The 144,179-nt window shown below is 44.6% G+C and overlaps 2 protein-coding genes and 1 pseudogene across 2 annotated transcripts; 2 read left to right on the forward strand and 1 right to left on the reverse strand.

The window, feature by feature from the left end:
• Positions 1–1,150: 1,150 nt before the first annotated feature.
• LOC147894362 (Haloacid dehalogenase-like hydrolase (HAD) superfamily protein) lies at positions 1,151–75,450 on the reverse strand. Its single transcript, XM_087384652.1, has 11 exons — positions 75,052–75,450; positions 48,307–48,356; positions 47,994–48,057; positions 47,827–47,875; positions 47,547–47,615; positions 45,984–46,045; positions 45,385–45,465; positions 25,201–25,355; positions 24,854–24,938; positions 24,532–24,675; positions 1,151–1,668 (listed from the first exon to the last, which is right to left on the reverse strand). The coding sequence occupies exons 1-11, from the start codon at positions 75,309–75,311 to the stop codon at positions 1,572–1,574; spliced, it is 1,116 nt and encodes a 371-aa protein (XP_087240778.1). The 5' UTR covers positions 75,312–75,450; the 3' UTR covers positions 1,151–1,571.
• LOC147894363 (uncharacterized) lies at positions 3,869–5,763 on the forward strand (annotated as a pseudogene).
• Positions 75,451–97,015: 21,565 nt separating the features above from the next.
• CAD1 (MAC/Perforin domain-containing protein) lies at positions 97,016–111,486 on the forward strand. Its single transcript, XM_087384768.1, has 7 exons — positions 97,016–97,760; positions 100,495–100,730; positions 102,537–102,720; positions 102,919–103,005; positions 103,174–103,357; positions 110,332–110,492; positions 110,586–111,486. The coding sequence occupies exons 1-7, from the start codon at positions 97,479–97,481 to the stop codon at positions 111,201–111,203; spliced, it is 1,752 nt and encodes a 583-aa protein (XP_087240894.1). The 5' UTR covers positions 97,016–97,478; the 3' UTR covers positions 111,204–111,486.
• Positions 111,487–144,179: the final 32,693 nt, after the last annotated feature.

The raw sequence follows: 144,179 nt of genomic DNA on the forward strand, positions 1-144,179 counted from the left end.
GAAATTGCCAAAAGAAAAGCATTTAAATTCCTCTTAACACGACATTCGTGGTGATTTTACTAGCTTTCGACTACAATTACGACTATTGACATTCAGATAATATGACGTCTTATCCATTCGCGATGCTTATTCTCGACGCTAATATTATTAACGTTCATATTCTCGACGTCATCTCGACACTCAAGGAAAGACCCGTTCCCTCGAATTATAACTCTTTGTAAAAAGCGTGCCGCCTCCCCCTCCACACTATATGTGATTAGTATAATTATATATTATATATTATCATATAAATATTTTTCAATGACTCGTCCATTCAAAATTTCTTGTTTTCAATCTAAATTCTTATAACATTCCTCTCATTTAATGCATGTTATCAATGCGAGGAAGCAAGGGAGTCCAAGATGAATGCAAGACTAAAGCATGACTACATCTTTTATTCACATGGTCGTAGTCCATGTGACAGTGTGTACAATGAAAATCAGTTATTGTATTGCCTTATTCATGTATTTGTTGGACTTCAACTTCCAAAATATGGACATCACAAAATCAATAATAAATTGCCACCCCTAACATTTGTAGGGAGGATCGGGTCCTCACAAACCCTGTGTCGCGTCTCATGTCCACTATTTTACTCATTTGTCTTTTTTCCTTTAAAATTTGATAAAATAGTACTTCAATTTTGAGTTAGTAGTTACATGCTCCACGATGGAAAGGCTGCCTATCGCAAATCGAGTTAAGTACAATTCTTATATTTTCAAGCTAAATTTATAGAAACTTTGTAAAATGCACAACAAATTTTAAAAATAAATAACATCCATATCCATCATTGGGAACTTAAAGAACAATTAGTGAATCATTTGTCTTGTAAGATAAATGCCTTTGCAATAAGTGAACATTGTTAACCAAAAAAATGTGAACAATGTTAACCAATCAAGTTATGGACTAGAAAATTTAGTATGAGTAGGCACATGAGAAAAGGAAAGCCTAAGAGAGAACATAAATTTAATGCGATAGCGCATTATTTTCAAGGAGCATACGAGATCATAATCAATGACATAGTTTGCCTCTTTATGACATATTGTATACTACTCAAACTCCATTCTTTTGTCAAACTTGCATCCATCTCCAGCATTCGGTATAGACAAATTGTGTAGATAGTAGCATTTAGATTATTTACAAATGTGCTTTTAACAATATTACACACACCAATATTACATAGAATCATTTAGAATCCTCTCTAGAGAGTATTGGAATGCAACCTTAAGTATGTTAAGAAACTTACCATCACATACAACCCCCAAGGGTTTGGCTTAGTACAAATGTACTCGTCTCTAGATTTGTGTTATTAGATTTAAAAAATAAGGGACTATGGGTGGAACTCCCACTCTCAAAATAGGCTGGATTGTCCTTGGAGGAGCTACACCGTGTGCATGATTGTTGTTGGTGAGTTGGAAGAAGATGGAGAATACCTTATCCTAGTAAATTGCAAAGATTGTCCTTGTTACTGTCTTTACACTGTTTACACTTTAGAATATTATCAAGAATGGTCCATATAAATCACTTCGGAGCTGTTATACTAGTCTCCTCAAACGCGGTAGTGTTAAGGAGCCTGCACCAAATCCATCCAAGACCACTGTTGCAGCTGGAAACTCGGCTCTGGCTGTTAAGCTGCAAATTTCCACAAAACAGGCACAGTGTTTCACAAACAGTACTTTTTGAGCTTGAATTGTTTAGCAATGAAAGAAAACAAAGGCTTTTGTTATTAATTCACAACCGAAATTTTGAGTTGTGAAGGTTAATGTCAAAATGCCAAGAGGTAATACGAGGGAGTCAGGCAAAATCTGTGGAAAATCTTGGAGCTACTTAAGCAAAGAGCACGATCAGAAGCACCAAAAAACACACACGGACAAGTTCCACCATAGTGAAGAGATCATTACACTAGACCTGAATTAAGACAAAATTAGGGAATAAAGGGCGCTTACTGGAATGGGTTACATGCAGACCCACCCCTTAACCAATATTATTTAATGATTTGGCAAGACAATTTCATCATTCACAGCTAGGAGTTTCAAAAATTGCAGACAAGCAGCCAAGTTTTGCAGGCGTGGCACAACATGACGAACTCTATTTACAAATGTTTCAAAATCTCAAGGAGTATGATAGCAATGGAACTTTTACAATGTTTCGAATTGCGTCCATGGAAACTTTAGAATCTTTAAATGCAATTCCTTGAAATGTTTTCCAAAGTCACTCACAGATTTCACCAGATTTCACATATTGAGGGAGGACGGAAGAGAAGACCACAGTAGTCGAGCGGCGGCAGCTAGCCAGTGGGAGAGTGGAGGCAGGACAGAGACAGCGCCCTTCAGATTTATAGAAGCCAGAGGCGGTCCAAAGCTTCCAGAAGGACGAAGCTTCGAGAAAGGGCTGTCAATTTGGCACAAAACCTTGTAATTTTTTGCACACCGACCTACACTAATACTAATGCGAATTTTCGAACATCAGGACCTATTCACCCCAACAATTTTATTTTATTTTTTACATAAAAGATTTACATACCAAAAAAGTGGCCGAATCGAAGTCCATAGCTGGCATTGTGACCAAGCGACTCAGAGTGGCATGTACAAGGTTCTATGATAACTAAAACCTATTGAACCTCCATATAAAACTTCACGATATTAGCATCATCAATACTGAGTAATACGCGTGGTCTTCAATTCACGACTCCTATGGGTCGTGCATCCAGTCTAGTGAGCATGGAAGGAAGGTCTCCTAGCGTGATCTGTGCCTCTGTACACTAAAGAGTTCGTGACTCTAGCTCGGGTCCTCGTAGCCACCGCCTCCATGAGTCTTGCTGGTCAGTACCACCGGGCTAGAAAAACTCAGTGATCATGCTCTGAGTGGAGTCTAGCTGTGTGTCATGATCTCCCTAAACGGCTGGCTGAAATGTTTCAGCCAGCCTGAAACGCGTTTCAGGTTGCTGAAACGCCGCGTTTCAAACAACAAATGTTGCCAGGTCTCCAATGTCTTGCGAGATGCGCCGCCAGCCCCGTTTTCTTCCTTTCTGCCTCCAATTTTTGCCTCCTTCCACTCCTTCAGCCTCATAGTTCATACTCTCTCTAGAGTCCATCCATCCTCAAGGTTTAGGGGCCCTCCTTCAGCCCCATTCACTCCTTTCCTCTCCTTTCTCTCTTGCAGCCTGCTTCAGCCCTCCATCATCATCTTCTCCCCTCCAGCCCTCCTTCAGCCCTCCTTCAGCCCCCTCTTTCAGCCCTCTCTTTCAGCCTTCTGTTCCCTCCTCTTTCAGGCCCCACTTTCAAGTTTCAGGCTTCAGCCCTCTCTTTCAAGTTTCAACCCTTGGCTCTCTTTGCAGTTTCAGCCCCCCTTTCAAGCAACAAGCTTCCAAAGTTCCATGGCTTCAAGACACCCTACCCCTGAGTCTCATTTGGAGGTAGAATTCACCCAATCAGATTTTTGGTGGAGTCAAGTCGATCTCCTGGGTGGCTACGACTCCAAGAAAGGAGGCACTCGCAAGTTCATGTGCAGGCGTTGTGGATTGAAAAGAGGTGGGATTCCTGATAGGGTGAAGGCCCATCTTCTTGGCATCAAGGGAGAGGGGATTACAATATGCACTGAAATATCCGAGGAAGAGAAAGCAAGGTTGGCACGAGAGGTCGAGGCATTTCCTTCCGCGAAGAAAGCTAGGACTATTGCTCATATGGCTACTGCAAAAAGGAGTCCTCTTCCCTCTGCTGCTGCTACTACAATTTCATCTTCTGGGAGTGCACATGTTCTTGGAGCTACAAGTTCTACTCCTATTGCATCTCCTTCACCTCTCCCACCTACACGAAGGCAAAGCACTCTTTATACTGCATGGCATCCACAAAGGAAGGCACAGGTAGATGCAGCCGTGGCCCGTTTCTTTTACTCGAATGGGATTAGTTTCAATGTGGCACGGTCTGCTTATTTCAAGGAGATGGTGACTGAAATTACAGCCTTTGGGCCCACATACACCCCTCCCACTTTTGATGCATTGAGGGGAAAGCTTCTAGAGGATGAGGTGAAGGCAGTTAATGAGGCCATTCAGCCTGTTAAGGAGAAATGGCATTAAGTATGGGGTCACTTTGGTAGCAGATGGCTGGAGTGATGTACGTAGTCGATCACTAGAGGGTATTTTGGCATATTGCAGAGGATCTTCTTTGTACATACACTCCATAGAGTGCGGAGTACAACCAAAAACAGCAAATGTTTTGATGCAGATGTGGGCAGATGCAGTGGAGTATGTGGGCCCGTCTAATGTTGTGCAGTTGGTTTCAGATGGTGAAAATACCAATAGGGCTGCAGGTGCATTATTGGAACAAAGGTACCCCCATATTCAATGGAGTTCTTGTGTTGCCCATTGTTTGAATAATTTGTTGAAAGACATTGGCAAATTACCTTGGGTAAAAATTGTAATTGATAATGCAAGAGAGATAGTTGGGTTCATTACACGCCATCATTTTTCTCTCTCTTTGTATCGCACCTATGCAAGGAAGGAGCTTTTGAAGTATGCAGAGACAAGGTTTGCATACAATTATGTGATGCTTCGCAGACTCATTGAAATGAGACCTGCTCTTAAGCAGGTTGTGGCAAGCCCACAGTGGGATGCATGGCCCACTTCAAAGCAAGCTCTTGGGATATTGGTGTACGATTTGTGCATAGGCAGCGATGACTTTTGGGCTGATGCATCACACTTGTATGACTTGTGTAAGCCGATTGTCTTGTTGCTAAAAAAGGTTGATGGAGACATGCCTTTTATTGGCAAGGTATATGAGGGGATGGATCGCATGATAGAAAATATCAGAGTGTTAGAGAAAGATCCCCACAGGTTGAAAGAGCTGGAGGAGTTGGCTGTGACTAGGTGGAATCAGTACTACTCCCATTCATGCGGCTGCATTTGTGTTGGACCCAGAGTTTCAACACAAGGCAACTGCACAACAAAGTGATGCAGAGGTGGTCCGTGGTTGGAACCTCACTCTTCAGAAGATGGTGCAAATGCCAGAGGCTCGCCGGACAGTGAAGGACCAGCTCGCCAATTACCGCAATAAGGAGGGCATATTTGGATGGCCAGATGCCCAGCATGACAGGTAATTCAACTCATTTAAATTCTTAAATTTTACTATTTAATGATTCATAATTTTCAGATTTCATGAGCTTTGCCATATATCTGAATTTTATGATCTTTCAAATTTCAGATTTCGAGTTGGGTCTGTTACATGGTGGGAGGATTATGGAGCTGATTCCCCACAGCTGCAAGCGCTTGCCATTCGGATTCTCAGCCAGGGTTGTAGATCCTCCTCTTGTGAGCGCATGTGGAGCAGCTTTGCCCACATCCATACAAAGAAGAGGAACCGTCTCAAAGCACACAAGGCGAACGATCTTGTCTTTGTTAATGCAAACTTGCGTTTGCTTAACAGGATGAGACAAGAGTACACTCATGACAAGTTCATTGGTTTTCATAAGCCTGATGACACCCTCACTGATGATGATGAGGAGGGGGAGGATGATGACGACGACGACGACGATGAGGAGATGGCAGTGGAGGAGGAGGAGGAGGAGGACTCTTGAGCAGCTGAGCTATCTAGATTCGAGAATCTACATTATGGATTTTGATCATATCATCAGTGATGTAGCGGTTGGCCTTAAGGCTTAGAGCCTAGGCTTTTGGGAATCTGAATTTTGTACTTTTGACTCTTGAGTCTTGAGTCTTGACTCTTGACAATGAGACATAATAATATATGAATCATATATTATATTGCCTTTGGCATTTTGTAACTTGTCAATCTTCAACTTTTCTCATTGATTTCAGATTTGTCATTTATATTTGTAATATGTATTGCTCACTGCTAAGTTAACTTCTAAGCTCCAAGTTCTAAGTTATAATTTGTAACTTGTTCTAACTTCTAACTTCTAAGTTCTAAGTGACATTGTGCCATGTGGTAAGTATTATGCACTATATTTTAAGTTACAGGTAGGCTATAGGCTGTAGCATTCTAAATGTGTGTGTTCTCATCTCCAAACTCCCTTTTGTAAACCTCCCTTGCTGACGTGGCGTTTCCCCGTTTCAGCCCTCCCAGAAATCCCGAAACGTTTCCGTTTCCGTTCCCCGTTTCCCCGTTTCCGTTTCCCCTAACTATGCTTGGAAGTCGAAGAGGAGAAACTTGGTCTGAGGCTCCTGAGAATGAAAGCATTGTCACTCAATTCTAGCCAACTCAATGTACCCCCTACTCAGCCGAGCATGCAGTGCTGGTCGCATCGTAAAAATCAGGCCGGAGAACAGAACCCCCAGGTGTGTGTAGGATGCAACTACCTCCACTAGCAACCCATCCAAGGTAAAGTGCTCCCTATGCATGGCCACCCGAGATCTGTTGAAGATCATGACCTGGGTTTTACCAAGGTTGACCTTCAATTCATGTGTCTCACAAGTATGAAGTGTATCTAGGTGTCATTGTAGTCCCTCTGCTGAGCAAGATAGCAAGACCACATCATTTGCATATAGAAGTATCTGAAGCAAGGATCAGGCTAGAGAGCAATCAGTCCCTCCTATGGTCCCAATAAAGCTCATCTATGTAAAGGCCGAACAAAGTTGTTTGTATTAGAGGTCAACATCTCCTGATGTCACCTAGAGAGAGAGCGGGCCTTGCTTGTGGGTGTGCGCGCCCAGTGAGTGAGGCTAGGGTAGATGAGTGAGGACCTATGTCGTGGGTATGCCTGCCCCCTGTGAGAGTAGGTGTGGTCTAGAGCCTCATGTGGTGCCACATAGGCCATGGAGGTTCCCAAGTGGGGTGTAGGGCTGTGTGACCAAGTGTGTCTCACGTTGCTGCCCTTAGGCGCCTCCTATGGGCCCCTTTTTGTGGGCTGCAGAGCAGTGGGGGCCGACCTGAAGGTCGGCCACCCTGGCTGGATATAGCCCCTATTTGGGGGGGGGGGGGGGCTACTCTTAGGACCTGGACAGCCCTATATGAGGGGCTGTAGGGATCGCCCCCTAGGGCTGAGAGTCGGCCCTCATGAGCAGGCTGGTTGGCTCTGCCCTATGCTAGCCGACTAGGATAGGCCCCCCCCACATGTGCTTTCATTAGTTCATTCCAGTGTCTGGCAGAGGAGCAGAGCCAGCCCAGTGTAGCATCTGAGGAGCAGGGTAGTGGAGCAGTTCCTCCACTCCCTTGTGCTCCCATTCTCGTGGTTGTTGAGCTTCTGTCTGAGCTCTCAAGCAGCCTGTTAGTTCCGAGGTTTTCCCCCAGTTGTAGCGGCCAGAGATCACTTGCAGTTCTCATGTGCCTCTCACTCCTTTCTCTCCTTCTCAGTGTGGTGTGCGTTGTGAGGTGTGCTCTCTCTCTCTCTCCCATTCATTTCTGGTATCAGAGCCACGGTTGGCTTGAGACCTGAGGAGCGGAGGGAGTGTTGAGCCAGAACACAGAGAGGAGTTTTAGGGTGCTGTTCAGAAGTGTCTTTGAGGAGAAGCGTGTGCGAAGAGTGGACTGTTCGGGTGACCATCAAAGGGTGACTTTGAAGGGTGTTTTCAGATCAGAGAGGAGGTGTTACCGAGGGACGGATAGCGAGGTGTGAAGGTACATTGGGCTGTCAGCCCCTTCATCCTCTTCTCCAACCCTCTCCTTTCTTCAACCTTCAGTTCCCTTCCATCCCATCCACCACCTCTTTCAGTTCATCGTCCTCTGCACTCCGACATGGCGACTATGACCGAGATGGCAGAGAACAAGACTAGAATTCCAATGTGCCCATGTCTCCGGTTGATCGGCAGTTGGATGGGCTCAATTATAGCGTCTAGCGGGTGATGATGGGAGTTTGTGTTAGAGTCATATGACCTGGCAGATTTCATCTTGATAGGTGTTGCCCGACCAAATCCCTTGGCGAAGGACCTTGGCATCCTAGAGCAGAAGGAGGCCGAGACCCTGTCTCAGCTCTAGGACCGTGTCGATGCCAGGGTAAGATCATTGATATTTCTTATACTCCTCTGATAATTAATCACATGAAGCACATGACAGTGTCTACAAAGTATATGGGAGCATTTGGCACCCATGTATAATCGAACCTCTCCCATGAAGAGGGTTTCACTGGAGGTCCAGAGGCGGTTGTTGGATCCCAAGAAGTCTTCATTGATGCAGGACCACATCAACTAGTTACAAGAACTTCAGCAGAAGATCCTCCAGGCAGGGAATCAGATTTCATCAGAGGACATGGCCATATCTCTTATGTCCCAGTTATCCTCTCAGTACGAGGCCTTCTATTCATCCTAGATCACTAGTGGTAGGGTGAATGAGTTGACTTGGGAGCAATTGGTCCCCATGGTGCTTGACCAAGAGGAGCGCTTCGTCACCCGTACCTATGACAGTCAACCCAAGGCTTTGAAAGCTGATTAAAAAGGCAGAAAGCAGTTGATAGCTGAGGAACAAGAAGCTCTCAAGGCATCCCGTACGTGTAACCGATGTGACCAGAAAGGTCATTATTGGCATCAATGTCCCCAAAGAAACTTTGAGGGTTCCAGTGACCAATTGGCCAATAGTGTTACTGCAGCGACCACGTATACTCCAGCCTTCTAGTAGCACGAGGCAAGCGTTGCCAACAGGCTTTCCAGATCCAAATGGAGGATTGCTTGCTTGTTTGTGGTAGTAGGACCTACCGATCAGGTGCACCAAGCAGGGAGTCATTTATCGAGGCACGCTTTCAAACAAGACCTCGAGCCACAAGGAGTTGTTCCCGTTGACTCAGATGGCAGTATGTTACCAATTTCAATTATGTTTGGACGTTATGACCTAGCAGATCCAGAGGGGGTCTCCTAGTGTTCTACTGTACCTATTGTCTGATGCTGCTGGAGATCCGAATGGGTCAATAGATTGCCAATGCGGGAAGCACTCAAGTTCATCGATCTAGCGACAGTGTACTAGTTTGGCCCTAGTGTTCTACTGTACCTATTGTCTGATGCTGCTGGAGATCCGAATGGGTCAATAGATTGCCAATGCGGGAAGCACTCAAGTTCATCGATCTAGCGACAGTGTACCAGTTTGGCCTTGAGAGGGGGCTTCAGAGGGGTCTATCTAGCTCGAAGATACAAGTGCCCAAGTAGTTGGACTGTTGTTCCAAATCACCCAGTATATCATTACCAAACCACGAGTGTTCCTAGCCCTAGTGGCCTGGGAGCAACAGTTCCAGGTTTCTAGTGATCGTGCTGAGGCGGTATTCGTGCCATGTGGGGACTTCTTTGACAATACCTGTGGCGGTCTTCAGTGGTGGAGCATCACACGATGGATTCCTACAGTTGTTCCACCAGCACACCTAGCTCGTTGGCGTCTATTCCATCCAGGAGCTCAGAGGGGGTGTTAGAGGTCAACATCTCTAATGTCACCTAGAGAGAGAAAAGGGCCCTGCTTGTGGGTGTGCCGCCCATTAGGGTAGATGAGTGAGGACCTATGTTGTGGGTGTGCCCGCCCCCGTGAGAGTAGGTGTGGTTTCCAATGCCTCATGTGGTGCCACACAGGCCATGGAGGTTCCCAGGTGGGGTGCAGGATTGTGCGAGCAGGGGTGTCTCACTTTGCTGCCCTTAGGTGCCTCCTATGGGCCCCTTTTTGTGGGCTGCATAGCAGTGGGTGGGCCGAACTGCAAGTCGGCCACCTTGTCTGGATATAGCCCCTTTTTTTTTCCTTTTCTTGAGGGGGGGGGGGGGGGGCGGTTTGCCTTCTCTTAGGGCCTGGACAGCCCTATATTGGGGGCTGTAGGGGTCGGCCCTCATGAGCAGGCTGGTCAGCCCTGCCCTATGCTAGCCGACTAGGAGGCTAGGGGGCTATATATAGGTCCCCCCACACATGTGCTTTCATTAGTTCATTCCGGTGTCTGGCAAAGGAGCACAGCCAGCCCAGTGTAGCATCTGAGGAGCAGGGTAGTGAAGCAGTTCTTCCAATCCCTTGTGCTCCCATTCTCGTGGTTGTTGAGCTGTCTGTCTGAGCTCTCGAGCAGCCTGTTGGTTCCAAGGTTTTCCCCCAGTTGTAGCCGGGTTTTTCTCGAGAGATCACTTGCAGTTCTCCTGTGCCTTTCTCTTCTTTCTCTCCTTCTCAATGTGGTGTGCGTGTGTGAGGCGCTCTCTCTCTCTCTCTCTCTCTCTCTCTCTCTCTCTCTCTCTCTCTCTCTCTCTCTCCCCCCTGTTCATTTCCACTGCACTTCTCACATGGTATCAGAGCCATGGTTGGCTTGAGAACAAAGGAGCAGAGGGAGTGTTGAGCCAGAACACAGAGAGGAGTTTTAGGGTGCTGTTCGGAGGTGTCTTTAAGGAGGAGCGTGTGCGAGGAGTGGACTGTTCAGATGACCAGCAAAGGGTGATTTTGAAGGGTGACAGCCCTTTATGGGATTCGGCCCCTAGGGCTGAGGGTCAGCCCTCATGAGCAGGCTGGTTGGCCCTGCCCTATGCTAGCCAACTAGGAGGCTGGGAGCCCTATATGTGCAGGATGATGTCGAGTCACTGGAGCGAGTGAGACTGTCCCTAGAGATTTTTTGCCTTGTGGCTGGAGCGAAAATCAACTGGCATAAGTCAGTTGGTTTTCTTACGGATCCGAGAGCCAGCTAACAGTGGGGTATTTTCCTGGGGTTTCGCTGGATCCCTAAAGGACAGACGACACGTTACCTGGGATTCCAGGTAGGCCTGGACATCACACCGGCTCAGCAGTTCTTGCCGGTCCTAGCCTCCATACGACGAAAGCATGCTTTCTGGAGCACGGCTCGGCTTTCCTTGGCACACAGGGCCCTTGTGGTCAACCAGGTCCTTCTTGCCACTGCTTGGTATGTGGCCTCTTGCTGGTGTTTCTCGAGGTCTTGCATAGCCCAGCTGAGGAGACTGGTGCGGAACTTCCTATGGTCTGGTTCAGACAGTTCCGGCACCACCAGAGCTAGGGTCGCCTGGCAGACGGTCATTCTCCCCCAGGCAGAGGGCGGCCTCGGCATCATAGATCCAGAACTGCAGAGTCAGGCACTTCTTGGCAAGCTAGTCATCCGCGGTCTGACCCCAGGAGGGCAGACGTGGAAGCTCTTGCTACAGGATGGTCTCAGTGCGTGTACTCCCCAGAGAGGGGGTGTTTGGCAGCCTTCCATCCGATGGATCTTCACTTCAGCTCCTTTGACTCAGCCCCGTTCCCCCTTCCTCCGTAGCCTCATCTCGGTCTGGAGGAAGTTGCAACACAGCCTTTCCCAGGTTCCCCCTAGCTGCCGAGAGGAGATAGACAAACAGCCCCTGATCTGGAGCAGCCAAGTGACAGATGATACAGGTCGTCAGCTTGGAGAGAGATCCCATATCCCTTGGCCGCTCTGGGCGCGTGGGCCCGCGCGCTCGCTCCGGGTTTGGAGGGACGTCTACAGTCAGTTGAGCCCAGGCGAGCTGGCAGCAACAGTAGGTACGGCACGTGGGATCCAGGCTCGGCACGCGGAGATTGACGCTGCCATCCCTGCAGGTTGGAGGATTCCCGTAGTCACCGGACAGCTCTTCCCGAGAGATGAGAGGTGGCTAAGACAGTTCACTCCACGAGGCATTCCTTTGGTGGTGGCAGGCCTCTTCTCGGACTCCTCGGTACACTTCTCCATCAATGATGACAGTCGCCTACAGAGCAGAGAGGCCGTGATCGACCCCCAGCTTCCCTGGCAGCGCCTTCGCATTGTAGGGCTGCAAGGGAATTCCCATATAGACCCCCTGATATGGGAGGGCCGTTCCTTGTCAGAGGTGGAGTGGGACCCGGGGGAGTGGCGTTGGCCACCATCGGAGACCTCAGAGAACCCTACCCCCTTCTTTTCTTACAGTGCACGCACGGGTCGGCGTGCTCTTGGGGCTCTCCAGCGTGGGCTACCCACACAGGCACATAGGTGGTATGCCCAGGGGATATCCTTGGTCTTTCTTTGCACTTTCTGGAAGACTCTTTGGGCTAGCTGGCGTCCGAGGAAGATCTCCTACTTCCTTTGGATGGTGGCACACAAGGGGCTTCCAGTTGGCAGCTGGCTGAGACAGATGGGGCAGGAGGGGCATTGCCAGATGTGTTTTCAAGAGGAGGAGTCCCTGAAGCATTGCCTTTGGAGCTGCTCGCATGCGCAGACGGTTTGGAAGGGAATCATGGGGATCTTAGCGAGGGCTACACCCGAGCTAGGACCGATCACTTGGGGAGCCGTTTGCTGGTGCAGCACTGAGCCGGGACATCACTTGGCCTATGAGTTCTCTAGACAGGATCCCGTCTTTTTCATCACGCAGGCCACCTGGGCATACGTGGACAGCTTCCCTTGGCATCTGACAGAGACAGATGCAGGAGCGATGCCTCGGCACCTAGTTTGGGAGATCACAGGGAGCATCGCAGGCTGGCATATCTGGACTTCCAGATGCGCGCAGACTGTAGGAGCTCAGACTACTTCTACTACCTAGACCCTAGCAGATATCTGGAGCACGATCATTCACACTCTCAAGGGTCAGTGGGATCAGATTCAGGGAGAGTCCCGGGCAGGGAAGGAAAAGAGACGACATTTCCTTCGCGACTGGGACCACCGGGAGTTGTTCTTCCAGCACTCCACTCAGAGTCTTCAGTGGCATTACGCCCCTCCACCGTGGCTGTTTGTCCACTCTCCGATGATTATGCCCTAAGGGGCTTGTATTTAGCATTTTGACTCCTCGGGCTGAATCCGTTTTGTGATTACAGCCCGCTGACCTTTAGGCCTTCTTGTATTCTCGCTTTCAAGTAATATAACTAGCACTACTTTTTGCGCACAAAAAAAAAACTAGGAGGCTGGGGAGCTATATCTAGGCCCCCCCCACATGTGCTCCCCATTTAGTTCATTCCGGTGTCTGCAGAGGAGCAGAGCCAGCCCACTGTAGCATCTGAGGAGCAGGGTAGTGGAGCAGTTCTTCAGCTCCCTTGTGCTCCCGTCCTCGTGGTCGTTGAGCTGCATGTCTGAGCTCTCGAGCAGCCTGTTGGTTCCGAGGTTTCCCCCCAGTTGTAGCAGGGTTCTTCTCCAAATCACTTGCAGTTCTCCTATGCCTTTCTCTCCTTCTCAGTGTGGTGTGTGTGTGTGAGGCGTGCTCTTTCTCTCTCTCTCCTGTTCATTTCCGCTACACTTCTCACAGTTTGACCCCAATAGTGCTCATGATCTCCTCTGTCCACCCTGCACCAGTCACGATCCTACCAAAAACTCTTGCATAAGTGCCATGACTGCCCAAAGGATCTCCTAATGGTATCCCAATTCCTATATGTGTTTTATGAGTCAGGCTCTCGGCACTGTGTCAAAAGCCTTGCGGAAATACACAAAGCAATGATACACCCTCTGTCTCCGTACCTTGGCCTCCTCGATGATCCCCCTGAGTGTGAGTATATGGTCCATGGTCCCATGCACTACCGGGAAGCCTGCCTGTCCCTTGGCTCTAAATCGTTGAAGCTCTACGACTAGGCTAACCTCGTCGTCGAGTACTGATGCATAAATCTTGGACATAAGATGTCCAATCATAATGGTCTTGTAGTTTTCAGGACTCATGGGATCTCCATGCCTTGTGTATGGGTGCGATGGTGTTAAGGGTCCAAGTGTGTGGGAAGCCTGTGCAAACCGCTTCATTGAAGAGCTTTGTGAAGATCAGCACCAAGGTATCTATCCCGTATACAATGAACTCAATGCGTAGTCCCTCATGATGATCTTGTGTAACCTCATCCAACAATGTGGAATCTATGAGATGATATCCAAAGCTAGCCCATGACCATCCAAACTGCATGTAAGGTGAACCTACAAGTAGACCGGTGGTTTAAATTTGAGTGAACCCATCCTTAGTAAGATGCAGTGTTCTTTGTAAAATGCCATCTAGGTGGCATGGAGTTGCATCAGGGACACCCATGTCTGCTGATTATATACCTGCCATAAGACGTCCCTAATTATGCAATGGGTCTCCTACAATGTCACACATAGGGTAGGTACATCAAAAGAGTATTGATATGAAGGGAGGTGATCAATGGGCGCACCTCATGTATGAAACCATCTGGTGGCACATGAAAATAGACATCAAAGCCCCTCCTAAGCTGTAACCCCTGTTTGCACACCTCATTCACACCATAGTCCCTTCCTATCTGGGTATGAGATGATCTAGAATGACATATGTGTGTGCAAGGGACTGGCTGCAAACTCTCCCAGAATGACATCACATGGTGTGTACCTCTTCCCTTATATGGGAGAGCATATGACTTACGACCTCTCGAATCCAGCCTAATTATGCAATGGGTCTCCTACAATGTCATGCATAGGGTGATATGAAGGGAGGTGATCAATGGACGCACCTCATGTATGAAACCATCTAGTGGCACATGAAAATCAACATCAAAGCCCCTCCTAAGCCGTAACCCTTGTCTGCACACCTCATTCATACCATACTCCCTTACCCTATCCGGGTATGAGATGATCTAGAATGACATATGTGTGTGCAAGGGACGCACTGCAAACTCTCGCTGCTACCCCCTCGCTACCCACTCCCTACCCCCCCCGCTACCCCTCGCTGAATCCCTCTGCTACCCCCTCGCTGAATCCCCTCCGCTACCCCCTCGCTACCCCCCCGCTACCCCCCCTGCTACCCCTCACTCAGCCCCCCCCCCTCGCTCAGCTTTTTCTTTTCTTTTTTTTTTGGGAGGGGCCCCCCGCTTGCAACTTTTTTTTTTTTCCGTGTGTGCAGCTCCGACCTCCTACAATCCCTTCTTTGCCCACTGCTGCCTCCCCCATAATGAAGGGAATAGGGGGATGAGGACAGGAGACTAGGCGGGAGACGCTTCAGTCCAAATTTACATACGCGTGGGGATGGGGAAGGGGAACGGTGACAAGGGGAAAACACAAAAGCAACTCAGTCTGGAGGACTTCCAACAAACGCAGCAACCGGAGCGGTTTGACAGTGGACAGCACCGCGGCCCAAAAGAAAGGGGCCCACCCAAAGCCCATGCCGCTCACCACATCCTCGACCTCTATGGTTACCACCACCATCATCTGCCTCATCATCTACGCCACCTCTCTCCTCCCCTCCTTCTACATCATCATCACAGGTCTCCTCTCAAGTAGCCTCACCACTGGCCCCACCGGCCACGGCTCCACGGTACTTTCCCCTCGTATCACCTCTACCTCTCAGTCAACCACCCTTCATCACCTCGTCTGGCCTCGCTACTCCTACATACCACTCCCCCGCCCAAATCATGCTGTCCCCACCCGAGAGCATGGCATAGAGGGAGCATGGCGTGTTGGGAGAGACCCCAACCGAGAGCAGCCCCTAGTCATTCGCTTCAAAGATTCACATGCTCAACTAGTGACACTCCAACGCCGAGCCACTCTACGAGAGCATCCCACCCTGTCCATGGACGAGGATTTGACACCACTACAGATTGAGAAGCGACAAGTTCTTCTGCTGCAGCGGGATGTTGCCCGCAAGGAAGAAAAATGGACCGTGGTCCGAGATGGTAGGTTGTTGACTCGCACCCGTCGGGCTCCCACCCGTATCCCCTAGGGGGACGGGGCCTATGAGACTCACGTTTCCGAGACCCTAGCTTGCACCATTTGGAACTGTAATGGTGCCTTATGGTCAGACCCAGGAAATTTCTCGGAGTCTTATACAGAACGAGACATAGTCTTTTACACGGAGACAAACCAGAGCCCAGAGCGTCCACTACCGATAGTCAGTGGCTACACATGGGAGTCAGCCTTCAGGGATGAGACGAGGGATACAGGAGGAGTCCGAGGATCAGGCAGGGTCGCAGTATTGTACAGGTCTTCCCTCGCTGGAGCCATCTCCATTGAGAGGAAGGACGCACACTCCCGATCCATGTGGATCCGGATCCGACGCACAGACACCTGTGACCTTTTCATAGCAATATGCTACTTCTCGCCAGACACATCCCACTTCGCCAGAGTGGCACGAGAGGAGGGTGAGACATCGCCATATGCACCCTTACATCAGGATATCCCAAACCTTTCAGCCCACGGGTAAGTTCTCCTTGTTGGGGACTTCAACGTCAGGACAAGCACGCGCCAGGCACCACTCCTGGACTTCCGAGACGACTCTATCATGCTACCAGACATGGACCTAGACGGAGCAGGTATGACCAGGAACCTCATCGGACCGACACGGGCCTATTACACCATATGGACACGCACTACTTGATCTAGGCTGGATGCATGATCTCATCATCTACAACGGGCTTGACCTATGGCCCTCCTCAAGTGGTTTTACTTGCTTCCCACACGGGGGGGGCACTAGTGTAGTAGATTACATCATGGGATCCCCTACCTTCACTTCATGTATCACCGACTTCACCGTAGCACCACTCCCTCCAGGAGCTGATCACACATACAAATTCTTCACTATCGCCACCCACGCTTAGCCACACCACACACCGCATAGGAAGCACAACACCTACCACAACATACACTTTGATCACAGCCTCTCACCGGCCTACTCTGGACGCCTAAACATACTCCTAACCTACATCGATCACATACCACTCATAGAGGACCGTGCTACTCTGATTAGTCGCACACTCCACGAGGCTGTCCTCCAAATCTTTCCCCACACCACACGGTCCACTAGACCACCACCTCTTGGTTCTCTACCCTGCAACAACTGGTACGATGTGGAGTGCAAGGCTTATCGCCGACAGCTCCAACTTGAAACCAGATGTCACCTCTTGAACACACCAGACACGGTACGCAAGTACCGACATCTCGTACAGTCGAAAGAAGCAGGCATTTCTTCGTCGAAATGAGGAGGAGCTGCTGCACATCTTGTACAGCAGCAACTCTAAGGATTTTTGGCGGAGATTCCTTGAGTGTAGGTCTCCATCACCCCTCACCGACACGAGAGTCTGACACACGTATGCACACTATCTTTATGATGTCGCACACCAGCCCACTCCAGATCTCATACACACACCTCGCCCCACCACTTGCATGTTGCTCACCAGAGGGGGAGTCAAGGACGCAACATTGAAACTGCACAATGGCCGAGCTAAGGATCACGAGGGGCTATGCTTGAGTTTATCGCATATGGGATCGACACGTTAGCCACAATCCTTGCAAAGCTATTCAATGGCGCTGTTTGCCTTGGCTTCCCCCGCACTTAGACACTCAACACCATCACCCCCATCCACAAGGCAGGGGATCCCATGGACCCGAGTAACTACAAGACTATCATGATTGGGCATGTGATGTCCAAGATCTATGCAGCTGTATTGGATGCGTCGGTCAGCCTATTCGCAGAGATGAGAGGGCTCACAACAGAGGGTAAGGCCGGCTTTCAGGCGAGACCATGGGACTATGGATCACATACTCACACTCACGAGTGTCATTGAGGAGGCCAAATCACGGAAGGAGAGGGTATATTGCTGCTTTGTGGATTTCCGCAAAGCCTTTAACACAGTACCTCGAGCTCGTCTCATCACACGCCTACATGTAGGATCGAATGAAAGAGAGAGTGCAGGTAGCAAAGAGTCGCACGAGTCTCAGCCGTCACGTCAACTAGGATAGGTGAAAAAAGGAGTACAAGGTACTTGTACCTAGACCTAGTACTAAGTGTCCTATGTGGCCTAAAAGGCACTAACACTACAAGTGCCTATATTTATGCCTACAAGGCACATACCATGGCCTATAGGGCATCACTAGAACCACCAAGAGATGGCCTACATTACAGACACTGGGATTTGATCAGGAGATCATCTGGGCAGTCATGGCACTTTATGAGAAAGTCTCAGGCTGAGTTCGAACAGGTGCAAGTTGGACAGATGAGATCTTCAGTACCATAGGGATCAAACAGGGTTGTCCCTTATCACCAACCCTATTTGGCTTCTACATCGATGAGCTTGAGACTTTCATGGGGGCGTTCCGAGGGACCGGTTGCTCACTTACCAGGATCATCATCAGGATTCTTCTTTATGCAGATGACATGGCACTCTTGTCGTCCACACCCCAAGGCGCTCCAACGACACTTGGATGCACTGTAGGCTTTTTGTTTATCCCATGATTTAGAGGTCAACCTTCGCAAGACCAAGGTCATGATCTTTAACACCTCTCGAGCAGACATGCAACGGAAGCAGTTCACTTTCGGTGGGTCACCAATTGAGATCGTATCCTCATACACTTACTTGGGGGTCATCTTCTCCGGCCCGACCTTCACGATGAGACCAGCGATGCAGGCCAGACTGAGTAGGGGATACGCCTCACTGGCTCAGCTAGAGAGACAATGCTTCCACTCCCGCTTCTAGGACCCTCGGACCAAGGCTCTTCTCTTCGACTCCTTAGTCCGACCAGCCGGTATGTATGGCAACCGTTGTTGGGGGCCTGACATGTCAGAGATAGAGTGGACACGGGTGAAGCGCTTGCAGATCCTCATGCTCTCACAGATGATCCGGGGGAAACCGTCTATACCACGTCACATCATTCAGGCCGAGTTTGGTGCTTCTCCACTCCAGCTAGATGCAGCCTTTCAAACCATCACATATCTACACCGGGTTAGATCATATGGGGACTGCACATCAAGGAGAGAGAGGTTGCCATGGTTGGCTCTCGATTCCTCCATGAGGTTGGCAGCAGAGGGAGACGAGCAATGTTGGTATGCACGGACTCACAGATGGTTTGTGAGACTAGAGTTTCACATCGATAGGATACCTCCTTTTCAGTACAGTTTAGATGCCCCTCTAGTACTCCCACCCACCATCCCGATCGGGCCACACACCAACCAAGTCATTCGAGAGGATCTCATGCAGCTATGCACCTTTAGGACCTGGTTGGAGCCGAGGGAGCTTCCAGTGAAGCTGAGTTTCTACAGAGATTACTGTCTTCGTATCTCAAAGGAGGGATTCATCACACCACCGGGGTACACTGAGCTTCATATGCCTCCCTCACTGCGGATCTCCATGGGACAGTTTCGGGTATCATCACACCGCCTCCGCATAGAGAACGCCAGAGCAGAGGGGATTCCTAGGGAGCATCGCTTATGCATATTGTGCGACTGTCAGGAGGTTGAGTCGGAGGAGCATTTTATTTTCAAGTGCCCAATGTACTACGAGATCCGAGGTCGCTACCACTGCCTCTTCAGAGACGGTGATAGGATAAAATCTGTATATATTTTTCTCCACATAGATTGTGCATGAGGGTAGACACTGAACACATGATAGTGTTAAATTGTGGGTTGTGTGTGAATAAGCCAATGTAACTGGCTGCACATGTAAAAGACACTTTTATTTTGAACTTGAAAGACTAAAAGTTTTTTGCAGGGACTTATCAGGGAGATGATGAAATGCAATGTGGTTGTATCAGACTTCCAGAGCAAGGGTATCCAGTGTGTGCTCAAGTGAAATGTTTTAGGCGTCATGAAAGTCAAGTCATGACGGGTTTTCTTTTTTAAATTTCCTAAGTCACTGTGGTTTTGCATGTTACGGGAATTTGATGTGTTTTGGTGCCCATGTCAAGGGGCTTTTCATATGTGTATATGGGGAAGCATGCAAGCTTTAACGTGCATGCTAATGTGTGTGGGAATTGTGTGACTAAAGGTCCAAAATGTGCATTTAATGTGATTTGGGGGGAAATGTCATGAGTGGTAAAATGTCACTAGTGAGGTGGCAGATTAGGCTGAGGTGGCTGGACAGATTGAGAAGGCATCGTGCTCATACATGTGGCTACGTAATAGAAGAGGGAAGCTTCTGGTTGATGAGCGAGCATGGTACGTGGAGTCGGGGAGCTTGCTAATAAAGGAGAAGAGGAGGAGTCGATGAGGGACAGACGAGCTGTACGAAAAGCTGTGTGCATAGACGAAGGCCTGAGCGCCTATGAAAATATGGGCTACTACGTGATGAGAAGGGAGCTTTGAGAACAAGGGGCAGCCTTGCATCGGGTGATGGGCGTGGGTTGAGGGCTGGAAAGAACCGTACGGGTGGTACGGAATCTGAAGTGCAGGTTTTGTACGGGCTACAGTACGAGATTGTACGGAGGTGTTTTCGTCGATCAGTACGGACTGGTAGTATGGTGCCTTGATCGCACGCTGAACAGGCACGTACGGGTCATTGAAGATGGCTTCTACGAGCTGTACGGAAGATGGTCGTCATTAAATGCAGACTGTGCGGATTTCTGTGTAGTTGTACGGGCCTGCTGTCGTACATATAATTGTACGGCTGTTTGTACGGTGAATATACCTGCAGGTTTTCAGATGATGGTAACTGCCAGTTCTTCTTTTGAACAGCTTGTGGCCTTGGGAGTCGTGCTGGCCATTGAGCAGTGGGCTGTGTGTTCATAGTGTTTTGAGGTTGACTGCTTTCTGAGTTTTTTTTTTGGGGAAAAGTGCAGTTCTAAGTTCAGTTTGTTTCGGGCTGTGTAGTCTCTCCCCTCTTTCAAAGAGTCTGGGTGTGTTCTAGTCGGATTATGTGGGAGGTCGACTTGTTACTTGTGTGCTCTGGATACCCGCTCTGAAAGTCGGTGCATAGGCTCTACCTTAAGAGCTACCATATTACAATACTGATCCCGAAGAAGTCCTGAAAATACGACTTTGCCTTTAGAGTTGGATTCTGAAGAAGTGGATATGATTGTATGGGGGTCAGCGATGAAGTATTGAGTCATTTTGTGTTTGTCTGAGGATAGTCTTGTGTTTTTTTTTTTTTCCACATCATTGTGTTGGCGATCCTGTTGGGGACGGTCTTTGTTTTGGTGAGTGATAGTCCACCCAAGTCAAAGAGTGCTCAAAGAGAGTGAAGATGGCTTAAGATTTTGCAAGATTTTATGGTCTACCCAATAAAGATCCTGAGAAGTTTATTGAGAGCATGGAATTTACTGCTCTTATTAAAGACAGGAATGCACCTGAAGTGTTGTTGCAAATCTTGACTTATTGCTTGGTAGGGGAAGCTCGTACATGGTTGCAGGAATTTCAGGCCAATTTTCAAAATGAGCAAGGAGAACGCAGGAATCTCACTTATGGAGAGGTAAGAAGTGGTTTTTTAACACGGTTTGCATGTACCAGGGATGCAGATGGAGTATGGAGGGAGTTATATGCTTTGTATCAAAGGAAAGACCAAACTGTGGATGATTATGTGAGTAGATTTATGGTCATGTGGAATAAATGGCAGGCAATTCTTTTGCCAGAAGTACCACCTCGTGTCATAAAGAAGGATAGATTTATTGCAGGATTAAAGCCTGAGATACGGGTGAAGGTTGAGGTGAAAGACCTGCCAACTTTTGAGGAGGCCCTAAGAGTGGCTAAGGAGAAAGAGAGGAAGCAAAGAAGGATGATTCAGTTGGAGTATGGCGTGCCCGTTGTTCCTTCTGTTACGGAGATGCCTGTGCAGAATGTAATTGAGCCAGTGAGGCCAGAAGAAAAGAAAGAGGGATCAATGAAGGATGAAATTCATGAAATGGCTGAATTAATGAAGAATCTCACCTTAAACCTTATGGCAGGAAGAGGACGAGGTCGCACTCCAGGTGGTAGAGGAGCAAGTAATGCATCCAATTCAAGTGTTCAAGCACCTTTGCAAGGCAGGAGAGGACAAGGAGTGTACGCTCCGTATGTGCAATGCTTCAATTGTCTAGATTGGGGACATTATAGTACTCAATGTGATAAGCCTCCCAGAGTTGGCGGTGATGTGTACCCACTTCCTTCAAATTTAAATGATAGGTCAACTGATCATGGAGTGGAGATAAAAGAGCCTGGACCTTCAAGTAGTAACGGAGTAAAGAAGGTTCCCTTTGAAGATAAGGGTAAAGGCCAGTTTGTCAGCGTGCTTGGATTGGAAGAGAGTGATTTGGATGTTTTGCCTCTTGGGAAGAGAGACAGGGATGAAGAAGGAGAGCCAAGTGTTAAAAAGAGTAAGCAGGTTGAAGATGTTGTTACTTACCAGAGGAAAAAGATGAGGAAGCCCAGACAGAAATACAAAACAGCTGATTATCCCTTGGGGAAGGAGCAGGCTGAATATGACTTGATTGCTGATCTGTCTAACAGAAAGGTGGATATTACTTTTGCACAGATGGTTGGGCTTTGTCCAAGGCTGAAGAGAGAATGGAGGAAAGCTGTAAATCCACGTAAGAAGAGAGTTGTGCATAAAGCAGCAAAAAATATTATGTCTATTTCGGAGCTTCCAGATATTTGCCCTTCGGTGGAGGCATGGCATAAAGAATATGAGCTTGGAGAGGCATACATTGATGGAGGTGCCCAGATATGTGTGATGACTCAATCTTGTGTTGAGAGGTTGGGTTTGGAGGTTACTGATCCTTCTCACTTCCGAATAAGAATGGCCAACCACGCCAGAGTGAAGAGTTTGGGGGTAGTGAAGGATTTGGATGTGGAAGTCTTCAATGTGCATTGCAGAATAGATTGTTATGTTATGCCGGCAGGTATGGGCGCTTACCCTCTCATTTTAGGCAGACCTTGGTTGAGGAAAGTGGGAGCTATTCAAAATTGGGGGAAAGGAATAATCTCAATATATACATCTAATGGTAAAAAGTTCAGTTTTGATATGGTAAGTCATGCTGAGATATCAAGCCCAATCGAAGAAGAAGAAAAGCAGAGTGAGACCACGAGTGAAGAAGAAAGTAGTATTACTTCTGACAATGATGAAGCCCAGGTTGCTTTTATTGAGGGAGTGAACTTTCTGGATACAAGTGAGCAGGCTGAAACTGTACATCAGTTAGAAGAGGACAGATTTGAAACAATGGAGGAGTTTATGCAATCTAAAGAGGCACCTGTCCCAACACAGGAATTAGTACAGCAAATGATTAATCCAGATCTTACTCTGAAAGAAAAGGAAGAGTATTCAGCCATGTTGCGCAGGTATCCCCATTTATTTATCACATCGTATGAAGAGATTAGAGGGTTTAAAGGGAAGCCTTTGAAGATTGAATTAAAAGAAGATGCAAGGCCGGTATTTCAGAAAATGAAAAGATTGAGTCCTGAGCAAGTGAGAGTACTTCGAGAGGAGGTGGTCAAGTTGCTTAAGGCTGATATAATTTTCCCCATTGTACACTCTGACTGGGCCAGCCCGGTGGTTATCGTACCCAAGAAAGATGGACGATGGAGAGTATGTGTTAATTACAAACCGTTGAATGCTATGACGAAGAGTAATCACTATCCTCTCCCACATGTGGATGACATACTGGATAAGATAGCCGGTCATGAGATGTATAGTTTATGTGATGGGTATTCGGGCTATTTTCAGATTGCAATTGCTCCTGAAGACCAGACAAAGACAACTTTTATTACTCCCTGGGGCTGCTTTTCTTATAAGAAGATGCCTCTTGGTTTGAAGAATGCTCCCTCGCATTATCAGAAGAACACAAATGAGGTACTTGCCCCTTTTCTTGATAAATTCTGCAAGGCTTTTATTGATGATAGAAGGATCATTGTTCCAAACTGGATCAAGTACTTGGGAGAATTGATGATAGTGGAGGATAGCTTAATCCCAAAAAATGTAAGCTGGCACGGCCAAGTATTAAAGTATTGGGTCATGTTGTTTCTGAAAATGGAATAGAGCCAGACCCTGAGAAGATCAAAGCACTGGTTACTCTAGCACCTCCAACAGAGACAAGACAGTTGCATACTTTCTTGCAAAAGGTGAAGTATCTTTCCAGATTCATTTCTATGCTTTCTCGAGTTTTTTCTTTCAGTCTCATAGACCCATCGGTCTTCCGAAGACTCTAATAAAATTTCTTTCTTTCTTTCTTTCTCCCAGAATGACATCACGTGGTGTGGTGTCAGACCATTACATTATAGTCCCTCACCAATAGCAGCTACCACGGAGGTTGGCGCAACAAGGAGGTAGGCTGCCTAGCTCCCTCTACCGAGAAAAGGAGGTCAAGGAACTCATCTCCCAGACCTTAGAGGGCCCTTAAATCAGAAGGGGGACAACTCTACCATCTGCAAGATGACAAGGGCCAGATGCACACAGACCCTCTGGGGGTCCTCCATACAGCCTCCTTATATAGCTAGTTGTTTCAGGCAAAGGCCTCCCTGACCTAGATGGAGGCAGCTTGACAGGAGTTTTGAACCCACATCCCCTCAGAGCATTTCCAAGAGATGATAGGCTGTTTGGAGGTATGTTTCACAAACATGGAGCTGCTCCAAGCCTTGAACGCCTTACTAGGAAGACATGCACAAACTTACCCTCAACTTCTTTTAACAATCCTAATACATTGTATCCACTCCACTCCAACACTGATTCCAGGATTTAATCAGGTTTAATTCTCCTTCTATCAAGGCTGGATCTGCCTACAAATCAACCTCTTGGGACCAGTCTACAAGATCTTAGCCAGGGCCTTGAGTCTAAGATGGGGCCTCTTCTCCTTAATCTTATCAATAACACATGACACATTATTCTTCGGTAGTACATCATTGGACATCTTCACTTTTTGGCATGGACACACTATTCAATAAGAAATTAGAAATACAATATTTTCCTTGAAAGACAATGACATCCAACTATAATAAAATCACAGCTTGGAATGAAAGAGTTAAGATGCCATTCAGTAGCTTACCTGCTTCTCACAGCAACACAAGGCATGCCAATGCGCTGAGCTGCCTGAACCCCAGTATGCCCCCCCGCCAACAGTATACAATGTTGTGCTTTGACTCCAGCAACCTCAGCTCCAGCCCGCAAGGCAGCTATAGCTTTTCGGGACCTAGTTGGGGCACGAAATAGATAGTTCAGAACCAAAAAATTTTGACAGGATGAAACAGATAAATTTAGTGTGCATTAGCATATATAGTTTTGAAATCGTTTATCCTCCTGCAAATGTTCATTTTCTTTCACTTCAAGGAGCAGATTGGATACATCAGAAGAACCCCTGGGTTACTGACATTTTCACAAAGCTGGTGTCAACTTCAACGCTCAATTTCAGTATCGAGGCGACCTCTTCTGCCATTCGTTGCTTCTCGGCAGCAACTGCACAGAGCAAGCAAGTTTAAAATTATAAAAGCTAGCCAATGTCATGCCCGTGAGATTCCCAAGGGGCTACAAGCCCAACTAACAAGATCTTGTTGAAAAATGTTCCATGATCTTCTTCTTTCATATTGCTTGCGATTGATAAAACTTACATGCTGTCCTCAACAAAGTGAGGAACATGCTAGGGCACATACTGTACTTAATGTTAATCAAGTTCAGTAGTGTAATCACCAAGTTAGAGAAAGCTTCCACTGGGACTAACCAGCCTTTGATGCCTCCATTGCTAACTCTTCATCGGGACCTGCCATGGATCCAGCACCAAGGACCACTTGCCCATAGGCACTCTCCTCCACTTCTCTTTTACCAACAAAAGCAATCCCGCTAGCGCGTGCTGTCCCAAGCTTTTGAATTAGAGATCTGTCTCACGAAAAAAAACCCAAAGTAAGCATACAGTAGCTACACAATAGCAATACCTTTTCTTGATATGAAGCCCTAAATTCATGTATGCATGTGTATAAATGTAGGTATGCCTAGTGGAGGACCTACTGAACAGTAGCCCTATGCAGCGAAATGTATTCAAACTCTCACTGACCTTTCTAACAAAGTAAGTCCACATACACACTGAAAACCTGACCTAGAAAAGTACAGCAAAGAAAAGAAAGAAGAACTCAGTTCATTTATAAGCGTCGAAAAACAGCTCAGAGATGATCCAAAACCGAGATTCAATTTAGCTCCTAGTCTGCTCCAGTCGCTCCCTATCCTCGAAGGTAAACACACACAAATAAGCATGGATTTCATCACCAGCCTAAAACTCACCTAGAGTGTCGCCGCTTTCCCGCACAACTCCTCCACCTCAGCCTTGGCATTCCTTCTGCATTCAGGTCTGCTCGAGGTCTTGGGTCTTGCCTCTCTCACAGCTCTCTCAGCCTTTACTCAGCCCTTGAAGTTCTAACCTGATCCCAAGCCACTGTCGGACAAGCTCCTCTTGTCTCTCCTCAGTCATCCAGTTGTGCTAGTCCCACAGACAGCATACACAGGTCCAGCCACTCAGATGGACGGCGGGTGACCAATTGGTAGACCACCAGGGGATTCTCCTTGGTGTGTTTTTTTCTTGGGTTTCCCTCGCAGATGAATTACTTTTTTTCTCATCACAGACATCAGCCTTGGGTAGGGGTGCCTGTTTAGTGGCCAAACCCTTAGCTTTCATTGTATATGGGCTTTTAGTCTCATAGACCCTTTGGTCTTTCATAGACATTAATAAACTTTCTTTCTTTCTTTCTTTCTTTCTTTCTTTCTTTCTCAGCCAACACTCATCCCTCTCTCAGCTCTTGCCCTCTCTCAACTCTTCTGCTCTCTGAATGCTTCTCAGAGCTCTCTCATCCTCTTTTTTGATGGGATTATCAGGGTCACCTCGCACCTGTGCGCAGCCAAATGAGGAGGACATGGGGAGGTGTACCAGCAGAAAGAAAAGGATCTGAGAGATGCCGCATGGGCAGAGACAGAGACTGCAACGGGGGCAGATCTGAGTTGGAGTGCAGGGCTGCCACATGGGCAGCATGCAGGCTGCCATGTAAGCCCTAGATGGTGGGCAGAAGGGCCCACAGATTGTGCACATACCAGGCACGCCAGCACCAAGCAGGCCTTGTAGGCCCTGCAAACAAGACTGCAGCAGCAGCAGAAGATGCCTATGCAGGAATAAGGACAGGTGACTGGAGCAGATAGAAGGTCCTGCAGAGTGCAGCAAGGCTGTACAGGTGCATGACAGCACCTGGAGCACATATACAGACAGCAGCAGACTGGCTGGGTCATTGCAGATAGTCGGGCTGCTACAGCAGGTCAACATGGGACCAGAACAGAGCGTACATCTGTATGGCTGCCATGTGGCAGCCAGGCACCTGTTGTGGGGCCATTCGCATCTGCAGGCCAGTCTATGGACTGGGTCCGCCTGTTTTGGGAACTCCAGCCCTATAAAGAGGGCCCAAGCCCTGGTCATAATCATTCACTCACTGAGCCTCACAGTAGGCTACCTTGGAGAGCACCAGGGAGGCCAGCAACCACTGTTTGTGAGCGACATATTGCGCATCAGTCTGGAGCAGCAGAGGAGGCCACGCAACAGGATTCCAGCCTGCAGATCATCCACAGGGTAAGAGGGTCAGGGGAATCAAGGAATTGGAGCAAAGAGTGCTCACCATTGGCTGTCTAACGGAGCAGCAAGGAGGTCTATTTGCAGGGCATCATTATGCAGCCCACTGAATCTCTAGGAGAGCATGCAGGCTGACGCAGATTGAAATGTGTCAGCAGGAGATGGATGACAGTTTTGGGTGGTCAGGTGTCCACATCTAGGCAGAAGCCTATCTGCTAGATGGTGGCACACTAGAGACTTTCTTTTATATCAGGTTGCTTGGGACATTCTATGACACATGATCTACCGTTCTATTCTACTGTTGTGATCTTCAAAAATTCAAGTCTGTATGCATATCTCTATGCACTTGTGTACACTTTAAGGAGTGAGCAAGCAACCTTCACCTCTGTTTTCTAACATTTTCCCCTCTCTCAGCCCTCCCTCTCACACAGCTCTAAGCCCCCTATCACCCCCTTTGTCTCTCAGCCCTCCTTCATTCTGATACGTCCTTCTCAGCCCTCTACACTCTCCCATCCTCTTTGTGTTATGTTCCAGTTGGGATGTAGTAGGGCTTTGGATGAAACAGTGACAAAAAGTCCCTAGAGAGACCGATGGTAATGTATATAAATGTAAATACTTGGTTGTTGTGTTGCGTTGAAATGGTTCGGTCAAGGATTTGTCTGTCAAGGTCTTTGATGACGGGTCCCAAGATGACTAGAAGGTTATAAGAACCTCCATGCATGTTAATGTAGGTGTATTTGTTAACCATGTACCTAGGAGCAAGAGCCTATGTTGGTTAAAAAATTAGTTAGAGACCCAAAGGGACTAAAATTAATAAATGCATGGAAAGGGCAGGGAGGGAACTAGGACCTAGCAAGCAGCTAGGAAAAGAACAGAGCCTTCTAGAGATTTGAAGACGTCTGGAACATGTTGCGAAGAAAGAAATAGAGAATTATCACGATTTGACGTGTGAGAAACCCAAGCTGGGTTGATGCAGCAAGTGTGTTGTGCAGGGCGTGTGGCTGTATGACTGGTCTTGAATGCTAGGGGATTGGGCTTTGACGATTTAAGTGAAGACCTTGGGAAATGGAGTGCTGATTTGGTAGAGTGTTAGCTGCAGGTGTATCTGTGGTAAGGCATCGGCAGAAGCGTCAAGGAGGATGCAACATGAAGCGCAGCAAGCTGGCTGATTCTGTGAGTTCTGGGATTTGAACAACCAACACTAGAAAAGTCAAAACCCTGTAGATACTAAAGGGAATGACCACCTGGAAATGGAAATAGAAGATGGCAATTCACGTGTGAACCTCATAGTATCGGGAGTTCGGCCAATTCAGAAGGTATCACGTCCAATGGCACACAAACCATGTTCATTGAATGTCAAGATTGGGAATTTAGAGAATGGTTGTTGGCTCAGCACCTACAAGCCAAAGAGGAACAGGAGTACAGATATCAATTTCAACAGATAGACCCTCTAGAGAAGATAAAAGGAAATGGATAACGGAACCCTTTCCATTATTCATGCAGTATGGCTGATAGGAACTCGGATGTCATCGAGGGATGGCTTCACAAATGGGACCATTACCTTCAGATTCAGCTAGCAAGACCTTTTCACAAATTAGAAACTACATAATTGTGTGCTTCTGATTTTAAAAAACTTAAGAATGCACCTGACAATATTTAATCAAAACCCGCTGCAATGGGCATTGGGATTTTGTCGGAATTGAATTAATAAAAAGGAAGGGGCAAGTTGCTGAGCGTACTATCGTCGTGTTGACTCCGTGTAAATGCACAATGTAGTTTAAAAATTTGAAGAGCCCATTTGACTACTCCGATACAATTGATGGCAGATGGGAGTCCAACTAAGGTATGGGACCACATGGTCACACAGTTGCTGCCGTGCATCCGAGACTACATGGATTTTGAAATCACAAGGCTTGCTCACAAAGATGTAGCACTTGGAATGGCATGGCACTCCAAGAAAGATCCTGAGGTAAATTGGCAGAAGCACATCTACACAATTTATTGGACGGTCTGTTGTATAGTCTTCGAGGCAAGAAGGATCTTCCTCAGGGTCCTCTGCTCTCGACAATGGATGTTCAAAAGTCTCCAAGTGAGTTTTTGTTGCTCTGTATTGTATCTGCTTGAGTCGTGCGTGCAGATTCTTTGGCTATTCCAAGATGGGGAGATGGCCTTCTTAGTGTTAGAAAATACCCAACAGAGGGTACACGCAGCGGAAGACTTATAGTAATGCCCAGAAGCTCACACAGTGTGGTGTGGGTGTGGAATCACAAACTTATTTACTTATGTGCATTCAATAGATGTGCAGACTCATCAATAGACAATGAACCAACCAGATAGAGAAACCACCAAAATATATATATTTCCGTCCAAAACTATGGACACAATACAAGAGAGACAGATCCAGTGTCCCACCAATGCTGTAGTCCTCTGATCTTACCACAAGGTCCTTCTCCTATCAGCTGGCTATCTCTAGACTCGAGCCCGCGTGCTCCACCTAGAGCTTCTGTAGACTTTCCGTCCTTTGACCTCAGCTCCTTGCTGCCCTAGAAGACAGCCAAGGTCTCAGCCTTACACTGAGCTAAGTCTGCAGCAACACTGGTACTCCTTCAGCTTCTGGATGTAGGCCCCAAGGGTTGTGCTCTGCTGCTCCTTTCTGCTCTGCTGGAAGCTGTACTGCTGGATGATGAAATGAGGCCTGAGGCCTCTCCTTTTATAGGGCTCAAGGCCCCCTTCAACCAACCGACCAGCCAGCCCTAAATGGGCCGACTGGCTGGTCTGTAGCAGCCCCAACCAACCAACCAGTTGGTTGGCTGGTTGGCTGCCTATCCAGCCCTATTTAGGACCCTTTGCTGGCCCTTTGTTCCATACAGGGTCCAGCCCCTTTGCTGCTGCTGTCCTGCCACCGGCCAGCCCTGCTTGCAGGCCATAGACCTGCCCATATACTTTGCCAAGGACCCCATCATGCAAGCGCCTCTGCCAGGCCCTTCCAGCCACGTGTCCTGCGCCGTACTGCCCCGTACATCCTGCTGTCCTGACCCGCCTGTACCGCGCCATCATCAGGGTCTGTTGCAGGCCCTTCACCTGCCCACTACCCTCGCCATGCTGACGCCATCTGCAGGTCGCAATCCTGTGAGGTGCTGCCCATGTGGCAGCCCCCTCTCTTTATTCTCTCTTGGGCACATCCTGCCCTGGGTCTCCCTCCCCCACGCACTCCTCATTTGGGGGCTTACAGATGGGGAGGTGACCTTTCCAACACCCCCTCTCACCGACACATCTCGGCCCAATGCCAACACGTCGATGACGATGCTCCAGTAACTCCCTGGTCGTAGTCCTCTGGAACCTTTCGGTGTCAAAATCTTTTCCTTGGCTTTTCATCCAGTGGCTCCTGCTCCACCAGGTCCGGTTCCGCTTCTGCACACCATCCTGGTGCACAAGTCCATCTTTGGTAGCACCTCCTGGTACCACCTCCTTTAGTCACGTTCGCGCCTTCGAACTCGAGCAATCCAGCCGTCATGATCTTCCAGTTGTCCCCCTCATAATGAGTAAACAACCTGGAGTCTTCCAGGCACCATGCTCTGAGGGTCTGTTTCAACCCGTCCTTCCAATGGCAAGGTCTGCAACCAATGAATATTTCCAGATAACCTGGACCATGAACTCTCGCTGAGTTCTCAAGCAGGTACTCTTCTGGCTTCAGTACTCTTTGTCCATCACCTTCTAGCAATCTGTGTCCGAGATTTGAAGAAGCACCAATACTTCCCCTTCTGCCTTCGAAGAAGGCCAATTCCTTCCCGCTTCTGGATGTAGGCCCCAAGGGTTGTGCTCTGCTGCTCCTTTCTGCTCTGCTGGAAGCTGTACTGCTGGATGATGAAATGAGGCCTGAGGCCTCTCCTTTTATAGGGCTAAAGGCCCCCTTCAACCAACCGACCAGCCAGCCCTAAATGGGCCGACTGGCTGGTCTGTAGCAGCCCTAACCAACCGACCAGTTGGTTGGCTGGTTGGCTGCCTATCCAGCCCTATTTAGGGCCCTTTGCTGGCCCTTTGTTCCATACAGGGTCCAGCCCCTTTGCTGCTGCTGTCCTGCCACCTGCCAGCCCTGCTTGCAGGCCATAGACCTGCCCATATACTTTGCCAAGGACCCCGTCATGCAAGCGCCTCTGCCAGGCCCTTCCAGCCGCATGTCCTGCGCCGTACTGCCCCGTACATCCTGCTGTCCTGACCCGCCTGTACCACGCCATCATCAGGGTCTGTTGCAGGCCCTTCACCTGCCCACTACCCTCGCCATGCTGACGCCATCTGCGGGTCGCAATTCTGTGAGGTGCTGCCCATGTGGCAGCCCCCTCTCTTTCTTCTCTCTTGGGCACATCCTGCCCTGGGTCTCCCTCCCCCACGCACTCCTCATTTGGGGGCTTACAGATGGGGAGGTGACCTTTCCAACACTTAGCCGATCAGATTAGTTGTGAGAATTCTCTGTGAGTTTTTTGATTGTTTTAAAAATGAGTAACCTTTCGGGGTTACCATTACAAAGACATGTCCAATATAAAATTGAAATTATTCCACTAGCAAAACCTGTGAATAGACCCGCCTTATAGGCTGATCTTTACAGAAGAAGCTGAGGGGTGTAGGCAACTACAAGGATATATCAAATTGGGATAAAGTTAACCCACTCTCTCACCTTTTACTTCATACCAGTAGTATTGAAGAAAAAGTAATACGGTACCTTTCAGTTGTGTATCCACTATCGGAGGTTGAACAATATTACTATTAAGCACCGATATCCGAATCTCAACTTGCAGGAATTGATGATCTGCTCGATGTGTTACATGGTGCTTTAATTTTGACAGATCTGAAAAGCAGCTACCATCAGATCAGATTCCATGCTCAGGATGTGCACAATAGCACTTTCAAAAGCAGTCGTCCAGTTTTCGTAATGCCATTTGGACTACATTCCTCGCATTGATGAATGATTTACTACACCAGTACATCGGAAAGTTTGAAAGAGAACATTTGAGAAAAGTGTAGAGTACCATGAGACAAGCCAATCTCTACATGAATCAGAAGAAGACTGAGCTGTGCATGGTTAAGCTCTCTTGCTTCATTATAACTCCTGATGGGCTTGAAATGGATCCAAAGAAGGGATTCTGCAATGGCAAGCAATGATTTGCTTTGAAAGCGTTCGGCTTAGGACAAGCTTGATGGGACCAACTATCCCATGTGGTCGTACAAGGTACGCCACTTGGTTTGCCATGCAGAAATCATTTGCCATGTCAGATATGGGCGAGTTGAATTCTTATCTTGGCATCTAGTTTGCTCATTTGAGAGGGGCATACTGATGAGCCAATCCAAGTACATTAGATAGCTTTTACATCGCTTCCAGTTCAAGGATTGTAAGCCGGTTTTGATGCCATATGGAGCCTGGCTTCCATTTCTCCTCTCAGGATGGGAGTGATCCATTTGATGCCACTCTTTACCAGCAGGCTGTTAGAAATCACTGTCCCCACTTGTGAGCCCCCGATTTGAGGGGACAAGGGGGCAGAAGACGAGAAGGGGCAGGGGAGGGACACTCAGCACATACATGGCATCAAGAGGGTGACAACCAGCAGTATCTCACAGAATCTGATGCGCCATTTCGGACAGTAGCAGGGCCCAGCAGGTGGGCCTGCAGAGCTGAACATAGGCCTCACAGCAGCAGCTCATGTGCCCAGAACATGGGCCTTTTATAGGCCAGTCAAAGCCAGGCAGGGTTGGCCCAAAATCGGCCCAAATAGCCAACCTGGCAGTCTGCTAGGAGGCAGCCCAGAAGTCGGTGCAGTAAGGGGCAAAGTCGGCCCCCCCTAGTCAGTTATTTTGGCCCTGGCAGCTCTAGGTTATCACAAGGAGTTCTTCCACACAAAGGCGACTTTGAGAGGTCAATACATTTACCACAAACATGGTTGTTAAGGCATTTGTATCTTTTGATAAGACACTTAAGACACATGTCCTACCTAAGACACCTTTAGACACTCATGTTTCTTCTTTTTGTGAGAGCGGTGTGACAACAAACATTGAGTTTGACTTAATCATGCTATCATTGATGGTGACTTTGGATCCAACAGTGGCAATGACCTCACAGATTCAGATTAGGATGACCTCGCAGATTCGGATTAGGATGAATCCTGAGAGATTCGACTCTTGACAATCAAAAGTTTCCTTTCAATATATGTATCGAGATGCAGATTTCATTCATGTCACATGTGACTGACATGTCGTGTCTGAAGCGTGTCTAACATGTCATGTCTTAACGTGTCTTATAACCATGACTACAAGTAATATTTTCACTTTTGCTCTGTATTATTACACAAGCGTTGATGAAAGACCGGGGGACGTACTAGACAGCAAGGGAAGATTACTATTGCCGATAGAGGCGGATGACCTCATAGCATGGGAGGTTAAGGATGCCGAGGCCCTAGCCATGCTGATAGGGACAACGGCAGATGCAGTAATTAGATGTCGGAGACCTCTATAGAGGCGTGGGCCATATTGAAGGATTTGTATGAGATAGACAATACGTCTCGGTGATGGAAATGGGGAGAAGGTGAGAGACACATGACTGGAGACGAGCTAAGGCACGAACTGATGTGGATTGATTGATTATCACAGCAAGTACATAGCCTCTTTTATAGGCTGGGCAAGCCTTACAGACACCTCATAGATGAGGTCACACACAAGAGAATCTAGATCCTATAATCTAGGTGAGGAATCACATCTACCACATGAGGTGGCACAAGTGGCCTCAAGACTCTTCACACTCACACAACTGTAGGACACTCCTAAGACTCTAGGACCACACTCACTAGGACCACACACACTAGGACTCCGATTCCAACAAACCCCGCCTCGGAGCTAGGGTGAGAGACTATGACATCATCCAGACTGTGCATCCCAGGCAATCTCAGAGGCTAACAGCTGAGCATAATTCAGAGGTTGAACCAAGCACTCTCATGGCTTAGGTGTCAACGTGATCAGAGACTCAAATCTGAGCATGGATGCATGACCAACTCATAGGTCGAGGGAGTACACCAACATCCTGGAACTCGGCCAGGCCTGATAAAGGAAAGACATAACAACCCCCCCTTGTCTCCTAACTGGTTACATGGAAGTAAGTGGAGCCTTTTATAGGACAAGGCACACAAAATGACAAATTATTACATCATTTTAGGGGGACTACCCAAGGCAGAGTACCTAACACACATGACTCTAGAAAGCCCACTCTTCATCTATCACCTCATGGAGGGATAGACCAGAAATAGCAGCAGTGCAGGCTTGTTCCTCTTTAAGAGTTTCTGACAGTAATTACATTTAAGAGGTTTTCCGTTCTTCTTGGGCTTATTCTTGAGAAAGAATGCTTTGCTAGATTCGAATGAAGATTATGCTTTCTCTATAAGCCTACAGTCCTCATCGATGAGATGAGCTACCATATCCTTAAAGCTCATATTGCGGCTGACTCTTAGGACAGCAAGGATCTCATTGTACTTGGAAATGTCTTCAATAATGGAGAGAAGTACAGCAACTTGATCATCATCTTCAACAATGGCTCAGATGGCAGATAATTGTTGGAGAATTGACCCAAGATTGCTCAAGTGTTCATTGAGGGTTTCAGTTTCCTTCATCTTGAGCTTGAAGAGTTTTTGTTTGAGAAATACTTTGGAATTATTGATCTTATTTCCAAACAAATTCTCTAACTTTTCCCAAACGTCGTTTGCTGTCTTATCAAAATCCACATGGTGGATAAGGTTGTTAGCTAAAGCTAGGCCAATGATAGCCATTACTTTATCATTTTGGTTCTGCCACCAACTGATTCTAGCATCATCACTTTGGGGTTTTGGCTCCTTGCCATTGGTGATATTCCATATCCCTTCTCGCATAAGAAGAAGCCGGAGTTTTGTCTGCCAAGTTGGGAAATTGCTCCCTAAGAATTTCTCGATGAGCAAGGAGTTTTTTATGCTATCCATTGGTGGCTGTTACTACAGCCAGTGTCAATGTTTACTCAGATTTCAAAAAAGGTCCAAATTTTACATGGTAGAAGCTTCAATTATGCCAAAGGAAGACACAGAACAGAAAAGCCCTAAATTTTAGGGTTAGGGTTGCTGCAAAAATTAGGGTTTGCAGAAAATTGGGGCTTTTCTAAATTTCTGACATAAGAGTTCTCGTTCAACGGTTGGGAACCCTCACATCATGAAATCACCCAAGAATTCGAGAAATTGAGCATAAATTGTAAAGGGGCGAAAATTAGGCTTTCGGGCAGGAAATTGGTCACTGAATTGCTGCGAGCTTCGACACAAATAGAGCAGGGTTGCTACTGCATCAAGGCATCCTCAAGAGACAGGGAGGCAGCAAGGAATCAATGAGCCAAATCAAGTCATCGCCAAGTAATACCCTGCTGTCGACCCCAAGTCATCGCCTTGTTCATGGGAGAAGTTGTGTGGGCAACGGGCACTCAGCAGGCGGGAGCAGCAGGTTCGAATCCGGCAGATCGGACCAGCAGGTGTTCTGGCAGCAGCAGCAGAGGCTATATGGCACGCAGGAGCAACAGTGTGGGCAGAGAGGTGCAGCAGATGACGAGCAGAGAAGCGGGTAGAAGATCCGCAAGATGGCGCAGCAGAAGGAGCTCAGTTTGGCACAGATTTCAGACAGCAGCTCCACGAGTATGATGAGCAGGTCTCCATAGGAGAGGTTCGGGAAGGAGTTAGCGGGCAGAATGGCGCAGCGTAGAGCATAAGCGGGAGCAGCAGCGTGGAGATTTCGAGGCTGTTTGGTAGCCTGCTGTACGGCAAATCGTACGTCAGTACAGCAGATCGTACAGCAGTACGACAGATCATACAGCAGCTGCAGAGATCAAGTTGTACGGAAGATTGTATGCTGCAGGTACCGTCGTACGGCAGGCAAGCCGTACAGGCTGTACGGCTGATTTGCAGTGGGCTGTGCGATCTTCTTGTAGGTCGATGAAGGGGCTTCTGGGTTGACTAAAGGATTGGCCATTGGTGAGGCGGGAAGGAGGTAAGGCTCAGTCAGGGAAGACCCGCTCTGATACCATTTGATGGAAATGGGGAGAAGGTGAGAGACACATGACTGGAGACAAGCTGAGGCACGAACTGATGTGGATTGATTGATTATCACAGCAAGTACATAGCCTCTTTTATAGGCTGGGCAAGCCTTACAGACACCTCATAGATGAGGTCACACACAAGAGAATCTAGATCCTATAATCTAGGTGAGGAATCACATCTACCACATGAGGTGGCACAAGTGGCCTCAAGACTCTTCACACTCACACAACTGTAGGACACTCCTAAGACTCTAGGACCACACTCACTAGGAACACACACACTAGGACTCCGATTCCAACAAATCCTCACTCTCCAACATCAATTGTACAATCTTGGACATTAGTGAGGGAGACCATCTGACAAAGATCAAGGTGGTGAGGGACCAGCTCACTTCCGTTGGTTAGAAGGTAGACTTGAGTAAGCTGGCACTACTGACACTTCACAAGCTACCTAGGAGTTTCAAGAGCTTCGTGAAGACAGTCACTGCGGGACAGAGGACCAAGCCTCTCACATTCGAAGAGCTTCGCCCTTTACTGTTTTGTAGGAGGAGGCTCGAGAGAAACTGTTCAACTGAACGGACGAGAGAGCACTTGTGGCGAGGGACAAGCCTGGCAAAGGCAATTCCAAGACCAACAAGATCGAGGCCGCAGAGAGGAAGAAGAAGATAAAATGTTTCTACTACGAAAAGCTTGGTCATTCAGTCAAGGAATGCCGAATAAGGAGACCTAAAGTGGAAGAGGAAGTCCAAGAACAAGGAGGAGCCGAAGATTGACTCAACCAACGTCACTACCAGTGCACTTTTCTTGATTAGTGAGTATTGCTTAGCATATGCAGTGAGCAATCGTGGCTCGGCTCGTGGAGCCCGGATCCTTCGCCCTTTACTGTTTTGTAGGAGGAGGCTCGAGAGAAACTGTTCAACTGAACGGACGAGAGAGCACTTGTGGCGAGGGACAAGCCTGGCAAAGGCAATTCCAAGACCAACAAGATCGAGGCCGCAGAGAGGAAGAAGAAGATAAAATGTTTCTACTACGAAAAGCTTGGTCATTCAGTCAAGGAATGCCGAATAAGGAGACCTAAAGTGGAAGAGGAAGTCCAAGAACAAGGAGGAGCCGAAGATTGACTCAACCAACGTCACTACCAGTGCACTTTTCTTGATTAGTGAGTATTGCTTAGCATATGCAGTGAGCAATCGTGGCTCGGCTCGTGGAGCCCGGATCCTTCGAGGAGGCGAAGGATATCCTAGAATGGCAAGATGCTATGAAGGCAAAAATGGACGCCCTTCTGAAGAACCACACCTGGGATTTGGTAAACAAGCCTCTCAAGCGAAGGTGATTGGTACCAAATGGGTGTATAAGCTGAAGTTCAACTCTGACGGGAGCTTGGACACGTACAAAGCAAGATTGGTGGTGAAAGGTTACGCATAATCAAAGGGACTTGATTTTGACGAGACCTTCGCCCCCATAGCCAAGATGAAGCTTTTCGGCAAGCTTTACACTTGGTAATTTTGTCATGTGATTGTGCTCTCCGTGTACTATCATAGGTCACTGCGTCTGAAGAACCACACCTGGGATTTGGTAAACAAGCCTCTCAAGCGAAGGTGATTGGTACCAAATGGGTGTATAAGCTGAAGTTCAAGCAAGGCTGGTATGTCGATAGTGGAGCTTCAAATCACATGTCAAACAAGAAAGAATGATTCAAGACCATGGAAGGTACCCATCCTGACTCCAAGGTTACAGTGGGGGATAACCAGACATGCCCTGTGAAGGGTGTTGGTAGTATCCCATTCATCACGACTGCATAAGATGAGAAGCTGAAGCCTGATATCCAGTGTACTCTATGTACCAAACTTGTGCAAGAATCTTTTGTCTGTCAACCAAAAGGACATACACAACATGTCGGTACTGTTTGACAACGGCAAAGTCACTATCACATCCAAGGAGAATGGATAGGTTGTGGTTCATGGTGTCGAAGAGCATGGGCTATACTGGCTCAATGCTTTGTTGGTACATGGAGACCATGGAAGATCCAAATTATGGCATGAGTGGTTTGGTCACGTCAACTATGGCATTTTGGCCGAGATGCAGAAGTCCAAGATGGTGGATGGACTTCAACCGGTTGCAAGCAATGATTGTGTCTGTAGGACTTGCTTGAAGGGCAAGCAACACAAGGACAAGTTCCCACAAGAGGCCTCATCACGGGCCAACAAGCCGCTAGAGTTGATTCACACCGACATCTATGGCCCGTTGTCAACAAATTCATTCGTAGATTCATCCTATTCTCTGCTATTTGTTGATGATTTCAGTTGTATATTGCTTGGCCAAGAAATCTCAAGCTTATGAGAAATTCAAGGAATGGAAGGCCAAGATAGAAAGAGAGACCGAGGAGGCGGACAGAGGGGGGGAGTTCACTTCTACTGAATACGAAGCTTGATTCCAAAAGCAAAAGATGTATCTTTGCTGGGTACAGTGAAGAATCCAAGGCTTATTGCCTCTTCGAACCGGTGACGAAGCATATCCTAATCAACAGGGACGTGATCTTTAAAGAGAGAGAACCCAAGACTAAAGAGGAGGTTCACGAACTTCCGGCACTACCCCAACCCAGGGTGACCATCAGAGAGGTGGAGAAGACTGAAACACCCAAGGACGAGGAGGAGGAGCAGGAAGATCCAGTACCAGCTCCGCAGGCACCTCCAACAAAGAAGAAGCTGTCTCAGTGGTATTTGAAGACTTTAGAAGACTCACAAGTCACAGACATTCACAAAAGCAGTTCCTGAGTCCGGAGGTCTCAACGCAATGTGAAGACTCCCTCATGGGAGCTTGGACAAGTACAAAGCAAGATTGGTGATGAAAGGTTACGCATAATCAAAGGGACTTGATTTTGACGAGACCTTCGCCCCCATAGCCAAGATGAAGCTTTTCGACAAGCTTTACACTTGGTACTTTTTGTCATGTGATTGTGCTCTCCCTGTACTATCATAGGTCACTATACCCATCACAGATGAACATTGCAACCATGATTTGATTTCCAGGAATTCTCGAGATACCATGGAGGGGGGTTTGTTTCCACTTTAGCCCTAGATGCCCTTGTAGGCCAATTAGGACCCAATAAAAACATTTGATCCACTTGGGATACCTAAGACATCTAGGTAGGGCATTTGGTCCACCTAGGACATCGGGATGCACTTGGGTCTGTATAACCCCTGACTTGTATTTTCGCTCTATCCATTTGCAAGTACACTCATTTGCATCTCAACTTGTTTTCTTCCATTGCATTGCATCCGCATCCAACATGCTTGTTGTTGTGAATATTTAACATGGATGGTGGTATACAATCTATTAATAGTTTTCTTTTTAATAGGGAGAGCGTACAACTTTTTCACATGTAGCTTTGCAGTTCATACACTACAAGCTTAAGGGCCTTGTTCATATGGGCTTTAGTTCTAACGGAGGTTCCTTGGCTCAGGGTGATCATGGAGTACCCAGAGCCCTGCCAGAGCCTAGGACCAACTAACCAAATAAGTCGGCTTCCTTACAACAACTAAGCAGGTTCATTGATCTTAGACTAGGGGGCAGCTCTAGATCCAGTACCAGCTCCGCAGGCACCTCCAACAAGAAAGAAGCTGTCTCAGTGGTATTTGAAGACTTTAGAAGACTCACAAGTCACAGACATTCACAAAAGCAGTTCCTAAGTCCGGAGGTCTCAACGCAATGTGAAGACTCCCTCATGGGAGCTTGGACAAGTACAAAGCAAGATTGGTGATGAAAGGTTACACATAATCAAAGGGACTTGATTTTGACGAGACCTTCGCCCCCATAGCCAAGATGAAGCTTTTCGACAAGCTTTACACTTGGTACTTTTTGTCATGTGATTGTGCTCTCCCTGTACTATCATAGGTCACTATACCCATCACAGATGAACATTGCAACCATGATTTGATTTCCAGGAATTCTCGAGATACCATGGAGGGAGGTTTGTTTCCACTTTAGCGCTAGATGGCCTTGTAGGCCAATTAGGACCCAATAAAAACATTTGATCCACTTGGGATACCTAAGACATCTAGGTAGGGCATTTGGTCCACCTAGGACATCGGGATGCACTTGGGTCTGTATAACCCCTGACTTGTATTTTCGCTCTATCCATTTGCAAGTACACTCATTTGCATCTCAACTTATTTTCTTCCATTGCATTGCATCCGCATCCAACATGCTTGTTGTTGTGAATATTTAACATGGATGGTGGTATACAATATATTAATAGTTTTCTTTTTAATAGGGAGAGCGTACAACTTTTTCACATGTAGCTTTGCAGTTCATACACTACAAGCTTAAGGGCCTTGTTCATATGGGCTTTAGTTCTGACAGAGGTTCCTTGGCTCAGGGTGATCATGGAGTACCCAGAGCCCTGCCAGAGCCTAGGACCAACTAACCAAATAAGTCGGCTTCCTTACAACAACTGAGCAGGTTCATTGATCTTAGACTAGGGGGCAGCTCTAGGTTTTCGATGGATCCCCCGTGGTCAGAGTCCAAACTAAAGGTACTCGGGATGTCAGGTGAGCATTGGTATTTCCACGAAGCCGTAGATAGCCCCGATACTAGAAAGTGTGTGCTGCATGCTACTGTATTGGAGCTTGACCAAACTCTCTTTAGCATGGCGAGCCCTCTTAGCCACAGCATGGTAAATAGTCTCTTGTTTGTGCTTTCACAAAGGGTTCCTAAGGCAGCTCAAGAGCTTAGTGTGAAACTTATTGTGGCTTCCTTACAACAATTGAGCAGGTTCAATGATCTTAGACTAGGGGGCAGCTCTAGGTTTTCGATGGATCCCCCGTGGTCAGAGTCCATACTAAAGGTACTCGAGATGTCAAGTGAGCATTGGTATTTCCACGAAGCCGTAGATAGCCCCGATACTAGAAAGTGTGTGATGCATGCTACTGTATTGGAGCTCAACCAAACTCTCTTTAGCATGGCGGGCCCTCTTAGCCACAGCATGGTAAATAGTCTCTTGTTCATGCTTTCATAAAGGGTCCCTAAGACACCTCAAGAGCTTAGCGTGAAACTTATTGTGGACACAGAGAGAACATGGATGTCTCATCATGGTCGAGTTGATCCTTTAGCTATCCACTCTCTCTCTAGATAAAAATCCCATAGTGAAGGAAGAAGGGAAAACCACCAACAAATGGACGGGGACTGATGTGTATAAGGCCAATGGGAGACATTGTTGCCTGATGAAGAAGGGGGATAGGCTCCTCTAACAAGAGAAGGAAGATACCATTGCATCATGATTGGGAATGGAGTGGAGTAGACGGGATTGACTAAGGAGAGCATATTAGAGCTACGAGCTATTTCTTTACATGTTAAGCTAGTGGAAACCCTACTTCCATTGTGTGGACGCACCACTTGTCCTTTCTTAGGACTAATTCCCTGTGAAAGAGGTTCCTTCGTGTCTTGACCATGGCCTCATCTCATCTCCTTGTTGTAGCTCAGCTCTTCATATACACAAAGCATGTCCTTGCATGAGCAACCAAAGACAATGTTACCATTTCTACGAGTGTTGAATCTCCCCTTCAACAATCATGCATAAAAAGACTTGTGAGTGGGTGTGTGCATGCATGGGTGTGTGCAGCACACGTACTCACATATTTATATTTATACATATACATATTTATTTATGTATCTATTTGTGCTTTTACAATATGGCACCAGGTGTGCATGCTAGGCTTAGTAAATGCTTGTAAGGCTAGAGCGGCAAGAGCAGCAATGCTTTCAATCAAGTTTCACAATTCACAAACAAAGCCATTGTTGTTTGACTCTTTATCACACTAATCACCATCTACGGTGTTGCTGTTCAAGCACCTCATGGGAACAACTCACGACACCTACAGATCATGATGATATCTTTTCTCAGGTTATCACATATTTGTCAAGGCTTTAGGCTTGGACAACAATATACTACCTATATGAATATCAACGTATTCACGGGTCACGAGATGGTTCTCTACTATGAGTGTACGAATGGAAAAAATACCCTGATTCTAGTATCTAGCCAAGATGCCCCCACCGTGTGTCTATCGAGGCATGTACCAAATAGGATCATCATACTAGAGCTATTATAGTTATACCTCTCAAGGACTTGAATTGAGCCACATAACTTTCTACAAAGCTTAAGTTCTATTACAATCACTTTCTCTGAACAACTTAGGATGACTTCATTGAGAAATAATGCTATGTATACGAGCTCATATTTAGAGAGAAAGAAAGAAAACTTTATTTTCTTTATTAACTTTATTTACATCAATAAAGACCAATAGGTTCTATGAGACCCAAAAGGTGTATGAGTAGCATATAGGGTGCCATAGGAAAACATGACTCTTGATACAAAAGGTGTATGAGTAATTTATAGGGTGCCATAGGAAAAAACAAACTCTTGATACAAAAAAAAGAAAATAAACAAATGTACAATCCAATAAAGTAAGACCGTAAAATGCAACTCCATCTCTTTGTCTGTGTTTGATGGGACCACTATTATATGCAAGAGAATCTTGGGTGCTTGGTTGTCGCCCTTTTTCATGAATACCTCTAGGAAAATTCCCCTGGTTGGATGCAATAACACGATGAGGAGGAATGGTATCTCAACCAAGACTACCTGTATGGTGGACAACATGTGTAAGTTTTTTTTTTTGCAAGACTTCACACACCAGCCAATCATCTTCAACAAATCCAATGCATTGGTCATTAATTTTAGTGTCGTCAGTCTCAATGGTTAATCACCATGCATACCATCTCCATTATGGTTACATTACATCATCTTCAGTATGATCGCATCATCTTCAGTATGATCGCATCATCTTCAATATGTCTACATCATCTTCAATATGACTTCACCATCTTCAACGTCGTGGTAGCACCTTAGATGTGCAAAACACACACTCTTACAATGTCAGCCATCATAGGTGACAGAATGTTGGAAGCTAGTGCATGAGGTGAATTCCACAAGTGGAATTACAAGTCTTCCACCTATTGGTTACACCGAATCACCCTCTACCTCATCATATATTATTAGCATGCTGTATGAGAATGAGATGCGTCGCACATCCACTATCCACCAAAATTTCCAATACATATTAGTCTTAAATACCATGACTTGATTACCTAACACCTTTAGAATAGCCTTGGTGTTAGGCAATGATGCTTAGCCTCATGAGTACAAATTGATATCACTAGTTATAGACCGTGAGGTTATCTGTGGAACCAACTATCCTTTGAGCATATCCTGGTTTAGCTTTTTACTTTCTTAAAGCTATCTTTTCTTGCTTTCGTAGCTCTTTCCAACTTGGAACTTCTATTTGGTCAGTTCTTTATTCAGTCCATCTTTTTCCATCGACTGCAGTTTGCCAAAGCCCTCTCTCCTACTTCCACCTTGCTCTCGCTCACTCAAGGTGTATTTTGTAATGCCAAGCCTCCTTCAAGATGAATTTCGATTTCACCACAACTCCTTCGTTTGAAGGCCGTTTCCTTCACCTTTGCTTCAATGTGTTCCCCTCAAAATCCACTATCATCCCATATAAAAGTTGCTACTTGTTTTTGCCTTCTAAAATGAGGTCTAAGGTCATCTAGCTGTTCACTTGAGCCCTCTCAAACAGAATACATGTCTTTGTCATCGAGCTTCATTTCTCAATCCATCTGAGCTAATGTGTTTCTCCTACAATACTCTACCTACCACATCTGTTCTGTTCACCTTTCCAAGACGGAATCGGCCTGTTTTGCAGTGATTTCACAGCTTGCTAGTTTCAGGCTAAATCTTAGACATCACTGAAGAACAATCTTTCTCCAGCTTGGATTCACACACAACCCAAGGGAGATTCCTGCAGATTCTTTGCAGTTTCAGGGCACCAAGACATTACCAGAGCTATGCTTTTGACCCAAGAACTGTCCTTAATAAATTTGTTTTCACCAGGAGACCTTTACTTGATAGTTATTTGGCAAAAGCACTGCCAGGCTGCAACGATTTGACTAATTGGACAAATTCTAATCGATTGTTTTCCAGTTCTGGCAGTGTGATTGTTGATTCTTGCTCCCGCAATGATTTTGACTCTTTATCAAGATTATGGGATTTGTCGTAACTGATGTTGCACTGCATGTGGCAGAGATAGACTTGTGCCTGCTGTGTCATCATCTATATCTCAGCTATGCCACTTGGCTGAGATTTTGGTTCTGGCTTGAAGATTTTGGTAATTTTGGAGATATCCCTCTACCTTGTCATAGCCAAGGTGTTGGCAGAGCCATGTAAATTGTTACTCAGTTGTTGGCCTCCTATTTTCAAGGAGACATCATTGTATATCAGCAGTTATATATGTGATAGGGCTTCTAGCCTATTTGATTAGGTGTAAAATCTGGGATTGCATTGTAATCGCAAGCTATAGATCATTAGAATAAAGAAATAAACTGCAGTTCATCTTTGGTAGAGGATGGTACTCATTCACCATCCATAGGTTGTCATTGTTTCTTTATTCCATCTTCTTGTCGACCCTACCGAGATTCCCTACTCCCTCATGCCAGATTAAAGTTTTTGTTGTTTCAGTTATTTCAATTCATGTTTCTAAGCATTAATACGACCAATCGTTGGACATCATGCTTCTGCATTAGCACAACTCTGACAAAAGTGGAGCATGACTTGGTTTGCCTAGGCTGAAGCTAGTGTACCAGTCTCTGCTCAAGATCATGTCTCCCCTTTTGCAAGAAAGATGTGATCATACCTGGGTCAGAATCCAAATGCTATTGGCATGCAGTCAATGACCACATCAAGTGATCTCTACGCCTCCTCATCTCAAGGAAAAATAGCATTCAAGACACCTGTAGTGAATATACACATATGGAGTAAGCCATGGATCAAAATTTTGTCTCAAACAATACTTCGATCTCTAGAGTAGGATGGGTAGCAAAAATCTACGTTGTCCTTTATCTCCACCTCATGGATGCACACAATGAACATAGCTCTTGGTCAAGTGGGGTCATTCCTCCATCAAAGCAAGCTAACCCTTGTATGTCCAATTTTAGTCGCCTCTTGCTACAATTGAGAAGCTAATTTGAGCAATCAAATACGCATTACTAGGACCTTATGTTTACAATAAGAACTATAAAACAAAAAACAAAGCAGGTCCGGCTGCACCTAAATAAACACAAACGCTTCAAATGTACATTAGAGAGAACAATCCCAGTATGCGAACCTTGCAACATTTTCTCCACTCTTATTGTATGCGACAAGCACCACAAGAGGCACGCCTGCTTCAATGACTTCATCCACAAAGCTGCATACAATTTGCAACAAGACTCTTGTCAAATTTGTAAATATCCATAGTGAAAATTTTTGCACCCACAGTGCGACAAACGGATTAATAAACTCTAAAAAGGTCCTGCAATGCTCCAAGAAAGAGCCCTTTATTCAAGTATAAAAGTAGCCTCGCAAAATTACTTCCGTGCCAAAGTTTTAATTTTTCATTACAACCTAACATGCATAAATTGAGAAAGGAAGAAACAAATATTGAATTAACACCTTTATGGCGGGCTACTTCTTTCAATGTTTTTGCTCTTTCCCCCACATTACAAGAAGGCATTCCCGCGTGAAGGATTTCTACTCCCTATTTTTGTGGGGAGGCAAAGAATAGACTATTTCCAAGAAATGCACCTTCCTCATCAGCTGTAGAGGAGCTCCCTATATCCACGGCTAACATCGGGAATCTTGGTGAAGTTTCTCTCAAAAAGTGATTGGAGCAAGCACACTTAATACACGTAACTCAACATCCAAGGAACAAGTGAGAAAAATAACCTTTCGACTCCTGGACGAAGAGACAAGCTTCCCATTGTAACTCGATCTTGTAATGCAACTTGCTGATCAATGAAACAAATTCCAATGTCAATATGTAAACAAAGGTAAGTAGTAGTTATTAACCAAAATGCTTTACAAAAAATACATTTCAAAACCTTGTTTGTATTGTATATGTATGCATAACAATCAACTACATCCACACATGCACGTGTGTGCATGTGTGGACATACACATGTGTGGGGCTTTGTGTGCTTATATATTTATTTACCTTTATAAGACTAGAATAAGACCAATCATACAAATTTAGAATTTTTGTTGTTCTAAAGATCAAAAATCTACAAAGAAAATAAAAGAGAAAATGAAAGAGAAGAAAAAAGAGGTAAACAAAAACTTTTATGAAAAACAAAAGGAAGACATACTTAGCAAGCAAAGCAACACTTATGTCGTCATCAATGCCCAAGCATAAGCAGCTATACTGGGTTTCTAAAGACCCGTGGAGTCTCTTGGGCAAACCCAGTGCTTACTAAAATACGTCAAATAAACAACAGAGAATGAAAACAAGAAATAAAGAAGAAACGAAGCAGGTGACTTAAGCAAAAATAAACAAGCAAGTCAAGAAACAAAAACTTCCAAAAAACTAGAAACTCTCTCTCTCTCTCTCTCTCTCTCTCTCTCTCTCTCTCTTATTTAAAACATAAAAAGCTAAATGGCCCTTTACACTTATGTCTTATTTCTACAAAGCGGCAAAAATACATTTCTAACTTAGAAAGCACAAGTATACTTAAACAAACTCTCTTTTGAAACTTAAAGAAAAACGGGCTATTCAGCTCCCCGCTTTTTTCTTTCAGCTTATGTTAAATCATTCTAAACAAACCTAAGGCCGAAACACCATAGATAAAAGACTTCATATCTAAGAATGTGCGAACTTTTTTCATTATTTTCCTTGGATTATAGCTCTTGTGTAATAGTAAAGTGATCAAATTACTACATTGAGTGATAAAAGACTCCTTAGTTGTACAAAGACGGGAAAATCTATGGAATTGGGAAGAAATGACTCCATATTTTGCCAAATCAGAAATGTTTGAGTCAATGTGAGGCATTTTTATAATGTGTAAACCACTATATTCAGGTTGTTCACGTTTATCGTATATATCAACCTCTGATCCTATGGTAGATTGAGAAAGTCTAAGATCTAAGAAAACACAAGAATCCCCTCTTGAAGTGCAGTTCAATTCACAAGAATCACGAGGATAGATTCCTTCTCCAAAAGCTCTAGCTCTAGCTTATATATTTATAGATTGTTTATGATTTTGTGCTGAAATTCCAAAGCAGACTCTAAAGAAACACTATCAATTTTCAAGAAGGAATAAAGCAACCACTAGTCTTTTATAATCCCAAACAGACTAGAAAGGCAAGTAAAAGCTATCACTTATTTCTACTTCCATTTGAAGGCATTGCGAGAAAAAAACTTTGGAAGGTGTTCATGGTAAAGATATTTAGAAACCTTCAAGTAGAAATACACAGAGACACCTGAAGGAGAATTATCTGACAAAGTTACCTAACCTTTTCTTGGATAAGATTCTGAACAAATGCACCCTTTTGATCTGTAGGTAATGCCATCGGCCATCCAATCTATCCAGAAGAGCAAAAATTACAAATATAATAAACCTTCTGGAGTTTAAGACAAAGTAATATGCACCTTATAGCAAGATGCATTCAAATGGGGCAGTAATGCTGCGTCTAACTCTACATCAACTATTTTGAAAACCATAATGATAGTAGGCCCACAAACTCAAAATCTACCAATACTAGCTCAACAGAAAACCTGCAAGAAAGGCCTTACCCTTTCAAAGAACACCGATAACATTCTTTCTTCATCACCACCAGCTTGTCTACAGCATCAAAAAGTATCATAGCATCAATATAAATTAGTATCAGGTGATAGCTCTAGGGACCTTTATTATGTGACAAGCACACTAACTACCAAAGTTTTCCTCTCAAGGAATTGACCTTAGCAAGTCTACATAGACTGGTTCAGTCCAATTTGCACAGTCCAAACCCAGCTTCTGAAATGCTGCACATAAGATAAGAGGGACCACAAACAATTATAATAATTCTAGCATCTTATTTCAAGATTTTTCACCGTGTACGCATGACGGGCACAAAAAAAGAAAAGCCAATCCCAGAGGACTGATTATGGATGGTGCCCCAAGTTCGCTAGACTACTAACCCAGAAGCCAAAATCATCATATCCCTATTTCTTTTTTGATGAGCAGCTGTGAAAGCACAGGGCAAGGACTAAAGAGATTTGTGTAGAGCCCACCTACATTAAAAGCATGGCGATGACCAAAGCGGTGCATATCAGCCACAACCCTGCACATTTTAGAATCAGAAGTAAACATCCACTTTGCTGATTCATTGTATCGATGTCTTCTCACATGTCGATATTATTTCGTCGTGCAACAACTAAAATTACACATGCAAATGACATAGAAGGGAGAAGTAAACGCCGTATCCTAAATCCTCTGTCATAAAAATCAGCACATCCAAGCGTTTTCAATAAAGGGTGGTGATTATGTTTAAATGAAGCCACAAACACAAAACCAACGCAATATTGCTCTAGAAAAGTCCAGACACTGGACTTCTAATATTCAAATCCAGTTTGCACTAAGATACTACATGCTGAGATGCCCCCTCAGCATCGTCAGCAGCGATCAGAAAGAGTAAAATGGATCACATCAATTTACTTCAACTAGGAGGCCAAGCAATGTTGAAATTACCCCTGGGCATTCTCACAACCCAAAAAACCAAGGAGCCCACATTAGAGACCCCCTGTTTCAAGCCAGTTAACAACACGACCTCACATATAAGAGAGAGAAGAGAGTTTAGCATTCACCAAAAGCCTCTACAGTGAAGTCTTCCCCTCTATTTGCCTTCAAGATCTTTGCCCCCAATTTTCCAAGGATCTTAGAGCCCCGGAACAAACCATGTATTTAGAACTTGCTACTGAAAGAGAGAAAACTTGCTCTAGTGTCACCTTTCCACCACTATCGGAGTCCACTAACTCATGTGGGACATTGGCTAGCAATGTAGCCTCCATCAGAACAGGGCACCTTGTTCCCTGTCATCAAAGCTAGCAGGCCCATATCTAGCAGAACTCCATCCACCTCATCAATCTTCTGTAACTCTAAAGCATTGAGGTATCCAATGTACCTATGCCGCCTTAACCCCCAAGTGAGCATGTTCATGGTCTTCACCAAGGCTTAGTGATGATAGCCAATCCCATTAACAATGCAACTCCAGCTATCCCCCATGGTCACCATCAAACACAAAGGGCATCTTTCTTGGTGTACCATGACCCGGGTGTTGTTAAGCCAGGCAATCTCCAATTCTAGAGGACAGGATAATCAAAGGTCAAACTGGCGCAAAGGTCCGATCACTTACAGGTAAAAACACCACAGGTGACTCTCCGCCAGGACCCAAATCAACAATCAAAACCCGGACAAAATTCCACAACCAAAGCCCTGCCAAAGAGCCCCGGATCGGAGGCCACAAAAGGCCCCTTTCTGGCCGACCAAATCTGGCTGACCAGATTGACCTGGTCGGTCAATATCTGACCAGGTCGGTCAGATCTGGGCCAACCAGCTGACCGACCAGCTGGTTGACCGACTGGCCCCTCCCTATTTAAAGGGGGGGGGGCCTAGGTACTCCTTACTTCTTCAAGCTCCAGAGGTCCCTGCACTCCTCTGGTGCCTCCACTTCTGCCCCCTGGCTGCCTCCTCTGCTGCCTCCACTTCTGCCCCCTGGCTGCCTCCTCTGCTGCCTCCACTTCTGCCTCCTGGCTGCCTCCTCTGCTGCCTCCACTTCTGCCTCCACTGCTGCCTCCTGACTGCCTCCTCCGCTGACTCCAAATCTGTCTCCTTTTCTGCTCCAGATCTGCCCCAATTTCTGCTTCAGATCTGCCCCAATTTCTGCTCCAGATCTGCCCTAACTTCTGCTCCAGATCTGTCCCCAACTTCTGCTCCAGATTTGCCTCCAACTTCTGCTCAAGGTTCTTTCTATTCCAAATCTGCAGCAACTCTTGCATCAGTTTGCTGTCTCATATTTGGTTCAGTTCCAACTTGTGGAGCTAGTGCAAAAGTCCACTACAGTTGTCTTCCCTGGAGGATTGATGTTTGCTTCTTCCAGAGCTTCTCTCTCATATCTTCTCCTGTACTGAGTTCTGTTTGTGATATATCTATTTCATCTTCAGCTATCATTGGTCTTCAGTATTGTTTTATTTGTCTCCAAGTACTTTCTTTATATGGTAGCAAAGCCAGGTGTGCCAATCGACACCTGAGCCTTGATCTGGAAAGCTTGGAAGATAAATCATCACCTGAAGATGTCTTCTCCCTCTTCCCCGAAGCGATCTCAGCCTGAATCGACCTCTATTCAACCACCACCTTCGTCATATGTCGAGAGAGAGTCTGCAAGGATTGAAGGTGATGAATACCTCTCCAAACTCTTTAAAGAATTTGCTGAATTCCAGAAATGGAAGGAACTTGAAGCAGGTACCCGCACACCTCGTGCCTCTACCTCTCCACGGTTCTCTCCGATACGTCAACAAGGACCTCTATTCAACGCAGAAGAAGCTGAGCAACATCTCAAGTTCGGTGCCGACGAAGAACAAGTATACCCTGATGAAAGAGGATAGGCCGGCATGAGAACATTGGGTTATTCGACAGTGCCTATCCCACAAGAATCAGTGCAAGGTATGTTGCCCTATTCCCTTGGTGCAACTCCATCTGTTATGCAAGGCATAGGAACGAGTAATCACGAGGACACAGATCCATACATGCATGTGAACACGCGCAGATGAGAAAGGAGAAATGCGTCTGACAATGAGTTTGCTTTCGGTTCACATTCTTCCTTCCCTCCCATCCCTCTCATATCTTCCGCTGCCATCTTTCCTCCAGTGGCTTCTCATCCTCCTCCTTCTCCCATGCCACTGGACTCCTATAGTTTATTTCCCTCTATCTCTCCCGCTGCCTCTTTTTCCCCTCTCATGTCATATCCCGCCTCTCATGTTCATCCCTCCCCCTCAGGACCTTCTCCAAATTCTTTTATTCCTCCAATGGTGCTGCCTCTCTCTTCTTCTCACTCCGCTCCTGTTCTAAATTCTCTTATGCCTCCACCGGTTGCTTCTCCCTATCATTCTCTTTCTTCCTCTCATCCTGTCTCTGCAACAGCCAAACATGCTTTCACTGATATGACTCGCTTTAACGGGTCTAATTATACCACATGGTCAAATCTCATGTGCCATGTGCTTGATTCTCAAGACCTATGGGAACTCGTTCAAGGTACTGAATCGCCACCTGATCCTCATGTTTATCCTCATCAGGTAGTTCGCTCGTGGCGACATCGTAATGCCACTGCCATTGTCGAAATCATGCAAGGTCTTTTACCTGAATTTCACTCTCAATTACAGCATTTTGATCTTGCCTCTGAGCGATGGGCTCATCTCACTGACAGCTATGCAGCTCGAGATCGTACTCGTCGCATCAATCTTGATCATGATCTCCAACAATTCCAGATCCTTGCTAACGATGATCTCAAGGTTAAACTAGCTGATTACCGGCAGTTAGTTGCTGAATTTGCCACAACTGGTCCTCCCAAGTCCGAGGATGACCAAGTTACTTTCTTCTTAAACAAACTTCCGCCCAAGTATTTCAGTTTTATGCAACAAATCATTTCTCAACCATCTCTTCCTACTTTTTATGAGTTCGAATGTCAACTTTTGCATTATGCTCGCCTTTACTCTCAAGTCCACCAAAAACATAACGTTCCTGCTTCAGAGGGGGCTCTTCTCTCCGGGATTCAAAAAGATCAACCCAGCTCCGGGAAGCCCTCTCCTACTCCTAACTCCAATAACTCCTCTAGTAGTAAACCCGCCTGGCAAACCCTTCCCAAAAAGAATAGGTTTTGTCAGCATTGCCAGAGAGTTGGGCATATTGATGATGAATGTCGCTCCAAAGCCAAACGCATTCTTCCTCAGCCCTCTACCACAACTCCTCAGCCGCCCCGTTGGACTCCACAACCCCCTACCATGACTCCTCAACCACCTCGTTGGCACCCTAGGAGTGGTCCTCCTCCTCCGAACACTAGTCTTTGGAGACCACAGGGCCATGTCACTAATCATTTCACCCCATCTCCTCCTTTTCTCACTCCTGAAGGTCTATCTGACTGGTCCACTGGAGATTCTCTAGACTTCACTTCTCAAGCCTTGATCCATATCACTGAGATTGACTCCTCCCCTTCCTTATCTGGGTCAGCTTTTCATACTCTTCCATTGTTGGAATATGGAAGAAAGAACTAGAACTAGAAACTAGAAATGACAAGACTGAAAGATAAGAAATACCTTGAGAAGAGTGTAGACAAGACACAAGCTAGACTGATAGATTACAATGATGTGACCCATTGAATATATGGGCCAAAGTACAAGACATAAAGCAAGAGTGCTTATGGGATAATTGTAGAAGTGCCACATGGCACACACTAAAGACTAGACTTAGACTTAGACTTAGACAAATGTAGACTAGGAAATAGTACACTTAGTGTGCACTTATCTCCAACACCCTCCTTAAGTGGACACTAGGAGTAAGACAGAAAAACAAGACTAGAAGACAGACTGATAGACTGAGAGACGAGATAGAAAACATGACAGACAAATGATCCTGAGACACCCCTCCTCAAGTGATATCCTCATATGGGTTCACAAGGGTAAGGACAAGATGGATCTAAGACACAGTCAGATTTATAGACAAATAGACAGACAGACAAGACTAGATAGACAGAAGACTGACTGTAGACAAATAGAAAGACCAAGACACTAGAACCCCTTGACCTACATCATCGGTGGTCAAGGTGGTAAACAAGACAGAGGCAATCAGAAAGCCCACTTCTCATCATGTGAGGAAGGAACAGCGGGATCAGCTGATGGAGATGTTGCAGCAACATGGGCTGAGGTAGTTGCAGGAACTGATGTAGAGGTTTTGGAGTAGCAGTCCTTCTCCCGGTGATTATCACGGCCACAAATGGTGCATGGATGAGCCTTGAAACAGTCCTTCTCCACATGATTAGTTTTGCCACAATGGGTGCAAGGCTTTCTTACCTTAGAACTTCCTTTCTTTGCTAAAAATGCAGTGTCACTTACCTTTCGTTGTTGAGTTCTTTCTTCCTCTTGGAGAGCATTGATGATACCCTCAAGAGAAGGATTATTATGATACTTGAAGGTAGTGACAAGAGTATCATAGGAGTCAGGTAAGCTTTTGAGAAGCACAGCAATAGCAATATCTTCGGAGATGGGAGACTTGACTGATGCAAGCTGAACCATAAGACTGCGAAGATAATTGACATGAGAGGCTATAGTAGCTCCTTCCTGCATATGTAGATCAAAGAATGAGATCATAAGTGCAATCTTAGAGTTTTTAGATCGGGCTCCAAAAAGAGTATCCAAAGTGATCCATGCTTGGTGAGGAGCAGACTGTATGTCGGAGATGTGATGAATGTAATCATCTCCAAGGCCGAGCAATATGATAGCATAGGCTTTGTCATTCTTGGCAGCGACAACTTGCTCAGATGGACCTTCGGGAGCATCACGGTGAACAATGTCCCAAAGGCCTTCTTTCATAAGGTGGCACTTGATTTTGATATGCCAAGTATGAAAGTTGGACCCATTGAATTTGTCGATAGATATGAGAGAATGAGAGGAAGATGCCATGTGGGAAGGTCTTACCTCTTGCTAGGATGCAAGGGCAGTGTCTATTCCCTTACAATATTGCAGAAATAAATGAGAGGAAGAGATCCCGGAAGCCGGTTCTCTCACCACTTTGTCAGGGCCGTAGCATATGACAGCCCATCGAAGCAGGAGGAACCAGCAAAAAAGGAGAGACTGTTCAGCAAACTGAAAGAGGCAAAAGCTCAGTACCTTAATCCCGGGCAGAAGTAGAAGTGTAAAAAGGATGCATATCTCCGTGAAGATGGAGCTGGAGAAGTCGTCAACCTGTGCAGGTACGGATTCCGTACAGTCGTACGGACTGTACGGACATCGAGCAGAGTACGGAGTACGGCCGACGTACGGATGTCGTGCAGAGTACGGACGACGTACGGATGACGACCAGAACTGTACGGATCTGTCCAACGTACGGATGACGGCGCAGAGCTGTACGGATAGCAGGAACGGGTGCTAGATCTGTCGTGACAGCAGAGTGCTGCGCAGATCTGGCGCTCAGATCTGTGGCTGAGCTGCACAGATCTGAAGCGCAGATCTGGCGCAGAGACTTGGAGCACGCGGCGCAGGCGTATACGCAGCAGAATCGCGCAGATCTGGAGCGCAATGGCGGGGCAGAAAGAGGGCAGATCTCGGAGAAGAGGCGGCCAGCAGAAGCATAGAAGAGGGCGGTGCAGAGGTAGAGGTGCCACGAGAGGCTGAAGAGAGAGATGCCGGAGGGAGAGGTAAACTGAAAGGAGAAGACGAAGCTATGGCTACAGCAGAGTGAGAGGAGAGGAGAGGGGATCTACATGCTCTGATACCATGTTGGAATATGGAAGAAAGAACTAGAACTAGAAACTAGAAATGACAAGACTGAAAGATAAGAAATACCTTGAGAAGAGTGTAGACAAGACACAAGCTAGACTGATAGATTACAATGATGTGACCCATTGGATATATGGGCCAAAGTACAAGACATAAAGCAAGAGTGCTTATGGGATAATTGTAGAAGTGCCACATGGCACACACTAAAGACTAGACTTAGACTTAGACTTAGACAAATGTAGACTAGGAAATAGTACACTTAGTGTGCACTTATCTCCAACATCCATATGGCTCTAAATCATCTTGGATTGTGGATAGTGGAGCCACTCATCATATGACTCCTCATCATGATCTCTTCATTTCCCGCCAACCGGCAACAGGGGGAGTCCGTTGTGGCAATAACTCTGTTGCTACTATTCATGGTGTTGGTTCAATCACATTTGATACTGACAAAGGCCCCAACCTTACTCAATTGGATCAAGTGTTTTATGTCCCCCAATTAGGGATCAATCTTCTTTCCGTCCATCAACTTTGCCTTCTTGGTCGCACAGTGCTATTTACAAAGATGCATGTCGACATCATAGATGAGACCTCAGGACTCCTTTTAGCTAGAGGTGACGCCCAACCTCATGGTTTGTACTTCATAACTCAATTTCTTGAGACTCCCTCCCCTACCGGCTCTGAGTTTCATCGGCTTTATGGTATTGCTACCCTGAAAGATCCAACTGACACAGAACGATTATGGCATTATCGTCTAGGACATTTGTCCTATGACTCTTTATATGAAATGTCTCGGGATCATCTAGTTGATGGCCTACCTAAATTATCGCGAGCCAAAGATATTTGTCATCCATGCCAATTAGGCAAACAAAGTCGAACTCCTTTTTCTTCTCATTCCACTTCTCGAGCTAGTGAGATATTGCGTCTAATCCACCTCGATATTAGTGGCAAATCTCCTGTTCCTTCACTGAATGGCTCACAATATTTCTTCTTGATTGTGGATGATTACTTTCGATATCAATGGGTGTTCTTCATGAAAGAGAAATCTGACACTTTTTCTTTCTTTGCTACTTGGGCTCGCTTGGTTATGAACCAAACGGGAAAGTCTATTGGGATTGCTCGTAGTGATAATGGTGGTGAATTTATTTCCCATGAATTCACTCAATTCCTTCACGAGCATGGTATCCAACGCCATCTTACATCTCCAAATTCGCCTTCCCAAAATGCTCGTGTCAAACGGAGACAACGCACAGTCATGAACATGGCCCGTTCCATGCTTTTTGCAGCCGAGTTGCCTGAATGTCTCTAGCCAGAAGCTGTGAATACTTTTGTCTACATCCTTAATCAATGCCCTACTCAGCCCATCCCGAACATGACGCCTTTTCACGCCTTCTATGGCTACCGACCTTCTATTTCTCATATTCGCATCTTTGGATGCCGCGCGTACACTCATACTCCCAATGATACTCGCGGTAAACTAGAACCTCGTGCTGAACTTCTACTTCTAGTTGGCTACTCAGCAGAAGCCAAAGCTTATCGCTTATTTGATCCTCGCACAAACAAAGTTTTGGTTCGCCGAGATGTGGTCTTCGATGAAAGAGATGTTCTAAAAATTCCTCTATTCTCTCTGCTAATGACGTATCTACTCCTGTTCCCTCCGACAATTCTCCACCTGAAATTTCTTCCTCTCCTCCCGAAACTTCTCTCTTGCCACCCATTGCTTCTCCTCACGACCCGCTATCACGCTGGTATCGCCAAACTATGAAGGATTCCGGGATTATTCCCTTGAAACTTCCTCCTTCCGGTCCTCGATGCTCTACTCGAACAACTTCTTCCACTACCACCGCCTCCATTTTTACCACGGCCTATATCATACATTCCGAACCTGCCACTTGGCAGCAAGCAGTTCAAAATCCTGCGTGGCATCGTGCCATGGAACAGGAGCTTGAGAGCATTGATCGCAATCAGACCTGGATTTTGGTCAATCGACCCACTCACAAAAAGGTCATCGGAACCAAGTGGATCTTCCGAACAAAACTCAAAGCCGATGGAACACTGGACAAGTACACAAAAGATCATCAATGTAGAGTAAGATAAAGCAGACCCCCTCTGACGATTGATGGATATATAAATTTGGATCAAAAGGAGTGGAATGAAAGCCATTAGTTTTGAGGAAGGTGTCTATCCTGTGGAACCACGATCGAGGTGCTTGTTTAAGCCCATAAAGAGCTTTGCGGAGACGGAATACCTTATTTTCATGGCCAGGAGGAGAAAAACCAGGTGGGGGAGTCACATAGACTTCCTCATCAAGGTAGCCATTGAGAAAGGCACTCTTGACATCCATTTGATAGATAGACCAGCAGTGATGAGCAGCTAGGGCGAGAAGAAGGCGAAAGGAAGTTAATCGAGCAGTAGGGGCAAAGGTTTCCTCATAGTCGATACCATGTCTTTTAGGCTCTACTCCCACTACACTTTAATTCATTAAAACTCAACTCAGCACCACTTTTGAAATTACCGATCTCGGTCTTCTCTCCTATTTCTTAGGCATGGAAGTTGTTCAACATTCTGGTGGCATTTTTGTTTCTCAACAGAAATATGCTCTTCAACTCCTTGATCAGATCATTCCCCACGAGCCTAAGCTTGCTGCCACTCCCTTAGATCCCACAGTCAAGCTCTCAAAAGACTTGGAGTCTCCTCCCTTTGATGAACATCTCTATCGTCAGGTTGTTGGCAAACTCCTCTGGCTCCTTCACACTCGTCCGGATCTTGCTTACTCAGTTTCCATTCTCAGTCAGTACTTTAATGAACCCAAGCTCACTCATTGGCATGCATGTATTCGTATCTTGCGGTTCATACGTGGTACTTACTCTTATGGTTTACATTTCAGACCAGGACTAACACTACAGGGATACACTAATTCCGACTGGGCTGGCGACCCGGACAATCGTCGTTCTCATGGCGGCTATATTTTCTCGTTTGGCTCGGCACCCGTTTCTTGGTCTAGCCGTAAACAAGAAACTGTTGCTGGCTCTTCTACTGAGGCTGAATAATGGGCCTTGTATGATTGTACCACAGAGGCCATATATCTCATCTCCGACAGTTTCTGGCAGAGCTACACTTTCCTTGTACTGAACCAACGATCCTCTACGTCGACAACAAAACTGCCATTGCTCTCGCCGGCAATCCCATTTTTTCCAACCGCACCAAACATGTTGGTGTCCACTTTCATTTTACTCGCGAGCAAGTGGAATTAGGCACTATTCGATTGATCTATGTTCCAGCTGCCGATAACCATGCTGATATTCTTACCAAGCCAGTTAATCGCCCTACTCTTGAGCATCTCAGCCCACGGTTGGGGATTGGTATACCGCCTCCTTCTTCTTAGCAGTTTTTTGTATACTTAAGGAAGTGAACAAATCCCCTGCGAGGGCACTCCTTCAAGTACTTCTTTTTTGTACCATCATCTGGGCATTTAGTGAAGATGAAAACCTACTTTGTAGGCATCTTCATCTAAATGAAAACCCCTTTTTTTTTAAAAAAAATTAAAAAGAAGGCTGATGAAGAAGATAGATCACTCATGGAACACCTCTTTGCTTCTCCCGTCTACATTGGACATTGAGAGGGGGTGTTAAGCCAAGCAATCTCCAATTCTAGAGGACAGGATAATCAAAGGTCAAACTGGCGCAAAGGTCCAATCACTTACAAGTACTTTCTTTATAGGTGTCTGCTTAGGTCCATAAAGTGGCTTAGAAAGAATGCATTTCTTGTCTCTTGTTCCTTCTGGACAAAGCCAGCTGGCTGCTCCATCATCTTAGTCTTCACTGATTTGTTGACATCCATCTACCACAAGGGCCATGAGAAGCATGGTGCCATGGATAACCCTATTCACTTTGCAACTATTGCAACAGTCTCTGTAAAATCTACCCCCTCATCCTCAGACTACCCTTTAGCAACTTGCCTTGCCTTTATTTATCAGGGGATCCATCCACAGGAAGGTCAACACATTTCCAAATACTATGGCATCCCTTTCTTGTTTCATGGCATTCTTCCAATGCGTATGCTTGTTTGCCTAAGTAAAACTGGTGTTACATCCTGAACTGATACCAATTAGTTTATACCTAACCTTGGTGACGTATTGACCTATGTGTAATGGGAATTAGCCAAGGTGAAATAACCTTGTGGCTAAGGGTGTGGTCGCTAGCATCTAAGGGGAGGTTTAGGGTGATTAATTAAAGCTCTGTTACATATAGCTGTATGAGATATGTGGCTTAGCTCTCATTATTCAACTGATCAATCTTAGGCCTTCAACTTAGGCATGGTCCGGTGTATTCTAAGTTTATGGCTAGAGATCAGCCTAATGCTTAGTGACAATTTGTCATCTGTTGCCTATGTTGGAAAGGTCACCTCCCCATCTGTAAGCCCCCAAATGAGGGGAGCGTGGGGGAGGAAGACCTAGAGGATCCTCCTGAGTACCTCAACCAACCTTTTTTCCAGCCTTACCTGGATATTTTTCCACAAGAATTGCCAAAGCAGTTACCACCTCGACGACCAGTGGATCACCCAATCAAACTTATTCCCGACAGTAATCCACCGTTGAAACCTCCTTATCAGGTTTCTTACACTCAAAATGAAGAAATCCAAAGACAGGTGACCGAACTACTCGACAAAGGTCACATTCGGCCTAATCGCAGCCCTTTCGGATCTCCTGTACTACTTGTGGAAAAAAAGAATAAGTCAATGCGCCTCTCCATGGACTACTGAGCCCTCAACAAGCTCACTATCAAAAACAAGTATCCATTGCCTCGCATAATGACCTCTTCAATCAACTTCTGCACGCAACACAATTTTGAAAGATTGATCTTCGTTCAAGTTATCAGGCAAGATCTGCCCAGAGAAGAGAGAGAAAGAGGGGGCTGCCACATGGGCAGCACCTCACAGCAAACTGGAGCTTCAGAGGGCGCATCAAAGGAGCTGATGTGTAGGAAAGATGGCGGAGCATCAAGCCTTAGATCTGGCCTGGCACAAGGCGACGGAAGAGCAGCAGAGAAGCAAAGGCATAGGGCCTGGCAGCAGCACAAACAAAGGACCAGGTGTTGCAGGGAAGGGAGGGGCTGCAGTGGGCAGCACCCTGCCCTTATATAGGGCCAGGAGGATGAGCCGGTCAGCCATTCTGGTCGGCCACATAGGCCAGCCCACAGCCTCATGCATAGGGGGAAGTGGGGTAGCTGGCACACGCTACAAAGGGGGGCTGGACCCCCACTTAAAGGTAAGGGCACACAGCCCAACAAGAGCTGCCCACAACCCAATAAATAGGGCTTGGTGGGGGCAGTTTTGGGACAGACTGAGGCAGCCAGGAGGCCTGCTCCAGTCGGTCATTTCAGAAGGCCTTTGTCCCTATAAAAGGGAGGCCTAGTGCCTCATTCATATCATCCAGATTCCAGCACACCATCAGTTGTGGGAACAGCAGGAGCAGCAGTACACATATCTTCAGGTCTACTTGTAGGAGGCAGAAGAGTGCAATAGAGGCTGCAGACTGAGCTCTACTAGGGCTTGGACTTGTCTGTCTTCTAGGGCAGCAAGAAGCTGAGATCTCTGGACGAAGAAATCTACATACACTCGAGGTGGAGCACGCGGGCTCAAGTTCTAGAGATATCCAGCAGATTACTAGTATAAGTACATGGTGGTAAGATCAAAGGACCACGCTCTGGTGGGACTTTGGATCTATCTTTCTTTGTATTGTGCCCATAGTTTTGGACAGAAATATATTCTTTTTTGGTAGCTTCTATATCTAGCTGGATTATTGTCTATTGATGAGTCTGCACATCTATTTGAAGCACATAAGTTTAAGAAGTTTGTGATTCCACTCCCTACACACAGTGTGAGCTCATGGGCTATTCTATCAATCTTCCGCTGTGCGTACCCTCTGTTGGTTGATTTCTAAAATGGTATCAGAGCCCAAGTAGGACGCTCACAAGTGTGGGAGCCTGTATTAGAAAGGTCACCTCCCCATCTGTAAGCCCCAATATGAGGAAAGCATGGGGGCGGTGGACCTGGGAGAGACTAACACAAGGGCAGGGTTATTGTCTATTGATGAGTCTGCACATCTATTTGAAGCACATAAGTTTAAGAAGTTTGTGATTCCACTCCCTACACACACTGTGTGAGCTCATGGGCTATTCTATCAATCTTCCGCTGTGCGTACCCTCTGTTGGTTGATTTCTAAAATGGTATCAGAGCCCAAGTAGGACACTCACAAGTGTGGGAGCCTGTATTGGAAAGGTCACCTCCCCATCTGTAAGCCCCAATATGAGGAAAGCATGGGGCCGGTGGACCTGGGAGAGACTAACACAAGGGCAGGGTTATGTATGCCATGTGGGCAGGAATCAAAGAGTGGAGAAAAGTGAGGTACTTGGCAGAGGCATATTTGGAGCAGCACCAGATGGCAGGGTTAACCAGGAGCATAGGCGCCAATGTGGCAAGCTGTTTGGCGGGGTCTGTGGGCAAGTACACAACCTGCAAAAGGACCTAGAAATGGCGCAAGTTGGCAGGACAAACCAGCAGACAAGTAGCCTGATTAGTGGGCTGGTTGGGCTGGAAATAGCCAGCCAACCAGGCCTGGTTTTAGGCTGGGTACTAGGCGAGGCCATGAATGAAAGTGTAGGCCAAAGGCCCTACTAATGTGGGCCTTTCAGGGGCATTAGAGCAGATCAGATCAGGGCCTGGTCAGGCTGTTTGGGTCGGCCAGAAGCAGCCTGACTGGTCGGCTATTTTGACCAGGCCTTGGGGCCTATAAAAGGAGGCACTTGGGCCTCATAACATCCGTCCAGCAGGTTAGTGCACAGGGGAGCAGAAGGAGCAGCCAGACCCCCTTCCTTGGGCCTACATCCAGGAGGCAAAGGAAGAGCAAAGGTGCTGCAGACTTAGCTCCAACCATAGGTTGTCTACAAGGGCAGCAAAGAGCTCAGATCTGGACAAAGAGTCTACATACGCTCGAGGTCGAGCACACGGGCTCAAGTCTAGAGATATCTAGCAGATAGTAGAAGTATGTGGTGGTAAGATCAAAGGACCACACGCCTTAGTGGGACTTTGGATCTATCTCTCTTTTGTATTGGGACCATAGTTTTGGACGAAAATATATATTCTTTTGGTAGCTTCTATATCTGGCTGGATCATTGTCTATTGATGAGTCTGCACATCTATTTGATGCACATAAGTTTAAGAAGTTTGTGATTCCACACCCCACACACACTGTGTGAGGCTCCTCGGCTATTCTATCAGTCTTCAGCTGTGCATACCCTCTGTTGGTCGATTTCTAACATGGTATCAAAGCCCAAGTAGCAAGCTCACAAGTGTGGGAGCCTGAAGGCAAGAACTTTGCTGAAGAATGACCCTGATTCAGAGGCTCTTGGGAATCAACTCCCACGACTGGAGGACAGTGGCCTTGCGAGAAGGAGGGTGACTCAAATTCAGTTAGGTACGTACAAAGTTTTGGTCTACACAAGGTTGAGTTTGTTCGATTTTGCGGTGTGGTTTAGCAGCAAGATGCGATTTCAGAAGCCTCTTCATCCCCCTCTCTCCCTTCCTCCTCCTCCAGATTTCTTTCTTTCACCATCCCTAACTTTGGAGAGTCTGGGAAACTGGATGGGACAAATTACCTTACCTGGAAGGTGAAGATCCGAAGTCATTTAGTGGCTCGAAAACTGTGGAAACTGACAACGGGAACGAAGGCGAAGCCAGAGGATGTGGTAGATGGGAAGATAGAGATGCTCACGCCCTGGCATTGATCATAGGGACTACGGCAAACTCTGTGCTTCCTCACATCTAGATGACCGACACGTCAGTAGAGGCGTGGACCATTCTAAAGGATGTACGAGACAGATAACACATCCCGGATCTTGCTTCTTCAGCATCAGCTCTACAACTTGGATATGGATGAAGGAGATTCGGTACATGACCACTTGACGAAGGTCAAGGTGGTGAGGGATCAACTAGCATCGGTTGGTCAAAAGGTGGACTCGTGCCAGTTGGCCTTGATGGTACTAAGGAGGCTATCACGAAGTTTCAAAAGCTTTGTTGTGACTGTGACAGAAGGACAGAGGACCAAACCTCTAACTTTTGAGGAGTTGGGCCCATTAATGCTCCAGGAAGAAGCTAGGGAGAAGCTCTACAACAACGACAACGGGGGTGGCACTCCATGGTATCCACCCTCGTGTCAGTTTCATTTCTCGAGATGGTTCTTTTCTTGCAGACCTTGCCAAAGGAAGGACGGGTTGAAGCAAGCCCTTTAAGCATGGTGCCTGGTGTTGGAGATGTCATAGCCAAAGAGTGTGGTGACGTGATGTGTTAGTGTGAAGTACTAGGTGATCTAGAACTAGTCTATGTGAGTGAGTCTTGTGTGAGTGCCACGTGTCATCATGGGACTTATCCCATATGCACTAGGTGCTAGTGTGTGAGTGAGTAGCCTATATAAGGCTTGTACTTCACTTGTCTTGTTACACTTGATGAATGAATGAAAGCCTTTTGTCATGTCTTCATTTGAGCATCATTTTCTCACACCCTAACCTATCTTTCTCTCTCCCTCACACCATGTTTCTAACATGGTATCAGAGCCACCTTCCATAGCTGCCACGTCCTCATCTCCCTCACCCTAATTCGTTTCTAGCTGCCTCCTCCTTTCAGCTCCTCATACCTGATTAGGGTTTCTGCACACCCGCCTCGTTTCCGCCTCTAGTTGCCTCTCCTTGTAGTCATTTGCATTTGTTTCCATCTGTCCACAGCCTGCCGCCACCTCCTTCACAGCTGCTGCCTTCCTTCGGAATATTTCAGAGCACTAGGCAGTCTATTCCTTGCAGGTCAGCACAGTTTTCAAGGCCTACAGCACGTGTGAAGGTTTTTGTCACCAAAAATCAGCCTTTCTGAGTTGCTGCAGCAGAGCCGACCGCCTGTGCACATCGTTTGCAGAAGTTCGAGGTCATAGAAGGCACTTTTGAGCCATTCCGAGGCTGCTGCTGCTGCATAGCCGCCTCTGTTCGGGTCTGTTAGGAGCAGCACGTGTGGAAATTTGAGCCATTTCAGAGCATCTTCATCCCCTTTTTTAGGGTTTCCAGGCTGCTGTAGCAGAGCAGCCATCCACGTGCGCTGGTTGCAGATTTTCGAGCTGTTTGTGCCTAGAGAAGAGAGAGAAAGAGGGGGCTGCCACATGGGCAGCACCTCACAGCAAACTGAAGCTTCAGAGGGCGCATCAAAGGGGCTGATGTGCAGGGGAGATGGCAGGACATCAAGCCTTTGATCTGGCCTAGCAAGAGGCGATGGAAGAGCAGCGGAGAAGCAAAAGCATAGGGCCTGGCAGCAGTACAAACAAAGGACCAGGTGTTGCAGGGAAGGGAGGGGCTGCAGTGGGCAGCACCCTCCACTTATATAGGGCCAGGAGGATGAGCTGGTCGGCCACATAGGCCAGCCCACTTCCCCATGCATAAGGGAGAGTGGGGGGAGCTGGCACACACTACAAAGGGGGGCTGGACCCCCACTTAAAGGTACAAGGCACACAGCCCTGCCCACAACCCAACAAATAGGGCTTGGTGGGGGCGGTTTTGGGACAGACTGAGTCGGCCAGGAGGCCTGCTCCAGTTGGTCATTTCAGAAGGCCTTTGGGCCTATAAAAGGGAGTCCTAGTGCCTCATTCATATCATCCAGCACATCATCAGTTGTGGAAGCAGCAGCAGCAGCAGTGCACACATCATCAGGTCTACTTCCAGGAGGCAGAAGAGTGCAATAGAGGCTGCAGACTGAGCTCTACTAATGCTGGGACTTGGCTGTCTTCTAGGCAAGCAAGAAGCTGAGATCTCTGGATGGAGAAGTCTACATACGCTTCAGGTGGAGCACGCAAGCTCAAGTTCTAGAGATATCCGGCAGATAGTATAAGTACGTGGTGGTAAGATCAAAGGACCATGCTCTAGTGGGACTTTGGATCTATCTCTCTTTGTATTGTGTCCATAGTTTTGGATGGAAATATATTCTTTTGGTAGCTTCTATATCCGGCTGGATTATTGTCTATTGATGAGTTTGCACATCTATTTGAAGCACATAAGTTTAAGAAGTTTGTGATTCCACTCCCCACACGCACTATGTGAGCTCCTGGGCTATTCTATAAATCAGTATTCCACTGTGCGTACCCTCTGTTGGTTGATTTCTAACAGCCTAACCTACTATTCTTATAGCTAGAAGTCTATCGGAAGTGGTTTTTAGAGGGAACATAACATTGGTATCAGAGCCAGACATGTCACCTCTAATCAAAAGAAACAAAGTCCTATTTCAGGTAGATCATGGATTTGATCTCATCCCCTACAGATGGAAATCGTTACTAGCAGTCGGAACCCTGAATTGAACCTTCAATCTACAATGCCTTGAATTGGCCGAAACCTTGAATTGTAAGTGTGAAGGAATTTATGATTTGCAATTGTCCATCACCTATGTGTCAGTTTTTATTACAGGTTGACCATCGGCACTTGCTGGATGTCCTCTGAGGGCAATTCCTCCAATCGTGACCTTCTTGCCACATTGATTGCAAGTACGCTCCATCTTGAGTGCTTCCTTCTCTGCATCTGTCTTCTTGTCAAAAGAGGTCCTTATATCTTGGTTCCGTCCCCTATTTAGTGGGGCAGCCAAAGCCTCAAAACTCCCGTCTTGTGAAGGGCTCTAAAAGCGCTCCTCCCAAGTGAGTGTATTCATCCTCCCACTGGTGATCAAAGATGAATAAAACATTGAATAATAGGAAGAGAGATAGGACAAGTAATGGCCATGTCCTCATATGAAATCTCCTTTCCTGCTTGAAGAATCTCCTATTGAAGCTCCCAGAGCTTGTTAATGTGTTCATGCATGGTAGATGACTTTGCCGGATCCAACACTCTCATGGACCTCAAGAGAGACTCTCTGCATTAGAGAAGTTATGTTGTACAAGGACGCCAAGTGCTCCCAAATTCCTTTGGCTATTGTCAAGTGCTTAACATGATTGATGATCTGTGGAGTCAATTCAAGAAAATGAAAGAATGTACCCGTGCATTAAACCCGGTCCCAAAGCTGAGCCAGATTCTCAGCATCCTTCTGCTCCATGATTCCTAGGTTTGCTTCAAGAGGATCTGGCCTCAGAACCCCCACTAAGATGAAGTCTCATAGGACTGAAATACCGACTCCATCATGACTCTCCACACGCCGTAATTATAGCCAACCAGTTGCCGGTCCACAGGAAAGGTGGGTAACAATGAAATCTTGACCTTGTTCTCAGCCATCTCAGACAAGATAGCCATTTTGGAAGAAAGAAGAAGTAGACATGAAAAGGGAGGGTGAGTGGGAAAGAAAGTAGAGAAGGGATTGAGGGAAGAAGAGAGAGGAGGGGTTAAGATGATGAAGAGGCTTGCTGCCTACAACACCTTCACGTCCCAGCCCTGAAAACGCCTTCTCCTCAAGCTGAAAACTCCCTAAAACAGATCACCCCTTGCTGCTGTACACCCTGACAGTCCACGCCTCTTTGCACTCCTCTTCAAACAGCAGCCCAAATCTCCATGCAATTTGCTGGCTCCAAATGCCCTCCACGTCTCAGATCTCAGCCAACCTTTGGCTCTGAGAGTGCAGCGGAATATAAACAGAAAATGGAGAGCACACACCACAAGCAGAAAGAAAGAAAGAAAGAAATTTTATTAGAGTCTTCAGAAGACCGATGGGTCTCTGAGACAAAAAGAAAACCTGATACAAATCACAACAAGGGTGGAGCTACTGAAACGAGCATCATCACCCGTGCTGAATCCTAATTCTGATCATACATAATCAAATACATCTGGATGTAACAATGAAAAGAAAAGGACTGGAGCGGAGCGGAATCCTCCGTATGTCATGTCCCCCTGGCTGGTGCATAGCTAGTGATGGGACGCTGGTGCCCGTCAAGGGGTGCCGTGCGTCTCGGTCTCCTGGACGAGGCTCGATGCAAGACCAGAGCCACTGTGACTCCCGTGGGACGTATCCCGGGTCTAAACAATGACGGGAGGTCCCCCAGAGTGATCTATGCGTCCCCTCGATGTCTCGTGTGTCGTGCTGCGATCGTCAGGTCGGGGTCTCTATCACGTCGGCGGCTAGAGACTGGACGATCAATGTCACTCGGTGGGAAGAACTCTGAGAGGTGTCTGATGATGTGACCAAGCCCCATCGCCTGAGTAAGTACTCTCTATGTCGGATTCCCTCGTGAATGAAGACCGGAGGGGCATCTAAACTAAACTGAAAAGGAGGTATCCTATCGATGTGGAACCCTAGTCTCACAAACCATCTATGAGTCCGTACATACTAGCATCGCTTGTGTCCCTCTGCTGCCAACCTCATGGAGGAATCGAGAGCCAACCATGGCAACCTCTGTCTCCCTGATGTGCAGTCCCCATATGATCTAACCCGGTGTAGATATGTGATGGTCTGAAAGGCTGCATCGAGCTGGAGTGGAGAAGCACCAAACTCGGCCTGAATGATGTGATGTGGTACAGACGGTTTCCCCCGGATCATCCGTGAGAGCATGAGGATTTGCAAGCGCTCCACCCGTATCCACTCTATCTCTCACATGTCAGGCCCCCAACAAGGGCTGCCATACATACCGGCTGGTCGGACCAAGGAGTCGAAGAGAAGAGCCTTGGTCCGAGGGTCCTAGAAGTGGGAGTGAAAGCATTGTCTCTCTAGCAAAGCCAGTGAGGCGTATCCCCTGCTCAGTCTGGCCTGCATCACTGGTCTCATCGTGAAGATCGGGCCGGAGAAGATGACCCCCAAGTAAGTGTGAGGATACGATCTCAACTGGTGACCCACCCAAAGTAAAAGTAAACTGTTTCTGTTGCATGTTTGCTCGAGAGGTGTTAAAGATCATGACCTTGGTCTTGCCAAGGTTGACCTCCAAATCATGGGATAAACAAAAAGCTTGCAGTGCATCCAAGTGTCGCTGGAGCCCCTCAGGTGTGGACGACAAGAGTACCACGTCATCTGCATAAAGAAGAATTCTGATGATGATCCCGGCAAGTGAGCAACCGGTCCCTCCGAACGTCCCCATGAAAGTCTCAAGCTCGTCGATGTAGAGGCCAAACAGGGTCGGTGATAAGGGACAACCCTGTTTGACCCCTATGGTACTTAGGATCTCATATGTCCAACCTGCGCCTGTACGAACTCGGCCTGAGGCTCTCTCATACAATGCCATGACTGCCCAGATGATCTCCTGATCAAATCCCAGTGTCTGTAGGCGTGTGATAAGACGAGCTCGAGGTACTGTGTCACAGGCTTTGCGGAAATCCACAAAGCAACAGTATACCCTCTCCTTCCGTGATCTGGCTTCCTCAATGACACTCCTGAGTGTCAGTATGTGATCCATAGTCCCATGGTCTTGCATGAAACCGGCCTGACCCTCTGCTCTGAGCCCTCTCATCTCTGCGAACAGGCTGACCGATGCATCTAATACAGCTGCATAGATCTTGGACATCACATGTCCAATCATGATAGTCCTGTACTTACTCGGGTCCATGGGATCCCCTACCTTGTGGATGGGGGTGATGGTGTTGAGTGTCCAAGTGCGGGGGAAGCCAAGGCAAACAACGTCATTGAATAGCTTTGCTAGGATCAGGGCTAACGTGTCAATCCCATATGCAATAAACTCAGTGCATAGCCCCTCGTGATCCTTAGCTCGGCCATTGTGCGGTTTCCATGTCGCGTCCTTGACTCCCCCTCTAATGAACAACGTGCAAGTGGTGGGACGAGGTGTGTGTATGAGGTCTAGAGTGGGCTGGTGTGGGACATCATATAGATGGTGTGCATACATGTGCTAGACTCTCGTGTCGGTGAGGGGTGATGGGGACCTACGCTCAAGGAATCTCCGCCAAAAATCCTTAGAGTTGTTGCTGTACAAGATGTGCAGCAGCTCCTCCTCATTTTGACGAAGAAAAGCCTACTTCTTTCGACGTACGAGACGTCAGTACTTGTGTACCGTGTCTGGTGTGTTCAGGAGGTGACATCTGGTTTCAAGTCGGAGCTGTCGGCGATAAGCCTTGCACTCCGCATTGTACCAATTGTTGCAGGGTACAAAACCAAGAGGTGGTGGTCTAGTGGACCGTGTGGTGTGGGAAAAGATTTGGAGGGCAGCCTCGTGGAGTGTGCGACTAATCAAGGCAGCACGGTCCTCTATGAGTGGTATGTGATCGATGTAGGTTAGGAGTCTGTTTAGGCGTCCAGAGTAGGCCGGTGAGAGACTGTGATCAAAGTGTTTGTCGTGGTAGGCGTCGTGCTTCCTATGTGGTGTGTGTGGTGTGGCTAAGCATGGGGTGGCGATAGTGAAGAATAGGTATGTGTGATCAGCTCCTGGAGGGAGTGGTGCTACGGTGAAGTCGGTGATACATGAAGTGAAGGTAGGGGATCCCATGATGTAATCTACTACACTAGTGCCCCCCCCGTGTGGGAAGCAAGTAAAACCACCTGAGGAGGGCCATAGGTCGAGCCCGTTGTAGATGATGAGATCATGCATCCTGCCCAAATCAAGGAGCGCATGTCCATATGGTGTAACAGGCCCGTGTCGGTCCAATGAGGTCCTAGTCATACCTGCTCCGTCTAGGTCCATGTCTGGAAGCATGATAGAGTCGTCTCGGAAGTCCAGGAGTGGTGCCTATCGCGTACTCGTCCTGGCGTTGAAGTCCCCAACAAGGAGAACTTCCCCGCGGGCTGAAAGGTCTGGGATATCCTAATGTAAGGGTGTATATGGAGATGTCACCCTCTTCTCGTGCCACTCTGGCGAAGTGGGATGTGTCTGGCAGAAAGTAGCATATTGCTATGAAAAGGTCACGGGTGTCTGTGCGTTGGATCCGGATCCACATGAATCAGGAGTGTGCGTCCTTCCTCTCAATGGAGATGGCTCCAGCGAGGGAAGACCTGTACAATATTGCGACCCCGCCTAATCCTCGGACTCCTCCTGTATCCCTCGTCTCATCCCTGAAGGCTGACTCCCATGTGTAGCCACTGACTTTGCTCTAGGCTTTGGTGTGTCTCCGTGTAAAAGACTATGTCTTGTCCTGTATAAGACTCCGAGAAGTTTCCTGGTTCTTACCATAAGGTGCCATTACAGTTCCAAATGGTGCAGTCTAGGGTCTTGAAAACCTGAGTCTCCTTGTGTATGCGTTGTCAGCTTGCAGAGGAATCTAGTAAGCATTGTTTATGGAGCTGCCCCAGCTCTAGAGTGGTTTGGACACGTATCTTCAGGATGTTCTCATATGTCACATCCGAGTCCTTTTTGATGACATGGGGCGCTGCCCTTTGGGGGAGAGGATTTGGAGCCTTTGCCCTCTATGAGTCAGAGCCAGGAGACCACGGTTTCTCGATGCAGTGTCGCCAGAGACGGGGTCCCATAGATGTTAGCATCATGGAGCCGCAGGACTTACTTTTGGTACCAGTATCAGCTCAGGATTCCACGCCTACTTCACCTGCAGGGTCAGCCTGGGAGGTGATTTCTAGTATTACCCTATGGCGGATATGGTGTTCGCGATGTTCTTTTGTCCTTGGGGGCCATTTATGCACGGAGGCTAACACTCTTGCTTCCATTTGGGTGGAGATTATCTTCACTCTCAGGAGTCAGTGGGAGCGGTGTATAGGCACCTCTTTGGCAGCTCGTGGGAGACTTTTATCCTTCATGAGGACATGTGACTGCTCATTATTTTTTCATTTGACCCCTTTTGGGATGTCGTGGCATTTTAGACCACCTCCATGGCTTTTTTGCCACATTGTTGAGGCTAGGGATAGAGTACTTTCTCTCCCACCTGTTGTATGATTCGTTTTGAATGGAATATATCACTTTTTCACTTTAAAAAAAACCTGAGTCTCATAGGCCCCATCCCCCTAGGGGGTACGGGTGGGAGCCCGACGGGTGCCGGTCAACAACCTACCATCTCGGACCACGGCCCATTTCCCCTCCTTGCGGGCAACATCCCGCTGCAGAAGAACTCGTCGCTCCTCAATCTATAGTGGTGTCAAGTCCTCGTCCATGGACAGGGTGGGATGCTCTCGTAGAGAGGCTCAGCGTCGGAACTCAGAGAAATTGTGAAATGAGAGAGAGAGAGCCTGCACCAAAACTCAGTCAAAGGCCCTACTGCTAACAAAACCTCACATGCAAGATGATAGACAATGGGGGGACGAGCCCTGTATATAGCCCCCCCCCCCCAATGCCAACCTGGCCAACAAGCCAGGCTTGATCTAGCCGAGTAGGGTTGAGGGAAACCTGACCAACAGCTCAGGTCACCCGACGTGGTTGGAGGCCTGGTTGGCCTCCCAACCCAGGCACCCTCTTGGCGCCTATATGGTGCCTCCAATATGGGCTCGGGGGTGGGTGATGTAGCGGGATATACACTATCCTCACTCTCTCTCCTGCTCAACACTAACTGCAACTGCAAGATGATGCACTCAATACACAAAGTGATGCTGTGGATGTGAGTGAGAGAGTCATAGAGAGAGAATGTAGTGGATAGTCTATATCCTGCTACATTGGTATCAGAGCTTCAGTCTTCTTTCTGTAGATAGGGAGGATCAGTTTAGGGGAAGCTGTATTATTTTATGGTCCAGACAAGATCCCACAAGGACACCATGAGCACCAGTGAGCAGTGCAACACGGGGGGGTGAGGGTTCAGTGCGTCAACCGCCACCACCACCCCAACCACAGAATCCTGCAGGCAATTCCATGTCTGCCATGACAGTCGTGTCGCAGGCTATGATGCAAATGCAGCAGCAACAGTGCAAGGCTCTCTTCACCCGCATGACCCAGCTTCATGAGATGCGGGAAGCTCGTGAGCAAGCCACCAGAGAGCACGAAAGGCTAGCTTGGGAGGCAAAAGAACAACACGATCGACAGGCTCGGGAGAACTTCGGGACCGTGATGCTCAAGAGGCCAAGGAGCTCCGAGAACGTACCACTTGAGAAGATAAGGAAGAACATGACCGGCAGCTTCTCATTTCTCTACTCCGACCAACGTAGGGAGAAAAAGAGAGGCTTCCACCTCCAACCAATATACCTAGATGAATCCAGGAACATTCCCAAACTCATCCACCTCCAACCAAGCCCTCCTTCCAGGGGAAGCTCAACTTCACACGGTACGATGGTAAGCACGAACACTTAGTGTTGACTTCCACGGTCAATCAATTCAAAAGGCTCAATCAACCAAGCCCTCCTTCCAGGGGAAGCTCAACTTCACACGGTACGATGGCAAGCAGGAACACTTAGTGTTAACTTCAAGGCTCAGTCAATTCGAAAGTTATTTACGAAGGACAACGAGTAGTGCATCCTCATAGGCGAGGCGGTCACCTAGTGGCTCAAGTGGCAAAAGGATCACTGTGATGCATACAGGAGACACCTTTCTACAACTGGACAAAATTCATGAAAGATATTCGATCACGGTTCCTGCGAACGCAGTACCTAGACATGCTCCACAGTCAGTTCTATGAGCTACGCTAGGGAGACACCGAGACAATGGATCATTATGCCAATAAATTCACTCAGGTGTTTATACAGTTGCAGTTCGAGGACAGTCAAAAGCTGAGCAAATTTCTCCATGGGCTGCAAATAGACATCCCGTGGTAAGTCAAAAGTTTCAGGCCACGGGATTATGAGTGTGCATATGAGCTTGCTCAGATTTTTGAGCACATGCACAAGGGTCAAGGATCCAAGCAGGTCAACAGTAAAAAGTTCCAGATTTCCACACCAGGTGATGGTGGTCTCAAACCCAGTCTTCCTCCGTCCTTATCACCTATATGCACCAAGGAAACCCACATGGAGCATTATTTTGGAGCATTAACCCACAGCAAATATCTTACTAGAAGTTAGCACCAGATCCAGGCATTCAATACCTGCAGATCAAGATTCATGAGTTTAGCAACCATTTTCGGATTCATGAACCAGGCATTCAAATCAGGATTTATCATCCAGGTATACCACAGACAGCCACCTCCGTCAATCAGCACACAGTCAACAGACAGTCAACGCCACGTCATCGCAGGTCAAAAAACATAGAATTAACTTTTTGGACAAAAGTCAACGCATTGACTTTTTGACCGCCTTGGACAACGATTGGTATTGACCAAGTCGACCAGGCTGACCAAACAGCCTATAAAAGGACAGCCTTTGGCCCTCATTCTTCATCCCACAATTGGGCCTCTCCACAGCAGATCAGCAAGGTAGCCTCGGCCTCTTCAGGGATCTTGTGAGGATTCACCTCCTCTAGGTAGTCTAGTCTTTCCAGTTTTGCAATGAGGGTTTCAGCCCTTCATACAGTTGTATTCAGCCCTTCATTATTCAGTTGTATCTATTTTCCTCTTAGCAGGTCCACTACACTCTCTCCCTCTAATTCTCTGATGTCCTGCTGCTGATGATGATGATGATGTTGATGATGATGCTGAGATTGATATATAGTCGACCATCGACATGGCTATGTTGTACTTGGGACTTAGTACTGCCATTCTTTTGCATTGGTGTGGATGCTCGTGTAGTAGCTCCAATACCACAGCTCGGTTTGTACCAGGTTTTTCACAGTCTCATAGACCCATCGGTCTTCCGAAGACTTTAATAAACTTTCTTTCTTTCTCTCTCACTCGCATCCACAGCATCACTTTATGTATTGCATGCATCATCTTGCAGTTGCAGTTAGTATTGAGCAGGAGAGAGAGTGAGGATAGTCTATCTCCCACGACAGGTGAAAACTGTGTCGCAAACCCCTGCACAAAGCTGTGACCAGGATGCCACAATGGCGGGTCCAAACAGCCCTGAATCCACCGCCTATCTGTCAACACCTCACCACAACGCAGCCCTCACTCATAGATCAGGAGATGCTAACGTAACAATTACCGCATCGAGTAAGGCACTGTGTTTGGTTTGATCTGACTTGGCTCGAGGAGTTCGACAAATTTATGCAGCTGTACCGGAAAGAGCTAGAGATGCAGGTGCTGGGACCATTGTTTGGAGACAGCTCTAATTTGTTTCTGATAGCTTCTACACGGGTATCACATTGATCAGGTGGGTGTGGGCCCACAGTGAGTCGTTGAGAGAGGGTGTTGGGATAGATGGGTCAACTACTCACTTATGGACCCCCAAATGAGAAGCACAAGGCAGTGACACCTGTAGGCATATGGGGCAGAGCACTGCCACGTGGGCAGCATATGGAAACCCTTCAATGGATAGATCATCCACAAGGGACTGACATGGGACAGCAATGTATATGGGCCATCCACGACCCTCCACGAAGGCAGAAAAGCCAGCACATTAGCCTGAGATGGGATTTTATAGGCCCCCAGCAAGACCTGGTTGGCCATAAGCAGACCTCAGTTGGGTCCGATCCAAGGGAGGGTAGGCCATCTCACATCAGCCCCAACGTTGCAGTCGCAGGCCCTATATGGGTGCCCAATCAAAAAGCATATTGGAATCGATCAGGGCCAGCCAAGTAGGGCCTTGAGCCCTGTATAAGGAGGCCATCGGGGCCTCATTTAGAGCTCCGGCACATCAGCTCCAAGGCTGAATAGTTGAGCACCTTTTGGGCTCCTCCCAAAGCTACTAAAGCCCTCTACTGTGAGGTACGCAGCAGCAGGAGACAACAGCAGATGAGGCAGCTCCAAAGGCCTCTATTCTGACATCCGTGGAGTAGCATCCCAACTGTCCAGTTGTAGTACTTGAGACGTTACTTTTGTAATCCTTTTTGCGTCGTTACTTTTGTACTCAACTTTTGGTCGAGTTCTTCGGGCCTGTGTGGTTTGAATCATTGTTTGTGTGCACATGCAAAGTAGGTTCTAGAATATTGTGTGATCTCGTGGGTTAATAAATCTTCCACTGGCTATAAGGCTCAGCAAGCAACTTCCTTTTCTGGTTAATGTTTAAGATGGTATCAGACCAAGGTTTGGCACATGTCTAGAATCCAACACAAGCCCAGCTCCTTTGACGCTGCAAGTCCTTAGAGATCTCGAAGTTGGTTGCCTTCTAACCAATTGTTGGTGGGAGATCTACTTTGTGCCATGCAGTTTGGGCAAAGTGGGACCAAGTATAGGGAAGAATTCAAGCTTCTCAAGATAAATTATTTAGTGTTTGGAGGTAGGACGAAATGCCAAGTGTTAAGAGACAAATATATGTAAAGATGTATGTAGAAAAGTGCCACATAGCTCACCCTGCAAGTGGTACATACTTGCTTTTAATTCTTACTTTTCATCACCACGTGTATACTCCTAAAAGTCATATTCTAAGCATAACATAGGGTACATTTAACCAATGACTGCACACTCAGTCAGTGAGCTTCATGATTTGAATCTAGCTGATAGCGCACAGTTTCGGCCAAAGCCAAAGCTAGTTAAGTAGCACTAACATAGCTTGCCTTTAGGTAAAATTGCTTCAAGACGCGCTGCTCGTCTCTAGCCTACACTCATGTCGTATACTGCATATGATGGTTCAAAATAAGTAAGGCATTGAGTTTACCCTTCAACCTCCATAAGAATTGCAAGTTCCTTGGCCACGTCCGGGCTGGGCTGCGCACCCTGGGCAGGGAGGTCTGAACGGTTGCAGAGGGAAGTCCAGCGACAGCGGGAATGCGAAGGGGGGAGAGGGAGGGGGAGTGATGTGGGGGCGAGGGAGTGAGGAATGCGGAATGGGGAGGTGAAGGCAAAGGAAGGGGGAGAGTGGGAAGAGTGAGGGGAGCAACAAAACGCAGGCGATGGGCAAGCCAAGGAGACGTCCATGGGGAACAAGATCAAGTGCTCTGAAAACTATGACTATGGCTATGGCTATGGCGATGTCTATGGCTATCAGCTCTCCAGAGAAGAGCACTAGACTATGACTATGGCTTTGGCTTTGGCTATGACTATGGCTTTGGCTTTGGCTTTGGCTTTGGCTATGACTATGACTATGGCTTTGGCTTTGGCTATCACCTCTGCCAATGAGCACTTTCCTCTTTATTCGGAAAGTGCTCCTCGGTTCCCACCACCGCAAGCCATATTCCAGAGCACTTTTCGATCGGGAATTGCTCTCGAACTAACTCTTTTTTACCAAACATTGTGAGGGCTTTAGGTTGGGTTCACACCACCCGCCCGCCCCATGGAGGAGAAAATAGAATCAAGAGGAGTGTGCTCGTTCACACCACCTAACGGTCATCAGACTATTAATTTATGTCACCAGTGTGTGATCGGTGTAGCGGCCTTCATCAAACAGTGGAGATTCACCCTCCACCAATGCGATCCAAATGAGATCCTTGAATAGAGATCGCTAAATCTCACATTCTCACTTTTGAATCACACAGTAGAGACTAATCCTCCCTACCCAAAGACCTTTTCATATCAAAGATGACTCTTTTCTCAAGTATCGTCAGAAAAGTTTCTCACTACTTTCCAACAAAAAAAACTTGGCTGATAGGAACTTTACCAAGAGAGAGAACAAACAAGTTAGCTATTGAAAATGATCAGCATGATCGATGTGTTACTTTATGGTAGATAGATAAATTGACGTCTTTCATGCCACACCTAACCATGCCCAAACATGGAAACCTTATGAATTATATGGTTTGCCACATTAGGTCATTTTTTATTAACTAACTTAGTCCAAGTTTTCCCCCTGCCCCCTCCATGGACTTCCTCTCTAGCCTAGACTCTTCTCCTTAAGAGTAATTCCAACTCCCATGCAATTGCTCTCCCAAATCCACCTTATGCAGTAGAAGCCATGTAGCCCCAAACTGGAGGTAGCTATGAGATGCAAACAAAGGTGGCACATAGCTGAGGAGGTAGAGCTTGGAGCATTAGAAACTTTGGAGGTGCCTCACTCAAGCATCAATCCCAATTTCTACATATGTTTGATGCCATAGGAAATCTGGGCATCCCTCTCCTAATGTTTAATACATCAAAGGGTCACCATTGATTGTTGGAGGCATGTTTAGAATGGTTCACCAAGTAGATTGCAGACATAACTCAATGATGTAGGTCAAAATTGTGCCAAAGACAAAATGGCTTACTAGATTGTGACAAGACTTATTGCATCGGTAGAATGAGATATGCTTTGTTGAAAGTGGGAGCTCTGTTGGAACTATGCTGGGATGTAAAAGCTTTGATGGATTATGCTAAAGAACATGATAGAAGAAAGATTTGAGGGACTATGGTAAAAGCAATTGTCATGGTTGATAGATGTTGTAGGAGGTGCTAAATGGTCGCAAGTCTTTGATGATTGACCGCACCCACTGGATGTGCCAAATCCTAGATTCAAAGTGAAGGACTCCCAAAAACTTGAAATTCTTAGAGGACACCTTGGGATGGAGGTGGAATAGGTAAATTCCAATAACTTTGACAAGTATGTTGAAGGTGTGGACTAGATCGAATCATTTCTTTGATGCACTCTAACCTTATTGACACTATGATAAGAAGAAAAACTCAAAAAGCAGGTACACCTACTATATTGGCTTGATGTCAAGCTTTTCATGGGTGGTTGGCAAGGATTTCAATGGGACATCATGTGCTATAGATTTTGATTCTAGCTTTCATTCACCATGCTTGTGCTTGGATAAAGTTTATGATGGAGATGCATGCATGTGAGGACATGGAAACTATGTCCACCAAATGGAAATGCCGATGGAGGGCATGCGATAGAATAAATCATGTGCAGTTCAAGGTGCAATATGTGTTTTCAATACTATTGAGTTGGAGAAGCTACTTGGGTTGTAGGTTACTTGAGTTTTAAAAGTTTGCATAGCTCACTATTGCATTTTATAAACATGAGGAGTTGTAGAACATGCCAACTTAAAGTTGTAAATATGTGAGATAGTGTCAATGGAGTTTTTGAGCTTTGGCGATGACTCAAAAAACTATACGGAGTCCTTGAACCTTTGAATCTACTGATCAAGGTTTTGACCTAGGCCTTTATTAATGAAGACCAACTTGCAACTATAGGGATTACAGGATGAACTCACTCACTTTGAGAACCTTGAGTTAAGTGGTGACCGTGAGCAAGTTGAAGCATTGAAATTTGATGCTATGCACAAATAAGTGGAATGGCTTGAATGTAGAAGCATTGAAGCTCGTAAAGGAGTTGCATGTAATGTTTCTCATTAGCCTAAATTGGCTAAGGACTCAAGCTTGTAGGGGGAACTAAGCATCAACTTGACACATGAGTATAGTATGTAGCGAAGGCTATGTGGCAATGGATGGAGCTACCATAAAATTTTATATTCACTCTCTCACAAAGAGATTGTTGAACATTTCTATGAATGCAACTTATAAGCTCAATCAAGATGGAATGCTAGACAAAAAGGTGGGACCCTCCCCTACAAAACCTCCCATGAGTAGATTTATGACTTAAATCAAGAGGTTGTTGGACATCTTTATGGATGCGGCTTACAATGTCAATCAAGATGGGACTCTACAAAAATGTGACACTCTCACAAATATATTTGTGAGTTTCATAGTTGCCATGGCTAGAAACTCATAAGCAATAAAGTCCTTCACAACTCAACATCCCTTGAGTTTGCAAGGATGGAAAACATTAAAAAGAATCATTTTGGGGAAAAACATAGCAACAAAGGCTAAAGACAATGGCAATGCAACAATGGCTTGAAAAGGTTACAACACTCCTTGATTGTGCAAGTGCAGAGGAAACACACTCACGAGATGCATGATAGGCTCTAATACGATGTTGAGAGAAGTGGGAGAACATACGAGAGAGGAAAGAATGGAGGCATCCACTAGTCTAAGATACTATACATATATACATGTCTCTATTATGGAAGAATGATATAAAAGGTTATATATATAACCCACATGGGGTGATTTACACAAGTACTTTATATGAGGACATGGTCCACTCATGTATATAATGTATCACACATGCACTACCTCCAAAATGTGGTTGTAAATTCATACATTCACCATCAATAAGCTAGCTAGTGATGGAATTCAAACCTAAAGGGAATAAGAATAACATAAATAGACATTAGCATGGAGTTGATCTCCCTTAAAAAATTTAATGTTTACTGATAATAATAGAGTAGTGGTATTCAAAAGTTAGTTGCAATGTACTACACAACTAGCCAATGGGGCTTGTAGCAACTCGTTTTGTGACACAAATTTTCACAATTTGTAATTGCTATGGGCATCACCTTGGTTGTGTTATTGCCCTTGCAATACTGTAGGTGACTAGGGATTACAACAATAATCTCCTTATTGATATGGATTCCACAAGTGATGGATGTGATTATCTAGATGGAGAGTTTACATAAGGAGAGATGACAATTCTTCTCTTCACGTTGGAGAATGGTAGGGAGGTGTAGTGCTTGCTATTTATAGCTATTTAAATGATGGAATTTTTTATGACTCTGTCTCTTCTCTGTGGGATAAATTGAATCTTAGATGGGAGAATGCCTCTGTGTTTGTCACCTTAGTTTATGCTCATAATTCCACCCAAATAGAAGGTATACATGGGGAAACATGATTGATTATATAGAGATTTGTTGTTGTGGGTTATTTCAATGGTGAAGAAATATGATATTGCTTGTCTCTAGAAAATGAGTTTACTTCAAGTTGGAGCAACTTTTGGGATGGCTATTCACGCAACTATTATGTCTCCAAGAATATGACCAACAAGTTATTGTAGTATTAGACTCTTAGATCATAAAAATTTCCTTTTATTATAGGTAGTAGGGATTGAGAAGCAGCTAATTCTAGGCTAAAAGTTGATACAACTCTATTTAGCATCAAATGGTTTTTAAAAAGTTGAGCGAGATCTACGGAGGACTCTTTTGAGGATGACTCAAATGTCAAAGTGAAATTGGGCTATGAAAGATACATAGGCATTATGAAAAGAATATCAAAGATACATTGTTGAAGATGAGGAGAGTGTAAGATACTACTATAAGTACGAAAAAGGAAGGGTAATCTTTTCCATGAGAAGTTATGCAAGCTAAAGGAAATTTGTCAAGTAAGTAACTACTTCCTTGATGAAGGAATTTAGAAGGTTAGAAGTCAAATTAACATATATTCTAGTCTCAACAACTCACAAAATAATTTCAATGTTGGTAGAAAGAGAAGGTGGATTGACCATGCAAAGAGACCTTTGGACTGCTCAAAGGCAAACAAAGAGGAGATTATTCCCTTTGATAGAACGGGTGTGGCATGGTGGTTGGTGTGGCATGATGGTTGATGTGGATGAAAAAATATGGTACTTGAAGGGCTTTTTTTTTCTAGATTTTTTTGCTATAAAGGAGAAATCAATTGACACTGAATCATAAAATTCTTAAAATGGTTTCATATTCTCTACCATCCCTAGGATAGCCAAATGAATGAGATAAAGCATTTTCAAAACATGCCAACATGTAGTGATGATGGGCCCCCTATTAATTTTTACTAGAACCATTTAGGAGGATGTGTTTGTTTCTAGTCTAGAATATCTTATGACTCATAACACTTGGTGAAAAATGGTGTTTGTGGCGAGTTTGACATCCAAAGCATATCCGATGGGCACGATACTTTGCACACGCCTCATCATAGTTTGGATTCACATGTGTGTGAAGTATCATGTCCATCAAGTATGAGTGCATTCTTATGACACACCTCAGATAGTTTCTTTTGACGGTTGTGCATATTACTTGGTGAAAAATGCGGTTTGTAGCAACATTGACCATCCAAAGCATATCCGATGGGCATGATAATTTGCACATGTATTAAAATATGTTGGATTGATCCCTAAACATAGTATCATTCCCATTGGGTATGTGCACATTCGAATAACACACCTCAGAGCATGTTTTTTGGCAGTTGTGCATGACACTTGGGGTTTGTGGGAAGTTTGGCCATCCAAAGCATATCCGATGGGCATGATACTTTGCACAGGCCTCCTTATTCCTTAGCAATTCTAATTCTAGACTTAGAAAGTTATACATATATGCAAAAAAGAGTTGAGGAATCAAAGATGTCTTAGTATGCCTGACTTCTCATGCAAGACTTTTGCTCAATCATTAGCAATAAGGATATGAAATTTATATTTAGGGATAAGGACGAAGAAACTAAAAGTGTTTGAGAAACTTTTGGTGAAATTTGGGATGAGGTAACCATCTAAAATCCCAGTGATATGGGTGCAACTATCATGCAAAGGGTTTTGAATACAACCAACATAAATAAAAGAATATTGGAAGTTTTGAAGATTCAAGGGAGGAGATCATCATATGTATGGGTCCTGGTGGTGACTTGTGCACAAACCACATGAACTCTTTCATCCCCACATGAGATCAATCCATTCTGTTCTTCTTCGTCTAACCTATTTGGATTTTGCAAGTCACTCCTTGAGTGAATCTATCTCTTTGTTTGGTTCTTGCAATCGCTTCTAGGGTCTTGTTTCTCTCCCCTTATCTTTTTCATACCTCTTCTTCCATTTCTCTATCTAAACTTACAATGAACTAGATGTGGTTTCCATTTTCTACATGTCTGACTTCCATCAGGCTTAGTGTTAGAAAGCTTTGTGCCACATGTGCCATAATATCGATAGTCCTTTAAAACATTGTTCTACTCACTTTAAAGGTCTACTGCTATAGATCTTTGTGAACCAATTTAGGGGATTATCGGGATTCCACCTTCATTGTATCGTGTCCACATATCTACTTCAAGATATTCATATTCTTGAATTCATCTCAACTCCTCCTCAATGCTATCCTTGGCAAGCCCTTCCTTTGTTCTTGGCTTATTTCACTCTTTCTTTCCCTTTTTGGCTTTGTTCTAGTCTTTCTTTGGCAATTTTGTCTATCCTTGCTTTTCTTATGAATGTTTATTTTGAATCTCATTAAATTGGTTTGTATGGGGACTTATTGAACAATTTATCCAATGGATTGTTGATGTTGCTTTCTACACATATTCTCCATTGCCCACATGCATAAGTGTGCTCCAACCTTGCATGCATTCTACTTTCCAAACTACAAAATTTTCATTTGTCCTCATGAGCCTTGCTTAATAAAAACCTTTGTTCCTTTGCTGCAGATCCCAAGAGATGTTGAATATAAAAGAAGAAGATGCCCAAATCTATGTTGTCACTTCTCCATGTTATAGGCAGGGAGTGCAAGGATGGAGGGTTCCAAGACTTTTTGTCCACCATAGTTATATCATGTCATCATCAACATCGTAGCTTAGGATCTTGGGTTGTATTCTAGTAAGTGATGTAGGTTCAAGTGTGAAAAGAAAACGTTGCACATGCTTGCGTGAAGGGAACATTCATCAACATGAATGGGGGATTGAAGGCTTTGCCTCCATAGGGGGAAATGTTTAAAAGGAGTTTCAAGGCTTTGAAGGAGGTTCCAGGGTATAGAAGGAGGCTCTAGGTTTGAAGGAGGATCTAGGGTTGATCTAGGGTTCAGAATAGAGTACATGGTGGAGGACTCTCATAGATCATGGAGGTCAATGGTTGAGAAACTAATCTAGGAGGGTCATGGAGGTCAATGGTTGAGAAACTAATCTAGGAGAGGCATACGAGCGGGAGAGAAAGAAGGTATAAGACGAAAGGGGTTGAGGGAGAGAGAGGAGAAGGGAGGAGGAGATGGGGAAAGATTTGCAAGATTGGAGGAGGGGAGTAGGAGGCAAGGGTAGGACATGCTATTGGATGTGAGAGTGCAAGGAAGCATGGACACTTGGATACAATTGCATAAAACTCCAAAGTAGAATAAAAAATAATGCCCCAAACAGCAATCCATCATGAGATATTTATACAAGCTTGGAAATCTTCTCTCTCTGCATGTAGGAATCATAGGACTTTCTCTCTCTACATGTAGGGATTGCATCTAGGATGCGCATATAGGAATGGCATTTGTGCACATAGGAATGGCATGTAGAACTTGCATCTAGAAATTGCATGTAGGATGTATAACACCTCAGCATACTCCATAGGCCATAGAAGAGGATCAATGATGTGGGCTACAAATTAGAGCTCTCACTAAACTTCTATATCCATCAAGTATGTTGGCATCTCAATGGTGCTGGCATGATGTCGCATAAACTTGGGATGGGTTCTAAGGCATGGAGGTGCACTGAGGTATTCATTCAAGAAGGTCACATCATCAAAGAGCTTGGGTTATCTCAAGCCAGGTTGGGGATCCAATTTGCAAATCAAGGCTTTAGTAACCTAATGTTGGTGGATGTTGATGAGAAAGCTATTCAATGTCCATCCCCTACCGTGCAAGTTTTCATATCCGGGTATTTGTTTGAGAAGTCCTCGACGGGTGACTTAGAAGTGGGATTACATTGTAATCTTCCCCATTATTGTGTTGGAATACTGAAAGGAAAGAGTAGAGTGGACACAAAATCAGAATACTTGCTTATAGAATGAAGAAGAGTGAGGTCCTTAAGTAGGCACCTCATACATGCTCACTGACATCACTGATGACTTCAGAGCTCCACAATCATCTCCTCAATCTGCTCCTAGATTCTCTCAATCATCCTATGTGGCTCTCCACCACCTAACTGTGCTTGTGGGCACCTAACTGTGCCTCTAGCACTCACACATAGAAACATAAGGTGTGCCTGAGGCATACACCTTGAGATATCCCAACAAACCCCCCCTCAAGGAAATGCCTCAGGCTATGTCAAGGATACATCTAGTCTCATAGTTTCTCATGCCATCTCATGGTGGTCAAGGATAAATCTATGGCTAGGTTCTCATGCTAGCAAGGGTTCCCTTGGGTGTAAGGTAAACAAAAAGGGATACAAAAAGACCTTCCAATGGTTATCTCCCCTGCATGTACATGCACACAATGTCTGCAGGAGGTACCATGGAACAAAACATACACATGGCCTACATCATAAGGTGACCAGAGGTGTTTACAAAACACACAAAACACAATAGTTTATTTTCATTCATTTTGGAGGACTATCCAGGCTGAGTACCTTGACATAAAAAGAGAGATATGGAGCATACATAGAGATGTGTTTAAAATGCATAATCTTCAAAGGATGCCTCATCTTGTGGAGGCTCATTAACTGTAAGTAGATTTGCATTTTCTGTCTTTGCTTTGGCTCTGCAAAACTTCTCATGATGGTTGTTCTTGCCACAATGCTTGCATGGATTAACTTTGAAGCAGTCCTTTGAAAGGTGATTTGTCTTTCCACAGTGATTGCAAGGAGTATACTTGCCCTTCTTGACTTTTACAGCATAAGCAGTGTCATTGCCTTTCCTTAGCTCCATATGCCTTTCTTCTTCTTGGAGAGCAGAGATAATGCCTTCAAGGTTAGGATTGGGAAGATTCTTCAAAGTGCTAACAATGTGATCAAAACTTTTAGGCATACTCTTAAGTAACACTGCTATAGCATCATCAGGGGTGATAGGAGAGTTGATAGAAGCTAATTGAGTCATAAGACTCCACATATAGTTGACATGAGCAGCTAAAGTAGTATCACTTGCCATCTTTAATTCAAAGAAAGAGATTTTAAGTGATAGTTTAGAGATGTGAGAGCTTGCACCAAAAATCATGTCTAGCTTCTGCCAAGCTTCCGATGGAGACTCTAAGTCAGAGATATGGTGTATATAATCATCACCCAAAGCAAGAGCAATGATACCATATGCCTTTTCTTCTCTTGCTAGATCCCTTGCCGGTCGTGTCGGTGTTGAGGATTCTCCAGCATTGGAGGCTGTAGAAGAAGCGGTAGGAGTAGGTTTGACAAGTCCCCATAAGTTCTCCCGCATCAATGCAAATTTCACCTTCATTTGCCATGTATGGAAGCCCTTTCCATTGAACTTCTCAAGATTAAATATGGTAGCCATGAGAGGGTCTAACCTAGATATTGGGCAGTGCCTATCTCTCTTACAAGGCAAAAATAACTGAAAGACTTCCAAAATATGAGCACTTGATGTAGCAAAGAGTAGTGACTAGATTTCAAACAATGATGCTTCTTCTTACATGCTTCATAGAAGTGGGTGAAATAAACACTTTCCAATCAAAACCAGGCTAGCAAGTCAAAACAAAACTGAAGCAACACTTGTAGTGAAGTTATTGAAAACTTCAAAAGACCAGAAATGCTAGAGTAGCATTTTATGTAGCATCATTTTCAAAAGCTTGTCAAAACTGTCAAAACTAGAGAGCTGAACTTGGAGGGCTTATAGCACACTCTTCAAAGCAAAAGAAAGGGGGCTTTCTGAGGCAAAAGAAAGCTGGTATACCACAGTAGAACCTCTGGGAAGAAGAGGCGAAAAAACACGTCAGGTCGCCTTCTCCTTCTTCAACAAAGTCGACTAGTTTTTCTCTATTTTCTCCTTCAATATGTAGCCATTGCTGCTCAGATTTCAGCACAAGGTAGCTCTAGGTATGGAGAAGCTTGCCCTGAAAGGAATTAGAGAAAGAAGGAGCAGGCGCAGAGAAAACGCAGCAAGAAGAATCGACGAAATTCGTACAATGGCGACCAGCAGAGCTTGAAATTCTTCAATTCCTTGCAGCCCAAAATTTGCCCCAATAAGAGGGATCTCCAGCTGGAAGGGCGTGGGAAATGGGTGAGAATCGGAGGAGAACAAGCTCAAGCAAATTTTTGGAAGAAGAGGGAGAGATGGTGAAGAAGAAGAAGAGGAAGAAGATGATGATGTGGCAAAAATGGGCTCAAGGAAGATCAAATGGCTCTGATACCATGTTGGAATACTGAAAGGAAAGAGTAGAGTGGACACAAAATCAGAATACTTGCTTATAGAATGAAGAAGAGTGAGGTCCTTAAGTAGGCACCTCATACATGCTCACTGACATCACTGATGACTTCAGAGCTCCACAATCATCTCCTCAATCTGCTCCTAGATTCTCTCAATCATCCTATGTGGCTCTCCACCACCTAACTGTGCTTGTGGGCACCTAACTGTGCCTCTAGCACTCACACATAGAAACATAAGGTGTGCCTGAGGCATACACCTTGAGATATCCCAACATATTGGAATTTGGCATGGGAGTGTGACTAGGATCATCCGAATCAAAGATATCTAAAATCAAAGATCATGTCCATTGTTGCTAAAGGGATCTCAATTGGTGTCGAAGGTGATGGCGATGTATGGAGAGACTCTAGGGACATGGGTGAGCAATATAGGAGGGAGTTATTAGTGGGAGGGGTGGTGAGGACAAAGCAAATGTATTGAGCAAGGTGGTAATCCTCAATGGTGGGATTAGCAATAGAAGGGAATAAGTTAGCACAGTGAGTTGCTAGTAAGTTTAAGATTATTGGGTGAATTGGAAGTGGCAGTGAAGGGAATAGAGATATGACTATGGGAAAGGTTAAAAGAGTGGTAGTAGCAAGGGGGGGGGGACATGACCTACTCACTAAGATCGTATAATACATTGCACACTATCAAAAAGCTAAGGCAATTCTAAAACTGTGCTTGGGTCCTAAAATGGCCAATCTTTGTTAAAAGACCCAGCATCTGCAAGCCCAGCAACCTTGGTATTGGAAGTCGACTCATCGACCACAAAAGCACTCGTCTCCTACTTTGTCTTTTTGCTACTTAATACAAGATCATTCTATATGCCTAGGTTTACCACAATAGAAACAATTTTGTGAATTGTCTTTTGCTAGCGTAAGCATGCTCTCTAGTTGACATCAATGAATGCTCCCATTTTTCTGCACTTAACAAAAGTGCTACACAATCTTGAAAATATGCATCATCATCTAAACATAACATTTGAACAACGTCTGCATACACCAGCTGGGGGGCAAGCTCTTCAAGAGAATAGCCTTCTTGTCATCATCTTTTGTCTTGGAACCAAGCTCATGTAATTGTCATAGAAGAGCTTGCATTCTATTAAGGAAGAGACCTAGGCTCTCTGTCTCACCCATCTATAGATTAAACAATTCCTATCTTAGTCATGCTTTTGAGTGTTTCATTTTACTTTAAACAAAGTCTCAAGTGTCACCCAATTTTTTGTTGTAGCTATCTTCAAAGTATCCAATTGATGGAAGAATTCTGCTTTGAGGGCTGGACCCATCATACCAAGTACTCGTTCATTTTTTTGCTTCCATGCAGGGATCTTTTCTGCCTCTTGACCTCTACTATTAGGGTTTTTTTCTATCTCCTTGATACCACACTCTAGAGATTTTTATGGATAAACCATAGCTTGATCAACAATTTCCTATTGGAGGAATTTTGTTCGTTGAATTTTACAATGGCCACCTCAAATTTCTCTTTCTTCATAGGATCCATTGCACACGAAAATTTAGCAAGCTTACTTTTGACTATCAAGAACACGAGATCCTCACAACCTCTTTGCTCAAAACCAAACCAACTCTGACGAGCAATAGATCAAACCCCTTTAGAGTTGAGTCTCAAGACCATAGAGCTCTACTCTAATACAACTCAAAACTTTCCTCATGGAACTCTTCAAACTTGTCTCTGATACCAATATTAGGATTTTAGACATGCAATAGGTTCACACAGCTCCCTCTCTCAAACTTGAATTGAATATTCACTCGCACATGGAATACAAAAATTGAAGCTTTACATTATCATTTGAATGCTTGTACTGTGGAGAGATATTGCGACATAGAGAATGGACAAAACACTCTTCATTAAAATGGACTCAGAGACAAGAACTTGACTCTATATCCAGCTGATGCCTACAGGCCTTGTTGTTGGTTACAATGAAAGAAGGCTCGGTCATTACCTCTATTGCAAGCAGAGCTTGCTCAGCGATGCAAGCTATAGAGAAGCTATATGACTCAATTAAGGACCCTATTAATCGACTAAGGAGCAGCTGCTCAAAGAAATAGTGCGTGATGACTTAGAGAGACTTGAGGGCTTAGACAAAAGGAGAGAGCATTTTGCCATCACATGGGTTTATAGGGTTGTGGTATTGCCGCCTCAACCACTACCATGATCAATTATGAGTATCTTCCAAACTGCCTTGCAGCTATTGGCCAACCATCACACAGATCACTGGCAAGTGGTTGCCCATGCATTAATACATTGCATAGTCCAATAAATTACAAGCTCCATGACTATAAGCCAATCACAAGCCTCAATGAAACTATAGGGCAACATACATTTCCCCATGAGGATCATTCCAACACATATGCCACTGAGCACGTGTAACAATCTAGTGCTAAATAGGGCACTCCTATACTGCCACTCCTAGATTGGGGATGGTGAATTCTAATGGGACTAATGCCTCTAAACCATACACTAGTTGGAATGGCTTACAACCTTTGCTGACCTTAAAAGTAGTTCTATAGGCCCATAAGGTAGACTTTAGTTTTTTTGCTCGATCAGAGCGTTTGGGTTCCACTATCTTTGTGAGAAGAATGCATAGACTTTTATTAGTAGATTATACTTTTCCATTGCCTTGGGGATAGTAGCGTGTGCTCTTTTGGTGTACAACCATGAATCTTGAGTGAAGTTCTGAAATCACTTCATCGACAATGCATGTTCCTCGGTTAGAGACTGTTTCCAAGGGACAACCATACCATGTGATCACATTTTCATAAAGGAACTTGGCATTACTTCTGGTATCAGCTTTGTATATTGCTTTTGCCTCCACCTATTTAGTCAAATAACAAGTTGCTACAATTATTTAGTAGGCTTGTGTTCCTTTAGCCAGGATGTATGGGTCCTACAAAGTTAATTCCCCATTTTTCAAAGGGTTATTGCTCCATCACTGTGGTTAGGGGATTGAAGTATTTCTCTAGGGATTCGACAATTCTTTAACATACATCACAACTTTTGATGAGCTCATAGGCATCTTGCTGCAATAATTTTACGAGCAGTTCTCTAGCAAAGTGTCCTATAATGCCTTCATGTACTTCGTGGGGATGATGAGCAGGATTTCATGTGGCAAGATGCATCTATACAGGATCTAATTACATGTGGCATGACACATCTATGCAAGATCTGATCTACACCAATTTTGTATAATTGGCTCGTTATGAGCCAATATGGCACAAATTTGATTATGAGATTTTGGTCTTCCATTGGTTGCAACTCTAATGGGGGTTTCCCATCATTATCCAATGATGTCAATACACCATTCTAGGATAGCCTCAATTTGGAACAATGTGGCATCAGGCAAATCATCTTGGACTCTAGTGGGTAGATCTGACATGGGACAAGTGATCAGCAATGTAGTGTTGAGCACCTTTGCGGACCACTATTTTGAAGTTGAATTCTTGAAGCAAGAGAAGCAATCTAGTTATTATTTCTATCGTGCATGCACAATTCAAAAGATATAACAGTGCTTGATGGTCAATGTAGAATACACAATCATTTGCCAATAGTGCCAAAATTTCTTGACACGGTAAACCATTGCTAGTGCTTCTCTTTTTGTGGTTGTGTAGTTGAATTCTGCATCATTGAGTTGCCAACTAGCAAAGTAAATTGGGTAATCCTTCTTGTGATGACTAGGTTGGCAAAGTACACTTCCAATTGCATACTTGGAGCCATCAGTGTGGACATGAAACTAAATATCCCAATTAGGAGCTATTAGAATCGGTGCCTATTAGAATCGGTGCTATGACTAGGCATCATTTAAGAAGATCAAAGGCATGGTTGCACTCCTCCATCCAAAAGAATTCCACCAACTTGTATCGGGGGCATGCTATCATGGCATACCATGAGATGAATCTTTTGTAGTAGCTAGCATGTCCCATAAAGATGTGCACTCCTTTTGAATTTTGCAGAGTTGGTAATTCCTTGATGATTTTGATTTTGTCTATGTCATTTTTACAATTCCATGTTAAGAGATGATGTGTCCCAAAACAACTCCGTGTGTGACCATGAACTGGCATTTTGTTCGTTTTAGGGTACTATTTTTGTTAAGGGCAAGGGATAGTGATTCTTGATGGTGGCAGCATTCACATTTTTTAAGTTCACACATATCCATGCGTCTTGTTACATTTAGGCACAATCACAATGCTGCCCATCAAGGGCAAGTCTTATTATTTTGGTTTTGGTTGGTCCCTCATATACTAGAGTCTCAATAAAACTATCAATTTCTTGTACTTTTGACTCCCGCAGTGGTCTTGGCATTAGTATGGGGACATTGCCATTCTTGAAGAAATCTGGTACGTCATGAATATCCACCGCTGATTGTGTTGAACTAGTTGAACATGCAGCATCTTCATTGGGGGGATTAGTATCATTATCAATCCTTTTAATGCCTTGGGGATCAATCTTCATTTTCACATGTGGCTTGTATCTCTGACAATTTTTACGTTGGGAATCATGGGGTAACTTTTGCATTGGCAATGTAGTCCCAAAAGTAATAGTTCATCTATTTGCATACTCCTTCAAGACCATCTGGGGTCCATTCAGTTTGAGGGGGGTTGGACTGGCTTGGTGAATTTACAACTACACAATCCTATCTTCCACTCTTTCAAACTCGTTGTAGTGCTCAACCTTGGCTATGTCAATTTCCACCTTGTATTCAATTTCTTGGCTTGAAGTTGTAGTGGAATTGTTGTAGGAGGGGGATTTGGTGCTCTTGTGTATTGATGTGTATGTGCATTTCTCTCTTCTATTCAACAATACATGATATCCAGACTAGAACACGATTCAGCCTTGGAGCTGGCGGTGCTTTGGCAAACGCTAGTTGCTTTAATGTGGCAATGGGTGCTGGTTGATTTTGTTGAGGTTGCGAGCTAGGTTGTAATGCATGTTAACTATGCAATTGCTCTCATCATGCCCACTGATTGCACAAATATGACACCATAGTCTTGGATTTAATTGAGCATTGATTATGGAACTTAAGATGGGACACTCATTCGCCATATGGTTTGCCATGTAATGCAAACACAATACATTTTCTCACCTTGGAGATGTTGGAGGTTACAGTTGAGACATGCGAAGCTTTTGCTCCATTGCTTGCATCATTTTGTCTCTTAGCTTCATGGTCATGGTTGTGAAGCGAGCTTCATCAGATGTTTTTGCAATTGGCTTAGATTTTTCCTTTTTAGAGAATCTATCCTTGTTGTCATCACTGCTGGTGTATTCCATCCCTTATTATGTTACTACCCTCATCCAAAATCTAGGGCATAGGGGGACAAGGTCCATATATAATATGCATGGATTTTCTACAAAAGTTTCAAATATGCAAGGGAAAAATATGACAATCTCTACTCGTCCCTACCACAAAGCATAAGGTATACTTCACAAAATATGAAAGATTTTAGGATTTCTACATATTTTTCATAATATGTGAGACCTAAGGGGGGGGTTTCTTTTGGATGAGGGGGGTTAAAACAAAAAATAAACTAAAATTTTAAAAAACAGCTCCTTCCAAAGTCATGTAATTTTTTCATGTGTTACCCAAATTTCAAGGTGTAAAGACATATTTGAATATCTTTTAGTGTAGAATAGAATCATGCTGATTTGACTAACTGTTACTCATGGCATATTGTTAATTCATCTCATACTCAAAGTTTATATAGGTATTCTTACTAAAGTGAGTTGGCACCCCAGGATTCCATCCTCAATGTCCACCACTGCCCGCATAAGCAACACTGAATGTCTCGCAACTAATTGATTTTTTTCATCTCTTTGAGAATTTCCTTTTTCAGAACAGCAATGAACCAGGCCGTTTAGGTCATTTAGGCAAGCCTCGGATTTTGCAATTAGGTGCTTCATTTGGTTGCGTTTGGCGAGGCGACGATGATCATTAAGGGAGCAGGGGCACGGGAGGGGCAACTGGAGCATGGGCAGGAGGTGGTGGTGACGCATCTGACGCATGAGATGGCACAAGTATGTGTGGCGAATGGCAAGGGTAGGACATGCTATTGGAAGTGAGAGTGCAAGGCAGCATGGACACTTGGAGACAATTGCATAGAGCACCAAAGTAGAATTGAACACAATGCCCCAAAGAGTCTAGGCTTCATTCTATCATGAGATATTTATACAAATTTGGAGATCTTCTCTCTGTACATGTAGGAATTGTGGGACTTTCTCTCTCTACATATAGGAATTGCTTCTAGGATGTGCATATAGGAACGGCATGTAGAACTTGTATCTAGAACTTGCATGTAGGATGCACATGTAGAAGTTGCATCTAGAACATGCACGTAGGAATCACATGTAGGATGCACATATAGGATTCCTAAGAGAGATTTCGGAACAATTATTCCTAGTCTCATGTAAGTACAGGCGGAGCTTTGCTGCTACTCTACACACACATTCTATGTTGCTTGAATCCATGTTGACACGGAGTTAATAGTCTATGTCAAGGCATGACGAACATGCAAAAATGCCACAAGCTCCATACATTGCAACTTTCATTACTCATTTATTTACTTGTTCTAAGGGTTTGAATGAGGATGAGGTGAAAGAGATCCAATGATGCATATTGGACTATGAAGTCATTTTCAAGAAGGAAAGCAACAAGGATAGTTTGACGAACTTAGAAGAGAATTCAAGAAGAGAGAGAGATAGAGAAAGAGAGAGAGGGAGGGAGGGAGGGAGGGAGGGAGGGAGGATGAGGTGAAAGAGATCCAATGATGCATATTGGACTATGAAGTTGTTTTCAAGAAGGAAAGCAACAAGGATAGTTGGATGAACTTAGAAGAGAATTCAAGAAGAGAGAGAGAGAGAGAGAGAGAGAGAGAGAGAGAGAGAGAGGGAGGGAGGGAGGGAGGGAGGGAGGGAGGGAGGGAGGGAGAGAGAGAGAGAGAGAGAGAGAGAGAGAGAGAGAGAGAGAGAGAGAGAGAGAACTAACATGCAAAAATCTACTAGCATCCACATATAGAGTATCCACATCATCAGCTCTCATATATTGAGCACCGTGTTTGTCTACGGTTGAATAAATATGACACAAAAGACCTTTGTGAAGACATCGATTGTCTTGGTGGATAATGCCACCCACATGTGCATGGATCCTTGCAAAAGGAAGTTCTTACTCCTTGATTGTTTCTTCAAGTGGTTCATTCTATGTCATTTATGGAGCACAATTGAATTGATCCCTCGTGAAAATTTTGATTAATCATTCATAGCCATAGTCCCATTTGACAAAATATGTGTGCCTTAGGATCTATGGAGCGCTCTAAGGTGGATGGAACCTATGTAGAGACATGATGAAGAGAATGCTCATGACATGTACCTCAAGTCAATAAGGTTCCAAGATAGATTAGCTTGGACTCATAAACAAAATCTTGAGTGAATGTGCATTTCTCTATTCAACAATACATGATAGGCCTCTTATATAGAGAGTGCCCTTAGAATAGTCAACACCTTTGGGATCGTCTCATCCACATCTCTCCTTGTGGATATGCTTGATCGACATCTCCACATCATGTAGTCCACATCCTAGGGTGGCTACTTTAATTCTTTCCTATACCATACCTTGGCCTTTAATCTATGTGAACATGGCACCATGTATCAACACCTCCCCTTAGTGCCATGATTCATTGGCTACTGCAAGGTGGTCAGATGTGAGTTTACATTCCATCACCTCCCCTTAGTGCATACATTGCTACTTAACGTGGTTGAGTGTGGTTTTTACAAGATCAAATCCTCCTTTGGATGCTTACATGGCTACTCTTAGGTGGTCAGGCTTGATTTACAAATGTGTGGGCTGAAGGTGGCAAGGCTTTTGCTTCTCAATACATGTTGTTGATGACGTTTTCTTCTTTGCCTGATGTAGCTTGATGTATGATGCTTTGTTCTTCCATGTGCCTTAACGCTTTATGTGTGGATGCCATGTTTTGTGCTATGGTCATCTCATACACTTGTGCTTCTAGCATGCTTTTTGTGTTCATGCGTTGCTTTAGCATTTGTTGCAAAGGTCTTACCATGAGCTTCATTTTGCTTCAATGGCAGTGTCTAATTGCTAACAATAATACTGACTTGACAAGCGCGTAGAGCTCAAAAAGGCGATCAACCCAAGGTTAAACAAACTTAACTATGGTCACGTCCAATCTTGTCACGTGTCATGGATGATGTGGTAGCTGAGGGTGAGTTAACTAAACCAACACATAACCATGGTAAAATTTGCCACGTGTCAGTTAGTGGAAACCTTATCAAGAAGAACCTTTCTACAGAAAAAGAAACCAGAGATGATGGCGAGTGGAGCAACGATGTGAGGCTACGAATCTTCGAGAGACATCTTGCATCATTGCCGTTGTTGGAGAAGCTTCAGAGAGCGGCTAAAGCCATTGTTGGTCATGGAGTTGAAGACTGCCCGTCGGGAGGGTGTGGAGCTTTGCTTGCACGAGGCTGGTGGAGGTGTCATTTATGCAGAGATGTAGCATCTTGTGTGCATGCGCTGGAGCAGGGAGCTCGTCTGGAGTTCATTGCAGTTAACCAATTGGAGCACGTTTCTTGAAGGCGCTGGCTGTGTGGAGTGCTAGGCATTACGTTTGGAGAGGAGGCGGCGATGTTGGAGGTCACTGTAGCCCGATTGATGGAGTCGTGGTGAGTTGCACATTTGTGAACCTTGCAAATGGACTCCCCCATCTGCATTGATGGCAGTTGTGAAAGTTGAAGCGCTGGCGCTGGCCGTTGACGTGGCTGGTGCAGAGAAGGTCGTGGAGAAGGTCGTGGATGTCTGCTATATCGATGGAGGTTGGAGCCTTCATTTGCAAGGGAGCCGACTGCCCGGTTGAAGTTTGGTGAAGCGCTTCAGCGTCTTGTGTGTTGGTCACTATATTGTTGGAGAATTGCAGCCTTAGTCGCCTTGGAGATTTGCATGAACCACTTTAGATAGTGGTTGTAGATGCCTTTGTTAGACTTAGATAGAAGCTGTCTTTTGAATAAAGCAGAGCTTGCGCTTAGCAGGAAATCGGCTACTCACAGGTAGAATGTTGGAATTCAAACTCATAAGAGACCAAAGATCTCTCTCTCTCCCTAGAACTAATAGGTCTCTCTGAATGCAAAGAATACTTGTCTCTCACACTCGGAATGAATGAGCAACTTCTCTCACTCTCTCTCTCTCTCTCATGAATGGAAATTTTCTTGGAATAGATGGGAGTCTCTAACCGGAAGTGAACTCTCACGGAGAACACTCAAGAGAACTCACAATCACTCAATCTCTCTCACAATGATCTCAATGCCTCAGCGGAAGGCAAGGGAGCTCTGATACCATGACAAAATATGCATGCCTCAGGATCTATGGAGCGCTCTAAGGTGGATGGAACCTATGTGGAGACATGATGAAGAGAATGCTCATGACATGTACCTCAAGTCAATCAGGTTCCAAGATAGATTAGCTTGGACTCATAAACAAAATCTTGAGTGAATGTGCATTTCTCTATTCAACAATACATGATAGGCCTCTTATATAGAGAGTGCCCTTAGAATAGTCAGCACTTGTGGGATCCTCTCATCCACATCTCTCCTTGTGGATATCCTTGATCCACATCTCCACATCATGTAGTCCACATCCTAGGATGGCTACTTTAATTCTTTCCTATACCATACCTTAGCCTTTAATCTATGTGCACATGGCACCATATCTCAACACCATTTTGATTTGAAAGTCATCCATGATCGATTGTCTTGGTGGATAAAGCCACCCACATGTGTATGGATACTTGCAAAAGAAAGATCTTCCTCCGTGATTGTTTCTACAAGCCTTTAATTCAGTGTCATTTATGTAGCACAATTGAATATATCCCTCATGAAAATTTTGATTGGTCATTCATAGCTAGAGTCCCATCTTGATTTGAAAGTCATCCATGCTTTTTCCAAGGGCTTGTTCTAGAATATGTCATCTTGGATTGATTGTTTCCAAAAAAAATAAGCCCAACTAGTTTGCAAAAATTTATAGGTTTTGCATCTATTTGGTACATCAACAGCATAGCAACATCAAGGTAGGCTTTGAATTGATGAAGACTCTTCTCATTTGGGTAATCATTGGCAATCACATTGTCATATCTCCCCATTTCCTTGTTTTTTTCCCTCTCTACCTTCCATTTAGTTCTTCCTATCAAAATACAAGAAAGCCAAGGTTTGGTTCATCCAACATGAGTAAACTTTCCTCTATTCTCTTTTGAGCAAGATATTTGTAGACATAGTCACATTATTGCATCTTACTAGACTTGAATGGAAAACTTAATGGAAATGTTGAGGAAAAAAATGAGAAGCAACAACCCTTTATATCTTACACTCCTTCAAGATCTCCTTCCTCTATCCCCTATTGAGCTAGAGATATGCATATTAATGCATCTTACTAGACTTGAATTTACATATTTATCGGAAATCCATAACTATGAATCCTCAATAGTATGTTTAGGAGAGTGTGAACAACCATGATACTAGCATAGCTTGTAGCTCATATTCATGTTTAGGAGGATATCAACAACCATAATACTAGTGGAGGACATAGGTTGATGTAAAACATGAGTAAAAGAGTCAAGGCCATGCTTTGATGTAAGAGACTCAAGGTAGGGTCTTGCACGCTGGTGTCTAATGGCCATTTTTGGGTTGTGCTTTATAGGGTTTGGTATGGAAAATGTAGTCAAAGGTCAGTGTGGATGTGACCGGATGGAGAGTGGGTCAGAGATGTTTGATTGATGCAATAACACGAGGTTAGAAACTAGTGAGGGGATGACGAAGGCCGTGGTACGTGTTTGCATGGGAATGGGCTAGATAAATGACATCACGATTATTGAAGGATTGCAGTGTGGTTATTGTTAGCTTGCATACATGGAGTTCTGCTTCACAATGGTGGCATGTTCGGCATTCCTCAGATATTGCTTTCGTGCTCGAACTATAAAAAAGACGCACCTTATCTGGCAACTATGGTATGTTTTTACTTCGTTGATAGGACGATTGTCTTCTTAGGGTGTTTATACACTGGTGCTCGCCCATGAGAGAGAATGGGCATAAGTCGATGTGGCCTCAACATGCGTGAAAATTATTCAATTCGTGAAATGGGGGGTGCCCATGAGTGTGAGCAACCAAGACCCCCATGCAAGCCCTGCCCATTGTTGGAAAAGGGTCTGCACGTTGATAGGAAAGCGCCTGCCATTGCTAACAAAGACTTTGCGAATTTGGGCTCTAGCATAAAGGAACATACTTTTTTCGGATCGGAACAATAGGCAATGTCAGGCACTTATAGGCAGCCACTTGGTTGGATACCTTTTTCAAGGGGCAGTGCGCTAGCCACGTGTGCCCCTTGTTGGTTCAAAGTCTTGTTTTCATTGGGTGTCTGTCGAGTGTATTTCATTGCCCGGATATTTTCTTGCATGGGAAGGCAGTGTTGCATACGTGGACGAAGCTTTCCACTCCAGAGACGACAGTAACGGGTTTGCATGCCGATAGGAAGATGCAAGCTATAAGCGAACGAGTTCCGATCAAAGTTTTGTTTCATGGGGCATGTGATCAGCATGGAGGGGCAGCATGTGACATTGTAGAATGACTGACGGGAGGTCATGTAAGGTGAAGTGTGAGGGTAGGTTTGGGAAGGGGACAGAATGGTTTGACTGGGGGGGGGGGGGATGAGGAATGTGGTGCGAAAGGGCCTTTTAAGGAAGGACAAGTCAAGGTGTCAGTGGAAATGTAAGGCAAATTGGAAACACTGACCGCTCAGTCAAACCTCGTTGTAATTTACTCTCAAGCTCGACTATGGCGGACAATCCTGACCTTGTGTCCCTGCATTTGTGCAGAATTAGCTAAGTCGAGGACAAGGAACAGGAGGAGAGGAAGAGAGGAGCAAGTTGGGGCGCGCCATAGCCCAATAAGCTGGGGGAATTTTGCAGCATCTGCCCCCCTTCCTATTCCTTTTCGGAGGACGAAGAGTAGGAGAGGAACTGGGCGGGCGCCATAGCCTATCAGCTTGGAGAATTTGTGCCCATTTTGCTTTCGATGCTGTTGGCGTCGCTGGAGTAGCCCTGGAACGATTTTCACATCCCTGCAGGCCAACCCACCTTTTGAAACTTTTGAGAATCCTTTTTGGCCTTTCCAATCGATCTCACCTGCCCAAATTCGAGTTCTCATTCGGGCCTCCTTAGGTGATGGTTGCGCTTATGGCCGAAGACGATCCTTCTTTCAGAGGAGCCCACACTACTGCATTGAATGCCATTCAAGCGTTAGGCAGAGGCTTCGACGTCACCTGTGACATTCGGCTACTGTACTGCAAAGGTACTCCGGGCTCCCGGCTCGTTAACGCCGATGAAGATCATAAGATCGACCTGGTATTGCCAGGAAGGGTGCACATCCCAAACTTTCCCATAGACATCAAGTGCAAGCCTGGAACATGTGCCCGTCATTCATTGGGTGTATTAGACTTCGAAAAGGTACGCTATTCTTTCAATGGACACGCCATAACGGTGTATAATTTTGGGTAATTACCTCATCTATTTTATGTTTTTGGATGTTCACTGTATTAGTATACATTTTCCCGGCCCTGCTTTTCTAACTGGAATGTTCTAGGGCATTTCCAAGTTTTAGAGTGATTGTTGATCCTCTGCTTTTGTCTACTATTCTACCGTGCTTTAAATGTCATGTTGAGACACGCAGCAGCCCTTTTACGAACTAAGCCCATCTATCAAATGAATCAATCCCCCGTAAAAAGGAAGTAAGACTTAAAGGCAATCTAAACTTTCAGATTGCCATTCTGATTGTGGCTGCAAGTTTTTCCTGAAATTGGTAATGGAAAGGCCATCTCAGCTTCTCAATGTGGCTGCAGGAGGTATATTCACACCTTGGCATAGAGTTCAAGCACGTGCTGAATTACAACAGATAATGCTGCAAACTCAAGCTACCTTCCCTATCCTGGATGCTGTGTGAATCTCAAGGGTTCGCCCTCCCCTTGCTGTAGATTCCTATGATATGGTTGTATACACCTAGCGGGGCTCGACCACTCCCCAATTCTATATCTTTCTTTGATATGTGATGTTCAGCTGCAGGGTCTTAGTGTACCCTTTGGCAATCCCTGCTCCATCTCTTCTTGCCTCCTGCTGCTGGTCCTCATCTTAGCCACCTGCTCTCCCTATGGATCGGTCTTTGACTCAAACTTAGAGAAGTCTATGACATGCATTTGTGTTCGGTGGATCCCTGTCTCGTCTCCTCCTGCTGCCTGATCTGCCTCGGTAGAGTCTGTGTACCTCCGCAGCTCTATCATGTATAGGCTGTCACACACTGGACCAGGAAAATGAATCACCCTGGTCATTGGTCCAAAACCATCCCCCTCCTGAAAAAGGCAGTGATATTACCTCTGTATCTCAATAGTATACCAGTCTACATATAAATTGCTCCTCAGTCTCCACCTCCCCCAATTTGCATAGTCTGGATATCGTCTGCTCTCTAGGTATGCCTGCTGCCCTTACCCTCTCTGCCTGAACTTCCAATTGATGGGAGAACTGCCCAATGGCAATCCTCACTTCATGGTAGACATCTACATCCTCAAGTATCTGGGCCAAACATTCATTACACTTCTGACATCCTCAGAAAGTGATTGTGATATGATTGGAGCTTGGTGGGGAGCTCTTGACCACCCCCCCATCCCCCCCCCTCCCCAAAAGTCCGTGTCGTATGGGGCTAGAGTAGGTCCAACCGTATAATACTATTGATCTCATCCTGGGGGATTTGGGTAGAGGGAGCCTCTAGACTACTGAAAAGGCGAGAGTAGGTCTATCCTGACACACCCTGACTAGAGAACCATCGTGATACATGTGCATACCAAGCTGTACTAACTCCTCGTCCTCTGGTTACATTGATGACTTCAAAGCCAGACTGGGCTAGGCCTATACCATACCCAGTGCAAATATGTCACCGATTAAAAGATGGCCTCTGTCTGAAGTGGTGTATAGCAAACTGCCCCTGTACGAGTTGATGACGGGCTGAGGGCTCCATAATCACCTGTAGCCTCTCAAATCTCCTCCACTCAGCTGCCGAGAGATCACTCCCCTAGAAAGGCATCTCACTAGGGTATGAAACAGCCACCTGGCTGATACGGGTCCGGTAGAAACTGTCACTAAATAAGTGTATGCCTGTATAATCTCCACCTCCTCCCCATGGTATGCCAAACTATGTCTGCAGGGCTGCTGGCCATGAGGTTTTTAAAGATGATAGCCTTGGTCTTCCAAGATTGACAGTCAGGAGCCCCTCGCAAAACATCACCAGGGCCTCCAGGTGTCTCTGTACACCTGTTTGCCGAGGGGGATAGAGGGCAATATCATCTGCACATAAGAGTATCATGTCTGCCAACAGTGACCCCTCCCCTCCAAACCGGTCAATAAAGGTTGTGATCTTGTTGATGTAAAGCCCAAAAAGTGAGGGCATCCGTGCTTCACACCGATCATTCCCTCAACTCAGTCTGAAATACCGCCCAATGCTCGTACCATCCCTTTGATTGACTCATGTAATCTCACCACCCCCCAGCTCATGATTCCTGGATCGTTAATCATTCGTGCTCATGGAATCCTTAAAATATTTCAAAGTTTATGGTCAGATATCATTTGCAATGATTGTCATGTTTTTGAGGATTCTTATTAGTTGCTTTGTGTCGTATTGTCTCTTTATAGAAGGATCTTACCTGGAGAAACAAGGGCACACGTTGCTACTTTGTGGAATGTCTAAGGTTTTTCCTGCCATATGATTGTCACAAATGAGGTTCGAGTGAACACATTTTCTTTGTTATACTTGTTCCCAGCTTTGAATTCTTCCTTTTCAAGATCAGCTGTTCAACTATATCGAAATATCTTAAGCGGGTGCAGAAGCCCCAACAGCTAAAATTTTTCATATTTTGGATTTTAGATTAAAAAATCTGAATTTGTACAATTGGATGTATTCTAGTCTTACAAAGGTATATCTTCCTTTTCAATATCTTGGAGATGTTTGCTGTAAAGTTTAGGCTTTCAATTTGTGTGGTGAGCGAGGCTCAATTCCAAAATGTCTTTTGTTCTGGATTTCTAAGCTTTTCATGTTATCATTCACTTGGATAATGAACAGACTAAATGAAGAAGCAATTGAAAAGTAGGATATCCTATCAAACCTATGGGATCTTATTTATGGCCTTTCATTTTGCAGATGTCAGAATTATTCAACAAACAGTCATCTATTACAGGAAATACTCCATTAGGCATGTTCAATGCTATGTTTAGTTTCTCTGGCTCATGGCAAACAGATGCTTCCCTGACAAAGAGCCTTGCGGTTGATGGATGGGTTATCCCTCTGTACAGCCTGCACCTAAAAGCTCCTTTCATTTTGTGCGAGGAAGTAAAGAGAGCTGTTCCGTCCACATGGGATCCAGCAGCTCTAGCAAGGTCAGTGCTTGTCAGTGTGAATGTGCGATACAAGGAAACGGTTTACAATTGCACATACCACATGTGCATGCACGTGCATGGGGGTCTCTATTTATGTATGCTAGAACACCCACTCACGTACATAGATTTAGATGCTTGTTTGGGAGAGACTAAAATGAAATCGTTTAGACTTCACAAACAGTTGTAGCTTCAATGAAGAGATTTTGGACTACTTTTTGATTAGCCTTCTCCTTTAGTGCTAGCCTTCGTCATGGTTGAGTCTGCCCTTCACCTCCAGAATGCTGACAGAAACTCAGTACAAAGATTTTGTATAAATGGATGCTCAAGTATGTGTGGGCGTGTGGATTTGTATGCCTGAGAGCATATATTTATACTATGGTCTACACCCACTGTTGGGCGCTGATGACGTCAGTGGGGATGTTATAGTAGTAGTCCTTGCTATGCATGATGGAGTTTATGGTTTTCAACCTTATGAGTGACTATCATGAGATTGAAACTGCACTATGTTGTGTTTTTAGAGGGTGAGTTTGGGAATGTTCCTGGATCGTCTAGGTATGTCCACTCACGTACATAGATACATGCATGTATACATACATCTTTATGTCTGTATGTTTGTATGCTTGCATGTCTGTACGTCTGTCTGTATGTAGTGTGTTTGTGAGTACGTTGTAGTATGTATGTATCTTACACCCACACTTCCACACACATGTAGATGTACGTGTGTGTGTGTGTATGTACAGCGTGCATGTGTGGAGAGAGAGAGAAAGAGAGAGGTGACTGTGTGTTTGGGTATGTATGTATGTAAACTATGTATCTATGTGTGTGTGTAGATACATTTGCACATGCACTTGTGCACAGAGAGAGAGAGAGAGAGAGAGAGAGAGAGAGAGAGAGAGATTAACTTCCATGGGAGACCTCGTGGGCCTATGGGACAAAGTGCACAGAAAAGCGAACTCATACAAGCCTCAGTGGGCTGAAGCAAAGGGTACGCTAGGACCCTTGCTGAGTACTACTGAGTACTAGTCTATGCTAACATAATTATAATCATATTATATCAAGCAAACTGGGTGTGTCATATCATAATCATAATCATAATCATAATCATAATCAATCATATCATAGAGAGAGAGAGAGAGAGAGAGAGAGAGAGAGAGAGATGCATGGATCCTCAAGTATATCTGGGTGTGTGGATATGTATGTGTGAGAGCACCATATGGTAATTCTATGGTCTACGCACACTGTTGGGCGCTGATGACGCTGGTAAGGATGTCATAGTAGCTATTCCCTGCCATGCGTGATGGAGTTTATGTTTTTAAACCTGCTGCCTGTAATGAGATTGAAAAGCGCGCACGCACACACACACACAGATATGTATGGATCATCAGTATATCTGGGTGTGTGGATATGTGTGAGACCAGCATATGGTTATTCTATGGTTCACGCCCACTGTTGGGCGCTGATGATGCTGGTGGGGATGTCATAGTAGCTAGTCTGTGCCATGTGTGATGGAGTTTATGTTTTGTGACTGTCATGAGATTGAAAGTGCACTATGTGTTGTGTTTTTGGAGTTTATGTCTTGTGACTGTCATGAGATTGAAAGTGCACTATGTGTTGTGTTTTTAGAGGATGAGTTTGGGCATGTTCCTGGATTCATCTATGTGTGTGTGTGAAGGTACACATCTCACTCTCTGTCACACACACACACACGCGCGCATGCACGCAGACGTAAATGTTATATACTTGGTTGGTTGTCCTTGAAGAAGTACCTAATCTCATACAAAATTCGTGATGTGTGGTTTGTTGCAGTTTTATTGAAAAGTACGGTACTCATATAATTAAAAGTGTAGAGGTTGGGGGCAAAGATGTCATTTATGTGAAACAACACCAGTCTTCAACCCTGTCCAAGTCAGACATTGAAATGCATTTGAAGAAAGTAGTTGAAACCAGATTTCAAGATGCTGAGAACACTGTTTTAGATGCAAAGGACAAGGTAATTTTTATCTGGTGATTTTAAAATTTAAGTGTTTCATCTAAACCTCCCAGAAATCAATGTTATCACTTGGCCTGCTTAGAATTTATCTTGTCAGCTACCTAAACTTGTCAGGAATTGGGTCCTGACCTTTTTTCTGTGCATGCAGCTGAATCTAGATTAATAATCTCCTGAATTATGGCTTGTTTTTATGTTCAGGTTAAAGATCCAGCTATCTTCACTACTCAAAAGATTCTCTCCCAACCGTCCAATTCTGATGGTTCTTCCTCTCTCACAGGCAAAGAAGTAAACTTCAATTTTGTTACTGCTTTCAGTGTCTTTGGACACGTTTGAGTACATTTACATGTGCCATCGTTTGTATTATGTACATTTTTTGTGGCTGTTGTATATCTTAACTGAATTGATGTACTTTTTTGAAAGTTTTAGTTGTGATTCATTTGCTTGATCATGCAGGATATAACCGTGATCTATAGGAGGAGAGGAGGGGATGATCTGGTGCAAGACCATCATGAATGGAGGGATTCCGTTTCCTCCAATCCAGATGTCTTGTCAATGTCATTTGTTCCTATTGTATTTCTGCTGGATCCTGGCATTTGTGCAGACCATCTAGATCGCGCCATTGATGTCTACCTGAAGTGTAAGTGCTCAGTGACCGTTCCTCTGACAGCAAACAGCAGTCTGGATGGCTTAATGTGTGCATATTGCCGTGGATGCTTGCATAGAAGAATGGGCAATAAAATGAAGCATGAACCAATGCACATCATAAACCCAAAGGATAAAACACAAAAGAGATAAGATGTGGAGGAAAGTGGTGAACCACTTCAAATGAAATTGAGAATGTACAAAAGTCTGAATGGTTGAGTATTTATTCGAACTGAACTGAGGTCATTGATGATCAACACTACAGCTGAGTGTACGTGATGATTACAAAGGAGAATCACGCTGTCCGAGGGTAGTCCCTATAATCATGGACTGTTAACACCTTATAGTTCTTTTCCCCCATTTTTCCACAGCATCTGTTTTTTAAGGCTGAATGACTTTACCCAAGGCATTCCAAAGTATCCTTGGGCTTCATCTCAGTACCTGTGGTCACCTTCCAAATCTTGCTAGCCATTAGATGGCTCAGCATCCTGGCCTTCCAGATAGGATAATTAGTCCATCCAACTCGCCAGTCTCCCCAAAGTTAGGAATCGGCATGTGTGAAACCATACCCTTGAAGAAAGTAGAAAGACAGTACTAACTGGAAGTCAAAACGCATTCCAATCTCTACCACACAAGAGACACATCTGTCTGAATGTGAGTTCCTTTTCGCGAAGGTAGATCACTGAAGTAGGACTTTTGGCTCTGATACCGTGTCAGAAAATTTTTAGAGATGTGGCAACTTCTCAAAGCCTTACCTACACAGAGCAAATATAACCAGAATTAGTAACACTCAAGTTTATACTCATAGAAGACGTGTGTACAGAGGTATTACAACCATAAACACTCACAAGCCTAGAGAGATGTACTCAGCATGTAGGCAACAAGACAATCATATATGTAAAACTCCACAAATGTGGACAATAGCAAGCACAGATTGTCACAAAATGCCCCTCAGATGGTACCTTACATCTACAGACAAGTATGTGTACCCTGATGGGTGATTGTCTGCTCCAACTTCTGCTTTGCTGTGCACTCTATGCAGAGCTTCAGTTGCTGAATGGAGAGGCCCAAATTGTTACGTCACTTTCAGTAGCATGCTTTCCAAGTCAGTTCAAAGTATCCGTAAAGTGGTATAGGCTTAACCAAAGCCTAGGCCAGACTAACTTGGGATCTAGGATTAGATTCTAAGGTTAGAGCGTGATCTAACCTGAGGTTACGAAAAACCTAGGGTTATGACCAGAGCTAGCATAGGTGAGTCTAGATCCTGTGGATTGAGCTGGCCTGTTAAAGGCGTGGGCCGTGGCATGGCTGAGCTAAACTTGGCATAGCGTAGCCACAAAGTAAAGTTACTTTAGGCATGCATGCTAAAGTAAGAGGCTCACTGCTAAAGATAGCCGGGGTCTGACCTAAAAGTATAGGCCAGGGGCTCATTATTAGGGGGTTCGAGGAGCGCCCTCCTTAGGGCGTAGACCTGCTGGCCTGGGAGCAGCAGCTAGAGGAAACGGTATATGGTATGGGATGCATGTTTGGACTTCAAGGCTCTGGCTCTCTACAGTGGTCTAGACCTCAGGCTCGGGGGTGGCTCGATGTAGTGAGCCTATGGCTGGGGGGTGAGCTGCTAGCTCTAACCCTTATGGGTTGTTTGCGGATGCATCAAGTGGTTTGATTGGACTCTGGTTCGACGTCATACCTTACCAGGGTTTGGGGCTTACTAGACCTAGCTAGGGGATGTTTCACAAATGATGTGTTATCAGACTTCCAAATGCAGGCTTAGGTGAGGGATGCCGTCCCACCCCCTGTTTGAACCAGGCCGACCGGTCCCTAGAAAGGCCAAACAGTGGCCAGTCTGCTATGGGGCAGGCCAACCAGCTCAGTCACCTACCTGACCTGCTTTGTGTCCCCTTGCTGACTTTTTACTTCCATTGCCGACCAAGATGGGGCTAGCTTGTGATACAGCCCACATGGCTGTTCTTTGCTGCCCATGTAACAGCCTACACACTGCCGACATGACAGCCCATCTAGCATATTCATCTGCTCATGTGACACCATCATGATTTGTCCACATGGCACCATTCTCGCTCATGATTCTACACAGTTGAAAGCCTCAATACTCTGCTTATATGGGGGCTCGCAGATGGGCCATTGACCCTACTACCCCAGCAAGAAAGGGACCAACCTCTTCTCACATGGCTGACCTGTCCCTCCACTGACCTGTTGGTGGCTGTACTTGTCCCCTAATGAGGTATTCCTGCAGGTCTTCTAGCCTGCCATTGAAGGCCTCATATGCTTCAGCCCTATGGCTGGGTTTGTATTGTGCTCATGTGGCAGGCTTCCGTCTGCCAATATGGCGGCCCAATCAGAGCCCGAAGCTGGGCAGACTCTGCGGGTCTTTAGAAACTCAGTACAGCTGCTTATGCTTGGGCATTGATGACGACATAAATGTTGCTTTGCTTGCTAAGTATGTCTTCCTTTTGTTAAAAAAAAATAAAATTGTTACCTCTTTTTTCTTATCTTTCATTTTCTCTTTTATTTTCTGTGTAGATTTTTGGACTTTAGAACAACAACATTTCGAGATTCGTACGATTGGATATATTCTAGTCATACACAAAGGTATATATATATATATATATATATATATGGCAGTCTCATGTGGATTGCACGTGTCACAGACTTCTCCATCTCGAACCATGCCCTGATACCAAATGTTGGATGATTGGAAACAAATACTAGCACACACTGTCTATGTCACTCCCTCTCTCTCGAAATATATCAAAACAGTAACTGTTCGCAAACTATAGATTCGGTCAAGCGAAAACAAAACATACTATATTATCAAGTCGAAATTGAGCGCATCCCTATGGAGCTTGTTGCTCCATTACAAGAACGCTTTTGACACAACTTATTCTCTAAGCTAGACTCTTGATAACCTACTAACCATCTAGTAACACAGTTGTAGCAGCCGACTCACTAACAACACATTGTGGCTCCTACTCACAACTCTCATTGAGGACCCTAACATTTAAAATCCACACACAGAGCTGAGAAGACGAACTGCGCTGTGGTTCGACACAGTCTTACCTCTAAATCCAAAGCCTCCTCAATCTTATAACTCTGCCACGGCCTTGCATGTGCTTCTCACGGCCACGTCGCACTTGCATGGAACTCTACGCCTACCTTTGGTTCCATGATCCATCTAAACCTACCTTGATTCCCATACACGGGTTACATTCCTAACAAACCCCCCTTAAGCCAAGTAGGGGGATCAGATCATGTCAGTGCTGAGCTACCCACATAGCAAAGCCCTAACATCAACAATTGTAAAACTAAACTGTCCACACAGGACCAAAGAACAATAAAATCACCTGAGCTACCCACACAGGGCAAAGCTCCAAACAACAAAATCTGACCACCTACATAGGGCAAGGCCAGACAGTAAAAGTTTCTACCATGCGCACAGGGCAAGGCCGACTGCAAGATTCGACCATCCAGAAGCTTCCCAAGTGACCTTTTCCACCGTATTCACACACGAGTTTATTCTTGCTGTTCTTGTTCTTTGCCTTCTCTTCATGCTTTATTTTCACCTCCAGGAATTACTGCTTCAGCCTGACATTCTTCACTTAAAAGCATTGAAACGATGTCATTAAAATCCAAGCTCTCTGAACTTACCCGCAAGATTGTAAGCAAGTCTGCATTTTCGTGGGGGTAGATTTGAAAGTAAGATTGCTTTGGCATCTTGATCCACCACCCTCGAACCAAGTGCATGCAGCTGCTTCAGAATAGACTACATCTGATTAAGATGTGTGCCCAAACTCACTCCTTCAGCCATGGGTAACCCAAACAGTTCTTGCTTCAAAACAATCTTTGAGCTCTTCAATTTCGCTCCAAACAATGTCTCACGCATCTCCCATTTCTGTGTTGTTGTCTTCTAAACATTAACGTAGTAGTCGGGTCCCAAAGCTTTGCCAAGCATACCGATAGCCTTTTCGTTCCTCTGTTTCTAGCCTGATATCTTTTCAGCCCCTTGGTTGTTGCTCAGCTTTGTTTAAGGCCACACTCCAAAGACCTTTCTCCATGAAGAGGACTCGCAGGACATAAATTTTTTCCTATTAAACTTCGTGTGACGAATGGTTCATTTGTAACAGACTCCATCTTGAACCATGGTCTGATACCAAATATTGGAAAATTGGAAACAAATACTAACACACACTGTCTATGTCACTCCCTCTCTCTGGAAATATATCAAAATAGTAACTGTTTGCAATGTATAGACTCGGTCAAGTGAAAACAAAACACACTATATTATCAAGCCAAAATTGAGCGCATCCCTACGAGGCTTGTTGCTCCATTTTCGACACAGCTTATTCTCTAAGCTAGACTCTTGACAACCTATCAACCATCTAATAACACAGTTGCAGCAGCCGACTCGCAAACAACAGTTGCAGCTCCTACTCACGACTCTCATTGAAGACCCTAACATATAAACCCACACATAGAGCTGAGAAGACGGACTGCGCTGTGGCTTGACACCTCTTACCTATAAATCTGAAACCTCCTCAATCTTATCACTCTGCCACGGCCTTGCATGTGCTTCTCACGGCCACGTTGCACTTGCATGGCCAACTGTACGCCTACCATGGTTCCCATCTAAACCTACCTTGCATTCCTAATATGGACTGCATGCATTGCCTTTGGAGCCTTTGCATCAGTCCCGTGATTGCATCCAAGGAGGATGAACACCTGTTGCACTCCTCAGGGGGCTCATATGTGGGCCACTGACCGTTGTTTTCTGACACTCCCTCTTCCAGTTGCACTCCTCAGGGGGCTCATATGTGGGCCACTGACCGTTGTTTTCTGACACACCCTCTTCCAGTTACACTCTATGAAGACCGCACAAGAACAAATCAAAGGCGGGCATTGCCCCTTGTTTTCTGCCCCCCCTACATGCCTTTCCCCCCGTCTGCTAGGTCTTCAAGCTGCTGCCCTTGTTCCAAAGGGAGCATTCTCCTAGATGTGTGGGGTTGAAAAAGGATGTAGGATACATGCTTTTCAGGTATTTTATTGTGTTGGGATGGAATATATTGCTGCTTTGTTTATCAAACAAATATAATTCTGTTTCAAATAAGAGTTATTTTTTTTTTGGCAAAAAGAAGGACTAATTATATTACTTTCGAAACAAGGATTACAAGAGACTCAACAGCAATGCTGGAGCAGAGGGATAATTCCCGCGAAACTACAAGCCTCTCAGGGCTAAGCATCAAACTGTTGCATAATGCTGTCAAAACAAGAAGCCCTAGTCTGGGTCTTCTGAGAACCAGTAAACCGCAAAACCAAAAAAGCTACGGATCCTTGATGAAGTGAATCCTGGAGATACTCGTGATCCAAGCATGTATGGATCCCTCCTCCGCTGAGCTCCCGTCCATCGAGCCCACCCGAGGGTGCCAATAGGAAGAGACCCGCCTGCATGAGCAACCACCACTTGACGGGGGGCGAGTCCGCACTCCAGTAGCCCGCTCCACGCATCTGCAGGCCTCAACCCACTTGGGGAGCCTCCTGGTACGACAAGAAGAAGTAGAGCCAAAGGAGAAGGGATCCTGAGGATAGAGTCGAGAGCCGCTGCCCTGTGGGTAAAGAATCTTCGAGAAAAACTCTGAGTCTTGAGAAGCTTGGAGACCCAAGCAAGGAGGCCACCAGCTGACGCGACCCCTCTGGGTTGTTGTCCAAGGGCCAGGTCTTTCCAGCTCCAGTGCACCACTCGCGGCCAGGAGATGCTGTTGGGACGAGGGCAGCACAACCACCAGCACGGGGAGGCACGAACTGGACGGCTGGGGGATGGCCATGGCTGATGTCGCCAGGGAAAAGCTGCGAGGAGAACTCCAACTCCGGAAGAACAAGAGAGTGCAAGGCAAACCTCCTCCCGCCATAGAAATGCCACAGGGAAGGGAGAGACGCTTCCTGAAAGATGAACCTACTGCTGCTGTGAAGGTGCAAATGTGGAGGACTGCCAGGGCAAGGGAGACGGCTGAAGCCGAAGATACTCCCCTCCTAAGAAGTGCAAGGCCCCATGCCAAAAGTGGCTCGACACCTCCAAATGCTCGAACACCTCCAACCCAAACGCTTTCTACTCCACGGAGAGGGAGAAGGGTGCAAAAGACCAGCCTGGAAGACAACACTGCCACGGGAAGGAAGCCACCAACAAGCAGGCCACGGCTGGGGAAGCGCCATCCAGGAGAGGCTCACGGCAGATCCCAAGCAGGAGGGGCAGCCGGTCAGCAGGCTGGAGCGCTCAGCCATCGGAAGGGGCTTGCAGCAAGGCGAGCAGGGCGGCGACCAGGGTGCGAGGGGAGGGCGCGGGGAGAGAAGGGTGGGAGTGGCAGGGCGGAGCCTAGGCAGCGCGAGGGGCGGGGGCAGCAGCGGGCGGGGTGAAGGTCGCGTCGCTGATAACTTCAAATAAGAGTTATATCTGTCCTTCCTAAACGTTTTACTGGATGATATGTTCTTGAGAGCAACGTAATGCCTGCATTTTACCCCCTCTGCCTAGAAGGCACATGCTCCCCATCTTTCCCCCCTCTGTTTCCCTTGTTACTTTAGCAGGTTTTCAATGAACTGTTTCTGGTTCTGTCCAAGAAGAGCATTTTTCTAGTCACTTTTGTCTTGGTTAAGGATCTAACGTTTTTGTATTTCATTGCGTTGAGAAGGAATGTATCATTTCTTTGTTCATTGAATAAATATTCTTCTAATCCCAATCAAAAGCTTTCTTTCTCCATCTAATGTTTTCCGGGATTGTCTTGAGTGTTACGATTCTTCTGACTTCTTCTGTTACGATTCTTCTGTATCTGTTACGATTATTCTGACTTCTTCTGAGTGTTGCAGGCATGGTGCATTGCAGAGCTTTTCTTTTCTTGCTTTTGCAAGAACTGCTAGAAAATTTGTGGATAGTTATACTGAACATTCTGTACACGACCGTTGCAGATAAACCTCCATTAGAGGAACTACAGTATTTCTTGGAGTTTCAAGTACAAAGGGCCTGGGCACCAGTAGCCAATCTAGTGGGCCCCCCTAGGAAGGAACCTGTTTGTCCATCACTGCAGTTTAGTCTCATGGGACCCAAACTCTTCATCAGTACAGACCAGGTGAGAGCCACCGCACCATATGAGTGCCAGTTATTATAGCTCTGGCAATCCTTCTTGACAACTGGCATATTCTTCTGTTTCTGTCATCTGCAGGTTTCAGTTGGGCGGAAACCAGTGACGGGGCTTCGTTTATCCCTTGAAGGTAGCAAGATGAACCGGCTTGCTGTTCATGTTGAACACCTTACTGTTCTTCCCAAAATTCTGCAACCACACTGGGATGCTTATATTGCAATTGGGGCACCCAAATGGCATGGACCAGAAGAGCAAGACAGCAGATGGTTTGAGCCCGTTCAGTGGAAGAATTTCTCTCATGTTAGCACTGCCCCTGTTGAAATTAGTGAGACTTGGTTTGGGGATGCTTCTGGTGCTCACATTGTCACTGGAGCACAACTTGGGGTTTGGGATTTTGGGCTTAAAAGTGTCCTACATTTGAAGCTTCTATATTCAAAGGTTCCTGGATGTACAATCAGAAGGTCTGTATGGGATCACACACCTGCATCTTCAATCCAATCAAAAGCTAAGAGAGGGACAAGTGGCACTGTTTCTGCTACAACCGCTCAAACCCAGAAACTCTTGAAGTTTGTTGATACGACAGAGATGACTAGAGGTCCACAAGACATGCCAGGCCACTGGCTAGTGACTGGTGCAAAACTTGGTGTGGACAAGAGCTCCATTTTTGTCCGAGTAAAATATTCTCTGCTGAACTACTAGAGGTAAAATCGTTTTTCTGGATTCATTGAGATTGGTTTCATGAACTGTTGTGCCCTCCCAGAGTTTGTACATTAAAGAGGGGTTGGTGAGCAGTTAGATTTTGCCGCCCTCAGAAAAAAAACTACACAGGTCTGTAGAGATTCTTTGCCTCCGAGTTTTCATCATGCTCTTGTAGAGCAACTTGTGTGAGATTGTTGTATTTTTGTTCGTATTTAACTCTCGTTGTATTTTTAAAGTGAACATTACAAGTATATTCTGGGGTCTATTTTTGACATCAATGTCACTTGCATTATGATAAGCCTGTTTAAGAGAAACAAGTTAAAGACAACAGTTGGTCATTTGAAGCTCGACTGCTGCCTAAAATTCACTTCTACAGTATTTTCCAGGCAAATTTTTAGCTCCTGCAATTTGCTGCAGCTGCGGAAGGAAATCTCAAGTTCTGTCTCTGTCTCTCTCTGTGGACGCTTCGTGAGAAGAGGAGGCTCACGTCTCTATTGTTTGTCTAGGATAAATCAAATATAAAAACACATGTAGTCTCAGTTTTTCAACAATCGCTATCTTTAGCCACTTAACAAGATCTTGTAGTACATGAATTCAGTCTTGGAAGATCTAGAGATGCTTTTCTTTTCATTTCCCAAGGACTGACAAAGTGAAGCAGCTGTTGAGAGGAGCTTGAAATAGGCAATGACGATTTTATTGTTTTGGCTGTTTGACGTGATTATAGATCTTCCATAGATTGGTGATGGGGTATCCGTGTTTTTCTTCTCCTTCCCCTTAACGTACTTAATCACGGTTGGTAGAGTGTGATAGAGAGTATAGGCTTGATATATTCTTGAAGGGAATTATCATTCATTATACTTTCGATGAGATGCATTTCGCGTTTAGGTCAAACAATGATGTTTACAAAATACTTCGATCTCCAACTTTCATGAGTGTGGACTTCCGGCACCTTAGGTAGCTCCGACTCTATTGGTCATGGATAGTCCTGCGCTTCTATGATTGACATTTTGTAATTTTAGAAGACATCTTACTACATCTTAAAGAGACATGTCAATATCATATTTTATACACATTCTATTATTATCTTGGGATTAATGCAAATCTAGGTGCTACCTTCATGACTACATAGATGGCGATGAGGGATCGTGTCCATTACATATAGCGTGGGCGTAGTAACCCAGAAGTTTCAGCTATGGCTACAACTAGTGTGCTTGTCACTAAAGATGTGTTGGTTGATGTTAGGTATGAATTGTTGTGATGCTAACTTAATCTCTTGGACACACATTCGGCTTGCCTATTCTTGGGGTCTATGAAGGTAGCATATCTATTACTAAAAGGCTTAATGGAGGTGAAGGGTGGGTTCGTTCGTGCTCATAACCCCTCGTGCATATTGCTTACCAGTATGGATGATACAACAATGGACGCATGCGTATTCATGCATAATGCATAGATCGTACATTGCCAAATAGTTAGACTAAATTCACAGAAAAGTGAAACTATTTCTAGAAGGCTTAATGGAAACGATGGCTCATCGTAGAATGGGTTTGTTGTTCTCACAACCCTCATGCTAATTGCTTACCAGTATGAAAAGATAGAACAATGGATGCTATATTCATACAAGATGCATAGACCATACATTGCCAAATAAGTAGACTAAATTCACAGAAAAAAACTATTCTTGATTGTTCATTCATTTGAAGGATGAAATACACATGGAATTGTTGCACAAACACACCCATGCTTTTGTCTTCTCTCCTCACTTGCCAACCTACATTGCAATTTGATTCAAACGCTGTTGTTGCAAACAATACTCATGTACCTCTTTCACTCATCCACCACCATTGTGCAACAATTGCACATCCAAGCCTTTCTAGTCTATTGGCCACCTACTCTCACAACCTGCTACATACTCTACATAATATGTAGCAATAACAACTCAACACCACCATATCGACAACCATCGGCACCCTTAACCACTAATTATACAGACCCCTCAGATACTTCCCTCCCTTAGGCTTGGGGCATATTTCCCACGTTGTATATGTTCCATTAATATAGCAAATCATTGGTGAAGATCCTCCTTAGACTTCAACACAAATTCTCATCACGATTGTCGGGAGAATTGCTCCATGATTTTGGCCATCCTCTACCTCCATGCGTTGACTCCATCATTCTTGGGGCTCTACTATGGTTCTGTCAAAATGATTTTGACTTCAGACAATGGCTTGACTCATCATTTGTTTGCAACACCTTGGCCTTTACTTCGCTCGCCTTGTTGTTGAGCACGTTTGTTTTGGGGGATCAACATTTCCCCCAGTTATTGTCCAAGCTACGTCCTCATGGCTTTATCTCCTTTTGTTGGGTCATGATTCACTCTTTGGCATTTTTGTTCCACCTTAGGAATAGTGAGTTCTTCCAGTTGTATAACAAATCTCGCTTTTAACCACCATCACCCAATACATCTTATACTTGGTCCATTTTATATTGGCTTGTGGCATCACTATGTTTGCAAATGGCATCCAGGAGCATCATTCTGCACCAGTACATCATAAATTTTGTTTGCCTTCGTGATTTGAAGCTTCATGGCTTTGTGCCATTGATTGCTCCATATTCATTGGAACCGTTAACACAATGCGAGACACCAAGTCCCTTTGTTGCATCTTTGACTGCCTTGATTAGGATTTGTTGCCTTGTCCGAGGCATGGTATGCTGGAAAATAGGCTTGGCCTTTACTTTTGGCTTGTCTTCTATGAGGTCGACTACAAGGGGTGCCTTTTGTGCTCTTTGTCCTGCCACTGCTTTGTTGTCATCCTACTCTACCATGTAGGAAAGATTCAAGCCCCCTACTCCTTGCATTTTTTTGTTGCTTCTAGGGGTGTGGTGTGCCGAATCAAGTCTTGGTATCCTATTCGAGGGTGTGCCCCCGTTTTTCTTGTCAATCCTCCTAGCATTGAATCTAGATATTGGTTATCTCAGGGTTATCTCTTATTATTCCATTGAGCTTGGTGGGCTCGGGTGGCTTCGTCCAGAGCTAGAATAACTCTTTCACGTTTTTCAAGAGTTACAATAACTCTTTCACTTTGGTTTGCAATTCATTCCTCTATTATCAAATGCCATTGGAAATCTTTGAGGCCACCTTCGTGAATTTCAATTAGACCTCCTTGAGTTTGGATTTGAAGAAGGCACGGATGTTGGATTTACTTATACCTTTGATACCCCCATTCATGCCTTGTTACGTCAACCATAATCCTAGAACCATGTATTGTGATTGTGGTTAGATGGGAAACCAGGGGGCTTGACGATGCTTGCATACTATGAGGCCTAGAGGGTTTGGGTCTAGGGTCATGGCTAGGCCTAGACATTAGTTAAGAGGTGCAAAGGGGAGCCCATGAGGGGGCTAGAAGGGTAAGGTCCCTTGTGGGACACATGGCACCAAAGAGGAGGCCACTTTGCAAGCATTGGGCTAGGGGGACGTTTCCAAAGAGAGATCTTCAAGGTGATGTAAAAGGAAAGAGTACTCACGAGATGAAGATCACTGTGAAACCGTGGCTGGGAGGAAATGAGCAGAAGCCCTTTGATTCAGTTGATGTAATATTGGTATCAGAGTAGGTCGTTTGATGGGTATCATTGATGAGGAAGGGGTCGCACGCGTAGAGAGGGAAATTGAGAGTTCTACTCACCGCATGAAGGACTATCAAGGCACTGCCCATGGGCCATAGGATTAGGATTTTCACTGGGATATTTACTCCCCAGCACCTTTTCTTCGTTTATTTTCAGACTCCAGAGGAGTAGGATGAGCACTAGGTGATTCGTTCTCACTATGACGGGATATAGTTGCCTAGCGTCTGCCACAACCTGTAAGACGAAGTGCCTCCTGAGTCCACAGTAGCACAGTAGGAACCTGAGACGATAGAGAGAGCACAAATATCTGGAGTCCAAAGTTCAAGAGAGATAGGCTACAGTTGCTGCACATGGCACATAATATGGGTAATAATGGAGTTACAGACTGTCACGGACAGTTACTTGGAAGCCGCATTCAAGTGTTTCTCTAGGCTTTGTCAGAGTCACTGTACCTACGCAATGATTTTTGACTCCTGAGGATCTGAGTGCGCATCTGTAGAGCTACAGAGATACAAAGAGGTCGTTGCCACACCATACAAATGTTTTAAAACCTTTATTAAAGAAAAAAATGCCACGTCATTCAAGGTCATAGACCTTTGCATCCCATAGTCTTTTTACCCCTCTCCACAGTTTAAGACCTCCCCTCTTTTTCCAAAGGACCTAAGGACCTTTTCATCCCTTTCTCTCTTTCAAGATCCTAAGGTTCTCCAACCTTTAGCCTCGTTGATTTCAAGTAAAAGACCGAGGAGTTTGAGATCCAAAGAAGGGAAAGAGTGGAATTGAAAGGCAAGTCCGTGAATCAAAGAAAGCGAGATGACTTTGAAGATGAATCCAACGCCTCGAAGAAATACCAGGGAAGTGGGCATCACATTTTTCTCCCTAATATAAAGCGCTTTGCTTTATAATTTCTGGAAAATATATGTCTTTAAAATGACAACTCCAAAAAGAGATGGTATGATTAGGGAGGCCAAGGAAAGGGCTAGAAAGGGAAAAGCAATAGTTAGAGAGGAAACACATGAGGAAGTACAAACTGAAAATCAAGAGGATAACGTGGAAATGGAGGACATAGACTATGGTGATTATGGAATTCTGTATACAGAATTCACTAAACTTGAAACTCGAACCCAAAATATAGAAACACAACTAGAAGTTATTAGTGAAACACTAAAAACCCTAGCTGAAGCTATAACCAAGATAGCCGATTTTCAATCGGTATCTATTATTGAAAAATCACCAACTCCTCCTAATCAAGTTGAGAGGTCCACCTCTTGACTTAGAGAAACCTCGAACATCCTTAAGGACTTAAAACTGCCAATTTTCAATGGGGAAGAAGAGGAGCGTAATAAAGATGCAATTAGTACGTTCTTGCAAAAGTGGCAAGACTTCCATTGACTTAGGAATGCTTCTCCTAAAAATCAAGTCGTGGAAGCAAGTGTTTCCCTTGGAAATAAAGCCTATAAATGGTAGATGAGCCTCAGGGAGAGTGATAGAATTCCTAAGTATTGGACTGAGTTTGAACAAGCCTTCCTAAAATAGTTTTTACCGGAAAATGAATTAGAAAGAGCTTGGGAGGCTTGGGACAATGCACTATGGGTAAAAACACTCTAGTCTAGTACATAGTGAACTATAGGGAGGCAATCCTTAAACTAAAGGGAATTGATGAATTCCAAAAGATAAGCGGTTTTGTGAGAGGTCTCAAAGACACTTATAAGGTTGAGGTGAAAAGAAATTCTCCTAAAACCTTCAAGGAAGCCATTAAGTATGCCAAATATATGATGATACGACAGGGAAATTCAGAGTTGGAACTTCAAAGCAAACAGGTTTTGTTTCAAAGTTTAATAAATTTCCCAATTTGAAAAGGAAGGTGCACTTTAAGAAGGAGGTTCCTTAGGCACCACCTAAGAAACCTCAAACACAAAATTATCCTCTCTTGAAGAAAGAGGATTATGAAAGGGCCAGGCAAGAAAATCTTCGCTTCAAATGTTTGGGTAAAGACCATGCTACTTGGAACTGCCCTAAAAATAAACCAGCGAGAGCTAAAGCCCCAAATAGACCTACACAAAAACAAGTGCATGCGGTGCACGTGTTGCCGCTTAATGGTACTGAAAAGTACACTGAGGTAGAGGTCTATCATGAGGATAGCACCCACATGTGCTGTCTATCATCGGCAATGTGGCAACCCACCTTTGGTCCTCATGATTTAATGAGGATGCATGGAAAAATTAAGGGGCAAAGAGTAAAAGTGATGGTTGATGATAGTGCAACACATAATTTCTTGAACTACTCGTTAGTTAAGAAATTAAAATTGCTTTAGAGTCCTAGTGCCCATAAATATGTGGTCTCTTTAGCAAAGGGCAGTGATAAAAAAGTTTGGGACACCATGATACATGGTGTGGAGGTGGGTATTCAAGGTAAAAAAGTTTGGGACACCATGATACATGGTGTGGAGGTGGGTATTCAAGGTTATTAGGATGCCTTGGATTTCCAAATCATGCATCTTAATCAAATAGATGTAGTGCTTGGTCGAGAATGGCTGTGTCTTGGGCGTAGCTTACAGAGGAGTTATCTTAATAACTCCATTATGTTTGAAAAAGAGGGTAGAGTCTTCTAGATTCAAGGAGAACATGATGTGCCTAACTCTCCTCTTATTTGTTCGATGGAATTGGAACGACTACTACACCAAGAAGAATGCGAGGTATATCTTTGTGAACTTACTTTTATTAGTGATTTTATGTCTTCTGCATTAGAAAGAAGTAATGTTGTTTTTGATAATGTTAAAAAGTACAAATCTTCTTTCAATGATTTAATGTTTGAATTTAAAGATGTTTTTCCATCTGATTTACCTGATGGTTTACCTCTTAAGAGGGAAGTAGATTATAAAATAGATTTAATTCCTAGATCTACCCTTGTTTGTAAACCCCCGTATAGGCTTAGTCAAACGGAGGAACGTGAGGTCGAAAGACAGTTAACAGAATATGTTAGGAAGGGCCAAATCCAAACAAGTAGCTCACCTTGGTCTGCACCAATTTTACTGGTAAAGAAAAAGGATGGTACTATGCATTTATGCATAGATTACCGAGCACTAAATAAGATCACCATAAAAAATAAGTATCCTATGCCTCGCATTGATGAGCTCTTTGATCAATTGCAAGGGGCAAAATACTTTACTAAATTTGATTTAAGATCAGGATATCACCAAGTACGAATTAGGGAAAAGGATGTCCCTAAGACATCATTTCATACTAGGTATGGGCATTCTCAATTTAAAGTAATGCCATTTGGATTAACAAATTCTCCAACAACTTTCATGACACTTATGAATAGTGTCTTAAGGTCATATCTAGGGAAATTTATTGTAGTATTTCCAGACGATATCCTTATTTATAGTAAAACCAAGAAAAAGCCTTTGGAACATTTGCGAAAAGTGCTCCAACTGCTTAGAGATAATTCACTCTTTGCTAAAGAATCCAAGTGTGAATTCTTTGCAAAAGAAGTGAAATACTTGGGACATATAATATTCCAAGAAGGGGTTTGTATCGACCCTGACAAAGTAAGGGCCATATTGGAATGGCCACATCCTACAAATCTATAAGAATTACAGATATTCTTAGGTTTGTCAGGATTCTATAGGAGATTCATCCAAGATTATGCTAGGATTGCTGTTCCGATGACGGACTAGCTTAAGGGGAAGGGAAGTACCTTCATATGGGATGAACCTCAAAAGAGAAGTTTTGAAAAATTAAAGGTAGCTATAGCGGCAGCTCCTGTCTTAAAAGTAGTGTATCCCAATGAACCATTCGTGGTTGAGACAGATGCTAGTGATTTTGCTGTTGGGGCGGTACTTATACAAAAAGGTCGACCAATGGCTTTTAAAAGCAAAAAGTTGGACCGTGCCCAACGAAATTACTCGGCATATGAGAAGGAACTATATGCTATAGTCTCTGCTTTAAAAAAGTGGAGGCACTACTTATATGGTGCAAAATTTGAGATCATCTTTGATCAAGAGAGCATTGAGTGGATTTGTAATCAGCCAGATCTTAAAGGTAGAAAAGCTAGATGGGCTAAGTTAATGTAAGAGTTTGATATACAATTGACATATAGGAAAGGGAAGTTCAATGTGGTAGTAGACTCTCTTAGCCAAATGCCAATTGTTAATGAATTGAGTTTTACTCAAATTTCCTAGAGTCCTTACTAGGGAAATATGAGTTTGATCCTCACTTCTCTGAAATATGGCAAGCAATTAGAAATAGGGATCCAACTAATCGAGAGGCTTTCACTGAGGAGTTGCATGGAAATGGTGACACATCACAGGTTGGTGATAAAGGACTCAAATGGAAAAAATATATGAACAAATTATACTATTGAAGATGGCTACCTGCTCTAGAGTATGTGTCCAGGCTGATAATGACATTAGGCACCAAATCCTTTTTGAATGTCATGATAGTCCGAGTGCTGGACATGCTGGACACCCAGGAATTCAAAAGACATATGTGCAAGATTATGTATTGAAGTGCCAAAAATGCCAGGTCAATAAGGCTGAACGCCTTAAGGTAGGAGGTCTTCTACACCCATTGGAGATTCCATTTGTCAAATGGGAAAGCGTCTCCGTGGATTTCATTGTGGGATTACCTAGGACATAGAGGGGGCACAACTCTGTGTGGGTAATTGTGGATCGGTTGACCAAGATGGCTCATTTTATTCTTGTCAGTGAAGATGTTAAAACTCCAGAATTAGCTAGGCTATTTTGTGGGGGTTAAAGGCCACTGTACCTTAACCCCGGTTATGTACAATACTCAAACACATATATATATGGATGAGATAGAAGATTAGGGTGTTCTACACCCACCAAAACTTGTGTCTCTCAAGCTTCCTCTCACCCTCTCAGCTTCCGTTGTGTCCTCACAATTGGTATCAGAGCTTGGCAATAGAGCTTGGTGGTAGCGTGAGCATCCCGGTGCAGCCTCTATCCCGGAGAGAGAGTGGTGCATCCCAAAGATCCTTGTTCAGTAGGAGGAGCTACAGATTTTGCAGTTGCTATAGCAGTTGGAGAGAAAGGGGCAAAATCCTCTTGGGCATTTGTTTTACTGGGTTGCAAAGTTGACGGCACAAGATATAAGCAAATCTTCTCATACACACATATGTAGTGGCACAAATATCCGGAGTTAGAGATAGAACTTTGAGTTGAAGTCTTCAAGGAAGTTGTAGATCAGATTGAGACCTACATTTTCACTTTTAACATCTTTGTCATTCGAGTTTTCAGTGAAAAGTTACAGCTCCTGCAAAAAGTGACGAAATTCATTTCCTGTGAGGATTTCGTGTGATGGATCTCCATATCCAAGCCACCATTTGCAGTTTTGACACTTCCAGTGGATATAGAGTGGTCCAAAACTTCTACTTGAGAAGCTACTTCCAGTTTTGTGAACTTTTGAAGCTATGGTGAATCTCTGTCTACTCCGACATCTTCATTTTGCAATTTCTTGTGTGAGTGGGATCTCAACATTCGGGCCTCCATTTGTAGAGCTGTCTATCCCGTTGTGGATCCGGGACTGCTTGAAACATATGTCTACAAAGCTGCTTGCCATACCATGAAGAATCGAGGGAGTTGTGATTCTCTATGTTTTTCCATCGTCTCTTTGAAGGAAATTTCTCAAAGTTTCCAAGACCTTCTCATTGATTGCCATGTGGCATTTTGTCTAAGGTTAAGTTTCCTAAGGTTCATTTTTGCAAGTAAATGCAAGGGTTGACTGGCTCTTACTCCATCCTTGGATGAGATTTTGGACTTGTGGCAGAAGAGAGGTATTTGCAGATTGTCTTGTGGAGTTCGATTATGCAGTGACACCCATGTTTTGAGACATCCCAGGTTCTACTTTCACTAGTGGTCATTGTCGTAAGGCCATGATTTCTTAGATATACCTTATGCAGATCACTTTGTTGCAGTTTGAGCCATGTGTACTCATTTGTGGTTTGCATTGGGTTGTAGTGGATGCTTTATAGACCATTTGGATGCATTGCGATCCTTGTTGGATGCGCTGATAGGCCCAGATTACCTTGTGGGATGCTTTATTAATGGACGCTTAGCACATAGATGCTATTTTATGCTGAGGGACAGCTTTGACATATTGCAATGGATGCACAGGTTATGCTATGATCTTTTGGATGAGACATTATTGATGCTTATTCCCATGGATAGTGTTTATGCTTGAGGCATCTGGGTCTTATTGGCATTATATTTGCCATTATTTTGTCATTAGGGGTTGACATTTTCTTTTGGGCCAGATTTGCTCATATGGATGCATAGTATATGCACATGAGTCAGATGCATTTTGATGCTTTGAGCCTTGAGTTTTGGTGACACTATCCTTCATTAAAGCAGACATATTGGGTGCACCTGGTATTTGGTGTGATTTCTCTTTTGCAGGTACTAGCCTTTGGGATTTTGTTTCATTTGCATCGTGGCATCCTCTTCCATGTCTGAAAAGGAGTTTTTTAGCATTTAAAAGTTTGATGGGACAAACTTTTCTTTGTGGAAAGAATAGATAAGGGATGTGATTATTCAAAAGAAGTAGATTAAACCCTTGGCAGGTATTGAAGCTAAGCCTGCAGATATGTTTGAGGATGATTGGAATGAGTTGGATGCATTAGCAAAGTCTACTATTAGACTTCATCTTGCAGAGTCAGATTATTTCACAGTTGTAAATGAGGAGACTACGGAAAATTTGTGGAAGAAATTGTGTGCCACTTATGAGAAGGAAACTACCTCTAATAAAGTTTATCTCATGAAGAGGTTGTTTAAGCTGCAGATGAAGGAAGGGGTCTCATTGCTTCTCACTTGAATGAATTCAATATTATTTTTAGCCAGCTTTAGGCTTAGAAGATGAATTTTGATGCGAAGACTAAGGCAATATTTCTCTTATTTCATTGCCATCCTCATGGGATACCTTTTGTACAGCTGTTAGTAATTCTACACCTAGTGGAGTACTGAAGTTTGATGATGTTGTGGGTAGCTTGTTGGTCGAGGAGATTGAATGGAAGTCTATGGATGGCAACAAGCAGGATGTAGCCTTAAATGTGGAAAGGGGCAGATCACAGTTTAGGGGGAAGTGCTAAGAAAGAGGGAAGTCTCGTAGCAAATCCAAGCCACGAAACATTGAGTGTTACCACTGTGGCAAGAAGGGCCATATGAAAAAGGATTGCTACAAGCTGAAAAGAGAGTAAAAGGATAAGAAAAAGAATGCAAATTGGGGTGCAAATAAGAAAGAAGAGACTCCAAGGGAGGACAAAGGAAAAATGAAGATTGAGGAGATTAATGCAGTCACTAATGATAGTGACAATGACATGTCTAGTCTAGTTGCAGACTTGCTTACCACTTCATATTCCCAGGATTGGATTTTGGATTCTGGTGCTTCATTCCATGTTACTCCCCATAGGGAATGGTTCTCCACTTATGACAATGGAAAGATAGGTTGTGTGCATCTTGGAAATGACTATGCATGTGACATAGTGGGAGTAGGTGACATAAAGTTTTCTTTTGTAAATGGGTCTGCATTTGTTTTGAAAAATGTGACATGTGCCTAAGTTGACCAAGAGTCTTATTTTAGCAGGTCAGCTAGATGATGCTGATTTTCAAACCACTTTTGGCTTTCAGAGTTGGAAAATTCAGAAGGGTTCTATGGTTTTGACCAGGGGTGCCAAGTGTGGGACTTTGTATCCCTTACATGTATCAAGGGTGTCTGATCATGTTGTTGCAATAACCGAGTAGCCAAGTACTTCTTTGTGGCATTGCAGGTTGGGGCACATGAGCCAAAATGGAATGAAACTTTTATGCCATTTGGGTTATGTACCGCATTTGAGTTTTTCTGATCTTGAAATTTGTGAGCATTGTCTCTATGGAAAGCATACTAAATCATCCCATAAAAGAAGGAGAAAGAAAGAGCTTGAAAGATTTGATTTGGTGCATTCAGACGTATGTGGTCCCATGCCTACACGATCATTAGGCGGGGCTGAATACTATGTGACATTCATTGATGATGCAACTAGGAAAGTGTGGGCTTATGCTATAGCTTGGAAGAGCGATGTATTCTAGGTATTTCAAAAATGGTTGGCTTTGGCTGAAAACCAGTCAGGTAGAATGCTTAAATGCCTACGGGCTGATAATGGGAGAGAGTATATCTCTCATGACTTTTAACATTTCTATGATACACGTGGGATTAAGAGGGAGCTCACGTCCCCTCATACTCCAGAGCAGAATCCAGTTGCAAAACATGTGAACCGCACCATTCAGGAAAGGTTGCAATGTATGCTTTCTAATGCAAGTCTTTCTGGTGGTTTTTGGGCTAAGGCAATGAAGACTACAGTGCATGTGATCAATAGATCACCTAGCAGGAGTTTGGATGGTGGTATTCCTGAAGAGGCATGGAGTGGCAAGAAGCCCTCTTACTCTCATTTGTGTATATTTGGGTGTGAGGCATATGCACATGTGCCAAAAGAGCTTCGGAAGAAGCTAGATCCTAAGTCTAGGAAATGCATCTTTTTGGGTTATGGTGAAAGTGGAGAGATGGGCTATTATCTCTGCGAGAAGCAAAGAAAATCATACGAAGCCATGATGTGGTCTTCAATGAGAAGAAGATGCATAAGACACCCATGAGGGATGTGGAAATGAGGAGAATCACTTTCCAAGATGTGAATCCACCTGCATATGTTGATAGATAGCAAGCTGTCCATGCACCGAATGTGCAGGAAATGGTGCCACCAGGTACTCCCACAAGTAAACAATCAAGGGCAGATGATGGATCATCTATTGGTGGCAATGATGAGCCAAATGTGGCTGATATGCAGGTGGGATAGTAAGCTGAAATGCCCTTGAGAAGAATATTTAGAGTGTCTAGACTGCCTGAGATTTGTTCCAGGGGTAGACTATGTGATGCTTAGTGATTGCAGGGAGCCTTCTTGCTACAGAGAGGCTATGATGTGTGAGGATCAGCGCAAGTGGGAGTATGCTATGTAATCAAAGATGAGAACTCATCATAAAGAATAAGACTTGGGACTAGGTTTCTTTGCAACATGGAGAGAAAACATTGCCATGTAAATGGGTCTACAAGATAAAGGTCACAGGTGATGATGTGCCTAAGTACAAGGCATGTTTGGTTGCTAAAGGGTTCAAGCAAGAAAAGGGTGTGGACATTGATGAGATATTCTCTCCGGTTGTGAAGATCACCACACTTAGATGTGTACTTGGTCTTGTGGCAATAGAGGATATGGAGCTTATGCAGATGGATGTCAAGACAGCTTTCTTGCATGGGGATTTGCATGAGGAAATTTACATGATACAGCTGGAAGGCTTTGAAGAAAAGGGCAAAGAGCATTTGGTTTACAAGCTGAAAAAGAGTCTCTATGGCCTTAAGCAAGTGCCTAGAGAATGGTATCACAAGTTTGATGCTTTCATTAGGTCTCAGGGTTTCATAAGAAGTGAGATTGATCACTGCTTCCACTAAAAGGGCTAAGGATAATAGCCTGATACTCCTGGCACTTTATGTGGATGATATGTTATTGTCTAGCAAAAACACTTATGAGCTTGATGCATTGAAGGCCAAGTTGCATGAGGCCTTTGACATGAAGGATTTGGGACCTGCAGGTCATATTCTTGGTATGCGCATCACGCGTGACCAGAGTAGGAAATTCCTTTGGCTTTCACAGAAGGAGTATATTACAAAAGTGTTGCAGGGTTTCAATATGGAGGGGGGGAAGGCAATAAGTACTCCATTGCCTCCATATGTGAAACTGAGTCAGGCAGATAGTCTCAAATTAGATGAGGAGAGGGCCATGATGACCAAGGTTCCTTATGCATCAGCAGTTGGGAGTCTTATGTATGCTATGATAGCTACTAAACCGGACATTGCATTTGCAGTGGGAGTTGTTAGTCGGTATATGGCTAATCTAAGAAAGAGGCATTGGGAGGCAGTTAAGTGCATCATGAGGTACATGAAGGGTACCAAGGAGGTGTGTATCTGCTTTGGCAGAGGAGAGATGCATGTATTTAGGTATAGAGATTTCGACTTTACAGGGCATGTGGATAGCAGGAGATCCACTTCTGGTTATGTATTCACCTTTGCAAGTGGTGCAGTGTCGTGGATGTCTCATGCACAGAAGTGCATTGCTTTGTCTACCACAGAGGCCGAGTATGTTGCAGCCACAGAGGGTTGCAAAGAGGCTATATGGCTTGATCGGCTAGTGAGAGATTTGGGGATTCATACAGGTGTACCGACATTGCATAGTGATTCCATGAGTGCTATTTAGCTAGCACGGAATCCGGTCTTTCATGCAAAGACAAAAAACATTGAGGTCAGGTACCATTTTATCAAGGAGGTACTTGAGGACAAGTGCATAGAGCTTGTCAAGGTTCATACAGATGATAACCCTGTGGATATGCTGACAAAGAGTCTACCTAGTCAGCGGTTTGAGTATTGTCATGTATTGATGGGCATTGGATAGGATGCTCATTGGTTGTTCTCCCTTAAAGGCACATTGGCCTTTAAGTGGGAGGTTGTTGGGGTTAAAGGCCATTGTACCTTAAATCCGGTTATGTACAATACTCAAACACACATATATATGGATGAAATAGAAGATTAGGGTATTCTGCACCCATGAAAACTTGTGTCTCTCAAGCTTCCTCTCACCCTCTCAGCTTCCATTATGTTCTCACATATTTGTGGAGCATATCTATAGATTGTAGGGGCTACCAATTGGTATTGTTAGTGACTTGGATAACAATTTTAACAACCATTTTTGGAGGGCTATGTTTAAGAGGTTGGAAACTTCATTGAATATGAGCACCGTAGATCATCCACAGAGTGATGGTCAAATTGAAAGGGCTAGTCAGATCACTGAGGACATGCTTCGAGCATATGTAAGTAAACGGCAAACTAATTGGGAACAGTATTTGCCCATATTAGAATTTGCAGCTACAGTTTTAGTCCATTCATGATGATGTATGGATTTCAACCAAGAGCCCCAATGATAGTGGGACTCGAAAAAGAGAAGGTTCAAGCAACCAAAGAATTTCTTGAGGATATGAATCAAAGGCTTAAGTTAGCTAAAGATAGCAAGATGAAGTTATGCAAACCCCCACGGTAGAAAGTTGGAGTTTGAAGTAAATGAGAAAGTCTACCTTAAGGTACCAAAATCTTCAGAATCTCTAAAGACAGGTAAATGTCCGAAGTTGTCTCCTAGGTATTGTGGACCATTCACAATACTTAAGAGGATTGGAGAACTTGCTTACAAATTAGCCTTACTTGAGGGATGTAGAGTATGTCCAGTTTTTCATGTTAGTGGGCTAAAAAGAAAATTAGGAGGAGATGATGCTAATATCATTGGAAATGAAGCGCTAGTTGAACTCATTGGACCCGCATCTTTATCACATGAACCAGAAAGAATTTTAGATAGACAAGAAAAAAGAACGTGACATACTATATGGCAAGAATGTCTAGTTAAGTGGAAAGATAGATCCGAAGAGAGTTCAACATGGGAAAGGGTAAGCAGTCTCTAGAGAAAGTTTTTGAGGACGTAAACCATTCTTAAGGGGAAGGGAATGTTACATCAGCCATAATTCCACAACCATGTATTGTGATTGTGGTTAGGTGGGAAACCAGAGGGCTTAACGATGCTTGCATACTATGAGGCCTAGAGGGTTTGGTTCTAGGGTCATGCCTAGGCCTAGACATTAGTTAAGAGATGCAAAGGGGAGCCCATGAGGGGGCTAGAAGGGTAAGGTCCCTTGTGGGACACATGGCACCAAAAGAGGAGGCCACTTTGCAAGCATTGGGCTAGGGGGAGGTTTCCAGAGAGAGATCTTCCGAGTGATGTAAAAGGAAAGAGTACTCATGAGATGAAGAGTACTCATGAGATGAAGATCACTGTGAAACCGTGGTTGGGAGGAAATGAGCAGAAGCCCTTTGATTCAGTTGATGTAATATGCCTTCATAAAACTTGGATGTCCTCTTGGCTTGTTTTATCTAGCTTCTTTGTTATTGCCTCCATTTGATGCTTTCTCCTTCGCGTGATCTATTTGGATTTGATTATTTGTTCCTTAAGCAAACCAATCTCTCAATTTGTAAAATTTTTGTCCTTTTTCATGCCTTCTACTCTGCTTCTTGGTATTGTTTTTGTACTTTTAATGTAGTATACCCTGCTGCCCATATAGGTTCTTGGAAAGCCTTAAAGAGGCTTCCAAAAGTTCGAACAACAAACGGTTAGTCACCTCAGAAGATGTGCAGGGAGGATACTTCAGATTGATGTGTTTGCTTTATGTGGATGGGGGCTTTCTCAAAGACACATGCATTCCTCTCTAGGTTATAGATTTTTTGGGAGCACATGAGGATGCCTTGGTTTTTGATGTACAGGCAGGTAGCAGGCTAGTTATTTCTTTAGAGGATATTCTTTTGGGCATGCCTTTTCAGCCTGTCAGGATCATGGGCTTTTTGGATCAAGCAAGGACTTTGCATGGCATATCAATCTGAGCCCTCATCTTTCTTTTTCGAGTTCTTGGAGGTTGTGGCTCTTTGGATGAGTCCCCATAAAGTTTCTTCAGTGGGACCTTGGAGAGTGGGAATGGATTGTAGGGAACCAAGAGAAGAGCCTTCCTTTTTTTGGTTACACGGTCGATAATGCCACGAAGTTCTAGATCCCTACTGTAGAGGTTGGAGACCTTCCAGGGCCCCTCATTGGGAGAGTTGTTAGGTTTCCACGGCTGATTTGTAGAGGGTTTTCTGGCAGAGGCTTTGGAGATCTCGAAGAAATAGAAAGGTCCCTCTATTTTTTTGGCTTTCTATTCATGGAGGGACTACCATGAACAGAGGTGGAGGTCTAGATGTGGGGCATACCCCACTTGTCCAAGGTGCTCGTTTGCTGTTGAGTTGATTCATCATTGTCTATGGGACTACAGGCATGCGAGAGCCATTTGGATGGGAATTATTAAGGTCCTCAGTACTTTTTCTCCTTCTCAATTCTTCATGATGTGGGGATCAGTGGATTGGCTCTCTCTGTAGGGCCTCATATCTTCTATGAGTGGTAGGATGCTTCTTAGGCCATTTTATTCGACATCACCTAGTCAAGATAACTTGATTTCTAGAGGATGTGCTTATCCCCCGCTATAAACTAGTACATGCATGATGTTGGGAGATACTGGCTAGTGGCAGCAAATTTGGAGGGCCAGATGCACAAAGGCCTTAGATGGATCTTAGCTCTATCCCTCGCACACCCTAGCCAGTATTTGGCCTAACACCATTCACACACTAATGGCCATTTGGGCAAGCATGCAGGGTTCATCCAGGAAGCCTCAGCCAGGAGGGTTATGTTGAGGTATAATTCCTTAGGGAATGGAGGGGTTCCCCCTTTCTCTTAGAGTCGACAGCAGAGTTGAGGTGGCACTGTCAACCTCAACCTTGGTTTCTTTCCAGCTCATTTTTAATTTTTTGTTCCCTATTATAGGGGGGTTTCCTCATGCATAGCATGATGTAGTTCCAGTTTGAGCTTGCTCACTCGGGTATTTTTCATTCTTAATAGAAGTCTTTTTCATGGAAAAAAAACTCTACATTGGGCCTTCATGGTGTATTACCCAAACTCCATCACCCCAGGGAGCTAGAGGTCCTCCACTTCATGGATTATGACATTCACTGCTCACTAGAGCATGTGGTGGCATGTGGTGTTGTATTGCTTCAAGTGTTTTGCCTTAGCCTTGATAAGGTTAATTTGTGGAATGGATGGTAGCCCATCTCACTCCTAGGGAACCGCATGTCTAGTTGTCATGTGAACTCTTAATTAAATCTCCCTGTTTGAGATCTCCTTGTTTTGCTTCTTGGATTGGTTGCTTCCCTTTACATTCATTTCTTGTTGCTGCTCTCACGCCTACCTCTTTGCTTTTCTTCTTGGGCACTTCTTGTTCACATGTTATCTGCATTGTTGCTTCTTAGATGGGTACTGGATCACATGCTCATTAGATGGGCATTGGATCACAGGGTCTTTGTGGCAATTCAACAAACAATTCATCCAGGAGGTTTGTCACTATAAGTGTATGCTCTGATTCAAAACCTCTTGCGAGCCTTTGGTATCACCGCTTCTGCTTCCTACAAGGTTACTTCTTGCAATGTGTAGAAAACTTTCTAAGTTGATTATAGCTCATGAATAGGTGAGGGCTTGATGCAAAGAAGGATGCTAAATGTAATATAGGGAGGGAGTGTATATAATGAGAGTGCTCTCAACGGAAGCAAGAACGGAAGAAGGAGAGAGAGAAACAGAGAGCCACACAAGTTTTAGTGGGTGCAGAACCACCCTAATCTTCTTTTTCATTCATTTATATATGTGTTTGAGTATTGTACATAACCGGGGTAAAGGCACAGTGACCTTTAACCCCCACAACCTCCCACTTAAAGGACAATGTGCCTTTAAGGGAGAACAACCAGTGAGCATACTATCCAATGCCCATCAATACATGACAATACTCAAACCGTTGACTAGGTAGACTCTTCGTCAGCATATCTGTAGGGTTATCATCTGTATGAACCTTGACAACCTCTATGCGCTTGTCCTCAACTGATGAAATGGTACCTGACCTCAATGTGTTTGGTCTTTGCATGAAAGACCAGATTCCGTGCTAGCTGAATAGCACTCATGGAATCACTATGTAATGTCGGTACACCTGTATGAATCCCCAAATCTCCCACTAGTTGATCAAGCCATATAGCCTTCTTGCAACCCTCTGTGGCTACAACATACTCAGCCTCTGTGGTAGACAAAGCAATGCACTTCTGTGCATGAGACATCCACGACACTACACCACCTGCAAAGGTGAACACATAACCAGAAGTGGATCTCCTACTATCCACATGCCCTGCATAGTCTGAATCTGTGTACCCAAGTACACGCATGTCTCCTCTACCAAAGTAGACACACATCTCCTTGGTACCCTTCATATACCTCATGATGCACTTAACTACCTCCCAATGCCTCTTTCCTGGATTAGCCATATACCAGCTAACAACTCCCACTGCAAATGCAATGTCTAGTCTAGTAGCTATCATAGCATACATAAGACTCCCAACTGCTGATGCATAAGGAACCTTGGCCATCATGGCCCTTTCCTCATCTGATTTGGGACTATCTATGTGACTCAGTTTCACATATGGAGGCAATGGAGTACTCACTGCCTTCCCCCCCTCCGTATTGAAACGCTGCAATACTTTTGTAACATACTCTTTTTGTGAAAGCCAAAGGAGTTTCCTCCTCCGATCACGCGTGATGCGCATACCAAGAATATGGCCTACAAATCCCAAATCCTTCATATCAAAGGCCTCATGCAACTTGGCCTTTAATGCATCTAGATCATAAGTATTCTTGCTAGCCAATAGCATATCATCCACATATAGTGCCAGGATTATCAGGCTACTATCCTTAGCCCTTTTAGTGTAGAGACAGTGATCAATTTCACTCCTAAAACCCTGGGACTGAATGAAAGCATCAAACTTCTGATACCATTCTCTAGGTGCTTGCTTAAGACCATAGAGACTCTTCTTCAGCTTGCAAACTAAATTCTCTTTGCCCTTTTCTTCAAAGCCTTCTGGCTGCACCATGTAAATTTCCTCATGTAAATCCCCATGCAAGAAAGCTGTCTTGACATCCATCTGCATAAGCTCCATATCCTCTACTGCCACTAGTCCAAGCATGCATCTAAGTGTGGTCATCTTCACAACCGGAGAGAATATCTCATCAAAGTCCACACCCTTCTCTTGCTTGAACCCTTTAGCAACCAAATGGGCCTTGTACCTAGGCACATCATCACCTGTGAGCTTCATTTTGTAGACCCATTTACATGACAATGCTTTCTTTCCATCTGGCAAAGAAACCAAGTCCCAAGTCTTATTCTTCATAAGTGAATTCATCTCTGATTGCATAGCATACTCCCACTTGCATTGATCCTCGTGCATCATAGCCTCTCTGTAGCAAGAAGGCTCCCTGCAATCAGTAAGCATCACATAGTCTACCCCTGGAACAAACCTATCAGGTGGTCTAGACACTCTAGATGATCTTCTTAAGGGCATTTCAGCTTGCTGTCCCATTTGCATATCAGCCACATTTGGCTCATCATTTCCACCAATAGATGATCCATCATCTACCCTTGATTGTATACATGTGGGAGTACTTGGTGGTACCATTTCTTGCACATTTGGTGCATGGACAGCTTGCTTTCTATCAACATAGGCAGGTGGATTCACATCTTAGAAAGTGATTCTCCTCATTTCCACATCCCTCATGGGTGCCTTATGCATCTTCTTCTCATTGAAGACCACATCATGGCTGCGTATGATCTTCTTTGCTTCTGGTTCCCAGAGACGATAGCCCATCTCTCCACTTTCACCATAACCCAAAAAGATGCATTTCCTAGACTTAGGATCTAGCTTCTTTCGAAGCTCTTTTGGCACATGTGCATATGCCTCACACCCAAATATACGCAAATGAGAGTAAGAGGGCTTCTTGCCACTCCACGCCTCTTCAGGAATACCACCATCCAAACTCTTACTAGGTGATCTATTGATCACATGCACTGCAGTCTTCATTGCCTCAGCCCAAAAAGCACCAGAAAGACTTGCATTGGAAAGCATGCATTGCAACCTTGCTTGAATGGTACGGTTCATCTTTTCTGCAACTAAATTTTGCTCTGAAGTACGAGGGGATGTGAGCTCCCTCTTAATCCCACGTGTATCACAGAAATGCTGAAAGTCATGAGAGAGATACTCTCCACCATTGTCAGTCCGTAGGCATTTAAGCGTTCTACTTGACTGATTCTCAACCAAGGCCAACAATTTTCGAAATACCTGGAACACATCACTCTTCCGAGCTATAGCATAAGCCCACACTTTCCTAGTTGCATCATCAATGAATGTCACATAGTATTCAGCCCCGCCTAATGACCATGTAGGCATGGGACCACATACGTCTGAATGCACCAAATCAAGCATTTCAAACTCTTTCTTTCCCCTTCTTTTATGGGCTGATTTAGTCTGCTTCCCATAGAGACAATGCTCACAAAATTCAAAATCAGAGAAACTCAAATGCGTTACATAACCCAAACGGCATAAGAGTTTCATTCCATTCTGGCTCATGTGCCCCAACCTGCAATGCCACAAATAAGTGCTTGGCTGCTCGGTTATTGCAACAACATGATCAAATACCCCTGATACATGTAAGGGATACAAATCCCACACCTGGCACCCCTGGCCAAAAGCATAGAGCCCTTCTGAATTTTCCAACTCTGAAAGCCAAAAGTGGTGTGAAAACCAGCATCATCTAACTGACCCACTAAAATAAGACTCTTGGTCAACTTAGGCACATGTCTCACATGTTTCAAAACAAATGCAGACCCATTTGCAAAAGAAAACTTTATGTCACCTGCTCCCACTATGTCACATGCATAGTCATTTCCAAGATGCACACAACCTGTCTTTCCACTGTCATAAGTGGAGAACCATTCCCTATGGGGAGTAACATGGAATGAAGCACTAGAATCCAAAATCCAATCCTGGGAATATGCATCATCTGAAGTGGTAAGCAACTCTGTAGATAAACTAGACATGAAGAGAATGTCATTGTCACTATCATGTGTGACTGCATTGATCTCCTCGATCTTCACTTTTCCTTTGTCCTCCCTTGGACTCTCTTCCTTTTGATTTGCACACCAATTTGCATTCTTTTTCTTATCCTTTTGCTCTCTTTTCAGCTTCTTTTCAGCTTGTAGTAATCCTTTTTCATATGGCCCTTCTTGCCACAGTGGTAACACTCAATGTTTCGTGCCCTGGTGGATTTGCTATGAGACTTCCCTCTTTCTTGGGACTTCCCCCTAAACTGTGATCTGCCCCTTTGCACATTTAAGGCTGCATCCTGCTTGTTGCCATCCATAGACTTCCGTCTAATCTCCTCGGCCAACAAGCTACCCACAACATCATCAAATTTCAGTACTCCACCAGGTGTAGAGTTACTGACAGCTGTACGGAAGGTATCCCATGAGGATGGCAATGAACATAAGAGAAATATTGCCTTAGTCTCCGCATCAAAATTCATCTTCTGAGCCTGAAGCTGACTGAAAATAATATTGAATTCATTCAAGTGAGAAGCAATGGAGACCCCTTCCTTCATCTGCAGCTCAAACAACCTCTTCATGAGGTAAACTTTATTAGAGGCATTTTCCTTCTCATAAGTGGCACACAGTTTCTTCCACAAATCTTCTGTAGTCTGCTCATTTACTACTGTGAAATAAACTGACTCTGCAAGATGAAGTCTAATAGTAGACTTTGCTAATGCATCCAACTCATTCCAATCATTCTCAGACATATTTGCAGGCTTAGTTTCAATCCCTGCCAAGGGTTTAATCTGCTTCTTTTGAATAAGCACATCCCTTATTTGTTCTTTCCACAAAGAAAAGTTTGTCCCATCAAACTTTTTAATGCTGAAAAACTCCTTTTCAGACATGGAAGAGGATGCCATGATGCAAATGAAACAAAATCCCAAATGCTAGTGCTTGCAAGAGAGAATCACACCAAATACCAGGTGCACCCAAATGTGTATGCCACAATAGAGTGAAATATCACCAAAACTCAAAGCTCAAAGCATCAAAAGATGCATCTAACTCATGTGCATATACTATGCATCCATATGAGCAAATCTGGCCCAAAAGAAAATGCCAACTGCAATGGCAATCCAAAATGCCATAAGTGCCAAATGGCTCAAGCATAAACACCGTCCACTAGCATATGCATCAATAATATCTCATCCAAGAGAGCATAGCACTATCAGTGCATCACCTGCAATGTGTCAAAGCTGTCCCTCAGCATAAAATAGCATCCATGTGCAAAGCGTCCATAAAAAAAAGCATCCCATAAGGCAATTTGGGCCTATCAGCGCATCCAATAAGGACCATAATGCATCCAAATGGCCTATAAATCATCCACTGCAACCCAATACACACCACGAATGAGCGCACACACTGCAACCAGAGTGATCTGCATAAGGTATGCTCAAGAAATCGTAGTCCCACGGTAATGACCTCTACTGAAAATAGAACCTCAGATGCCTCAAAACATGGGCGCCATTGCATAATCGGACTCAACAAGAAAATCTGCAAATATCTCTCTTCTACTAGAACTCCAAAATCCCAACCGATGAGTGAGAAATGGAAGTCAACACTTATCCACTGCCATGTGGCATAAATCTAAGGTTTTAAAACCTTAGAATGAAAAAATGCATAACAGAGAGACGAAATCGAGTACACAGAGATCTATAACTCTGAAAATCCTCCACCAAATCGCGCAAGAACTGACAAGTAGGGGTTTTTAGGTGTTCGGAACGCAATGGGATAGACGGTTTTGGAAATTGTGGTCTCAATCACTGGGTCCAACACACGGACTGAAAAACGTTTTTGGAAACATGGCTGTTTATAAACTCCACCGGAGTGCGAATGATGAGCAACAGAGAAGTTTTAGGACCTCTTGAGTCCATTAGAACTGACAGATCTGCAAATGGTTGCTCCAAACTTGAGTTACTGACACAGTGAGTCAAAAATCCAATGAAATGATCTGAGATTCAAGAATGAAGGTGTTTCCAAGCTCCTGAAGTGAAGTGGACACCAAAAGCAAGCAATAGTTGCCTCTACAAGTCAATATGGAGTCTCTGTCATCGAACGGAACAGGGAAAAGCTCAAAAAACGACTTTTTCTTTGAAAACTCTTAACAGGCTCTCAAAACCACTTCACAAAGCCAAAGTGACTTTTCCAAAGGTTCCTCCAAGGTCTTTGCACACTCGGATGCAAGTAAAGTCACCCACAAAGCTTCCCATAGAGCTTCTCCTTCCTCCCACAGAGCTGCTGAGCTTCTGAGCATTCACGCATGCTCAGCTAGATCACCTGGGCTCTGATACCAGTTGAGAGTGCTCTCAACGGAAGCAAGAACGGAAGAAGGAGAGAGAGAAACAGAGAGCCACACAAGTTTTGGTGGGTGCAGAACCACCCTAATCTTCTTTTTCATTCATTTATATGTGTTTGAGTATTGTACATAACCGGGGTAAAGGCACAGTGACCTTTAACCCCCACATATAATGAGTGCTCTATTCTTTAATCTTGAAAAAGGGTACATGCAATGGTAGTGAGCGTAAATAGTGTTGGGTGCAGGTTACCTTCCCTTGCTTTGACTATTATATGCCAACTCGCTCCCAATTAAACTAGAGTGTTCTCTTCATCATGGAATGCCCTCCTTTTATGAAATCATGGCCATTTATTTCATCTTTCAAGAAATTTTGTCTAGATTTATCATCTTGCCCCTTCATAATCACTTTCCTTTATGCCGTTAAACTTGATTTGACATGTCATGGTTGCTCACCAACTGTGCCCATCCCATTGATTATTGCGGGTCCCGCTTCCTCTTGAGGAATTGTGCTTTGGGATAAAACTCCTTGACCTTCATATTCATTGGTTTTGGCTATTCATTCCCACCAAGTATTCAATAATGATTGTCCCATTAGCTCGAGCTTGTATGGCCTGATCCACCGTCGATCAAGATGTTGTTTCTTCGCCCCTAGTTTGCCCTATAGAACAAGACTAACTACCCCCTCCAAATTAAATGATTAAAAAGGCATATGATTTGTGGTAACCTTGAATGATGCATGATATGCCCATAGAACACCTTGTAGCTTTTGATCCTAGTCATTGCTGTTTTCATCACAATCTTGTGAAGGATGTTTTTAAGCACTTTTTGTTTGTGGCTCCACTTGGCCATCCACCCTTGGGTAGTAAGTGGTACGCCCTTGGTTAGTAAGTGGCTTCCACTTGGCTGTATCCCTTAGGTATTAAGTGGTCGATTTCTTATATTGAATTTGGAATTCCTTCACCATAATTTGTATCACCCACTAGTAAAGTGAACCCTTAATTCGACATAATTTCAATTAGGCATCCAAACTTGCATATGATATTGTCATACAAGAATGTTGTTGTGCTTTGCTTATCCCTCTAGGCTTTTGATTTGGCCCATTAGGTAACAAACTCAATGGTTGCCACTACGATGTAATTGATCCCTCTTCATTGCGTGGAAATTTGAATGGACCTATGAAATCCAACCCTTACTTTGGAATGGTTCACATGGATATGTGAGAACGAATGGCATTCAATCATCCAAATTTGCCTGCCCACTCATTGGCATATGTGACATTGTGTGTAATGCTTTGTTGCATCTACACATGTGACATCGTGTGCAATGCTTTGTTACATCTACATACATTGTAAGTTGTCACAATCCAACATTTCATACCTCACAAAATGGTTGTGGGTACATAAATGGGAAAGCTACCTAGCATGTGGGATATGCCAAGCTTGGGGGAAAGTTGGTGAGGAGTGTTGTTGGTTGCCGATGTGTAGGTGTTGAGTTCTTATTGCTATAGAATTATGTAGAGTATGCAGTGGGTCGTGAGAGTAGATGTGACAAAAAACTACAGAGGGTCAAGTGTATAGTTATTGCATGTGAATGAGTGGAAGAGCTATGCAAGTAATATTGCCAGCAGCAACATCCTAATAGAATTATAGCATGAGTTCATAAGTGTGCATGGAGAAAGGTTAAATGGGTATATGGAGAGAAGAAAAAGTCATTGGTGTGTTAAGTGCAATAGTACCATGCATACTTTATCTTGCAATTGAGCAATCTATATAAGGGGTCATGAGCATAGCGAGCCCATCCTACAATGATGCATCACTTTCATTAGGTAATTTAGAAATTGGTATACTACCTTCATTGAGCTTGAAGTCTAAATGCATGTTTGAGAAAAATGAATCATGAAGTTAGTATTTATATGTAGGCGTAACATTTTTGGTGATCATGCTAGGGAGTGTTTGCACTCAATGTTCCAATGATGGAAGGTGGTAGGACGGAGTCAAGGAGTCTACAAAGAATAACAAAGAAAAGGCAGGTATATGATCCTCTAAACATGCATCTTCTACATGATAAGATACAATCGTGATGGATGAAGTTCATCAAGGACTGGCAAGGAGTCATCTCTCAACCGACATAGTCAAAAGAAATCCCTACACAAGGCCCTCGACAAGATCTGCAAATATGAAGAGCAAGGGCCACATTCACTTTTTGGAAATAACAAATCCCAAGATGGAAAAATAGACACGAGTGCTCCAGTGGTTGACCCAAGTCAAACACTGGGACCACCATTAGTCGATCGTGCCAAACATCCTCGCCGTAGGTCACAAACTGAGCTGATTACTTCTGCATGTAGATGAGGGAAGATCTCAAGACACACGGTGATGTCTTGGGCAATCCAATGCCTATATATGCCCGTGCTTTAGCACATGATGGGACAATAGCCACCTATTAAATATGGGATGGCCGACAAGGTAGCCACCAGACCCATCACAACAGATGTAGAGGCAATGGTGGCCGACCCCAAACGACTAAGAAGTGATCCAAGCCCCACCCCCTCTAGTCGTCCCGCTCAGCAATCACTTGATAGCCAATTGCACGAACAATACAAAGATCGTCACATGCAGGAATTCCTAAGGAGATAGTGATGCCTTGAGGCTGATGTTTGAAACCCTAAAGGCAAGGCCACCATTGCAGACCCCATTGATGTGGAGGAGTTTCACGGAGATGATAGTGTAAATGTTGGTCTCCACCCCACGACAACAAGCATTCCTCCCACCCTTTCTACCACCCAGACTATAGCCCCGACCCTCGTGCAACCCCAAGAGCCCAATTCATTCATCATAGGCTCTTCCTCTTCTCCCTAGGCCAGGCTTACAAAAAACCTATAGTTTTCTAGCGCACCACAGTACCAAACCCTTGGAAGCTACAGTACCATGTTGGCCCAATAGCTCTCATAGGAAGACCACATGGATCTCCAGCTGCTACTACTGGATGCAATGGCCCAACTCCCTCAGGTTGTGCGAACAATTTGCCTCCCAACTATCCTCCTCCCTCCTCCAAGCACAACTCAACGCATGCAACAACCACACCTGCATGGTCGCTGCACAAGCTACCGAGCAAATTGCCCTCGACACAGTAGAGGAGCATTGGGGGCGAGGGTTAAAGAGCTAGGAGTTATGGTCACAAAGCTCAAGGATGAGCTCTCTGCTAGTGAATCCCTAGTTCAAACCATGGTGGACCATTGGACAAGGCAGAATACAGCCTTTGTACCACAAAAGAATAAAGGGCACAAGCCGACGAGGACCAAAATGCTAGGCTTAGGGAGGGATCTGACTAACAAATCCAAACCCTTTAGGATGTCCTCGCAGAGGAGTGTGCCCTCACTGTTTCCATACAAGTTGAGAACAAGAATTTACACACCTGTGGCCACCTAGAGGAATCTACATTGGAAGATAGAGAACAACATGAGTTCTCGATGTACAGGGAGGTCTCTGCACAACTCGCCACCTACACTCTCACCCCACACATTGTCCCCCAAACGCTTCAAATGCACTTCGATGACTCCGCACACAAAACCTCATTTTTCACATAGACCTCACTGCCCCTCTTCTACCTATCCTCTGTCGTAACCCCAACCATTGTCACCCCATCCTTGCCATGTCTTACTTCTCCCTTGATCTTCAGCCCACCAGTCTATCCCTCCTCCATCCCTCTGATCTTCAAACCCTAGCCGCCCACCCCATCTTCCTCATCTTCCAAATGTGGTGTCGCATAATCATCGAGTCCACCAATTATCCATAGGACAATGAATTCATGTAGCTAGCCAAACCCGATGAACTTAGCCCATGGGTTTGTACTCTTGCCAGCCTCTAAGCCAACATCAACTGGATGCAGACCTATAGACGGGTTTTCGCAGCTTAATGATGATGGCTATCATGTGTTTTTTGGCAACAATACATGAAAAATTAGCAAAGGCTTGTGATTGCTAGAGGTTCCAAGCATGGAATGTTCTACTCAATGCATATGTCAGGCATAAGAGATAATGTAATCATTGTGACCAAGTAGCCATTCGTCTCTTTGTGGCATCGTCAGTTGGGACACATAAGCATGACAGGAATGAAGATACTTTCTGGTTTGCAGTATGTTCCTGTGTTTAATTTTTCAGGTTTTAGCATGTGAGAATTGCATGTATGGGAAGCAAACACGGTCTTCACATAAAAAATCTTTGGGCAAGAAGAGGCTTGAACCATTGGAGTTGGTTCATAGTGATGTGTGTGGACCTATGTCTACTGTCTCATTGGGTGGTGCTTCTTACTTTGCTACTTTCATTGATGATGCTACACGGAAAGTGTGGGTCTATCCTCTTCGGAAGAAGAGTGATGTCTTTGATGCATTTCAAAAGTTCTTAGCATTTGTTGAAAATCATCAGGCAAGAAGCTCAAATGCTTGTGCACTGATAATGGAGGAGAGTATAACTCTCATGCATTTAAGAAATTTTGTGAGCTACGTGGCATCAAGCGGGAGTTGACTACTCCTGAGAATCCTTCTCAGAATGGGGTTGCTGAGAAGATGAATAGAACTATTCAAGAAAGGAATATAAGCATGCTTTCTAATGCTGGTCTACCTCATGGCTTTTGGGCTGAGTCTATCAAGACAACAGTACATCTTATCAATAGATCACCTAGCAAGGCACTAGATGGGAAAGTGCCAGAAGAGGTTTGGTCAGGCAAGCCACCATTTTATGGGCATCTTCGTGTATTTGGTTGTGAAGCTTATGTTCATATCCCTAAGGAAAAACGCAGCAAGCTTGATCCAAAGTCAAGGAAGTGCATTTTTCTTGGATATGGTGATTCAGGCGAGATGGGATACCGATTGTGGGATCCAGAGGCCAGGAAGATAGTACGCAGCCATGATATTATCTTTAATGAGGACAAGATGCACAAGAAGCCAGAAAAGACTGTTGAGATATGCAGAGTGGTGTTTCAAGAGGATGGACAATTACCATATGAGAGGCATGCACAACTTATTCCACATGATGCAGGGCATGGGTAGCCCATAGATCGTGAGGTGGGAGAGCCACATCTAGGTGGACAACCTCAGGTTATGCAAGAAAATTAGTTGCGACAGCAAGATGCTCATGGTGAGCAAGTGTTGAGACGTTCCACTAGAGTCTCGTGATCTCCACAGAGATATGCTCCATCTCTAGATTATGTCATGTTGACAGATTGTGGTGAGCCTTCATGCTTTGAGGATGCTATGTCTAGGAATGACAAGCATAAGTGGGAGAAGGCTATGCAGTCAGAGATGGATTCTTTGATGAAGAATGATACTTGGGATTTGGTTTATTTGCCCAAAGAAAAGCATGCATTGCCATGCAAATGGGTTTACAAGCTGAAGATGTCTCTGGCAGATGCATTGCCTAAGTATAAGGCAAGGTTGGTAGCCAAGGGTTTTAAGCAGGAGAAGGGTATTAACTTTGATGACATCTTTTCCCCAGTGGTGAAGATGACTACCCTTCATATAGTGCTTCCATTGGTTGCCAGAGACGACATGGAGCTTGTTGAAATGGATGTAAAAACAACTTTTCTACATGGAGATCTTCATGAGAACATCTATATGCAGCAGCCAAAGGGGTTTGTTGTGCAGGGAAAAGAACGGATGGTTTGCAAGCTTCAGAAAAGACTTTATGGGCTCAAGCAGGCTCTTAGAGAGTGGTACCATAAGTTTGATGCATTTATGCGATCCCAAGGGTACACACGACTGAGACAGATCATTGCCTCTACACAAAGAAGGTATCAGATGGCAGCCTTCTTATTTTGATTTTATATGTTGATAACATGCTTATTGCTGGGAAATCTACTTTGGATATGGATGCCTTGAAGAAAAGGTTGCATGAGACCTTTGACATGAAGAATTTGGATGATGCCAGTCACATACTTGGCATGAGGATTGTTCGGGATAGGAACAAGAAACACCTTCATTTGTCACAGAAAGAGTACATTAGCAAGGTGCTTGAGCATCTCAATATGGAGAGGGGGAAGTCTATAAGTACTCCGTTGCCTCCATATGTGAAACTCAGCCAAGCGGACAACCCTAAGTCAGATGAGGAGTGGGCTGAAATGGCAAAGATACCTTATGCATCCGTAGTAGGAAGCTTGATGTATGCCATGGTTGCTACACGTCCAGATATTGCTTTTGCAGTGGGAGTTGTTAGCAGGTATATGGAAAATCCTAGCAAGAAGCATTGGCAGGCAGTGAAAGGTATCATGAGATACTTGAATGGTACAAAGAACATGTGCATTTCCTTTGGGAGGAAGGACACATCTATTGTTAGATATGCAGATGCTGATTTTGCAGGGAACGTAGACACCAGGAGGTCTACTACAGGATATGTTTTCTCATTCACTGGAGGTGTAGTTTCATGGGTCTCTCGTTTGCAGCCATGTACAGCTTTGTCTACCACTGAGGCAGAGTATGTTGTAGCCACTGAGGCATGCAAGGAAGCTATATGGCTTACTCCTCTAGTGGGAGACTTGAGCATTACAGGAGAGGTTCTAGTTTTTGCACTGTGATAGCCAGAGTGCCATCCAGTTGGCACGGAATCCTGTCTTCCATGCGAAGACAAAGCATATTGATGTGAAGTATCACTTCATCAGAGAGGTGATTGAGGACAAGCGCATCCAGCTTGTCAAGGTTCACAGAACCTTGCAGATCTTCTTACAAAGAGTCTTTCCTCAGAGCGGTTTGCACATTGCAGCATATTGATGGGTGTCGGATGACATTAGGATGCCCATCTTCTCCCTTAAAGGCGCATTGGCTTTTAAGTGGGAGGTTGTTGGGGTAAAGGCCAATGGCCCAGGATATAACCCTTTGTACCATACATACATAATAAGAGCTTACCTTGATCTGGGTGAGTTAGCACCCACAATTTTGGTGTTCTCCCTTTCTTTCTTGCTCTCCGATAAGACCTCCTCTCCATCAATCGGCTTGTTCATTTTTAGCTTTAATAACTTTCACTCGCCTCTAATTCCTAAAAAACACTATATTAGGGAGTTTGGGAGATTTCAAATAGTTTGGGACTTCCTAATACGGTTAAGATTTGGCCACATGGTCAAATCTGAACCCATTACTTGAAAGTGGAATCCATACTTAACACCATATTAGGGAATCCTCCCAAGTCCCACTTTCAAATAAGGGTTTAAGTTTTGGTAACATGGTCAAATCTTAACCCTTTACTTAAAACTGGGACTTGGGAGATTCCCAAATTCTCTAATATAGTGTTAAAATCTAGTTTTAGCTCAATGTTTTTCTTCTTGAAAAGGAGAATCTGATGTTGGATAAGAAATATGACTTCATTTTGCATAGCTAGGTAGAGGTGATGCTACTATTACAGCATAGTAAGTTTACTTCTCTAATTTTCTATCACTCATTGCATAAACAAAAAATGACAATTCCTCCTTATGATGCTCACGGTGCCCAAACTATGCAGAATCTATCTTTACCTAAAAGACAAAAATGTAGTAAGCTTCTAAGAAATAAAATTGCTTTTTAGTTTGAAGTGATCCAATCAAACCTTTTGGACTGAGTCTGTTATTCTACCATCTCACAGCCTAGTATGAGGCTCCTACACTCCATAGAATATTTAGTAGTAGTGTCATGGCTTTTGCTAACATTGACTATCTACTTTGATGCCATGCTGGATGACATCCCTCATCATTTCTATTGTAGGTGGTGCTTTCATTTAAATGGTGTATATTCTTGCTTGCAACTAACAAAGGCATAAAAGCTTACATTAGTTGAAACTCCATGCTTTGCATTAAAAGCTTACATTAGTTGAAACTCCATGCTTTCCATCTTGCACCCTTTAGTGATCACATCATACGGTACAAGGCTCTCTCTTTTTTCACATGCATACACACAGATATCATGAGTTTCTGGGCATTAGTAAGGAAAGATTTTGAGCTTGTCTCTTTGTAGCATCAGTAGCAGAAGCGGAGGATCCCCAAGTTGATGACTCCACAAAACTGGTTTATTACTCCCACTCTCCGAGTTTGCAATCTTCCACCTAAATAATTGAACAACTTCCCTCCAAATAGATGCTTAAGATAGAAAGTATTGCTACTTCCATGCTGCTTGTGTGCCGTCTTCGAAAGTGTCGATCAAGAGAATAAGTGATTCCTATCAATGAAATCAGTAGTGAAGAGAAACTAAGTAAAACCTAGAAGTGTTTGAACTAACAAACGCGTTATGGGTTGTGTGTTGTAGAAGGGTGGACAGCAACAGGCAGGAAGCTAGGCTTGTTCGTAGACTACTATTCGGGAGGAGCCAACACGAGCCATGATCCACCAAAGCACAAGCCTAGGAGGCCACTTCTAGGTTCCCCACTAGATGCTCCACACACACCTCACGACATCTAGGGCTATAGAAACAATAACACCTCTTAGATTCTTACTTGCTCTTGTTACTTCTCTCTCTCTCTCTCTCTCTCTCTCTCTCTCAAACCTAAAGAGGACGAGTGAGAGAGCTAGAAGTAGCAAAGACAAGGCTAGTGATGGATGGAAAAATCCATGTATCGGTAGAGAAAAGTAGCTTGAGTAGGCCAACTGTAAGGGGGATATGGAGGAGAAGTAAGCCAACATAGTTTTTCCCCTTGCCCATCAACCCTATCATTTGGCCCATCTACCCCTTTTTCATCCCCTCACTCTCTAAGCTAAGCTAATGGTCTTGCAATTTTGAATTGTTGTTGAGTAGGGGGCATAAACTTGTGTTTAAGTGTGCATAAATAATTATTGCAAATAAAAAATAATTGTTATTATTGACATAAAAACTCATGCATCCATGCATGTTCATGGAATTTATTTGCATAGAATGAGGTAGTGCAACTTGTATGATTTTATAAGAATTCCAACATAGAAAATGAGAGAAGAAATGCTATGATATTATATTATGTTGATATTGAGGAGGGCCTAGGAGGACCTACTAGACACTTTTTAAGTGAATCCCCACAACATAATGTGTTTCTCGCTTTTGTGGTCGTACACAATCTTCAATGATAGTAAATTCCAAATTATGGAAACATATAAGATAAAGAGTCTTACTAACTTCTTGTCAATCACTATGATTCTCAATCTTAAGAACTAGCTCTTCTTGGGATACGAAGACATTCATGAGACAACTACTTGTGCAATTCCTTTAATTTGTTCCTCAAATACAAAGTGTGGAGATATGATTTGTTATTGCAAACATTCAAGATTATCCCTAAGCTGATGTGCAATGTTGAATTTACCTAATTGCATGTGAGCCTTACCTTCAACACAAGACAACATCTTTGTTTACTCTTTACCCTATAGTGACATATCTAAGTCGATGTGCAATGTTGAATTTACCTAATTACATGTGA

The sequence above is a fragment of the Dipteris shenzhenensis genome, chromosome 14 (genome assembly GCF_047967505.1).
Source record: "Dipteris shenzhenensis isolate YYH24624 ecotype China chromosome 14, Dip_SZ_1.0, whole genome shotgun sequence".
NCBI classification, from domain to species: Eukaryota; Viridiplantae; Streptophyta; class Polypodiopsida; order Gleicheniales; family Dipteridaceae; genus Dipteris; species Dipteris shenzhenensis.

What these genes read in the sequence shown, in the direction of transcription:
- LOC147894362 (XM_087384652.1), bottom strand. Translation starts at nt 75,311, where the DNA reads ATGGACGTCTCCTTGGCTTGCCCATCGCCTGCGTTTTGTTGCTCCCCT. An exon ending in TATCGGTGTTCTTTGAAAGG is followed by an intron (nt 47,616 to 47,826) that starts GTAAGGCCTTTC and finishes TCTTCTGGATAG; the next exon opens with ATTGGATGGCCGATGGCATT. An exon ending in CTTCGTCCAGGAGTCGAAAG is followed by an intron (nt 45,466 to 45,983) that starts GTTATTTTTCTC and finishes AATTGTATGCAG; the next exon opens with CTTTGTGGATGAAGTCATTG.
- CAD1 (XM_087384768.1), top strand. Translation starts at nt 97,479, where the DNA reads ATGGTTGCGCTTATGGCCGAAGACGATCCTTCTTTCAGAGGAGCCCAC. An exon ending in GATCCAGCAGCTCTAGCAAG is followed by an intron (nt 100,731 to 102,536) that starts GTCAGTGCTTGT and finishes GGTTTGTTGCAG; the next exon opens with TTTTATTGAAAAGTACGGTA. An exon ending in TTTTAGATGCAAAGGACAAG is followed by an intron (nt 102,721 to 102,918) that starts GTAATTTTTATC and finishes TTTTATGTTCAG; the next exon opens with GTTAAAGATCCAGCTATCTT.